General features: G+C 39.9%; 2 protein-coding genes across 15 annotated transcripts; one reads left to right on the forward strand and one right to left on the reverse strand.

Annotated features, from left to right (window-relative positions):
- The first annotated feature begins 5,304 nt into the window (after window positions 1-5,304).
- ROS1 (ROS proto-oncogene 1, receptor tyrosine kinase) lies at window positions 5,305-118,679 on the forward strand. 14 transcript variants are annotated; one of them, XM_061131997.1, is made up of 44 exons: window positions 5,307-6,025; window positions 17,829-17,873; window positions 20,301-20,360; window positions 23,058-23,084; window positions 27,940-28,000; window positions 30,308-30,456; window positions 31,402-31,540; window positions 34,460-34,661; window positions 35,324-35,400; window positions 36,882-37,004; window positions 37,168-37,352; window positions 38,549-38,646; window positions 40,260-40,756; window positions 42,119-42,331; window positions 43,031-43,141; window positions 44,116-44,294; window positions 46,432-46,623; window positions 52,116-52,216; window positions 57,627-57,844; window positions 58,169-58,329; window positions 58,704-58,848; window positions 61,585-61,847; window positions 64,275-64,338; window positions 64,967-65,169; window positions 66,949-67,154; window positions 68,237-68,520; window positions 71,483-71,617; window positions 73,462-73,664; window positions 75,169-75,313; window positions 76,176-76,408; window positions 76,496-76,672; window positions 80,203-80,371; window positions 81,076-81,193; window positions 84,201-84,391; window positions 86,327-86,410; window positions 89,962-90,094; window positions 91,369-91,531; window positions 92,836-92,900; window positions 93,862-93,991; window positions 100,118-100,215; window positions 100,431-100,634; window positions 101,967-102,101; window positions 109,534-109,697; window positions 115,448-118,679. In XM_061131997.1, exons 1-44 carry the CDS (start codon window positions 5,903-5,905, stop codon window positions 115,756-115,758), a joined length of 6,984 nt encoding a protein of 2,327 aa, XP_060987980.1. In that variant the 5' UTR covers window positions 5,307-5,902; the 3' UTR covers window positions 115,759-118,679. The 14 variants fall into 14 exon arrangements, 12 of the variants coding, with proteins under 12 accessions (XP_060987986.1, XP_060987985.1, XP_060987989.1 ...); XM_061131995.1 differs by having other exon boundaries at window positions 71,486-71,662; XM_061131993.1 differs by having other exon boundaries at window positions 5,308-6,025; window positions 71,483-71,662.
- A 15,696-nt stretch (window positions 118,680-134,375) lies between these two features.
- On the reverse strand, window positions 134,376-140,832 carry VGLL2 (vestigial like family member 2). Its single transcript, XM_061131720.1, has 3 exons — window positions 140,752-140,832; window positions 138,183-138,495; window positions 134,376-134,416 (listed from the first exon to the last, which is right to left on the reverse strand). Exons 1-3 carry the CDS (start codon window positions 140,830-140,832, stop codon window positions 134,376-134,378), a joined length of 435 nt encoding a protein of 144 aa, XP_060987703.1.
- Window positions 140,833-144,179: the final 3,347 nt, after the last annotated feature.

Raw genomic sequence — 144,179 nt, forward strand, 5'->3', positions numbered from 1 at the left:
TTACCACTGCAGTAATTTCTGAAGCAAAGAAAAACCTGGAAGACTCATTTTCTTCTCTTTCCTAGGTGAACTTTAGTGTATTCTTGGAAAGACATTGGTGTTTAAAGCTAATTGTTTTTGTGCTCAGACTAAGTCATAAATGGTAAACAACAATAAATGATGTAATAGAAATAAGAAGGAAGGGGCCAGGGCACAACCATTAAAAGAATGACACAGCTGTTGAGGACATAAGGAAAACTGGTTAGAATCTACCAGGCGCAAGATGGTGGAAGATTGGACTTGCCGTAGACCTTGAGCCTCATTATACAGTCATTGTAATGCATTAGCATGCTAAATGACACGCCCACAGGCACCATGACGGTTCTCAGGCTGACCAGAAGAGGCCAAAAAATGGGCAGTGCCCCTGTTCCTGGAAATCTCTACCCATTCTCAGAGATAGAATATTCCTCCCGCTCGGTAGCCTATGAAATTACCCAGCCCTTAAAAACTACTAACAGCCACTCCTGCACCCTGGGGCTGCTGTCACCTTCTGAGATGACCTTATTCTGATCCAGGAATGTGTTTCTCTCTAAATAAACTTGCTTTCACTTTACTATGGATTGCTCTTGAATTCTTTCCTGTGTGAAGCCAGGAGCCCTCACCTGGTGGCCCATCCCAGGAATTCGCCCAAGACCTAGGACAGGACCATCCTCTTGATCCCCATTTTCCTGCAACTTGATTAGTTATTGGGTAAGTTTTCCTGTTTTCACCCCCTCTTTTGTTTGTTTCTCAATATCTGTAGTAAGGGCAATGTTGGCGTTTTCCCCACATCACTCACAGCTTAATAATTACAATTATAACCCCACATTTCTTAGAGTGCATGACTTCATTGCCAGATAAAAGTCCTGGGACTTGGTTCTCACGCGTCAGAGTCGCTGCCTCCCTTGCCTGCTCCCGTGTCCCATCGAGGTGCCCTGGCTCGGTGAGCTGCATCCGTGCTTTCCGGCCCTCGGCCCACCTTCTGTCCTTTGGCAGCTGCTTTCTTTGCTCTGCTCCTGTACTTCATGCCTGGAGCAGGGTTTGAAACGGCAGCAGTTCTGTGCTTGTGGGGTGCTGGTGGGGTGTATGGCGGTCTGCAAGGTGGTGGGTGACAGTGCGGGGTGCCTGGGCCCAGAGCCACACTGGTTGGAGAAGTTCCATTAAGAACAAAGGCTGGGACTTCCCTGGCGTCCAGTGGTTAAGATGCTGCACCTCCGCTGCAGAAAGCACAGGTTCTATCCCTGGTAGGGGAACTGGGATCCTGCATGCTGTGGGGTGTGGTCAAAAAGCAGAAAAAAAGAAAACAAAAGTGAGGAGCACTCTTGTCGGAGAGGAACCATGAGAATCCTGCTGTAGATTCTGACTCCTCTGATCTGGAGGCTGGGAGAAGAGGGCCTGATTTGACGTTTGAAAACCTCTCAACTTTATTACAAAGGCAGTTTTCACTTCAGGGCTGGCTGTAGGTAAAATGTCAAGTGGTCATCCAGTGTCTGGATTCAGTCTCTGAAAGTATTTTCCATGAAACACAAGGCCTCCTAGTCTCAATTAGATTGAAAAGGCTCGAAAAGTGCAAATACTTTCAAAATAAAACCAAAAAAAAATTGGTAGAAATATATCAGAATATTTTTTTCTCTGAGGGGTGAAGAAAGAAAGAAAGGAGAAAGGAGGGAGGGAGGAAAGGGAAGAGGGGAGAGGGAGGGAGAGAGGGAGCTGATGTTACTTTACATACTTGAGACCAGTCTCAGAACACATATATAATTTTATACACTCCTTTCTACCTAATATTACAGCATTAATTTCCTCAAGCCATTAAAAAACTCCCCCTGAGGCAGATTTTTAAGAACTGTTAAGTACGTCATACAAAGAGCAACCACTTAAAAACCAGCTACCTAGAACTTTATGATTCTGAGAAAGCTCCAAACTTGGAAGCAGCAGGAAAACAGGCTCTGAACAACAACAATAATAAAATCCCCTGAGCACTCAGAGATAAATAAATATATGAGAAGAGCCGGAAAAAAAAAAAAAAAAATGATGCCTTTATATTGTGATTTTTATCTTTTGTTGTTCTGTGCAAAAAGTGTGGTGTGATTGATATTATTTCCACCTTCAAATCTCAGGGAAGGAGTATGGAGGACACGAGTGTCTAATAACTCCTCACTTGTGCATTTCAGCCACTGAGGTCCCAGGCTAAAAGAGAACTTAAATTTGATAATAATGTAGCAAAGCCAAATTGCAGACCAGAAACTGAAATGTGTGTTTCTGGCCTCTGTTCCTCCTGGCGAGGACATTGGCTGTTGAACCTGAAAAGCTAATAATTTAATATTTTCCTCCTTGGCATGCTGTAGCATCACCCCTTCCTTGAGGCATGGAGAGGAGATGCTCTGGCTCTGATGAATGTCAGTGGGGGACCATACCGCCTCGATTGATACCCACCATAGGAATAATTATTGCCTTGGTGATGGCTAGTGTATCTGTCTTTTTAGCCAGTTTCAAGGTTCAGCATATGCGCTGTGGCACACCATGATCAGGCTTCTAGTGGGTCTGATAAAGTAGAAACGCAGGATGGCAAGGCCATGTGCTGGAGTAAGAATTTGCTTGCATGGCAAATTCTTAGGCCATGAATGTTGACATGGCCCTTCTCCAGCCAAGGTCCTTCTCTGGGGCTCCTTCTGATGATTATAAAATTTTATTTCCCTATAAAATTTCATTCCCCATGTGGTACTGATAGACTGCAACTGAGTTTGAGAATGTACATTGTATATTTTCAATATATATAATTCCAAAACTCAGATGTATTTGATCACATCAAATCTGTTGTTAACCATCTGTAAAGCTTATTCTAACGAAATAGGATTAGAATAAAGGAACATTTTAACAATTTCTCCTTTCATAGTGACACCTCACTGATTCAACTATGAATCAGGCCATTGTTTCAGAATGTGATCTGTTCATTACAGAATTGATCCCATGGGAAAGTCAATTTATTCTAAGGGATTTGCAGGAGTTTAAGTCTTACTTGTTAGGATAACATTGTTAATGCATGTACAAAAATTTTGTTCAAAGCCATCTTGGAGGAACTTGTTTGGTGTGAACTCTAGTCACGTGTTTCAAGTATCCTATTCTAACTTGAGATGAATTTGGAGGCTTGCAAGTAAGTCCTATGCTTTCAAATTCTCATTCAGAATATGTTAAAAAGTTATTATTTAAACATCAATTTTTTGAAGCTGTAATATGTACACATGGTACAAAACTCAGACATTACAAATAAATATAAACCTCTTGTCAGATATGTGATTTGCAAATATTTTCTCTCATTCTGTAGGTTGCATTTTCATTTTGTTGATAAGTCCCTTAGCTATGCAGAAACTTCTTAGTTTGCTATAATTCTCTTCGTTTATTTTTGCTTATGTTGCCTTTGTTTTTCATATCAAATCCTCCATTTACGTTTGACTCAAATATCACTTCCAGTTTTTTCAGTTTTTATTTCTCTGCTGCAATTTTATCTTTGTCAGCCAATTCCTTTTTTCAATTATCCATTTTTCTAAACATCATTTTGCAAAATGTCATGTGGATTTATCACTGGGAGACAAGGAGGCAACACGATCCCTTGCTTTGCTGTCTGTGTAAGAACCGAATAACAGATATGCAGTGAGTGGCCAACCACTGATAAACTCTGAAAGAACTGACATGATTGACATCTGATCTTCATGGGCATCTATTATATACATCTGATTTGTGGACTGCAGAGATAGAAGAGAAGTTTGTATTTAATGCATAATACTCACTGGTAATATATCGTGCTAACTGAAGTTTGAACTGTGTTATTAGCTAACTAAACTGCGGCAACTGAAACGTCTACATTCCAGTCGTGACTGCCTACACGGTGGCGGATTTTATTCCAAAGATGGTGCAATAGTCTCTCGCATCCTATATGTTCTTCTAGGACTTTGCCATTCCCATCTCAAAAGATAGGGTCTAATTCCCCTTTTCTTGAATCAGGTCAGTTTTGTGCCTTTCTGGTAACCAACAAAATGGGGAAAATAGCCTCATTAAAAAAAAAATAGCTGAATGATTTCTAAAGATGAATCATGAAAGTCAATACACTTAACACTGGCACACTTTTATCAAAGCTCGAAGTCACCATGTAAGCTACCCAACTGCTGGGTGACTATTGGGCTGTGAAGAAGTCCAAAGAAGTCTATTTGGAGAAATCACCTGGACAAGTTGTGTGAATTGGTTGATCCACTGTTAGATTATTGAAATTTTAGGTTAAGTCTTTTGCTAATATAATTAATTTTATAACAAACATCTTGGAACATACTTCATTTTTCACAAGTGCGAATCTATGTGTCAGTTAGATTCCTCAAATCAGAATAGGCACAAATCTTGATATTGAAAGGATACACCAAAGAATTAGATTAAGTGAGAGTAAAGATTATATTTAGGTTTTCAAGGAAGTACTTAGTGGTCTACTTGGTGAAGTAACAGTTACAAATATTACTTGTGCTAATAAGACAGAAGGTGCTAGTGGCACTGGGAAAAGAATTTCTTTGGAAAGAGAAAATTCCATAGGCAAGAAAGTTTATTCTCTGACTTAAACATGCTTTTGTAGAAAAATGGCCATATCCTCTGACCAAGAAATTGGAGAGTTGCTTATTCTTTGATCTATGTTCTTTCAAATGCAGACAATGAACAAAAAACAGGCAGAGGGTGGGGAATTTTTTCAAGAGAACAGGTTTTAGGGGTCAATCTAGAGTCAGTACCATTCTTCTTTATGTTGTTCATCAGTTTGGTTAGCATTTACTAAAGGATGCTCAGCTGGAAACAAACCCTCAGGGGGGCATTCCTCACAATGAGAACTTCACATCATTAACATAAGGGTAAGTTACATCAGTATAATTTGTCTAAGAAGACAAGGAAGTTGATTTGATACTATAGATTGTCATAAGAAAAAATACCAACATGACAATATTTGGTCTTAAAGAGTTAACCCTCAGCAATCTAAAAAGTAGCTATCCAGAATGACTCACTTCTGTAAGTTGCAAACTTTTCAAATTCTTTGTTTCTGGCTTGAACTTTATATCCATGCTGAGCTGATTGAAATTTGTACAATGTATCCTTTTCAAGACAGTTACCCTCACACATATCTTAGGTCTCTTTGGTGGCTCGTTTCAGTTCTCTATCTCAATAGATTTGATAAGACAGTGTTTTAGTTAATATGTAGTGAAGTTCTGAAAGTGCCTAACAGACTTCCTTGTCTTTAGCTGACCCTCAGAGCATTTGTCTATTAATTTCAGGTTAGTTTGCTTTTTCACTTTAAAGTATGTGTGTTTGGTTTCAAAGGGTTATGTTTTTCCTCTTTGCTGCATCATTTGATTTGGGCGCTTTGAATTTTTTTTTTTTTTTTTGATAATTCTTTATTAGAATAGTGTTACTGTTTGCTAAACATGGTTAAAACCCAGTTTCCTGCATAGCTGAACAAACCTCAAAGAAGTGAAGTGGTGGAAGGTCCACTGAGTCTGATCCGGTCTCAGACTCTGCACGTGTCACGTGCTGGCTGAAATGCAATTTGCCTTCTCTGCTTTGTTTACTTTCCCTGTGAAGCGCTCTCCTAAGACCTAACCTTTACTCGGTGGCTGACTTTCTTTATGGGAGTAAAAGGAAGCCTCCTTATGAAATTGCTGTTGTGGGACTGATACAAGCTATCTAGTATTCAAAGTTCTAAACATTATTTAAAAGGCAAAGATACCCCAACACATTAAAACAAGACCAAAAAGTCCACCAGCCACTCTTTCAACTGAAGTGATGAAACCCAAAGAATTCAGATAACGAAATGGAGAAAATGAGAAGAAAGTTCATCTGAAAATCCGCCATTAGTGAAGTGATGAAGAACGTTTACTGGCTTAGTCTGAAACTTGTCAAGTTTGCAACTCTTGGCTGCCTATGGATTTCTGTGGTCCAGTGTACAGTTTTAAACAGCTGTTTAAAGTCATGTGTAACTAACCTGGTAAGTTTTCCTGGTCTAATATTTGTCTTTGTAGGAAGTAGAACAGATAGAATTCAGCTTGTTATAGTGGTTGAATTACTTTCTTTTTATGAGAAGTTTTCTCATGAGAAATGATGGCAAGGCAAGAGTCTTTTTTCCAAAATAAATTAGGAGTGTTAGTGATTATAGTAAGGAGGACAGAGCTGCTTTATTTCTTTCAAGTTGTCTCTTCATAGATTGTTATTATTATTATTTTTGCAACTGGGGGCATGGGGTTCTGGCAAAGGAGGCATAAATGAAATCAATTTGCACACCTTAAAAAATACCAGTTAAACTCATTTATTACAAAATCATTTATATTCATCTTAAAGCATGAAATAGGTTCAGCCACAGGGCAATGCCTTGTCTTTGCAAGCAAAAGTACTATTTATATTGTGGATAGACGATTGTATCGGGAGGGGGATGATGAGGGAAGCAGATGTGGATGCCATGTAGAACACTTTATCTTATTATTGATCACTATATATTTACATGTTATTTTATGTGTTATATACTTATATATGATTATCATTATTAAATGACAGAATTGTTTGTGAATTCCTGTCTATCTGTGCATTTATAATTTTTTTGGTGAGTTTTTCTGGAAATCTATGATTTTCTTCTCATTTTGGGTGTTATTCCTCCTAAATAGTGTTTCATATCTTTACACTTATATTGTGACTTATTTGTGCTTAAAACAGTCACTGAATCAAATTTAAAAGCCAAATACATTCTAGTCAGGGAAAGATGCACTCTTCTTATCTAAAGACAATGTGACAATACTTATAGTTTTAAAATAAAAAAATACCAAATACAGTATTCATTATTAGGCTAAAGTATTAAAGATAGAAGTCTGTGGTAGAGTAAAAAAGGAAAGGTATTTGTGTTATACTCTTGGTTTAATTTAAACCATCATTTTAAACACTACTTAAGCTTACTATTGTTTCGGCACTTTTTAAAAATATGGTTGGTATTTTATAGAATTCTTTGCTGAAGACTTCACTACCACGGATGTAGAAATATGTGCTTTAGGGTTTTTATAAACCTAAATATCCAAATTTAAAAATGGAAAATTGGGATTATTAAATGTTTTCTTTTTTTATTAAATGTTTTTCTCTGATTATAAAAACAATACATATTCATTGTAAAATGTTTATAAGATAGAGAAGAATAAAAGAAAAAAATCCTGTAATTCCACAACTATCGACCTATAATTATATTTTCTTTCAATGATTTTTTCCTCAAGTATGTATATAATTTTTCACACACTGTGCACCCAGCTCTTTCATTGAACATTACTTTGTGGATTTTCCTGTATACTTTGATGTTTTTATGGAAATAAGGTCCTTAATATATTTTAAATATTCCATCATATGAATGTGCCACTATAATTTGTTTATTAATTTCCCGACTATCAAAACTGATGTTGGCTGTTTCTATTATTGGAGTCTCCATTTTATTTTTTAGCTAAACTTAGTTTTATCTTATTTCTGTGTGTGGGCTCCTTGATTTCAGGGTTTGGCAGAAGGAGTAGACAGTCTGTTCCTTTGCTGAGTTGCCTTCCGTTCACCTCCTACAGAGAAAGGCACAGCTGATATGGTGGAACTGCAGAAGACACGGTCTGCCAATTTGACTAGTGATTGTAATCATGTTCTCCATCTGTTCCTCCCACATCAGGGCAGGGGAGACAAAAGCTAGGTGAAAGACCAGTGAATAGAGCCACGGATCAGAGGAACAATATGAAAAGTGCTGGATTTTATTGCACTGTTTGATTTTTTTTTTTTTTTTCTGTGCTATCGTTTTTAGCTTGGACTTTGCTATGAAGGTCATCCTTGATTTCATTGGGTGGTTCTTTCTGTTAATTAATTTTTTTATTTTCATGCTTGGTAAATAACATACAGCATACCCCCTATAACTGCCAATTCATGTATCTCAACATTTTTAGAAAATTATTAGTCATTATTTCTCAAAAGGTTGCCTCTACTATATCCTTTTCTTTCCTACTGATACTCTGTGCATGTTCAGTCACTCAGTCACATCTGTCTCTTTGCGCCCATGGATTGTAACCTGCCAGGCTCCTCTGGAATTTCCCAGGCACGGATACTGGAGTGGGTTGCCATTTCCTCCTCCAGCGATCTTTCCTACCCAGGGATCAAAACTGCATCCCCTGCATCTCTTACACTGGCAGGCAGATTCTTCACCACTGAATCACCTGGGAAACCCTGAGACTCAAATTAGATGTATATTATATTATCATTCCCACTGGGTGATTCTTGATATTGAGGCATCTTTGCCTTTTAAAAAGAAATGAAAGTGTCTTATAGAAAGGAATGTTAAAACTGCTGTCCCAAAATGCATAAATCATAGTTCTATGTTTGAGCATGGGTTTTACACTAATGGAGGAATCTGTATGTATTAGTTGAGTGTATTAACTGACCTGATATTTTAAGATTGCGTATGCCATGTGCTGCAGAGAACACAAAAATAATTATTGTTTTTCAGAACACTAGCATTGTGAGATCCTTTATGAAAAAGAAACAAAAGAGATTCATGGCCAAATAATTTATGGAAATGCTTTTTGCCATACCCTCTTTTTGTAGATTCAACAGGATACAATCTCATATTGATGACTTTGTTTATAACAATTTTGTGATCTTCTTTGGCAATAAAACTCTCTCGTTTTTTTTTTTTTTTTTTTGAGTAACAAATCCCAACCATTGAGGACCTAGTGCTCAGAAGTGCTCTTTTAGAAGCCTCAAGTCAATTCCATAAGATTGTCAGAAATAATAAGATTCAGAAGGTTGTCCTGTTTAAAAAAGTATATATATGTGTGTGTGTGTGTGTGTGTGTGTACAATACTTCTCTTGTATATCAATATACAACTTTATAACATGCGTGCTAAGTTGCTTCAGTCATGTCTGACTCTTTGCAACCCCATGGACTGTAGCCCACCAGGCTCCTCTGTCCATGGGATTCTCCAGGCAAGAATACTAGAGTGGTTTGCCATGTCCTCCTCCAGGGGATCTTCCCAACCCAGGGATCCAACCTGCGTCTCTTATGTCTCCTGTATTGACAATTGGGTTCTTTACCACTAGCACCACCAAACCATAACTCCAAAATTCCATAACGTATCCAGAAATTAGTACACCATGCACTGATACAGGAATAGGCAAGCCAGTAAAACAGAATATGCTCCAGAAATTATACTATGTACATAAGGGAGTGTGGAATATGATAAAGATGATAATTCAAGCCAAAGTGAGGCTATCCATTTAGAATGAAAAATAACTCCTTCCTTCAGTAGGTGAAAGAATAAGTAAACTGACAATTCAGGTAAGGAGATATTATTCAAAGCTACTATAAAAAGAAATGAGCTATCAAGTCATGAAAGACATGGAGGAGACCAAAATGCCTATTACTAAGTGAAAGAAGCCAATCTGAAAAGGCTGTGTGGCTCCAACTGTATGATGTTCTGGAGAGGGCAAAGCTATGGAGATACTGGAAAGATCCATGGTTGAGAGCGATGGCACTGGGCTCTGGGGAGATGAATGGGCAGAACACAGAGGACTGTCAGAGCAGTGAAAGTACTCTGTATGGTAATCATTATACTTTTGTCCAAATACCAAGACTGAACCCTAAGGTAAACTGTGGACTTTGGATGATTGTGATTATTCCACTCTAGGCTCATGCTTACTAAAAAATGTGCTATTCTGATGAGTGGTGTTGATAATGGGAGAAGCTATGCATATGTGGGAGCAGAGAGTTGATGGGAAATCTCTGTACCTTAAACTCAATTCTATTGTATACCTTGAGCTAATCTAAACCAAATAAAGTAAAAAATAAAGTACTCCTTTCTTTGAAAACAAAGGTGAAAAAAAAATTCAAAAAATTTCAACTCCTATTAACATATTACTACCAGATTCAAATAAATTCCACGAGGTATTTTAAAAAGATATAATTTAAATACAAACAGACAAAAAAACAGAACAAGACTTCATCCTATAAAATATTTTGATAAGTTAGGAAAGACTATTTGTATAATCTTGGAGTGGGAAAGAAGTCCGTTTCAAACCCTAGACTCACTAAAAGAAATTATTAATAAATTCAACTGCTTAGAAATTAACTATATGACAATAAACAGAAGACAATAAAAACAAATCCAAAGAATGGAAAAAAGTTTTACACATGATAAACACAATTTTACCAGCTCTTATAAAGGAGAGTATTTAAATATTGTTCAGAACAAGAAGGCCTGCTTTTTTTTAAAAAAGAAACATTAATGACTAAAATATGTGATAGATGTTCAACCTCACAGCAACATAGAATTGCATAGGAAAAATGAATGCTCAATTTTTATTCTATCAGATTGGCAGAGATAAAGACATCTTATAATTGGCCAAGTTTGGATAAGCTGGAACTTCCATGTGCTTTTCATTAGGATGTAAGTTGATAGCATTCTAGAAAACAGTGGGTAAATAAATATCAAAAGAGATAAAAGAGAAAGCATACCTCTAACCCTGAACATCAAGAAATTTATCTGAAGAGATTATTGCGTCAATAATGACATGTCTGCAAAAGGCTGTTTACAGCAAATTTGTGCATAATATTAATAATAGATTTCTAAGCGCCTGGCACTGTACTATAATAATGAATATATAATTTAATTTAACCCTCACAAAACTTTAAGCACTAATTATTATCCTACTTATGTTTCAGATGAGAATACTAAGTTTAAACAACACAGCTAACTTTTAAAATGATCACATCAGGAGCAAATATATGTGGGATTAAAATGCAGATCATTCTGCTCTGTTTCATTACTAAGGCAGGAAGTAAAGAGGGAAGTTAGTTTTGGCTGAGGTGGGCAATATAGGGACGCTTGTGCCAAGAAGTAGGAGTTGGGTTGAGGATTTAAGATCTGGGACTGGGACAGTATCTTTCAGGCAGGTAATTGGAAGAGGTGAGCTCGGGTAAATGATGAGAACTCTCACTCCAAAGTGAGGAATTTTGGTGCGGTTTATAGGAGGCATCCATGCTTTGGTTAAGGACACGGGCTCTGGAGGCAATTAGCACCCCATTCAAATCCTAACTCTTGGACAACTTACTAGACCTCTCTGTCTCTCAGCCGCAAAATGAAGTTAATAAAAGTATCTCCCAAATAGGGTTGTTGGGATGTTGACTGAGATTCAGTGTAGAACACCAAGAAGAGTGCTTGGAACTCGAGACTCACTCACTAATGTTAGCTATGATTATGGGGAGGAGGGGGATAGAGAGGGAGTTGGAAATTAGGGAAGAGTGTTGACAAAATCATCTTCATCTGAACCCCCTAGACCTGACTCATGAGGCTACCTTGCCCAAGACCATTTGATGGGCATGCCATTCAGTTTATTAAACTTAATTTTGAGAGCTGCCAACAGAAAGACTCAATACTATTACAGTGTGACTTAAAGGTCACCAAGAAACATCTCTGTTGTCTCATTGTTTAAAAACTACCCAGGCATCCACCCTTTTGCTTTTATGATCTAACACTGATTTTTGAAGGGATAGGAAAAAATTCAATTGCAAATTCACTGTCTTACCTGTCATTGTATTTGGTTGTATTTCAATCACATAAGGGGGAATCAAAAGCTTCATTTTGAACAAAATTATGAAGACAAAGAACTATGAAGCATGTGGTTGCACAATTAACCTAAAAGATACAGTTCTTACTCTCTATGTACTTAATTATCTAAAAACAAAAAAATATTAAGCTTTCTTCTCCTTTCTCTACAAATATAAATGGTTAGGGCGATCAGAGGACTCTTTCTTCACACACCAAATGAGAGGAAAAGAAGTCAACAATTGTCCTTTGGTTCCTGTGTCTGATTACTTCTCAAGTACTGAGAGTAATCCTTCATGATCCTAGGCCACTGGGTGATGCTTCCAAGGCACTTCTGGACCCCTTCCTGAATAGTAGGCCATCTTGAATTCTTGGATTTATTCCTTCAGCGTATAGTTATGGAACACCATTATCCTTTCGGCATTGTTCTAGAGGCTGGAGAGAGTGAACAGCAAAGTGGATGGTGCTTACACAGAATGGAAAGAGAGGGCTCCATGAACTCAGTGATGGTCATTTTTTTGCTTCCTTCTAAAAAGCACCGGCTGTTCAGAAGTCCACAATAGATGTTTAAGCCACCTTCCGAGCCCTTTTAGATTTTTTATTGTCTCTTGAAACGTATCTTACTCGCAGTGCTGGGTCAGCCCAGGACAGATGGTGTGCCTCCTTGCTAAATTAATCACCTCTCTAATTCAATGGCTCAAATTTAGCAAGTTTTAAGGAGAGGTTCTGGTCAGTACTGGACTTTCTAAGTGACTCCATGGGAAAAGAATTTGCCTGCCAAGGCAGGAGTCACAGGAGGCACCGGTTCCATCCCTGGGTCAGAAAGATCCCCTGGAGGAGGAAATGGCAATCCACTCCAGAATCCTTGCCTGGAAAAGCCCATGAACAGAGGAGTCTGGCGGGCTACCATCCACAGAGTCCGAAAGAGTCGAACATGACTGCGCACAGGCAGATGCTGGTTAGTACCGGTTAGAGTTACTAAAAATATTCACTTAGTTTTCCTCTGCCTATAATTCTAAGTCAATGAGTAGGGCAGGTTGATAACTATATCATACCCAGGTAACGTTATTTGGGTGCATACCAGGTTATCATAGACTCAGCATTGCCATCTTTTGTAAGCCTTTCTGCTCATGAAGGACTCCACTCAAAAATGACTGGAGAGAGGATGAACAATTTATAGACTCTTCCTTCTTAGTTTCCATTTGCTTTCCTGCAGCATAAAAAAGTTCTTAAAATTTGTGAAAATGTGAGAAATAAAAAGAGGAATCTGTTGTTTCACTATATGCAAGATTCTGAATTTGTATATTTCCCTTTGCTCTTAAAAAGACTGCTTTTAAAAAAAGAAAAATGCCATGTGCCATGAGGTAGGGTTAGAAGACCCAATCTCTAATTTGTCACATGGCAGCAGTTGCACTTGCTTGCACACATGTATGCAGACACACTGCCTCTGTGTAAAGTCTCAAACGTTTGCACACTGGGCTTTTAAGAATTAATATCAATCTCATATATATCTATGAGAAAAATGAGACTTTAGTATTTGTTTTAAGAAAAAAACCCTGGGCTTCAATGACCCATCAGCAAAAAATGTTGAGGCCATGACTATATGAATGAAAATAGGATGGTCTTCAATCAAAATGCTGTTAAACCTGCACCAAGCTTGACCTATTGTACTATTTGTGAACAATCTAGAAATTTCTGGGTTGTGATTGTATGCTAACTTGGTAATTCATGGGAAATCCAGATGGGAATCTAATAGTTCTTTTTGCCCGGCCTGTGGGATCTTATTTCCCACACCAGGGATTGAACCCATGCCCCCTACAGCAGAAGGGTGGAGTCCCAGGGGAGTCTGGTGGGAATCTAGTAACTCTTGACGACAATGGGTGGTATTCTGTTTCATTTTTACAGTAACAGGCTCTAGTAGTCACGTACAAGTTGTTTTGTCTGTGAGATTCAAGCAATGTGAAAGGAAGATGGATACAGATACTCAAAAGCTTAAATACTAAACAAGGTTGATGGCCCTTATGTTTATGAGAAGCTGAAAAAAAAATGGAAAAAATGTTTAATTTTTTTGAAGATTTGCATCCAAGTTATAGAGATATGAGTCAGGACATCTTTTAAATAGGAGCACAATTTTAGACTCTGTGCCTTAAGTCTTCATGGCAGACTGATTGAAAATGTAGCACTACTCTTCATTTAACTATGGATAGTTGGCATTTTAGAAGACTGGGTGGCAGAAAATTATTTTTATATAAAAATTGCTTCATCAAATGTGAACACTTTGCAAAGTGGCTTATGAAATTTGCCAAATCTCTTGAAAAAGCAGCAGTTCAAAATGAGGTTGAGGGTGTAATTTGAAACAGGATGTCCTATTTTGTTGGTTTGGCTGCTTTGATTAAAACCTTCTGTGAGGCAACTTTCGTGATCGGCTGAGATGCAAGTTAACATGACAACAACATATTGACCCAGTAAACAAAAAGAACGATGGCTCTGTAACCATGAACAGATACAGTTACTTCACTGCTTATTGAAAACAGCACACCCTAACCCCTTAACCACTACTCCCTGCCCTTCTGCCCCAAGGAGGGGAAGAAAAGTTTTAGCAGTGACTTCTTTTGGACATATGTAAATCCCTTCATGGAAAAGTTATGAAACCCCAGGAAATCGCTCCTGTGAATCATTGTAGTTTTTGACCCACAGGTTAGTTCCTATAATGCTTATTTCATGAAAAACTTCCCCCAGCCCCCATTTTTAGTGGTTAGTTTGTATAAAAAAAAAGATCAAGACTATAAATCTGAAAAACCATAATTTTCCCAAACAGGCAGGATTTTTAGCAATTAACAGGGTAAGCTCATTATTCAGGCAAAGTAAAAGTCTCTGAGTATGATTGTATTTGTGTGCATGCCTGCTTAGTCCCTTAGTCTTGTCTGACTCTTTGAGGCCCCATGCACTGTAGCTGGCCAGGCTCCTCTGTCCATGGAATTTTCCAGGCAAGTATACCGGGGTAAGTTGCCAGTTCCTACTACAGAGGATCTCCCTGACCCAGGGATCGAATCCACGTCTCTTGCGTCTCCTGCATTGGCAGGCAGATTCTTTACCACTGAGCCACCTGGGAAGCCCCATGATGGTATAAGCCACAGATTAATGACTGTGCTAATCACTATGCTAATCACACGTGTGATTATATGTTGTTGTTGTCAGGTGCTCAGTCATGTCTGATTTTATGTGATCCCATGGATTGTAGCACTCCAGGCTTCCCTGTCCTTTGCCAACTCCAGGAGCTTGCTCAAACCCAAGTCCATTGAGTTGGTGATGCCATCCAACCATCTCATTCTCTGTCATCATCCCCTTCTCCTCCTGCCTTCAATCTTTCCCAGCATCAGGGTCTTTTCAAATGAGTCAGTTCTTCGCCTCAGGTGGCCAAAGTATTGGAGTTTCAGCTTCAGCATCAGTCCTTCCAATGAATGTTCAGGACTGATTTTCTTTAGGATTGACTGAATTGATCTCTTTGCAGTCCAAGGGACTCTCAAAAGTCTTCTCCAACACCACAGTTTAATTCAGCTTTCTTTAGGGTCGAACTCTCACATCCATACATGACTACTAGAAAAACCATAACTTTGACTATATGGACCTTTGTTGGCAAAATAATGTCTCTGCTTTTTAATATGTTGTCTAGGTTGGTCATAGCTTTTCTTCCAAGGAGCAAGTGTGTTTTAATTTCATGGCTGCAGTCACCATCTGCACTGATTTTGGAGCCCAAGAAAATAAAGTCTGTCACTGTTTCCATTGTTTCCCCATCTATTTGCCATGAAGTGGTGGGACTGGATGCCATGATCTTCATTTTTTGAATGTTGAGTTTTAAGCCAGCTTTTTCACTCTCCTCTTTCACCTTCATCAAGAGGCTCTTTAGGTCCTCTTCATTTTCTGCCTTAAGGGTGGTGTCATCTGCATAGCTGAGGTTATTGATATTTCTCCCAGCAATCTTGATTCCAGTTTGTGCTTCATCCAGCCTGGCATTTTGCATGATGTACTCTGCATATAAGTTAAATAAACCGGGTGACAATATACAGCCTTGATGTACTCCTTTCCCAATTTAGAACTATGATTATATGTGTCATGTGGAAAAAGTCTTTCAAAGGACCCTAAGGTGATGATGGTATAGGCCACCGTAACCTTGGGGTACTTTGAGTTTTTACATGACACATATAATTGTATATCTGATTAGCATAGTCATTAATCTATTTCTGGTATGCATATTCTACATTTATGTTTTAAAGCTCCCGATACTACCTTCCTCTCTGTATGAGACAATTTAAGTGACGTTTGTAATAAGGGCATTGTGGCATTCTCCAAATCATGTGCTTGGCAATTTACTCAAGTAAAGTTGAGTACAAAGTTTTTTCATTATCCCTATTTTGGGGGGCTTCCTGGGCTTCCCAGGTGGCACTAGTGATAGAGAACCCATCTGGCAATACAGGAGACTTAAGAGATGTGGGTTCGATCCTTGGGTCAGGAAGATCCCCTGGAGAAGGAAATGGCCACCCACTCCAGTATTTTTGCCTGGAAAATCCAATGAACAGAGGAGCTTGATAGGATTATGGTCCATAGGGTCGCAAACAGCTGGGCATGGCTGAATTGACTTCGCACATAAACACTAATTTTTTACACCATAACTTTATACAAAACTGTTTAATCTGTCTTCTTGTGGTATAGTATTTACAACAGAAATGTTGTATGTTAAATGGTGTACTCTTCAAACAACCCAAATACCTGGTTAGCATAAATCTTTTAGTGGTAATGCCATTCCATTAACTCCTCTGTTTCCAAAACTTCTGAAAATCTCTTTGCTAAAGAGCTGGAGAGTGACTGGTCATATAAACCTCAAATATTTCATAGCCCAGTGGCTCAGCTGTAAAGCACCTGCCTGCTAATGCAGGAGATGCAGAAGACGTGGGTCTGACCCCTGGGTTCAGAAGATGCCCTGGAGAAGGAAATGGCAACCCACTCCAGTATTCTTGCTTGGAGAATCCCATGGACAGAGTAGCCCAGCAGGCCACAGTCCATGGGGTCACAAAGAGTCAGACATGGCTGAGCATGCATGCACACACACGCACATTGCATAGCCATGAGAATTAAGAAACACTGTTCATATTAGTACATGAGACTTTATAAGGAGCAAAATCAAGTTGTTTCTGGGCTTCAGGTTATTAACCTCATGGTCAAATAGTCTGTTTAGGTTATGAGTTTATTTTTCCATTTCTTACTTCTGGATCCAAGGGCACTAATGATATTTATATAAGAAGTACTTTCTTGGATGGAGGAAAATAGCTTTTCACATTATAAAAACAAATCCAAAATAATAGGCATAGAAACACGAGGAAGAGATACACCTTGAAAAAATCTTGCCTAGGGCAGCTGTTATTCACACTTTTATCTTATGTGTCATGAACACAATTGTATATAGATTTAGGTTAGAACATGAAGCATTTTTTTTGTATGGTTTGTTATATGATGTTAATTAAATGCAATCAATTGTTTTAGTCTCTTTAAAAAAAAAGAGAAATGCAAACGTAATTCATCTCTAATCCAGGAGACCTTGATTGACTAATGTCACAGGCTTATTTAATACTATATCTCCCATTGTTCTTAACCACTTCTTTCGGCTACATCCTGACTCCCACTTTTATCATTTCTACAGAATCCTTAGGCATTTCATCTTATCCAGGCACACTTTGTTTTATTGCACTCTGCATATATTCTGGTTTTTTACAAATTGATTTGTCATAACCTTGTGTTGTTTCATGATGGTTAGCATTTGTTAGCAATAAAACATTTTAGATTAAAGCAAGTACTTTTTTAGAAACAGTGCTATTGCACACTTAATAGATTATAGTGTAGTGTGAACATACTTCTACATGCACTGGGAATCCCCCAGATTTGTTGATTTCCTTTGTTTCAGTAGTCTGGAACCAAACTTGTGGGATCTCCAAGTTATTCCTGTTAATTTGCAGAGGTGTCTTGTCTGGTTTTATGACTGATTTAATGACTTTAAAACATTTGACTCCTTAATTTACAATTAGAAAACACTGGAGAGGCAAAAAAAGGAAGCTCTTTTTTTCTTTTTTTAAAGTTGTGATAGTTATACCGAACACAAGATTGATAAGGTATTCATTCCCTCCTTCATTTCAGGGCAGACAGCTTGACGTCGGCACACCTCACAATCTGAGTGAACCGGTAAGTAATTGCTTCCACTGACCGGGACTTTACAGTGTTTGCATTGATAAAAAAAGGGACAAAAGTCAGGTTTGATTACCGTAATAATAAATCCTAAGTAAAAGCTCATTTAATTATGCCCAATGGAGGAAGCTGGATGGAAAATAGCGAGAAGTCTGCATCACAGATTATTCAAACATGAGTTCAGGGACAGTGTGTTGAAGTGAAAAGAACATAGGACTAAGACAAGACCATGATTTTGATTATACCTAGCTGTGTTCAGTTCAGTTCAGTCGCTCAGTCCTGTCCGACTCTTTGCGACCCCATTGACTGCAGAATGCCAGGCTTCCCTGTCCATCAGCAACTCCCAGAGCTTGCTCAAATTCATGTCCTTCGAGTCAGTGATGTCATCCAACCATCTCATCCTCTGTCATCCCCTTCTCCTCTTGCCTTCAATCTTTCCCAGCATCAGGGTCTTTTCTAATGAGTCATTCCTTTGCATGAAGTGGCCAAAATATTGGAGCTTCAGCTTTAGCAGCAGTCCTTCCAATGAATGTGGCTTTGGCCAAATTACTTAAAATTTCTGAGATGTAGTTAAAACTACTGAAATATGGATATTCTGGGAGGGTTGGATTAGACAGTGTCTGCCCTTTCCTCTATCAATTACATTTATGGTCTTATTTCTTTCCTGTGCCTGTATCCATTTACACAATACATGTTTGGTGACTCCAAGTATAGGTATGAACTAGGCACTGTGCTGGGTAGTAGAGACTTAAGAATGAGTAAAATAGAGGCTCTGTTTCAAAGGACTCACAGTCTTGTAGGAGAGACAGGCATGTCCATAAAATCATAGCCAGACAGCATTGTGAGAGTCAGAACAGCGGTGGGTGGGAGGAGAAAGAATAATACGCAGGAGGAAAAGCAGTTTGCTTGCCTGCAGGTCTTGCATGGCTAAAACTAGAAAAATGAGGAGTTTTCTAGAAGGACTAGAGGGGAAAGGTACACTAGTCAGAGGGAGCCCTTTGTGTCCAGACCCAAAAGTTTGAGACAGCTGAGTTGTGCAGAAAAGGAGGGGTACTTCAGCTTGCTTGGGGGAGTGTGCATGTGCAGAGACAGGACGGAGAAGACTGGGCTGACAAGCTAGGTGGGGCCAGATGGCGGAGAGGTCGGCATACCATGTTGGGAATATTTGGTTTCAATGACACACAGGGTTTTAGACAGGATAAGGATATGATTAGGTTTTGTTGTCCCCCATGAAGCTGTTAGCAAGCGGTGGTGGGCCCAGAAAAGCAAGGACAGTGAGCCAGCAAGGAATGGAGACAGAGTCCAGGAAACAAAGAAGTGAATCCGTAGAACTTGGTGATGGATTGTGCGTGAGGATGGGGTGGGAAGGCAGTGGAAGAAGGAGAAGCTGCCTGATTCCTGGCTCAGGCAGCTCAGAAGATGGAAGCATATTAATGGAAAACACAGGAGAGAGAGCAAATTTGAGGGTACAAAGGCGGGAATTTGATGTTTCATATGCTGAATGGGGGGCTTCCCAGGTGGCCCTAGTGGGAAAGAACCTGCTTGCCAATGCAGGAGATGTCAGAGACACGAGTTCGATCCCTGGGTAGAGACGATCCCCTGGAGGAGGAAATAGCAACTCACTCTGGTATTTGAGGTGCTTGTCTGGACTCAAATGGAGCTATTTAACAAACAGTTGAAATCTGGGTCTGGAGCTCAGGAAGGGGTCTCCGCTGAAGTTCAAGTTCAGATGGTTGATACTGAGAAGGGAGGTGAGCTCAGTCTTGGAGAACCTGAAGAGTGAAAAGAGAAAAAGTTGAGGATAGGATGTAGACACGAAAGGAAAAAGGAGAAAAAAGAAGAGACGGTAGAGCAGAAGGAACTGAGGAAAAGGGGAAGGCGATTTAGGTGTTATTGTGGCCTTGGACTGAATGGTCCACACAATCACAGGCACAGACAAACCAGGTAAGGAGGCCCCAGCTGAATCTGTCCAGTGGGAGGTCAGGGCGGCCGACTTCCCAAACTATCCACCTACCTCGGTTTTGATGTGCTGCCTCTGCTTGAGTCTCCAGCTTTAGGTTTTGCTTGTTGCGTGACACACTCCAAGGAACTATATGATGTGCTTGACGCCATGTGGTCCTGGACTTCCCCTGCCCCAAGCACCCAGGGGTCAGTGTGTTCCCAGACAGTCCATTGCTCCCTGGGATCTAGGCCTGCCCACCCCAGGCTAGACTCCACTCAGCAACCCCGAGCCACACCAAGCCCTCCTCTGTCTGTGAATACGACAGCTCTGCTTAGAGTCTCAGAAGTCCTGATTGCTACGAGGCCACAGATTCCTTGGTAGACAGATTTTTACTCCAGGAACACTTTGTTGCTATTTGCACTTCAGGTGACTAGAAAAATCACACTTCTTCAGTCATCATCATCTCTTACTCTCTCTGATAGTGCATCCAAGGATGTCATTTCTGGAATTCAGCGGATCAGGAAAACTGTGTCTTAAAGTGTGTAAGTATTAATTATGTTTCTGTTTTGATATGAATGTTTCCCTCAAGAGAATCATTCTCCATGAGGATTCCCATTTGAGTTTCCATTGGCTTTTAATTAGCTTGCTTGAATCGAAAGCAAAAGTATGAGTAATACATAATGGAAATGGAGTAATGGAGAAAATGAGATCAGTTTCTTTTTTAAATTAATTAATTTGGCTTTGTGGGGTCTTACTTGTGGCACACGGAATCTTGGTTTGCATCTTGGGAGAGTTTTCATTGTGGTGCATAGACTCTTTAGTTGTGGAGTGAGCTCAGGAGTTGCGGTGTGAGGGCTTAGTTACTCTGTGGCATGTGAGATCTTAATTCCTCAGTCAGGGATTGAACATGCATCCTCTGCATTGCAAAGTGGATTCTTAACCCCTGGACCACCAGAAGTGAAGTGAAGTCACTCAGTCGTATCCGACTCTTTGCGACCCCATGGACTGTAGCCTACCAGGCTTTTCCCATGGGATTTTCCAGGCAATAGTACTGGAGTGGATTGCCATTTCCCTCTCCACTGTACCACCGGGGAAGTCCCCAAATCAACATTATTAATGCAACTGGTGAACTGGCAACCAAGAGAAGTTAATGCAAACCATGGAAGCCAGAAATGACCAATTGCTCCAAACTATAGTGACCTTTTAGTAGAATGTTAAGTATTTGTTAAATTTCCTAGTCCTGTACTTCTCAAATTTTAATATACAAATATCTGGGATCTTGCTGAAATACAGATTCTGATTCACTGGGTTTTGTGGGGGGAACTAGAAATTCTGTGCTTGTAACATGCTCCCAGGTGATGCAATGCTGAGTGTTGCCAGACCACACTTTGAAGGGACCTAGATCACGTTCAAGGTTTCTCTGTGGGGAATGTGGAAGCAGTCTAATCCAGAGGACACACACACCTAGGTTTACTTCACTTCGTGTAGGAAATACATTCCCTAATACTTTTTCATTTTTCATTTATCCTGGCTTTGCCAATTAGTGTGTGACTTCGTTAAGATACTTGGTACTTTACTTTCCTAATAGGTAAATTAAGATAGTAAGCAAATCCCTGCCAAGGATAGTGCTTGTTACACTATAATTAATTACTTCAATCTCATGGATAACAGTTTTGTAATTTAAAAATGGATTGCTTTGTTCAGTTCAGAGATTAAATTAGTTAGGATCATGATAACTTTAGGTAATATCATTTTCTTGAACTTCCTTGGTGGCTGAGATGGTAAAGAATCCACTTGCAATGTGGGAGACCTGGGTTCAGTCCCTGACTCGGGAAGATTCCCCGGAGGGGTGGCATAGCAGCCCACTCCAGTATTCTTGCTGGAGAATCCCCATGGACAGTGGAGCTTGGCGGGGTAGAGTCCATGGGGTCTCAAAGAGCTGGACACGACTGAGCAACTAAGCACACAGAATGTCATTTTCTATGAATGCCTCAAATTACAGCGTTGAGATTTAAATAAGGGTATTAACGTCTTCTTCTGTATAGTCAGTCCTCACAGCTGTTCTTGTACTGTGTCCTCACAGATCTCAGCCACAGGAGTCACTTACACCCACTCTCCTGCTTGTGACGCTGTGCTTCATAGACTGGAAGTTACCAAAAGATGGAGCAGATGCTGTTTGGACTTGTGAACACACAGTCTAAATACACTTTTCCAGGGACTTCCTGGGTGGCCTGGTGGCTAAGACTCCACACTCCCAAGGCAGAGGGCTGTAGTTTGACCCCTGGTTGGGAATCTAGATCCCACATGCTGCAACTAAGACCCAGGGCAGTCAAGTAAATAAATAAGCAAAAAAATAAAAACACTTATCCTACTCCTTGGTAGCACATTGTCCAGATGGTAGTTTGAATCATTATTTGCCTAGTCACGTGTTTAATATCCTTTGCTGACATGTAGGGCCATCAGGGGAGGATGTTTTCTGTCTTGTTCACACTGTCCTCTGCACCAAACACAGTGAGGGGCACGGAGCTAGTGCTCAGACTGCACTGAGCAACTGAAGGAATGAGAAGCACCATTTGTTGGGGGAACAGTCCAGGAAGCAGAGTGGATGCTGGAGTGGCCAGTTTGGGCAGAAGAATCTTCTGGCCTTTCCTAATCAGACCTATTGGTGGCTTTTCATTTTCGATTCTGTCTCCCTGGGCACCTACCAACATCCCTTCATTCTCCAACCTGGTCGGTCCGTCACGGATTACTGCTTTGTTGAGACTTTCTAGTAGACATCATGTGTCCTTGTTTTTCCAGGGATGCAAAGAACATAATTTTTACAGCAGCTTGTACAGTGAGTGGCCTTCCGGGATGGAAGGCCCAGCTCTGGAATCTTTTGCTTTTGATTATTCTTTATTGATTATTTTGTCATGTGCTCATGCTCCATTGCTTGGTTGTATCCAACTCTTTGTGACCCTTTGGACCATAGCCCCCCAGACTCCTCTGTCCTTGGGATTTTTCAGGCAAGAATACTGGAGGGGGTTGCCATATCCTCCTCCAGGGGGTCTTCCTGACTCAGGGATTGAAGCTGAGTCTCCTGTGTCTCCTGTACTGAAGGTGGATGAACCACTGGGGAGGCATTTTGTTGATGGTGGGGTATAAATTAATTTGGTAGAAATGCCTAGCTAAGTGTCAATAAAATTATTTACAACTTTAAAGATTCTAAGTAATTTTTCTTTCCTTTTTCCTCTATGCAGAATGAAACCTATGCTGCAGTTTGTGAGGTGGGTGCCAGTCACTTGCAAAAAAGGTGTCATTAAACCCCACGTCTTTCTCTCTTATCCTTAAAACGCTGTTAAAATAAGGATAAAGAAAGCAGAGTCATTCTTGGTGCACAGAAATGTTCTTCCTAGGAGTGCTCTAACTCTGGGTGTAAAGATGACTGTATTTCCATCTTTGACTCAGGTATTTGCTCTGCTCTACATATCTATGTGCATATATAAAATGCATTTATGAATGTACATAGATGTATGTATGCACTCATACGCATTCACACGTGTACATATGTATTACTCTAATCTGGTTTGAAAGGTTCTTCTGATTCCTGAAGCCTGGGTGGTGGGAAGAGAGGGAAAGGCATAGCGGGGATACCCTCATCTCTGCTGATTTCACCTCCTCCCCCTAAAGCCTGTGGGTTATCATTAAATACAGGGCATTCGAAGAGGACCCTTCATTTATTTGCTTATTTATTTTCTCTTTTGGCCACACTCCACAGTAGGGATTGAACCCATGCTCCTTGCATAGGAAGTGCAGGATCTTAAACACTGGACTACCAGGAAAGTTGCAGAAGAGTACTCTTAGGTTGCAATCTTCTTCTTTATTCAGCAAACTCCTTTGACAACACAGCTTTTTAAAATTTAAATTTCAGTTAATTAATTTACTTCTTGCTATGATATTGAGGGACCTCATACCGACTCTGGCTGCCCAGGTGTCTTCCAATTACCCTCTCCTCTAGCCCCGAGGGAGGTCTCTCCCCTGCACCTGACCTTCTTCTCCTTCAGTCTTCTTCAATTAAAATTTCCTGTCCAAGATTCTGTACCCTGCAGAATTTATTTTAGTTTATTTGACAATAGGTACTTATGATGAAACTGAATTATTTCTGTTTCACATCTATGCTGTATTCTATTTAAAACGTCCTTGAAACCAGAGAACAGAACTATCCTATCTTGCCTGAGGAAGAGATACAGATGATTATTTATTAGTAAAATAGAAAAAATTCCTTCGAATAGAATATAAAAGCAAAAAATTAAATTGGAATATTCTCTCAATAGTCTGTGGTGACCTTGTATCTGAGTGATTTTTCCTTGAGAGTGAATGGTGATTGAGTTAGCTAAGAAGAAATAAAACAAAGAGGAAAAATTGCTCCTTATATAAATAGACAATTAAAGCTTGTTCCTGGATGAGATTAAAAAAAAAAAAAAAAAAAAAACAACTGCCTGAGAACTCTTTTATGTGACCAAAACAAAAGCAGCAGCCAAAATAACAGTCCCTTTTGAGGATTGCGATTAGAAGCCAAGCAGTTCAGGGCTGGGTTTCTTTCTCTTTTTTTAAACTTTGTTAATTTAAAGCATTTTTTTTTTTTAAATTGGAGGATAATTGCCTTACAATGTTGTGTTAATTTCTGCTTTACAACAACGTGAATCTGCTGTATGTATACATATCTCCCCTCCCTCTCAAGCCTCCTCCCACTGTCTACATCATCACAGGACACAGAGCTGAGCTCCCTGCGTTATGCAGCAGCTTCCCACTAGCTACCTATTTTACACATGGCGGTGTATACTTATCAATGCTCTCTTCTCAATTCGTCCCACCCCCTTCCCGCCCTGTGTCCACATTTCCATTCTCTGCATCGGCATCTCTGTTCCTCGAGGACTGGGTTTCTAGTGCGATAGTTCACTGTTCATCAGTATGCTGCCCACTTGCGCTTATGTAACATGTACCTTTGCTCTCTATTGTAACATGTAATTATTCCATTCTTTTCTATTATATTTTTCTATTTTATACATTAAATAATGTAGACCTGAACAGTCATACATGCTCGATAGAGGTGGAGGTAAAGAGAGAGATATAGAGATAGATATTTTTAACTCAGCTGCTCATACCTTTAGGAAATTTGAACTCCTTGACCATCAATGCTTCCACCTAGAAAGCTTGGGATTTGCCCACGTGTTTCTTGGAGGGAATAGTTTTAGAAGTGGTAGCTTGCAAGGTGTAACTCAGAAAATGATGTGAGTAAGTGAGATGGCTTGTCCTTGATAATTTAGAACACAAATTAGATTATCCTAATCTAGAAGGTTCTAAAACCATTTCTATGACTTCTCATTGCCATTTGAGAAAAAGTACAAACTACCAGTGTTTGCTGGCTCATCCACCTCCTCCTGCCTCCTGTTCCTTGTTCTCTGAACCAGCCATACTGGCCTTTCCCTCGTCTCCAAGTCTATGCACCATATTCCTACCTCAAGGCATTTGCCCTTGTCCAGATTTTTGCAAGGCCAGCTCTTTCTAATCACTCAGGTCTTGTCTTGATGGTCACCTCTGCATGGTTTTTCCTGACCACCCTAACTAAAGTTAGTCCCCTTCCTGTCTGGTCATGCCTTATGTCTGACTTTTATCTTCCTCATGGGTGCGTGCTAAGTCTCCTCACTCATGTCCAACTCTTTGTGACCTTTTGGACCATAGCCTACCAGGCTCCTCTGTCCATGGGATTCCCCAGGCAAGAATACATTATCCAAGTGTACTATTTTTTAAGTTAGTTACTTTGTTATTGTGTATTTTCTTCTAAGAGGATATAAATTATGAAGTCAGGGAACTTACCGGTTTTATACATTGCCATAGCCTTAAAATCTAAAACAGTGTTAGACATGTAAAAGTTATCAGTAAATATTTTTTGAATGAATGACTTTTTAGGAGATGAAGCCACAATTCATATTGAGACTCTGCAATGGAGGCATCCAGGGAGGGTGGTGGGGCCTGTCCTCCTTGAGCTGCAGGAATAACGAAAGTCACCGACAGCAGGTGTGACAGTCAGGGAAACACAGGAGTGGAGCCAGAGGGATGATGGCAAAAGTGATCTCACTGCTGCGAGAACAGAGAGAGCAGATGGGTGTAGCCCCTGGGAAGGATGAACTTTGGCTTTCGCAGTGGGAATGGCAGCTCAGTAGCCTGGAATATGTTGTATAAATGCCCCATCCAGGGCTTTCGGCTCGGATTCTGTGAACTTCTTAAATCCAAATTCCTTTAAGTTCTCTCCAGGGCAACTTGAATTTGAGAAACACTGGATAACTTCATTTGAAGTCTAATGTTAGATTAGAGAGAGAGAGAGAAAGCAAGATAGAGGGCGGAAGGCACAGAAAGAGAGAGAGGGAGAGACAAAAGAAGGAAATCTTATTCAATAGCTTTGCCTCCACTTGAGATAACATTTAAACTCTCTGGAGTACAAACTTCTAGTTATGAGATGAACAAGTTCTGGGGATCTAACGTACAACATGGTGATTATAGCTTATAACACTGTATTATGTTCTTGAATGCTGCTAAAGAGTTGATCTTAAATATTCTCATCATGAAGCAGAAATGGTAATTATATGATGGAATGAAGGTGTTAACTAATGCTATGGTGGTAATCATTTATCTTAATAAAGCTGGGAAAAAAAGGCAAGCTTCATCTAAGTAAACAGAACATTTAAGCTCCTGGATAGGTCGGAACTAGCTGTATTACCAAATACTCATTATTCCGTTTCCTTTCTTCTTCCTCAGTTGTCTTTCTTGAAAAGAAAATCCCATGTTAGTGAACCATGTTAGTGATAATTTTGCTGCCACTTGATACATTTATTCTCTGCAGTTAATGAATGTGTTGAGTGTATTTTACTGAAACCTCAAAGAAGATGTGAAAAGTATACTAGACCCTTAAGTTAAATAATCCTGAGCCCAGACTGAGGTATTTAATCCTTAGTTAATCCTTAACTAAGCAAACCTGGGCTTATCAGTCTTCACTTCCTCAGAGAGCACAGATCAAATATGGGACAGTTGAGTATTTGCAAATTAAACAGCCCTTGTCTACCTGGACATTCAGAGTAAGTGCATTGAGTCATGGTTTCCCCTATTATCACGAGAAACAATAGAATGTTGTCCTAGGTGTTATGATTATAAACCGAATGAGAGTGGGAAGATTGATTATGATTGTGTTGTAGTTTTATGATGTGTGCATTTTCTCCTTTTTTTCCCCTCCTCCTAACAATTGTTAATGTTAAAAGTTGTAGGAAATTTGTGTCTCAGCCACCAAAATGTTTACTCTGTTTTCAGTTAATGAGATGAGATGTTAATCACCATTAGGTTTTTGTAGACCTTAAAATTTAACTTTGGCCCTAAGACATTCATTGAGATGTTCAGTTTCTCTAAAGTTTACAGTTCACTTTTACTTTTTCAAGGAAGGCGTGGATACATAAAATAAATAGGCCTCATTTTAGGCTAGAGTTTTAAGTAACTCACTAAATGTTTGACTAAGATAGCAAACATACAATTGCATTGTTGAACTCAGTATTTTGTCACCTGTGGGGTGTCACCCATTAGAAGGTCATGAAATTAACTTACTGAATAAAGAGTCAGGATAAATAAAATGACATAGAATAGAACATATAAGATTGCATCACAGCTCAGGATTCCTTTTGGAGACGAAAATGTTCTAAATTCAGATTGTAATGATGATTTTACAGTTCTTTGAATGTTCTAAAAACCTCTGAATTATACACTTTAAAGGGGTAGATTTTATGGTATGTAAAATATATTTCAATGAAACTGTTTAAAAAAGGGAAAAAACTACCGTTTCAGCAATCTTTTTCACCAACTTGTATGTGTGTAAAAAGTTGTTTTGTTAAATGTATTTTGGAATTTGGGACATGGTCAAAAAAAACTGAAAGGTATTCTAATCCCACTAGCAAGTGGGAACTTGAGTATTACAGCTCAAATTCTTGATATACAGGTATACTTATATATCAGGCATTCATATTTCAAAATTTGGTTGAAGCTTATGAGCAAAAGCAGTACAAGGGCTGCACTGACGGGCTTGCTACCTGTCTTCCGTAGCGAGAGTCCTGTGAAGTCGGCTGCAGCAGTGGGGAAGGCGCGTATGAAGAGGAAGTGCTAGGTAAGCAGATTCACACAACTGTTATTGCAAACAATCTACACCACTCCAGGTACCCGTCCTAATGTAGGGGTAATGAGCCATCTCTTAAAATATCTAGACTTCTATGTCTCAGTATGATCTATATCTATCTATATATATCTATGTATAATTGAATATATATTTTTTATTAACTTCAAATGTGGAATCCATATTTAGAGACTCAGCAAAAGTCTTCTTTCAGAGAAAATTAGGGGAAACAGACATGACATGTTTAGAATTTGAGATTTTGCCCTCGGTTCAGTGGATGCAATCACTTCTCTCTTAATGAGAGGAACAAATGTGAATCCTGAGCAACTTGATATCAGGAAATGCCACTGTTTTAATGAACTGAAAGTGTAGAAATATTTTATTTAATGTGAATTTCATTACTCAGCTCACAGTTATTCAATTGACTGAGTACCTTCTATAGTTATGGCTCCCTACAACATGTTGGGAAATTTGCAGAATGTGTAGAAGTTATGCTTCTCAGTGTTAGATTTGGAGTAAGTAAGGAGCTTGACTATATATGTCTCCAGTTCCCTCTGACTTATTTCAGAGCAGGTTGGGTGTCTTTAAGAGACTTTGCCTGAGAGTTTTAATTCTCTAGTCGTTTCTGAAGGATCAACACTTTGATAAACTATAGCCTATGTTAGCAGCTAGCTTTTCCAGAATTCCCCAGTTTTCCCTCCCACTGGAAGACAAACAGTTCCTTCTGAAACAAGAGATGATTGGCTTTTCCATAAGCTACAGTCCTTGTTTCAATGGTTGATGAAAATTGGCAGGTGGATCTTGCCTTGCTATCCTGATTTGCTTCTGAATTAGAGTGGTGAAGAAACCTTATCCTCTAAGTTCAGGAAAAGATGCCTGCTTTCGCCATTTCTATAATAGTGGATGTCCTAGCCAAAGCAACTAGGCAAGAAAAAGGCATCCAAATTTGAAAGGTGGAAGTAAAATTATCTTCGTTTGCAGATGATATGATCTTATATGCAGAAAACCCCAAAGATACCACAAAATACCCTGTTAGAACTAATAAACAAATTTGGCAAAGTAGCAGGAAACAAAGTTAAAACTAGAAAATCAATTGCATTACTATGCACAAATCTGAAAAGGAAATTATGGTGAAAATTTCATTTACAATAGCATCAATAAAATATTTAGAAATTAACCAAGGAGGTGAATGATTTGTAAAGTGGAATGTTCACAAAACATTTCTGAAACAAATTAAAGAAGGCAAGTAAATGGAAAGACATCCCACATTCATGAATTGAAAACTTGGTATATTGTCAAGATGTCAATATTATCAGAGCAATCTACAGATTTAATGCAATTCCTATCAAAATTCCAAATACATTTTTTACAGATGTTTTACATGGGATAGAAAGACAGATTCTGCAATTTATATGGAATCTCAAGTGACCCCAAATTCTGAAAAGAACAAAGTTGGAGGATTCATACTCCCTGATTTCAAACTTATTGCAAACCTATAATAATCAAAAGAGTATGGTTCTGGCATTCAGAATTCTAACACTTATACAGTGTCTGGGAAGTAGTACCACTAACTGCATGTACCAATTGTAATGTTGCTAATGCTTAAAAGTCATGAAATATTTCACAATAAAAAAGAGCAGAATATAGGATCCTTTGGAGTTCAGACAGTTACTTGCACATATAAAAATAATGTGTTTGACACAATGGGCTATAGATATATAGTATAAAATTTTTAAATATCTTGAGATATGTGCCCTGGGTCAGTGGATGGTTCTGTTGCCCTACGCATACCCTTGGCACCCACCCCCTCTAAACTATATAGAAGTGGTATGACAAGAGAAAACCAGATAGTCTCTGAACACTCCATTTTGCTTGCCTGTAAGAAAAACTATTTTCAAAGATTAGATGGCTCAGTGGGTAAAGAATCTGCCTGCAATGCTGGAGACAAAGGATATGCAGGTTTGATTCCTGGGTCAGAAAGACCCCCTGGAGAAGGAAATGGCAACCCACTCCAGTATTTTTGCTTGGAAAACCCCACGGACAGAGGAGCCTGGTGGGCTACATCCAAAGGGTCACAAAGAGTTGGACACGACTAAGCATGCAGGCAGGATGAGGGGAAAAAACCTGCCAGACCAACTGGCTGATTTAAAGAAATAAACCAACTGAATTATAGGCATCAGTTACTGTTCAGAGAGTAATTGTGGCAAGATGTAGCAGGAGTGTGCTGAGATGAAGCAGGGACACGCTGTCCTGTGTCGGCAGACATGGGATGTGGTGAATGAAATCTTGTTTTCTCCCCAGAAAATGCAGACCTCCCTACTGCACCCTTTGCTTCTTCCATTGGAAGCCATGGGATGACATTACGATGGAAATCGGCCAACATCTCTGGAGTAAAATACATCATTCAGTGGAAATACACACAACTTCCTGGAAGCTGGACTTACACTGAGGTAAGAACCACTGGCTATGTACCTGCGTGCCCATTCAGTCATGTCCAGCTCTTTGCGACGCCATGGATTGTAGCCCACCTGGCTCCTCTGCGCATGGGATTCTCCAGGCAAGAACACTGGAGTGGGTTGCCACTTCCTACTCCAGGGGATCCCAATCCATGGATCTAACCTGTGCCTCTTGTTCCTCCTGCATTGACCGGTGGATGCTTTACTACCACTGAACTTCAATCTTTGCTTCTCTTCATGCTAAACCTTTTATTTTTGAGGAAAATATATTATTGGATATAGATATTATTCCTTCAGCTCAGCATCACATAACCAACTACTCATATCATTGGCCATTATCTGTCCATCCCATTGAAAATGAGGCCAACTAGGGTGGAGGTCAGGGAGGTCACCCTGGCGGGTCCCTATTAAGACAGCAAAAGCAGGTTCAGAGAACAGTCCCAAGACACCAAGTATTTTAACACAGAAAATGAAAGGAAAGCTTTGAGGTAAATGCCAAATAATTGAATCCATAATTTTGCGGGTTTGAAGAAGGAAGGAGTTTCGGTGTGAACTGTGTGGACTGAAATCGGGATGTCTCAGCTCTGAGCTCCAGGCCTCCTTTTCAGCTGGTCTGGCAGGCCCTGTGCTGCCAGGGGCTAAGTCACTCAGTCGTGTCCCACTCTTTGTGACCCCTCCAGGCTCCTCTGTCCATGGAATTCTCCAGGCAAGAATACTGGAGTGGGTAGCCATTCCCTTCTCCAGGGGATCTTCCCAACCTAGGGATTGAACCCAGGTCTCTTGCATTGCAGGTGGATTCTCTACTGTCGGAGCCCAGGGAAGTCCTGGATCACTTCATATCCGGAAGTCCATGCATCATCTACAAATGAATCTATGCTCTTAGTTACAATATCCAGAAGTGATTCCATAAATACTGATGTTTGATCTCTCATTGATTAGGCCGTGTCCAAGCTCTCTTATGTGGTAGAGCCCCTGCATCCCTTCACTGAATATGTTTTTCGAGTGGTTTGGATCTTCACAGCCCAGCTGCACCTGTATTCCCCTCCAAGTCCCAGTTACAGGACTCATCCTTATGGAGGTATGGCATGCCTACCTTGCTTGAGAAATCAGGAGTCATTCCAAAGCTTTGGTTTAGTTCACTTTTATTTTAAATAGTGAAATAGATTTATTCTTTTGTTAATCAATCCATCTAACAGTGGGGTACGTACCTGGGTGTAAAGTCGTCCTCTAGGTGCTCACCATGAAAAGTGAAAGTGTTAGTTGCTCAGTCCTGTCCGACTTCTTGTGACCCCGTGGACTGTAGCCTACCAGGCTCCTCTCTCCCTGGGATTTCCCAGGCAAGAACACCGGAGTGGGCTGCCATTTCCTTCTCCAAGGGATCTTCTTGACCTGGGGATTGAACCCAGGTCTCCCACGTTGCAGGCAGATTCTTTACCCTCTGAGCCACTAGGGAAGCCCAGGTGCTCTGATCAAAACAAAAATCTCTGCCCTAGTGACGTTCTCATTTTGGTGGAAAGGAAATTCCCTCGACAGTAAATCTAATAAATAAGGAAAGTATACTGTGAGTAGGAAGACAGTGGGTTGCTATGGTAAGAAAAATGCTTTGAGCAGGGTCTGTCCGTGAAAAATGGGGAGTACATTAAAGAAGTTGGACAGAATAAGCCTCGTTATGTGATTAGGAGTTATGGAAGGTTTTAAAGGAGTAATTGCTTCGAATGCTCCTTAAAAAGATAAATGGCAAATACACATAGAATGCATTGAATGATATTGAGTGATAGAGACTGGGAGGTACCGAGGAAGTAAGACCAGCTGGGAGGTTATTATTGTACTTCAACTTTTGGTTAGAGATGATTTTAAAAAATAGTCGATATATTGGAACATTTTCTGATTTCTTCTTTCAAAGATTTGACTTCCATACTGGGAAAAGGATTCAAGCCTAGAGCCTTTCAGAGAGATAAATGCCAGGGGAAGACATTCAGGGAGAGTTGCTGCTGTTCTCAACATCTGAGTTAGCCAAGGGGACTTGGGAGGGCTTATTCCAAGCCAGATGGTGGATGTCCCTACCCCTCCGTTCTGGAGAATCAGCTGCGTGCAGAGACCCTCACACTGAACTAGGCCTTGGACCAAACCTTAGCAGGACAGCTGATGAAGCTGGTTGGGGCATTTTCCCTCTCCCTTGATTAGTGCTTATCAGATTTTAGGGTACATGGGGTCCCTCTGCTGATTATTCCCTGACCATCCTCAGGACCTCAGATTAGACACGGGTCTGGGGCAATATTTGAAATGTTCCAGATCAGAGTAGAATACATGGATCCCTTTTTTTTTTTCAGATCTGTGCCTCATGGACTCCAACAGTATGGGAACATTTTCCAGTACTGGAGACATACTGTGGTCCAGGGCAGATGGCTAGTTAAGTCAAAGTAGTGAAGAAGGCAAATTTTGGTTTCCATTACTGAGTCTTTCTCTGGATATGCAAGCCCCCATACCCTCCACATGTTTCAGTTCTTATACTGGGTATCCTTTCCATGGATAACATCTCATGCTTCAATTCTGTCTCACTTTTTTAGCCACATCAAAACTTATAGAGTTATCGAGTTTGTGTTCCATCACCTTGTGGCCCTTTTCTCTTTCAGCTATGGGAAACATATGACTTTAGATGGTTATTATCGCCTTTTAATTGGGGCCCTTATGAAGATAATTTCTTAATCAGGTGGAATAATTACCTTGCCTAACCTGACCAGGCTTTTCAGAGACGATTTTTGTTAGGAGATTTGGACTACTCACAACTTGCCACGGAGGTGGCATGGAATGTACTTGCAGTGGGGTAGATCATGCCTGTCTGGGTGTGGGCTAAAGAGTTAGGTTTTCTGACATCCTGATTCCGATTCGCTAGGAGATGATTCCTACTTCCCTGTTCATCTGAGTCACTTAGTGCGCGGAGCCGAGGAGTGAGGCCATGATATTTGTGTTTGCTCAAGCTCAGCCTGAGAGTTGGGGAGGAACCGCATCAGAGATCAGCTGAAGGCCTTTTTAAAACACAGCCGGTGGGAGGGCTGCACTGTCTTCTCTGTCCCCGCTCTAAGCAGACAGGGGTGATGCAGCGCACCTGCCAAAAGTTGTTAGAAGGAGAGAGCCTGCTGAAGAGCGAAGCGATACCAGTCTGTCTTTCCATGAAAAGAGGAAACAAACGGGTGTGGTTGCAGGGCATAGGAGGTATGGAAAGCAGGTGGGGACTGGGCTGGAAGCTAGGCTGTTAGATCATTTGTTTTCCTTTCTGTTCTTTGGCACCGGGGTAGATGCTACAGTCTGTGGGTGAATGCTTGGTTAGCAAACGCATGCTCCTTTTCATCCTTCGTGAGGGAAGGGACGCTGCTAAGGCACAGAAAATCCCCCTCCTGGATTTGGGGGACCTTGAGAGCTGGGAGGGGGGGGGCGCGGGAGAGTACCGTCTGGGTCAGCAGAGCCGATGCCAGCAAAAGGGAACCAGACTGTTCTAATTCAGGCTTATCTAAATCCCTATCTTTAGCTAGAACTGGACTGGACACAGGACCCTAGTGAGGGAAAAGGCCGCAGGCCTTACTTCTTTCAACTCATGTTAATCATTGACTTCAGTTTTGTTACAGAGCCTCTTCTCCTTCCTAACCTGGTTCCATACCATCTTTCAACTCAGTCAGGTATCTGGAGACTTTTAACAGTTTTTTTTCCCCCCTACAGCATTATCCTATTTGTATACTTCCACATTTAATTTTATTGCATAAATTAGAAGTGAGGAAGTAACACTTTCTTTAAAGAGTCCCTTAGAAGAGTAGCTAACTGATATTGTTTAGGGATCAAGAATTGTGGTTCATAGATTACCACCTCCTACCACTTATTGTGACTATTAAAGAAAATATTTCATTTATGCTAAGTTTTCAAAAAACAAGACTTTTATTACCCTACCCTATTACATTTTTCTCTGTATATTTTCTGCTCATGGTGTTACCATTATCTCTTCTAGTTCCTGAAACTGCTCCTTTCATTAGGAATATTGAAAGCTCAAGTCCCGACACGGTGGAAGTCAGTTGGGCTCCACCTCGATTCCCAGGTGGACCTATTTTGGGCTACAACTTAAGGCTGATCAGCAAAAATCAGAAATTAGATTCGGGGACACAGGGAACCAGTTTCCAGTTTTACTCCACTCTACCAAATACCACCTACAGGTAAGAATTTAGTGGTGCGTGAAGAATGTGACCAGCATAGGTGCATTCATGATAAGTATCTAAGAAATATGGCTACAAAATAATTTAAAATGTTATTTTGAGAAGTCTCATTGACTTTGTGCTGCTGGTTTGAAGTTGTGGTTTCCCTCAAGTTTGTATGCTTATTAGATTACCCCATCCTAAGCAAAAGCATTTTCAAGCATTTCTATTATATTCAGAGAAAAAATACAAACGTGGGCTAATAAATATGAGCTAAAAAAGACAACATAAGCACCATCAATATCATTTCTTCATTTAATCCAACATGAAAAAAGTAAAGAGGATTCTGTTAATGATAGTTTTACATTAACTGTTAAGGGAATTATTTTATTATTGTTAGCTTTTCTAGCATTTACTAAGCCCTCCATAAATTAGATCATGAATGAGGGTCATGCAGATAGCAGAGTTCAGTTTTTGACCTCTGTGACCCTGAACTATTCTGTGGGGAATGTAAACAAGGACATGATTGATGGTCATTTTAGAGTTGAGCAGCGCACCAAGTAACTAGATACGGGCATTGCCACCTTGTCCTTTAAATAGAAATGTTATTGCTCCTTCTATTTTTATCCTATGTTCACACCATGCCATGTAAAACACATCTCTCCAAATTGTTTTTGGAATAGGTTTTCTATTGCAGCAGTAAATGAAGTTGGTGAGGGGCCGGAAGCAGAATCTAGTATTACCACTTCATCTCCAGCAGGTATGGACTGGGGGTGTGCCTCCTGTTACTGGGAAGTTGAGGGGTGGAAGGGTGGATTCAGGTCTTACAGGTCCTGAGTTATCCAGTGTTCCTTGAGCCCCTACTCGTCTGCCCAAATAACACTGTCTCGTGAATGCTTGATAAGTTTCCATTTTAAATGAGAAATCAGTCCCATCTGACAAACAGGAGTAAGTTGTTAGACCAAAGTTTTCACACTGAAATTTGATATTAAAAAAGAAAAAAAAAGGAATTAAAAAAATGGTCCCAAGCAAACTCTTGGTTTCAGTTAAAGTCACTAGTGATTGTGACTTTCATTTACATACTTAGGGAATACATGTATCCTACTCTCACCTCTGCTTTATGGGTCATCATTTAATAAAGATCGGATATCTTTTTCTTCCAGTTTCCTTTAGGTTTTCAAATCTATCTGGACTTAATAAGTTACATTTTACTATTCTGAATATTCAAACTACCAAATTAACTTTTGTTATTATTTGGCAAGTACCTTTTTTGTTTTTTCAGCTTCAGCATTTTAACGTTTGCCTTGGGAGACTAAATATTTACTGCATGATTCCCACGTAAGCAAAATTTTAACATAAGAAAATGCTCTCTGAGAAGCAACAGAAATGTTTGGGGGAAAGTTAGTTCAAAGAGTTTGGAATAACCCACGAAAACTCAAACTACTAGGAGTGTGTTTTCTGTCTTCATGGCAACCCTGTTTGCTGACCTGACCTCCCATTCCCTGAATCTGCCCCCAGATATGCCGGTGGGTATTTATTGAATGCCATCCATTACTAACCTTTAGTTTCTTTGGCTGTTACTAGACTCTAGGAAAGGAGAGGTATTTTTGTTATGCAAGAAGCATCCAAAGGACGAGTTAAATATAGAGCAGGTTTAAGGTCATTATTACTGTGATTACTGCATAACATTTATTAATTACCCTCAAAGTGTTGATCAAGGCACAATGCATCAGTCTCCAGTCGAATAGAACATCACGCATAGTTCTGCAGTCCTCGAATTTCACGTAGTACTACAGGCTTTTCTCCTGCCTCAAAGGGAGAGATAATTGAAGACAAAACAGAGGCAACCAAAGTCTGTCTATATGTGTATATTATGCAACCAGCCCCTCCAGCCTGAGCTGGACCACCTCCACTAAGCAGTCAGATTCCCAGGGTGGAGGATAATGAGCTGAGCTCCTATTTGGGCAAGGCTGTTGAGAACAGTGATACTGCATGTGATGTTATTTTGAGGGCATTCAGGGGCACATACCCAGAAATCCTACTTGGTTGACACAGTACTTCCCACCCCAATCATAGAATGCGATTTATACCACAGTTGAAATACCCCAGTATCTTCAGAGAGTATCTGGCGAAGTTCTTCCATGTGCCAGTCCCCTTGTTTTTAAGGGTGGTATTGATCTTTTTTGTGTCAATATGTATATGATTGGTCTGTCTGTCTATAAAGTCGTGTTGTTGTTTTAGTTCAAGAAGAAGAACAGTGGCTCTTTTTATCCAGGAAAACTTCTCTAAGAAAGAGATCTTTAAAACATTTGGTAGATGAAGCACATTGCCTTCAGTCAGATGCCACACACCATAATATTACAGGTCAGTGTAATAGAGAAAAATGTTTCCTTAATGTGTAAGGAAAGATCCAGGTTGACTTCAACTTTAATACCTTCATTAAAGATTAAATAAACGAGTTCTCTTTAGCGTCAGTGTTTTGTCTGGTTGCTACATAGTAACACATGTATGTGCATCACTTTTCCAGGAATATCAGTTCATGTCCACCGGCAAGTTGTTTATTTCTCTGAAGGAACTCTCATCTGGGTGAAGGATGCTGCCAATGTGTCGGATGTGTCTGGCCTGAGAATTTTTTACCGAGGTTCAGGATTAATTTCTTCCATCTCCATAGACTGGCTTTATCAGAAAATGTATTTCATCATGGATGAACTGGTTAGTCTGAGAATTTAAAGTGAACAACTAGATGTTAAAAATCTAATGCATATCTTGACATATTAATATTTATAAGGAAATATAATTATTTCATTCAATAATTAATCATTGAGTGTTTACTATGTTTTAGATACTGGGTTAGCAATGAATCATACATAGAGTCTTACAGGAGGGTCTAGACTTTACCTAGTACTAAGTACTTTACTTAGTTCTGATATACCATTAAATCATCTTTCTTGTGATTTTTCAGAGCTGTGAGTTTTCACTAATGATAATTTGACTTCCATGAGACAGTGGTACCTGAATTATCACTGGGTAACAACTGCCAATCTTGATTAAAATCAGCTGTGAGCATTTTGTAATTATGTAATAATCATGGATAACTTTAGTAGGACTCTGAAATATTGGTATTATCAAATCTTTGAGAGGACACAGTATGCTGTGTTTCAAGTTTCCTTTTTTGAAAGAGAGACTGGTCTCAGTCACTGTGGCTGGAAGCCCATAAGCTTCAGTTCAGTTCAGTTGCTCAGTTGTGTCCGACTCTTTGCCACCCCATAGACTGCAGAGCGCCAGGCTTCCTTGTCCATCACCAACTCCCAGAGTTTACTCAAACTCATCTCCATTGAGTCGGTGATGCCATCCAACCATCTCATCCTCTGTTGTCCCCTTCCCCTCTCGCCTTCAATCTTTCCCAACATCAGGGTCTTTTCAAATAAGGCTTTTCAAATAAGGTCTTTTCAAATGAGGCTCTTTGCCTCAGGTGGCCCAAGTATTGGAGTTTCAGCTTCAACATCAGTCCTTCCAATGAATATTCAGGACTGATTTACTTTAGGATAGACTGTTTGAATCTCCTTGCAGTCTAAGGGACTCTCAAGAGTCTTCTCCAACACCACAGTTCAAAAGAATCAATTCTTCAGTGCTTAGATAGGCCCATAAGCTTAGATATAGCTAAGATATTAATAAAAGTAGTTGAGTGTGTCCACAAATATGAAAAATATGTACTTGTATTTCATGGATATCAAGAGGATATGGTTATCATTAGGATATAGGATATAAAACTGTCTTTTAAGGACTTTTTTATGTTTTAAAAAAGTGCTCTGTGACTGGTGAAATTCTAAGCACAGAACAGTTGCTCAAGGAATATTTGTTGGCCAAATTGACTATAGACACTAATGCTACTGATGTATTTTCTCTAGGTATGTGTCTGTGATTTAGAGAACTGCTCAAACATTGAGACAATTACACCTCCCTCAAACATTGCACCTCAAAAAATTGTGGCTGATTCATACAATGGGTAAGTGTTAGCCTTGTAAATGTGAATTCTTTTCCTTTGGCAAGAATCTTGGGGAAGCTTGCTTGCTAATAATATCCTAGTGCCAGATGAGCCAATCTGATTTCATATTTAATTAAATCCAGGCAAAGTTTTCATTCTTATAGAGCCCAGAGGAAATTTCTTTCAAACTTCATCCACAACTTTTCTAGGTAAGCAGGTTTTCCTTTCTCCTTTGCAGTAGATTATGGGCATATGGGAAAAATCTCTTTTCTGGGACTCAGGGACCTGGCTTCTCATCTTGGGTTTGTCATGATTTTATGCATGACTCAGAGTTTTATTCCCCCTCAGCTCTCCCCATGAGAAGCCCTTCCTGCCTATCTTTCCTCTTTTCATTACACCATTTTCTCTTGCTGAGCAGTTCAGTGCCTGTTTGTTTTTCTGGTCTGACTATCATGTCTGTTAGGAGACGGGTTTAGCATTCTTCCACTGACTTCTTTTTGCTGATTTTGGGTGGTCCTTCCCAGCTGTTTTTACTCAATTGTGGGGTATTTCATCATGATTTTGTAAAATGCTAACTCTATTGCCTCACTCAATTGTGAATATTTTTAAAAACTTGTTACTGTTGTTCGGCTACTAAGTCGTATCTGACTCTTTGTGACCCCATGAACTGCAGCATTCCAGGCTTCCCTGTCCCTCACTGTCTCCAGGACTTTGCTCAAACTCAAGTCCACTGAATCAGTGATGCCATCCAACCATCTCATCCTCAGTTGCCCCCTTCTCCTCCTGCCCTTAATCTTCCCCAGCAGCAGGGTCTTTTCCAATGAGTTGGCTTTTCGTATCAAGTGTCCAAAGTATTGGAGCTGCAGCTTCAGCACCAGTTCTTCCAATGAATATTTAGTGTTGATGTCCTATAGGGTTGGCCTGTTTAATCTCCTTACAGTCCAAGGGACTCTCAAGAGTCTTCTCCAACACCACAATTTAAAGGCATCAATTCTTCAGCACTCAGCCTTCTTTATGGTCCAGCTCTCACATCCATACTACTGGATAAACCATAGCTATGACCATACAGACCTTTGTCAGCAAAAAGCTTAGTCTAATACAAACGTAGGATTGGTATTGCTGGGTAGCAACTGCAAAATAATACCATGAAGTTTTTAAAAATGGCTTAAATGTTTCTGTTTTCTCCCATTTTGTCATTCACAATGCATAGAATATTTATTGACAGATTTTTGACTAAGAATTTCTGTCTATTGGAGAAAAATGTTTCATAATAAATGACAGGTTCAGTCATGTAAGTTTTATATAGTATGCTTTCCTTTAATAGTAGACTTCATTAGAAAACCTTTAAAGACCCCTGTTGTTCTTAAATTCTGATTCCTTAAAAAGTCACATGTAATAATTAGGAGATTAAGCCTTATAAGAGGGGTTGACATTTTCCGGGATTCCAGCTTCTAACTTAAATGAATAGAGCATGTTTTTAATAAATGCCTTTATCAGTTTGCATCTTGGGAAACCCAGTACTTATCCACTCTGGAGGTACTTGGTTCTGATTGCCCAACAGGATGAGACAATGGTGGTGTTCCGCCGTCACCCTTGCATCGGCTCACACCAGGCTTCTTTTGCCCCTCTGTCAGGTATGTCTTTTATCTCCTGAGAGACGGCATTTATAGAGTCGACCTTCCTGTGCCCTCCGGTGGGGTCTCAGAAGCGATGCATATTGTGCAGAGTGGCACGTTAAAGGACTTTGCAATCAAGCCCCAGTCCAAGCGAATCATTTACTTCAACGACACCGCCCAAGTCTTCATGTCAACCTTTCTGGACGGCTCCGCATCCCACATCGTCCTACCTCATGTCCCCTTTACTAATGTGAAGAGCTTCGCTTGTGAAAACAACGACTTCTTGGTCACAGATGGCAAGGCCGTTTTCCAACAGGATTCGCTGTCTTTTAATGAATTCATCGTGGGATGTGACCTGAGTCACATAGAAGAATTTGGCTTTGGCAACTTGGTCATCTTTGGCTCATACACCCAGCCACACCCGCTGCCGGGCCGCCCACAGCAGGTCTCCGTGCTGTTTGGCTCCCACCAGGCCCTGGTTCAGTGGAAGCCCCCCACTCTCGCCATCGGAGCCAGTGAGTTCCCTGTCCCGCCTGGAGGCTGGCCTTGTCAGAAGGAGAGGAAGACTTAATAGGCTTGGCATGGCAACTCAACTTTGAGAGCCCTTCTGTGATTATTTAGCCATTAACCCAAAGCCCTCCTTAGCTCTCTCTCTGTCTCTCTCTCCCCCCACACACATACACATAGTGTTATAACGTTTGTTCTATATTTATCAATTTTGATAAATTAAGAAAATTTCTATATTTCATCATCTACATCCCAACAAAAGGGTTGGAACACTTATTGAGTGTCTCCTTGGAGCCAGGCACTGACATTCTAGTTGGAGGGAATGCATTAGCCAGGAGGATGGAACACTTGGGTTGAGATTTTGTATCCAGGGAGACCTTGCATGAATTTGAGCCTAAAACTCTCGGGACTGGAATTTTCATCTCTGGAGAGGCAGCATGTGTGGTGGGTATGCAGGTGGGCTCTAGAGACAGCCTGCACGGATTCAAAGGCTAGTCTCATCAATTATTAGCAGAATGACCTGGGCAAGTTACTTAACCACTTCATGCATGTTTCCACTACTGGAAATAAAAATATCAATTATATCCTTCTAAGGGATTGTCATATAGACGGAATTAAGATGCATAGGCAGAACCCAGAACAGTATTTAGCATAGCAGTTGGCAATTTCTTTTTCTTTTAACAAAAGAAGGACCAGATAATAAATATTTTCAGTTTTGTGGGTCATACAGTTTCTGGGATAGATACTCAACTCTGTCTTTGTGGTATGTAAGCAGCCATAGATAATATGTAAATAAGTCACTGTGACTGTGTTCCATTACAACTTTATTTATAAAAACAGGCAGTGGGCCAGATTTGGCCTATGGGCTGCATTTTGCCAACCTCTGGTCCCCTAGGAAACATTGGCTACTTTTACTTTAAGACCAAGTTAATTATGCCTGTTTGTTGTATATCTCAAAAGATGGCTGAAAATGAATCAGCAAAAGTTTTTAATTTTTATTTTTTGGACTTCTCGGAGAGTGATAGTCTGCTGACACTGGAATAATATTAGAGATTCATCATTAAGTGTTTGTTCATTAGGAGCTTGTATAGTACACCCTTCTGATAGTTCTTTGTAGCCAGTCACACCGCACAGAGAGGGGAACAGTGGCCTCCCGTTTGTTGGCAAGATGTCTCCTTTGATGAGACAAAATAAGTGAGCAGAATGGCCACTGTCCTAATCATGTCATCATTAACCCTGGTGATTAAGGGGCAACAGGCCCAATTATCCTTCCACTCAAGGTGAAGCTGTACATAAGTTTACGGACAATCCTTTGTTTGCCCTTGCTGATGTCATCCTAGTCAGTAATATTGTTTAACTCTTCCGCATAGGTCCTTCTGCCTGGCAGGACTGGACTTATGAGGTGAAAGTATCAACTCAAGACCTTCCTGAAACCACTCACGTGTTCTCTAATATAAGTGGGACCATCCTTAACGTACATGACCTTCAGAGTGCTACAAAATATGAGGTTTCTGTGAGAGCAAGTTCTCCCAAGGGGCCAGGCCCTTGGTCAGAGCCCTCAGTGGGAACTACTCTGGTACCAGGTGAGAGAATGCTCTTGATTTAGGGAGTAATTCTGACAAAAAAGGCTTTCTCCCTGTCTTCTTTAAAATTTCTCACCTTAGATGTGGTAAAGAAATGAGAATGAGGGTGCATTGACCCCTTGAGCATGTTTATTTTCTGACATTAGGAAAGCAAGTAAAGCATAGTGTGATATTAATGTTTCTAACGTTCTATTTTATACTGTCCAAGATGTTTTTGAACAAATAATATAATTTTCTTCTTCTTCGTGGTTTTCTCTTTTCTCATGGCTTATTAAGCTGTAGCACTGCTTGGATGCTGAAAGTCTCGACGAGAGAAGTTGAGAGGCTATGAATTATGTTTAATTCTGTCCTGTTGGTTGAAAGAAAATGGAAAGAACTGACCCATTTATACTACTGTTGCTTCTGAATATCACCAATAGCTAAAGCAAAACAACAGAAAAATTTGCCATGATGTGACATTGCTATAGTGGCAGCATCAATACACATTTCTCTTCACATTCAATTACAAATATTTACATAAAAATCAAAGTGTGTTTAATATGATAGCATATTCTTTTAAGCAGATACAATTATTCATATACTTCCAGTGTATTTTTCAAAATGCTGATTTACTTTATAAAAGAAATCTAACAAACAAGATGTGTACCTAAAAATGCATGTTTTCTGTGATATTTCTTTCAATTTTTTTAAACCAAACAGCTGCAGAACCACCATTTATCATGGCTGTGAAAGAAGATGGACTTTGGAGTAAGCCATTAAATAGCTTTGGCCCAGGAGAATTCCTATCCTCTGATATAGGAAATGTGTCAGGTAAACACCAAGTTCCCTGTACACTTGGATGGCAGGTTTCTACTTGTTAGACTTGCTGAGATATTCGACCAATCAGAAGAATTGAGTGTTTTAATATTAGGTCAATAATGAAAGGAAAAAATATTAACTGAATTATACTGCCAGTGACATGATGAAGAAAATGTCTGTTCTCAAGGATGAGGGCCATTTATTACTCCACCAAATGTGAGGTTATTTAATGATGTATGCCCATTTCAAGAAGGCTTTGATATACTTCTCGTGTATTTTAATCTCTCAATGTCATCTCAAAGTAACAGACTATCTGGTTCCATGAAGATAGCTATAGTTAAGTAATTTGTTATGAGTTTGCTATAAGATGGGAGCACAGAACAGCTATGTGAAGTTCTAAATAAAGCATAAGAAAGAATTTCATGGCAAAGAAGATTATGTAATAAATGCCTAAGGCAAAACTACCCATTTGTTACTTAATGGCATCTTCCGTAATTACCTAATTATTTGATTTCTTTATTTGGTCATTAAAAATTACCATAGCACTTCTGACCAAAATGAGTTGGACTTAGGAGGTGGTATGGTACTAATGGAAAGAATGATACTTTGAAGTTGGCTCAAGTCTGGGTTCCTCCTCTTTTCTTCTGTGAGACCTCGGGCAAAATAGATAATTTCACTTAGTCTTCGGTTTTCCATGTCAAAAAATGGAAGTGATTTCTACTTTAGAGCTTTAAGAGTTGAGTGAGATATATAAAAGTGCCCAGGACAATGTTGGCAAAGAGGAGATACTCAATGAATAATAGTTCCTGTGTCTAGTTCCAGGGCTTAAGATTTTAGAATAATATTATTGAAACATTCTTGACACATCTCTGAAGCTCTAGTGAATATCTCTGTTATTGTTGAGGTGCATGTGTGATTTGCTGACGTGCTATGTTTACACTGGCATACATGAAAAAATAACTGCTACCAATTCACTTTGTTTTGAGACATGGATTGGTATAACAACAGCCTCTACTACAGCGACATGAAAGGTGATGTTTATGTATGGCTGCTGAATGGGACAGACATCTCAGAGAATTATCACATACCCAACATTGCAGGAGCAGGGGCTTTAGCTTTTGAGTGGCTGGGTCACTTTCTCTACTGGGCTGGAAAGACCTATGTGGTAAGTTAAAGCCTGACATCCTCCATGTTCTCAAACAATGCCTACCCACTTCAGTGCCTGGAATGTCATTTTCATGATTTTTTTTCATACTTGTGTTTCACCCATGTTATTATTTACTTAATATTTGTCTCTAAGCTTACTCACCTTTTAATTAAAATATTTATGTAGAAAGGAAATTCTATATCAGTATTTGATTAGTCATATATTTTCAGTAATATCTTGAAATAAATATATTAAAATGTTCACCGGTGGAGTAGTGTCCTGGGGAAGATGGCACACCCCAAAGGCATAATGAAAAGAAACTAAGTGAGGGGACTATTTTCAACAGTATGGTCGGGGCTAAGGAAAATGAGCATAGGATGGTGAAGCATCCTCTGGGCTAGCAAGTGTGGGAGGGTATTACTGCCTCTAGGCATAAAAGACAAGGGAAAGCCAGGAAGGAATGGCGAGGGCTGTAGCTTTAGCAGAGTTGCCGACATGAAAACCAGCCACTGTCAAAAGGTATAGTCCAGCAAGGAGTGATATGATAGTACATATGTACCTCCAGCCCTCTTTTCTTCTGCCCTCTGATCTTCTGCCACTGCGTCCATTGGCTGAACCTCCCTGGAAGCCAGGGAGCAGGGAGCTAGGTTGATGCAGTCCATCAGTGTCAGGCTCAGGGCCACTGAGGAGGTCAGACAGCGTGAGATTTGGGGGCAAGATGAAGGCATCCTGTGCGTTGTGCACGCTGAAGAAAAGAATGGTTGATGATGAGATCAATGGTCTAATAGATCAAGAAAAAAACTGTTTCAGTTTTATGACACGAAAAAGTCATTTTGGTTTTATGGCACAAAACTCATTTTCTAATCAGGAGGGCACATGTCTGTTTGTTTATTTATTCATTATCTGTTACCAGTATGTTTAGAGCCTTGAAAATAGGCATAGTAGAGAATATGAGGAAAATAGCACTCATGTCTCTGACCTTGAAAAAAAAATATCAGCTTTGTTGAGATATAATTTATGTACCATAAAACTCACCCTTTGATTATATAAAATGCAGTGGTTTTTAGTATGTTTTGTGCTGTGCAACCATCACCACTTGCTCCTGCTCTTTTCATGACATAAAAATAAATTCATGGGGACTTCCTTGGTGGTCCAGTGGCTAACACTCCACATTCCCAATTCCTGGGGGGCCTGGGTTTGATTCCTGGTCAGGAAACTAGATCCCACATGCCACAACCAAGACCAGTGCCAAAAAAGAAAACATCATGAATCATTAGAAGAAGCATACAGTAACAACACTGTTGACTCTTTGTGACTCCATAGACTGCAACCCACCAGGCTCCTCTGTCCATGGGATTTTCCATGCAAGCATACTAGAGTGGGTTGCCATTTCCTTCCCCAAGGACAGAGCATTGTATTTAGAAGCAAAGTAATATGGTATAGTCTGAATCCATAAATGCCAATGACTTGTAGGCAGAATGGAGCTGAGTGGGGTTAATCAGAGAATGCTTCTGAAAATGGATTAGTTTGAAAATAGTTTTGAAGGAGGAAGTGGAAGAGTAGTACAAAAACTGGTTTCAAGTATTTGCTCTGTTTCTTATAAAATGATTTAACTTCTCGAAAAATCACTTCACCTCTTTGAACCCAGTTTACTTGTGAAAAAGTAGGAAATGGAAATTCTTTACAGGCTTAATGTGAGGGTTATAATAACTAACATTTTAAAGATAAAAAAGAAGTACAGTGCCTGGCATATAATAGGTACTCAATAATGACAGTAATTAATATTAGGGAGATTAAACAGACAGAGAGGAGCAAGGAGAGACATCACTATTTGGAGTATACATCTTTGGGAGTCTAATCAAATACATTCTTATGTTTTGATTATGTGTTGATTGTCTAGGTATATGATTAGGGAGAACAAGTATTAACTCAAAATAAGTGTATCTCCTTTCTCTTCAGAGACATGAAAAGGAGTAAGCTTCCTTGTAATTACATTCCTGAAGTTAGGCACAGGACACAGCATAGAATGCCAGTAAATATTTATGGCTGGAGAAATGAGTGGATGAATGCAGTAATTTACTAACAATTGCAATAAACTATCCAGAAATAATGATGCCATTTGAAAATCACTAACTGAGTTATGATTGTTTTATAGATTCAAAGGCAGTCTGTGTTGACAGGACACACAGACATTGTGACTCACGTGAAGTTGCTGGTAAATGATATGGTGGTGGACTCAGTTGGTGGATATCTCTATTGGACCACATTATATTCAGTTGAAAGTACCAGGCTAAATGGAGAAAGTCCACTTGTATTACAGGCACAGCCTTGGTTTTCTGGGAAAAAGGTGAAAGTTAAAAAAATAAGATCTGATATTTAATTATACTAAATAATGCTGTGTATAATTATAATAATACTATTTCCACTTGCTGTGAATACTTCAGGTAGAATCCAAAAGGAAATACTACTATGATAAGATCTCGGTATAACCAAATTTCTCTAAGTCTTATTTGCTTGTCATAATTGATTAAATAAAATATAATATGGAGATTTTTATATTTTGCTTTATCTTGAATGAATTCACACTTTCAGTTCAGTTCAGTCACTCAGTCATGTCTGACTCTGCGACCCCATGAAACGCAGCACGCCAGGCCTCCCTGTCCATCACCAACTCTCGGAGTTTACTCAAACCCATGTCCGTCGAGTTGGTGATGCCATCCAGCCATCTCATCCTCTGTCATCCCCTTCTCCTCCTGTCCCCAATCCCTCCCAGCAGCAGGGTCTTTTCCAATGAGTCAACTCTTCACATGAGGTGGCCAAAGTACTGGAGTTTCAGCTTCAGCATCAGTCCTTCCAATGAATACCCAGGACCAATTTCCCTTAGGATGGACTGTTTGGATCTCCTTGCAGTCCAAGGGACTCTCAAGAGTCTTCTCCAACACCACAGTTCAAAAGCATCAGTTTTTCGGCGCTCAGCTTTCTTCACAGTCCAACTCTCACATCCATACATGACCACTGGAAAAACCATAGCCCTGACTAGACGGACCTTTGTTGGCAAAGTAATGTCTCTGCTTTTTAATATGCTGTCTAGGTTGGTCATAACTTTCCTTCCAAGGAGTAAGCGTCTTTTAATTTCATGGCTGCAGTCACCATCTGCAGTGATTTTGGACCCCCCAAAAATAAAGTCAGCCACTGTTTCCCCATCTATTTGCCATGAAGTGACGGGACCAGATGCCATGATCTTCGTTTTCTGAATGTTGAGCTTTAAGCCAACTTTTTCACTCTCCTCTTTCACTTTCATCGAGAGGCTCTTTAGTTCTTTACTTTCTGCCATAAGGGTGGTGTCATCTGCATATTTGAGGTTATTGATATTTCTCCTGGCAATCTTGATTCCAGCTTGTGCTTCTTCCAGCCCAACGTTTCTCATGATGTACTCTGCATATAAGTTAAATAAGCAGGGTGACAATATACAGCCTTGACGTACTCCTTTTCCTATTTGGAACCAGTCTGTTGTTCCATGTCCAGTTCTAACTGCTGCTTCCCAACCTGCACACAGGTTTCTCAAGAGGCAGGTCAGGTGGTCTGGTATTCCCATCTCTTTCAGAATTTTCCATAGTTTATTGTGATCCACATAGTCAAAGGCTTTGGCATAGTCAATAAAGCAGAAATAGATGTTTTTCTGGAACTCTTGCTTTTTTGATGATCCAGCAGATGTTGGCAATTTGATGTGTGGTTCCTCTGCCTTTTCTAAAACCAGCTTGAACATCTGGAAGTTCATGGTTCACGTATTGCTGAAGCCTGGCTTGGAGAATTTTGAGCATTACTTTACTAGCGTGTGAGATGAGTGCAATTGTGCAGTAGTTTGAGAATTCTTTGGGATTGCCTTTCTTTGGGATTGGAATGAAAACTGACCTTTTCCAGTCCTGTGGCCACTGCTGAGTTTTCCAAACTTGCTGGCATATTGAATGCAGCACTTTCACCACATCGTCTTTCAGGAATTGAAATAGCTCAACTGGAATTCCATCACCTCCACTAGCTTTGTTCGTAGTGATGCTTCCTAAGGCCTACTTGACTTCACATTCCAGGATGTCTGGCTCTAGGTGAGTGATCACACCATCGTGATTATCTGGGTTGTGAAGATCTTTTTTGTACAGTTCTTCTGTGTATTCTTGCCACCTCTTCTTAATATCTTTTGCTTCTGTTAGGTCCATACCATTTCCGTCCTTTATCGATCCCATCTTTGCACGAAATGTTCCCTTGGTATCTCTAATTTTCTTGAAGAGATCTCTAGTCTTTCCCATTCTATTGTTTTTCTCTATTTCTTTGCATTGATCACTGAGGAAGGCTTTCTTATCTCTCCTTGCTGTTCTTTGGAACTCTGCATTCAAGTGGGCATATCTTTATTTTTCTCCTTTGGTTTTTGCTTTTCTTCTTTTCACAGCTGTTTGTAAGGTCTCCTCAGACAGTCATTTTGCCTTTTTGCATGTCACGAACCTTCGTCCATCGTTCTTCAGACACTCTCTCAGATCTAGTCCCTTAAATCTACTTCTCACTTCCACTATATAGTCCTAAGGGATTTGATTTAGGTCATACCTGAATGGTCTAGTTATTTTCCCTACTTCCTTCAATTTAAGTCTGAATTTGGCAATAAGGAGTTCATGATCTGAGCCACAGTCAGCTCCCAGTCTTGTTTTTGCTGACTGTATAGAGCTTCTCCATCTTTGGCTGCAAAGAATATAATCAATCTGAAATCTCACACTTTAAGAGCATTGTTATAGCCTTTAGGATTTCTATTGGATATTTTGGAACTCTTTGGGTGATTATTAGGTGTTTTATTATTTTTAGTCAATTTCTGCTACTGACTGCTCTAATAATGCAGCTCCTATTTGACTTTTCTGTAACTGTTTCATTAAATGGAAAATGGGAATATTAACAACTGTCCTCCCTCTTAGGGTTGTTGTGATGATTAAATGAGATAATTCATGGGAAGTAGTGAGAACAACCACTCAATAGTTAAGTTATATTTTATAACTCAATCTAAAAAATGCACTAATATATTAAGAGAAATGATTCTAAGACAAATTTTTTTTTACTTCCTCAACTTCTAGAAGCAATATGTTTTTCATGATCCTGTTTAGCTTCCCTCTAGCTATCCATCTATATTTTGAAAATTTATTTTTTCTGATGCTCTTAAGAGTATCTCTACTGTAGAAATTTTAGAAATTACTGAAAGGTGTGAGGAAGAAATAAATCATTCGTACTATTTCTATCTATTTAATATTTCTTAAAATTTTTTATCCCTTTTTATTGTCAATAGAGATAAAACATACATAATACAGGTATACCAGATCATTTATAAACAAACAAATTGTTGACTTATTTGATCCTCAATTCCGAAAGATGTGCTGGTTATAATTCCTAAGAGTTTCATATACAGATTATAACACAGGTATTTAAAAGAAATTGAAGTTACACACCATATCCAGAGATTATTCATTTCTGTCAAATAATGAGAAGATCCCTTAATTGTATTTTGGGGCCACTTGAGATTGAACACAAAGTATATTTTTTATGTTTCAATAAAAAAATGTTAGGGGAAAAACTCTTTTTTGTAAAAGCATATTAAAGATAATAGTATCTCAAGAGTAATTTCCTATTCATCCCCTTGACTTCATCTGTAATCACCCCGCTGTCCTGATCTTGTACTTCGGAATACATCTACTCAAGATAGCCCTGGGGGGGCCCTTTGGGACTTTTCTATAAATGAGTGAATTTTTAGATGTCTCAGCATGTTTGAGGAAATACATTTTTATTTAAAATCCACTCCAAATTCTCTCACAGGCTGGCTAATGGTGCTGCTGCTTGTGCCAATATGTGTTCTGGTTCCACTGTTTGATGTTTTATTCATCCATCTCTGTTAATGCTAGTGAGTGTTTTGAAGGTAATGTTTTGCACTGAGTAAAGCTTTCCCTCTCACTGTCATTCCTTCACATGTTACTCACAATTTTATCATGGAGTCATAAGATACTTCGCAATCAATAGGTATAATAAAATAGTCATTTATAGGAAAGACTCATTTGTATGATGAAAAGGAAAATGAAATGAGATATTGCTTTAAAGTGAAAAGATGTTGGACTCATAGTATACAGTACATTTTACCACAGGATTAAACTTCAAGGTTTTAATTTAGATCAAAGGGATTATTTCCAAGGGATGGGCTTTATTAGACATAATGATGGTTACCAAAGGTTTATGGAACACCCTCTGACACTGTTTAACCATGGGCTCCAATGGCTGGTGTAAAGGAATGTGGTAATGACCCATCCCCTGAATTTGACTTATAGCTGGCATAGTTTGTCGTATTTCAGCAAAGGGAGTTGTAGAATCTTCTTTTTTAAGAGATAGAGTAGAGTTAATCTGTAATTTAGAAAACTCTAGGGCATCTCATTATAGATAAAAAGCAATATTAACCTGGTTTCACTTTAACTGGAAAAATTATCAATAAATCTCTTTTAGCCTGAAGCAAGGACATAATTCAATTCCCCAAAGGCTGGAAATTGCTAGAATAGTTTTCTACCTTTTGAAAAAAGAACAGGTTGAGTTTTCTTAAAGACAGAAGGCTGTGATTCATATGATGACTGAAGGTTTTGGCAGCCACGAAACTTGAGATTATTTCTTTATAGAAAGTCTTCGGTAACCAAGTACTTTTAGTTCTTGGATACTTCATTGTATTCTTTTTATATTTTTCACTGGTTGATGCTTTTGTTTATATGCTGTTATATCTTGCTAAAGACATAGTCATCAACTTTATTTTATCTGATACCTCTTAGCCTCCAGGTCTGCTCTAGAAAGACTCCACTACTCTGAGGTCAGACTCCTAGTAATCTCAATACCTATAAAGCCAAAGAAAGCAAAAAAGATCTCTTGGATTGTAAATTCTGTCTCTTGCACTCTATTTTATAGGAAGACTCAGTCTTTTCCACAGGTCTCACCTAATCAACTGGACTTAAAATTAAGACACAAATTGTAATGAGAAGACAAAGAAAGAGTAATAGAAAGTGGTTGTAAGATGTCAGCTGGAAATGGGACTAAAGTTCCATATGTACACGACTCTATCCAATTATATCACATGAAAACCATGTCTGTATTGTATTTTAGAAAATTATCAGAATGTTTTTGGTTGTAATTAACAGATATTAATATAATTTAAAATGGCTTGAATGGTTGGTTCTCAAACTTGGTGACATATTGGAATTATCTGGGGAATTTGAAGACATACTGGAGATAGTACCATCTCCAGAGATCAAAATTTAACAGGATGCCAGACTGGAAATTGAGATATTTAAAGAATCACAGGTCATTCTAATCTGCAGCAGTGTTTGAGAATAACTGATTTAAACAACAATCAGATTCATTGACTTATGTGGCTGAAGAGTCCAAAGTTGTGCTAGCTTTAGACAAGGCTTGGCACAGTGGTTCAAAGTTTCTCATTCAGAAGGACCTGGAGTGTGGTTGAAACTTTGTATTTGTAACCAGTTCCCAGGTGATGCTGACGCTGGTAGTCCAAAAATCAAACTTTGAGAACCACTAGAGATAAGTATATAGAAGTGAATAATAGATAATTCCTGCCATTTGAGGATTTTTAGGAAACCAGTGCTTATATCCAAACTACATAGTAAGAAGCATACTCACATGATATTTATATTCAGTGAAAGGTAAAAATCAGTAAGTTTATTATTCCAAAGAGGATGCTAAAGAGAAATCTGTAGCTTAAGTGTGACATAATCACAAAGATTAAACATATATTTGATTTGTTTTCTTTCCTTATTTTCTATTTAGGTAATTGCTCTAACTTTAGACCTTAGTGATGGGTTCCTATATTGGTTGGTTCAAGACAGTCAGTGTATTCACCTGTATACAGCTGTTCTTCGGGGTCAGAGGTGAGTAATACTGAAGGCAATTGGTTGAGAAAAAGAAAGTAACTTGCCCCTTAGTTATAAATGATAGTGCTTAAAAATTCATTTATTCTTTCAATAAACATTTACTAATTATCCACTGTGTTTTCAGGCATTGTGCTTGCAAGGAAAGATGTTTGTAAACAACTAATTACTGTAGAATATGGTGAATATTCTATGGCTTTCCTCTTAGCTCAGTTGGTAAATAATCTACCTGCAATGACGGAGACCTGGGTTCGATTCCTGGGTCAGGAAGATCTCCTGGAGAAGGAAATGGCACCCCACTCCAGTATTCTTGCCTGGAGAAGCCTATGGACAGAGGAACCTAGCAGGCTACAGTCTATGGGGTTGCAAGAGTTGGACATGTCTTAGCTGACTTAACTACCACCATGGTGAATATGGCAATGGGGTATGAAGGGAGTCCGTAGAGGCACCAAGGAGAATGCCCCTCAAGAGCCTAGGAAATGAGTGGATAGGTTTCTATGCTTCTTAACACAGTCTCCAACTATGATTATAGATAGGCCTATAGTCCTCTTTAGTTGATGTATCTGAATGCTTTGTGTTAGTATTCTTATCTATATACTTGATTATATTTCTTTTTATCACTATAAAATATTCTCATTCATCTATGATAATACTCTTAATCTTAAAGACTATTTTGATATTAGGATATTATAGCAGCATTCTTATGCTTAGTTTGTAGGGCACAGCTCTTTATCTCTTTACTTTCAATTTTTGTCTTTATCTTTAAAGTGTGTTCCTTGTAAACAGCATATAAGTTTTTGCTTTTTTATGCAGTCTGACAGTTTCTGCCTTTTAATTGGGGTGTTTGGTTCATTTACATCTAATATAATTATTCATTAATATGTTTGGATGTAAGTCTACAATCTTGGTGTTTGACTTCCATTTGTCTCATCAGCCATTTATCCCTCTATTCTACTTCTATGCCTTTTTGACAGTGAATAAAATACTATTTTAGTATCCCATTTTATCTCCTCTCATGACATTTAAATTATGTGTATTTATAATTTTCTTTAGATTGCTTTAGAGAGTAAACTAAGCACTTTTAACAGTAAACATCTTCAAGTTACCATCATCATATTCAAAATGTTCTTATTTCATAAATGATTTTAAAATTTTATGATGATATATTTCCAGTTACTGCCCTCCACTCTTTGTCCTCTCATTGTCATATATTTTATTTTACCTATACTATAAAATCCATGTTTATTACTATTTTTAGTTTAAACAGCCAATAGTTTTTAACTTCAAGGAAACAGTTACATATCTCAAATTAAAATAAGGACAAAAAGTCACTAGAGAACAGCAGTCAGAGGGAGAATTTAGAGGTCATATTATTTCACAGATGAGGACAGTGAAACATTATACACATTGAGATGTATATAAGTTTGCTGACTGTCACACACTAAATTGGAGAGATAGTCAGGAAACCATTAAAGTAAAGCAAAAGGTCCTGCTCTAGGGCAGAGATTTCTAATGCTGGGTTCTTGGACCCCCTAGGGAGTTCATGGCCGGCTTCAGGATGTGTGTGAGTGCTTGGAAGCTGAGCATCCATCATTTCATCAAATTTTCAAAAGAGTCTAATCTTACAAAAGCCAAAAATTCCTGTTCTATGAATACAATTTCAAGATTACTTTTATTTTATTTTTTTTTTTCAAGATTACTTTTAGATTAAAAAATACTTTTGTTTGGTTTATGGAAAAATTCTTAGTCATAGAGAATATGAAAAAGGAATATGCATACATATATAAACATATAATGGAGTATATATGTATGTATATATAAAGGTGTATGTGCATGCATCCTCAGTCACTCAGTTGTGTACAATTCTTTGTGACCCCATGGACTATAGCCCGCCAGGCTCCTCTGTCCTGGAATATTCCAGGCAAGAATACTGGAGTGGGTAGCCATTCCCTTCTCCAGGGGATGTTCCCAAGCCAGGAATTGAACCTAAGTCTCCTGCATTGCAGGCAGATTTTTGCCGTCTGAGCCACCAGGGAAGCCTATATATATAATGCATACCTATAATTCATACAATCATATACACAGCAATGTGATTAATCATTTATTTTATATCAGCTATAACATATAGCTCTAGCTAGTTTCCCAATTGTGAACCATAGAAAACTGGCTGTTCCTTTTTCTAGAAGTGTGAAGTACTGGCAATCTGATTGTCAAAAGAATCTGTCTGTGTGATACAGACAGTGCTCAAAGTGACAGTGTGCTGAAGGATCATGATTCTATGTACGTGTCTGCCTATTTCAGAGGACAGTCTAACTGGAGTTGTTTGAGAGTCCTGCTCTCAAGTGTCCAGAAAATCAATACTGTTGGATTCAGCAGATAAGAGAAGGAAGTTTCTCCTTTGAAAATGCATTTCTTTATTTAAAGGTTAATTTTCCTTGTATGCATGCCCAATGGAGTGCGGCAGATCTTGACAGGGTTATACAAATGACAGGCATTTTGCCCTCCAAGTAAGTTTGCCTTTTTATCATACCAGAGAAAAGAGTGGTAGATAAAGATAGGAACTCCAGAACCATTTTACAAGCAGAAAATTTTCCCTAATATATAAACCAAAATTCCTTCTACGGCATTTCAAGCTCCTTACCTCTAGTCTAAATCATCACTGCCCAATGCAAATAATGTGAGCTACATACATAATTGTAAATTTCCTCGTTGCTTCATTTTAAAAAGTAAAAACATAGGTAAATTATTAATGAGCTATTTGCACTCTTTTTATTCTAATTAATAGCCTGGGTGTATTTTACAGACATAGCACATCTCAATTTGCACACTAAATTTTCATAGGAAATATTTGATCTACAGTTAGATTTTATAAAATTTACAGTTGAAAAGTTGACTTATGTACCCAAGTTTTTCCAAAATACTTGAAAAGTTTTCTAGTAAATCATATATATGATTTATAATGTATAAATAAAATATTAGCTTAAAATTCTAACCTAAATGAACTAAGATTAAATAACATAAAGATTTGGTTTCTTAATTTTAGTAGCTAAGGGCTCAACAGTCACCTGTAGCCTACCTTATTGGACAGCGTAGTTCTAGCATACAGTAGAGATGAGACTGGGTTTCCCTAGTGTCTCAGTGGTAAAGAATCCACCTACCAGTGCAGGAGAAGCACGATCGATCTCTGGGCCAGAAAGATTGCCTCTAGAAGGAAATGGCAACCCACTCCAGTATTCTTGCCTGGAGAAATCCCATGGACAGAGAAGCCTGGTAGGCTGCAGTCCATGGAGTTGCAAAGAGTCAGACACAGTGACTAAACGACAACAGAGATGAGATTAGCTGTTTGCTGTCTTTCAGCATACTCTGAACTTGGCAAGAACTGTAAGTGGCTTTTCAAACTGTCCTTCCCTCTGGTATGTACAGCCATTCCCTTTGGTTTATTAAATAATGAATCTATTATAACACCGTATCTGTCTTGGAGGTTGAAAAGGGTGCATTTGTCGTAAAAGTTCAGGCATATTTAGTCATGTCAGAACTGAGTATATTGCTCTAAAGTTACCCACACCCTGCTGTTCTCTCTGAATAAAATGGTCCCCAAACCTGGTTCTCTTGGTTACTTTGTGTTCAGACTGCAAGGCTCAGCTTAAACATGGTTTTCTCTGAGAGAAGGTTTCTCTGACCAGATCCTATTAGGTCTCCTTGTTAAGGAGCCCACTCTACCTTTCTATTGACAGTGTCATTCAATAATGTAGTCATTTGCTTCCTACCTGCCTACTTTACTAGGCTGTATATTCTAGGAGGGCAGGGATTGTGTTTGTCTTATTTACCACTGTATTCCTAGTGGCCACCACAGAACTAGGCACCAACATTCACTTAATAAATGAGTAAACCTCTAGTAGAGTAACCTCAGCTGACCTCTATAGGTATCACATGCTTCATGGAAGGATTTACCTTTTAGTGATTTTTTGTTGTTGTTGAGCTGTGATTTAAATCCAGCTATACCAGTTGCTGGGGACTGAAGGGTTTGAGGTACTGACTTGCTGCAAGTGAGGAAGTTGTGCTGAAATTGTGATGAACACCGGATGTCAAGAATTTTTGGATTGGCCCAGGAGATACTTACAGAAGAGAAGTCTTCAGCTGGGAATGAGGGGCAGTTCCAGCCAATGACAATTAAGGGATTTCCAGTCTCAGTCTGCAGGGAAGTCTCTGTCCTGGAGACTGTTTTGGGAATGCTGAACAAACCACCTGTGAACAAGGCTAACAGGAATATATCTGTGGGATCTAGGCTGCAGCATCCCTGGGCATGGTCCAAAAGGGCCGGTCTTCTCAGGTCAAGTGCATCCTGCTTGGTGAGCTTCTTTCCATATGGAATTTGGTTTTATATATCTCACCAAGAGATATACTGGAAAAGTCTCCTGAGAAGTGGAAACAAGAAAGTGTAAAATTAGAAAAGGTGAAAATCCAAAAAGCAAGCCAGGGGCTATCTTCTCTTCTGAGTAGGTATGAATAAAGAATCTTTTACAAGAAAAAGGACTATGGGAATAGTACAAGTGAATGCTGTTTTTCTTTATAAGGCTCACAACTCCCAGGTCCTCTGAGGTAATTTCGGTTTTCTCAAGGAGGTATTAATGAAACTCTCAAAACAAAACTTTTATTTATTTTGATTTTAAGTGCCATATTTTTCTAAAAAGGGGAATGTCAACACTTTAAAAGATATAGGAAGATCATTTTTTTTAAGTGAAATGACTACTCCAAAAGGCTGAGAATCATTGAGATAGTTATTATTGAGTACTAGAAAATCCAAGTAATTTTAGAAACAACCAAGCAGATTTTTAAAGTAAAAATCATGATAAAATTCCTCGTCGTTGAGAAAAAACTTTAAAAGCAATTTTAAATGACATTCTGTTTACTTGAATTCCCTGGTCTGAAACAGCATTTGGACTAAACTGTGGAAATTGGTAAGTATCAATGAAGCAACCGACTGTTGGGAATAGTATAAAGCGAAGGATCAAACAGCTTAGAATAAAGATTGGTGAGTAAATAGTACAACTAACCAAGAAGAAGAGGAAGGCAGTGAGGAGAAACCAATCAGTGGGTTGTGCCTACAATGTGAGGTTATTATGAAAAATCATGAGGATTTATTAACATCTGTGTAACACTTGCTATTGCAATTTCACATTCGTAAGAAAAGCCCTGGAAAATCTACGTGAGGAATACTTCCTGAAAAAAATGCAAAAAGTCAACTTTACAGAGACTTAAGAATAATGAGAATTATTGTCGCAAAGTTTGTTCTCTTTGTTTTCAAACACACACATGAAACAAACACACATTCTCACCTCTTGAATTCTCTACTTGAACGCACCACCCCTTACCCCACTCCACACACACGCTAATTGGCGTCCTGTTTCAGCAGTGCTGGGGACACCACCATCACAGAATTTGCAGCCTGGAGCACCTCTGACATTTCTCAGAATGCACTGATGTTCTACAGTGGTCGGCTTTTCTGGATCAACGGCTTCCGGATTATCACAGCTCAGGAAATTGGTCAGAGGACCAGTGTCTCCGTTTTGGAACCAGCCAAATTTAATCAGTTCACAATTGTTCAGACATCCCTCAAGCCTCTGCCAGGTAGGATATTGTATTCCTGCTTACCCTCTCTTCTCCATACTTTCTGTTAAATAAATTTTAAGGTTGGGTTTTTTTTTTCCTTTAAAATTATGTTTTAAGAGGGAAAAAAGGCTTTAGTAGTTTCTGTGCTTGCAATCCTTTTAACTCTTAACCCAAATTTACAGCCTGAAACAGGCAGAAAAAGATAATTTTCAGGATACATTAAAGGAAAGAAAAATTTTATTTTGGTTCTAATTATCAGTGGTTTCTATTAATATTCCATGTGTCCATGATAATTGATAATCCCCATTTTTTTCTGTCTCTATTCTTTCTTTCCTCCCATAGGGAACTTCTCCTTTACCCCTAAGGTTATCCCAGATGCCATTCCAGAGTCTTCGTTTATGATTGAAGGAAATGCTTCGAGATTTCACATCCTCTGGAATGCTCCCCCAGCAGTGGATTGGGGCATCATTTTCTACAGTGTGGAATTTAGTGCTCATTCTAAGGTATGGCATTGGTTCTAGTAACTTCTAGTTTTCAAGAGGACTGTGCCATCTGCATAAGGCTTGCCTGTACTGATTTGCACTTAATCTTCACTTAACCGAATCCATCTCCCTCACTGTTCCTGTAGCATTTGGTTATAAAGATTATTCCTGAGAATTCTGTTTTACAGCTAGTCTCTGATTGCTTTATGGTTAGTGTTAACCATTCATGTGTTACATACACTAGTGCTGTGGAACAACATGGAACTTAGCAACATTAGCATTTCCAAAATCACAAGGCTAACTTTCATGTGGACTAAAGTTTAAAGATTGTAATTTGGAAAAAAAATGTTATGATTCTCTCCCTAAGAAAATAATGTTTTGTGCTTATATTTTAGTTCCTGGCTAGTGAACAACAGTCTAAACCTGTATTTATTGTGGAAGGGCTGGAGCCCTATGCCTTATTTAATCTTTCTGTCACTCCTTATACCTACTGGGGAAAGGGGCCCAAAACATCTCTATCACTCCGAACACCCGAATCAGGTACAAGGGTTAAAATCTCTTTTTTAAAAAGGCAAAATCTTGCTTTCCATGATCTAGAATGGATCATTAATCATTTCTGACAATCATTTTTAGTTTTGTGTAGATGTATTTAGATTCAATACTCTTTCAGTGACTTTTTGGGTATTAGAATAGCAAAATAAATCTGCATAATTAACTTCAAAATAATATTTCAGATTTCTTAAAGACTTTCACTTGACTGTGATGATATATGTATCAAATGCAGAAATATGTTTCAGGTTATTTGTGAAATGCTTCCTAAGGACAAAGGGGATTTAAGAACATAAAAATTTCCTGGAAGGCAGGTTTACCCTGGTGTTCTTATAGATGGTAACTCAGAATCTTCTGTAGGTGAATAACTGATGTCTAAACTTTTTAAAAAGTGTTTTTCTTTGGAATATATTTTTAAAGAGGAAATTAGCCACATCTTTACATGTGAATATCACTTTAAAAGTGTACAGAGTACATTTATATGTATCATTTCTTTATTAAACATTTATTACATCCCTATCATGTGTCAGAAACATCATTGTATCATTTTATTTGATCCTTACACAGTTCTGCAGTAGGTAGAACAGGTGTTATTATCTCCGTTATGCTAAGAGATAACAATCACTTAGCAGGTTATTACGTTATGTTAAGCCTAGGAGTTGCCCCATGTAAGATAGTTAAGTGGCGGGGCTGGGGCTTACTCTGGACTTTTCACTCTGGTTTCTTCAAATCTCCATTCAGTCAGTTTTGTAAACATTGGCAAATGATCATATCACATTAATTTAATTTATATAAACTTCCCAGCATGGGACCTGGCAGGTAGTAAGAGCACAATAAACATAGAAATCCATTTGCCATTGCATTTTTTAAAAACTGTTAAGATTTTATCAGCAGTATTTATTCATGAGTCTCATAACAGGAACATAGTGGAACCTGGGCAGGTTCCGGAGCAGTTAGCATTTGGATTCAGGTGTGCACTCTTTGAGATTGCCTTGGGGATGTTAGCTTTGGTAGAATTCTTCTGTGGAATGGACTTGACTGCATCCACCATAGGATGCACTGGGAACAAGGGATCATCAGTACTCGGCAATAAGGAAGAATGATACGATTTGGCACGTGCCTCTGGGAAATTTATAATATAGTTGGAAATTATTCAAATTGACAAATATTTATTAAGCACTTACTGTGTGCCAGTCCTCTGCTAGATTTGGGGGGATTTAATAAGGATTAAGAAAGGGTGCTTTCTTTCTTTCTCTGATGAAGCTCATGAAACAAGTTATGAGTTCTGGGAATCAATGTATATCATGGTAACTATAGTCAACAATACTGTATTATATATCTGAAAGTTGCTAAGAGAGTAGATAGTAAATGTTATCGCAACATCAAACAATTATAACTATGTAAGTTGATGTGCTAATTGACCTTAATCATGTTGCAATATATATATGTGTGTATCACACCATCACACTGTACACCTTAAACCTAAACAACGTTATATGTCTATTGAAAGTATTAGTCACTCAGTTGTATACAACTCTTTGCAACCCCGTGGACTGTAGCCTGCCAGGCTCTTCTGTCCATGCAATTCTCCAGGCAAGACTACTGCAGCGGGTTGCCATTCCCTTCTCCAGGGAATATTCCTGACTCAGGGATCTCTGTACTGCAGGACTCAGGACTCTGTATCTGGGTCTCCTGTATTGCAGGTGATTCTTTACCGTCTGAGCCACCAGGGAAGCCCATATATCAATTATATCTTAATAAAGCTGGGGGGAAATTTTTAAAAAATGCAGAGAGATAAACACAGATATTGCTAATAATAATAGAAATGAGACAGTGGCAGTTGACTAGCAATAGTGTAGAGTGAATAAACAAGCCATGAAACCTTCACCTCTGTCAAGTGAAGCATTCTCAGGAGAGGGCCATGCTTGTGGACTGGTGTGACCAGGGAAGGCCTTCCTTCGGGGAGTGGAAACTTTAGCTGGGCTCTAAGGGATGAAGCAAGAAGAGGTTTATCCCATGTAGGTACAATGTAAAAAGGCCTGGGGATTGGATAATGATGTGAGTGCTGAACGTTAAGGAGCAATGGGATTGGAATGAGAGACTGGGAAAAGACCTTGTGGGGGAATCCTGAGAAAGAAGAGGAATGTCTTGGATGGCACAACTTGGAAAACAGGCAGAAGAATTCCTCTTGATTGACGTACACACACAGAGAGAAATTAATTAAAGGACTGTGAGAGGCTCAATTGCTTGGTTTGGCTCTAGAATAGATGGCAACAGTCAAGCCATACTCTCAGAGAGAGTTCAAGATGAGATGACCTGGACCCTGGATATGCTTTATTTTATACCCTGAACTGACTAAAATCTAGATAGAGATAGTGTCTTCCTTCCATTGGTGACTGCCATTTCCATCTCCAGAATGGGAGTAAATACTGTATTTTATAAGGAGAACTAGCCAGCTTCCATGTATACGGACACAGACTAGAAAGATGAGCCTCAGTGGTAGGAAGCAGGATTTGGGTTGGAGAAAAGGAAGACTAGCAGAAATATCAGGATAGGTTCCTGAAGAAATCTATGGCATACTCTCTCCAGAAGATCTTTAAGGACAAGATAGATACACCTTAACTGTCTGGAATGAGAAATATTTATTACTATGTTGCTCTGTACCCTCATCGTGAGTGATAGAAGTCGACCTTATATTCTTTTCTGCCCTGTGTCTCTGCTTTTCAGTTCCATCAGCACCAGAGAATCCCAGAATATTTATATTACCAAGTGAAAAACACCGTAACAAGAATGAAGTTGTGGTGGAATTTAGGTGGAATAAGCCTCAGCATGAAAACGGTGTGTTAACAAGATTCGAAATTTTCTACCAAATATCCAACCAAAACGACACAAACAAAACATTTGAAGACTGGATTGCTGTCAATGTCACTCCCTCAGTGATGTCTTTTCAGCTGGAGGGCATGAGTCCTGGGTACAGCGTTGCCTTCCAGGTACGGGAGTGAAAATGGGGATACGGGGGTCTCAGTGTAAACAGAGAGTGGATTAAAGGACTAGGTTAAGAAGTCTGCTCTGTTAATCATTTGATGTATGCTGTAATCACAGAGGTCGAGTGGGCAGCAAATATGTAGCAGGGAGAGGGGACAGCTAGGATTAAGGACATCTTGACACTTTCTTGCTTCCAGATTCAGAACAAATCATTATTTTTGGCTCCATCACTAAAAGCCATGTATCACGGTAGGTGCTTTTATACTGATTATCTCATTTGATCTTCACATTGTCTGTGAAGAAAAACCATGTCCCTGGGTGCATCAGTGAGGTACCAAAGCTGTGTGGTTGGGAAGTAGTGTGCTGTTTGGTCTGGCTTCTAGAATCCTTTCCATCATATCACATCAGTTGCTGGGAGGCATCCAACAAGTGGGGATGCCCTTACTTCCAGTTACGGAAGGAAATAGAAGATGAGGGTCTGGGTAGTTGACATCTCACATTTTTCACCTGGCTGATGAGAGAGAAGAAAGTGAAAGAGAGTATGAGTCAAAAGGAAAAAGCTACTGCCACCTGTTTTGGCATTTTTAATCTAATATGACAAAGCTTTCCCCTTATGGCAGATGGCTTGATGATTTCTACATCCTCATTATATATCAGGTTAGTGACAAGGTTGTGCATATTTGGAGTTATTTTCCATCCTTTTTGGGAAATGTAAGGTTTTGGGGAGAGTTTTAGAGATTTGTGGTTTCCAGAAGATCTATTTTATTTTTGCAAAATTTTAATTCAATGATTATTTTTATAATATATTCAGTTCAGTTCAGTTCAGTTTGGTCGCTCAGTTGTGTCCAACTCTTTGTGACCCCAAGAACCACAGCACGCCAGGCCTCCCTGTCCATCACCAACTCCCGGAGATTACTCAAACTCATGTCCATCGAGTCGGTGATGCCATCCAACCATCTCAATCTCTGTCGTCCCCTTCTCCTCCTGTCCCCAATCCCTCCCAGCATCAGGGTCTTTTCCAATGAGTCAACTCTTCGCATGAGGTGGCCAAAGTATTGTTAACATATACTAATAAAAATTATACATAAAAGTGAAAGATAATACACTTTCCTATTTGTTAAGAATTATGTGTGTTCCAGTTAAACAAATACTCTGGTTAAGTGTGTTTGCCTTTATAGTTTGTTGGTGTTGTTTAGTCTCACACTTGTGTCTGACTCTTGCAACCCTGTGAACCGTAGTCCACCAGGCTTCTCTGTCCATGGGATATCCCAGGCAAGAATATTTGAGTAGGTTGCCATTTCCTCCTCCAGGAGCCCCTTCCCATGTCTCCTGCAGTGGCAGGCATATTCTTTACCACTGAGCCTATATAGTTATTATAGTGGTTCAAATCTCAGTCAGGACAGAACTTTGCAAAGTGACATACATACATAGGCATGAGTTTTACTTGCATAGTCCAGTGCAGAAGTAAAAGCTGCTTGATATATATAAAATATACATATATATATATATATATATATATACGTATGTACCATGTTACACACACACATACACACACACACCATAGACAGATAGTAATAAATAGAATACAGTAGAATAGATTTAATAGAAGTATAATAAAAATGAACCAATGTTTTGTTGATTGAGAGAACACTTGAGGATCTATCTTTCAAGGTCGTCATTATGGACGACAATTTTCTTGTAGGCTATAGTACACAGGCAAGGTTTTGAAGTGGAAATAATTATTATATAATAAAAGACATTTAAAAAAATTGTTAAAAAATGTTGCTGTTGGAATGCAACGTGGCACAGTGGGAAGAAAAGCATACAGACCTCAGAAGACTTAGTTCTTATGCCAGTTCCTACATGTGTCATTGTGGCTGGGTTACCTACCCTAATGATGATCTTTGTCCAGTTTCTACTCTCAGTAGTTGTGAGGATCAAAAGAAATAATATATGTAAAAGTGGTTTGAAACACACAATTCATTTTCAAATATAAGGGTTAATTACTATTTTCTTTTTATAAATCTCCTTTTTAAAAAGTACAGTAAATTTAATTATTTGAAACTTCATGTTGATTTCATGATAAGTAGTTTACCATAATCTGTATAGTTTTGTTTCTGTTAAATATTCCATGTAACTTAATTTTGGAAATAGCTAAAGACCTTTTTTAAGAACTTTAGATCTTTTGCAATAGGGATTTGTGCCATTACTTTGTACTTTTCTGGACAATAAAAACCTTACCAACAGTAGTTTAGGACAATATTTTCCCTCATAATTTATTGCTATATACTTAGATGTGACTAACTAAACTATTCATAATGTGTCTCATAACTCTGAAATGAACCATTCAATAATTTATCAGTCTCAGAACTTAATTATTGTCACTCAGGGCACTTCTGAAGGCACTTCTTTATATCCTTTTCTTTCTTTAGGTTCGAGTCTTCACATCCAAAGGACCTGGACCATTTTCTGACATAGTAAAGTCCAAAACATCAGGTATTTATCATCTGAAACCTGTGCAAGTGTTAATAACAATTAGTGATTTAATTATAAATATTAATATTATATGTTTATATAATATTGATATATTAATTTTATATAATATAAATTTGATTTAATTATCAAATATTAATAACAATTAGTGATTTCATTATTAGGAGTTTCCCTGATAGCTCAGTTGGTAAAGAATATGCCTGCAATGCAGGAGACCCTGGTTCAATACGTGGGTTTGGAAAATCCCCTGGAGAAGGGAAAGGCTTTCCACCCCAGTATTCTGGCCATGAACGGTCCATGGAGTCGCAAAGAGTCAGGCACGACTGAGCGACTTTCACTTCACTCTCTCTCTAGTGATTTAAAAACATTTTGACCGTTAGTATTCTCAGAGGTACCCAAGTACTATCTCTGAGCTGAAACTAAAGTCAAATAAAGTAATCAACTTTTATCATCACCAAACCTGCTTATATAAACGTAGGCTTAGAGTGCCTGGGCAGTCTCCATCGAGACAGGTGTAGGTGTAGTTCATGAGGCCAGAGACTCATTGATTTCAAAATGGTCTGATATTGAATCGAGGGGTTTTGCTAAAGTTCTTTTTCTCATACATATCATCTACTTGTTTTGTTTTTAGAAATTAACCCATGCCCATACCTCATAACTCTTGTTGACAACAAGATAACTTTATTAGATATGGATCGAAGTCAGGTGGCATGGACATTCCCAGCAGAAGGCGATGTTGATGCCATGGGCTACACAGCTGATGATGCAGTGGGGTACTACGCTCAGGGAGACTCCCTCTTCCTCCTCGAAATGGACAGCCGGTCCAGCACTAAGGTATTTTGCTATGTAATTCCTTTGAACGAAAGTGGAGTATTTGCCTATCACACAAGCCCGTGATTAAAATGATTGGCCAGTGGTTGAGACATTAAAATTAGAATGGCTGAAAAAGACACATGTTGTATAATTATTTAGTTACAAATGAATTCAGGTTAGATTTGGGGCAAATGAGATTCAGGTTTAATTTAGCAAACAGTGGCTTTAAGGCACTGTGTTACCTGAGATAGAGGTAAAAAAAAAAAAAAAAAAGTCACTGTCTTTGAACAAATCCAGTCTAGTCTGGATGATGAAGTCTGGATGACATAGTCTAAGATGATGAAGACAGTGTTGCTTAGTGGTTAAGAGGGTGAGCTTTGAAATCTGACAAGCTAGAGTTTAATTCTGACTCTGTTACATGCTAGATCTGTGATCGTCAGCAATTTCTTTAACCACTGTGGTTGCATAGTCCCTCATCTTAGAAGATTAATGAGCTAAGCCTTGGCAGGCACTTAGCACAATGCCTGGCATGTGGTAGGCATTCACTGAATTTAGCTAGTGGAGGGGATAGGCAGAAGACTGTAAGTGCTGTGCTGAGGGCAGGATGCAGTGGGACTGCAGAGAACGGATACTTGACCCAGGGTGGAATGGTGGTGGTAGGGGTAGAGTGGAAAGACATCTTGCATACAAAGATGATGAACCAGGTGAAAGTGGGGCATGGCTGAGCGATCAGCAAAGTCTGGGAAACCAGAAAGTCACAGCCTGTTTGGGGAGCTGTAACTAGAAGGAGGTCTTCCCTGGTGGCTCAGCAGTAGAGAATCTGCCTGCAATGCAGGAAACATGGGTTTGATCCCTGGGTTGGGAAGATCCCCTGGAGAAGGAAATGCCAACCCACTCCTGTATTCTTGCCTGAGAAATCCCACAGACAGAGGAGCCTGGCGGTCTACAGTCCATGGGGTGGCAGAAGAATTGAACATGATTTGGTGACTACACAAGTAGAAGGAACTTGGAATGGAGATGGAGGTGAGGGCACAGTGAAAGGCAGTGTTAAAGCCAAAGAGGTGGGCAGGGACCTGAATATAATGGGCCTTCTTTACTGTGCTAAGGAGTTGAATGTCAATTTTAAAGCCAGCATTAAGCCATTCAAGACATTTAGTGGATCATTAAAGCAATCAACCAGTGTTTCAGGGAGACCTCTCTGTTACCTGTCTGAATACCCTTAGAGAAGGTTAAGTCGGAGGCAGTCAGGAGGCTATCACAGAAATCCAAACAGGAAATTTTAAGCAGGAAATGGGAGACATTGAGTGAGAGAAGAGAGGATAAACTCGGGAGATACTACCCATAATTCACTATGGGTAGTAATGGGAGGAAGAAGTCAAGGGTGAACGACAATTGTCAAGATTGTTCCTCAGGTGAGTGTTGGAAATCCATAATAATATAAAATGCAGGACAAAAGGAGAATTGGGGGTGGAGTGATGCATTCTGTTTTCTGGGATCGTTCATTTGGAGATTTTCAGTAGGTAGTTTGATATATGAATCAGTAACTCAATGAGCCACCTTGCCTGAAGATGTAGATTTGTAGCACTGGTCTATGGATTACAGTTGAAGTCATGGTGATTGAAATTAACCACGTGTGAAAAGAGGTCCAGTGTTATAATGGTACACAATCCAGAGTTACCAAGGTTTGATGTTACAAAAGAGAAGTGCAGTTAATAAGTAATATGAGTGTTTAAAAAAAGTCATCAGATTTGAGGGAAATGACCACTATCTTCTTGACTGTGCTTTCTACCTGTTGTTAAGATTTTCAGAGATGCGCTGGTTTTTGATATCACAATTATTACAATTGACTGGATTTCGAGGCACCTCTACTTTGTGCTGAAAGAATCACAAAACAGAATGCAAATATTTGATATGGATCTTGAAAACAAGGTGAAATATCCCAGGAAGCTGAAAGCTTGCAATAGAAATTCAACAATAACTTCTTTTTCTGTGTATCCTTTTTTAAGGTATGTGAAGTGTATCTGTTTCTATTGTGATGAAATAGACATAAACATATTTAATGTGATATCTTTGGTTTAATATCAGAGTCAATGATGGGACACTAAGATGCTTAATGTTCTTGATGTTAACTTACAGTAAGTAATTCTATGTATGAATAATGAGCCCATAACCACCACTATATAAAATTAATCCATACTGAGAACTCCTTTAACCTAAAGATAGATTAATTTCCAGCAGGAAACAAGTGTATTTTTAATCCAGTGAATTTAAAAACACCTCCAGTTGGTAAGGACAGGAAGGGGATTGAGACAGTGGCAGGAAATGAGCAGGAGATAGGCAGTTTGTTTTGCACAGTAAATGATACTCTGGGCTCATTTGTCTTTAATTAATGTCTTCATTAGATGAATTTTAAGACCTCCGTTCAGCAACTGAAGGGCAGTTTTTCAGGTTGCTTATGCTTGTGCCATTAGCATGGTTATAATCTATCTTGAAACTAGATTGGTAACTAGTATTAAGAAGTAGAAACAAAATTAAGAAGAGAGGAATGGAGATGGTGTTGATGGAAAGTATGCAAATGTATTTCATATTTAGAGCCTTTAATGAGCCATTTAATACAATACCTAAGATCATTAAGGCTTCCCTGGTGGCTCAGACGGTAAAGAATTCACCTGCAATTCAGGAGACATGAGTTCGATCCCTGGGTTGGGAAGATCCCCTGGACAAGGGAATGGCTATTCACTGCAGTATTGTTGCCTGGAGAATTCCATGGATAGAGGAGCCTGATCGGCTACAGTCCATGGGGCCACAAAGAGTCGGACACAAATGAGTGACTAAACACACTTACAAGGTCAATATAATCCAAGGCTTTTGTTGTAAACACATTTATTGAGAAATTGTTGGAAAATGATACATACTAGACTTCATGTGACCTTTTCCATCAGAAGGTTTTTGAGCACTGAGACATGTTCTCTCTAAAGGTGGCATTTGTTCCCACAGTCATCAGAAAAGATTTCTCTTCATTAGAAAGTGATATGTGTGATGGTAGGTTTAACTGATTAAACTGGAGGATCTTTTTTTCCCCCAATAGTCGCCTATATTGGACAGAAGTTTTTGATTCTGGATCTCAGATGTTCTACTACAGTATTATCAAAAAGACTGTGCACCGAATTCTGCAACCCCCAGTCATAAACCATCCAAACGGAAGCCAATGTTCTTGTAATGTGACTGAATCTGAGTTGAGTGGAGCAATGACTATTGACACCTCTGACCTAAAGAAACCACAGATATACTTTGTCAAAGGTCAAGAGATCTGGGCCACAGATCTAGAAGCATGTCAGTGTTGGCAAATTTTCATCCTGCCTGCTCTTCTTGGTAAGACACATGTGTGTATGTAGATCTTCACTGGCGATGGGAGACCTTCCTGTCCCATTAAAAAGGGGTTACAGGCAACATATACTCAAATGAATATATATGTATAACATATATACAGACATACATACATATAATATACATATATGGTATTTGCTCCAGACCATGCCAAATGTTTTTGTAGAATTCAAGCTGTATTCAGGCAAATTGTACATAGGCATTCACATAATTTTCTGGATCTATTAGGGAGCTTTTTTCTTGTCATTTTACAGTTAACAGAAGTATTAATACAACTTATTGAGCTTAATTACATATTCTAGATAGGTTACTAAATGCATTATTGTATTTGATCTTCAAAATACCTCACTGAAGTAGATATTAATATATGCATTTTACAGATAAGGAAACTGAGGCCGAGAAAGGTAAGGTCACATGTCTGTAAGGCCACAATTAATACAGGAGCTGGTGTTTTGAAACTGGGCCTAATTACAGCATCCTTGATCTTCCTACCAGTACTTCACTCCCATGCTGATCTCATTGCCTCCACATTTAGTGTGACTTGGTCAATATTTGACAGGTCTATTTGTTGAAATTCACAAGCTTGTAGAGGAAATATTTTAAAGTCATTTGGTAGTCTTCTAATTAGAAGTACCTGTAAAGTTTAAAAAACACCCTAAACATCCCCATATATTCTTAAAGCTCTAGTCCTCACCATCCAGTATAGTAATCACTTATCACATGTGGTGATTTAAGTTTAAATTAATTAAAATTAAATTAAATTCTAAATTTAATTCCTCAGCCACACTAGTCACATTTTAAATGCTCAAAACCCATTAAGTGGCTAAGGTTACTGTACTGAGCAGCATAGATATAAAATATTTCCATCATCAAAATTGCTATTGGGCATTTTGAAACTGCAAATGTGTGTGTGTGTGTGTGTGTGTGTGTGTGTGTGTGGTATAACTGAATGTATGGTTTTGTTGACATGTCACCCAGAGCATTCTAGAAATAATTCCAATGTACTTTAAGTGGACTTCCGATTAGAGATAATGTTTTGAACTTCTCTTACTAGGAGAATAACTTGCCTGTATTGAATCTGTGACAAAGACTCACCGATACACTCACAAAGACTCACAAAGACTCCCTGGTCAAACTTTAATTCCTTATTTTTGGTCCGTGCCTCGTGACCTGCTGGATCTTACTTCCTGTATCCAACCAGTGCCTCACGCCGTAGAAGCATGGAGTCCAGAGTCTTAACCACTGGACTGCCAGGGAAGTCCCTAATTAACCTTTAGTTATACTCTTGTGAGGGATGTAACTGAACTAGGCCTCACATTTGACTTTGCTTGTCCATCCTTGCTGAGTCCAGTTTATCCAGAATCTTGCCAGATCAGTTTAGAGAGAATCCCTCCCGCTCAGTATCTGACCAAGTTCTTTATCTCCCTTTCTTGATGTTCTTGGCTCACTGTTAGCAAAAATCCAATTGGACCAGCTTAAGAGGAACCCCCCGCCCCTTGGTGTCTCCTCTCCTCGTTGGCTACAGTCCCTGCTGTCCTTGCTGTATTTGAGTTGTCCACGTCTCCCTCCCCCATTGCAATATTCCAACAGCCTTGATTAAAGTCTTCCCGACCATTTAAACAAGTGTCAGAATAACTTTCCTTAACATCTGATACACAAGGATTATCTAATGGGCCCTTATCTTATAGAACTAGTCAGTCTTCAGGAAGCCATAATTGAAATCCGTAATCCCAAAATTAGAAAATTAGAGTAACTTTAGAGATCTTTTAGCTGATGTAATATTGGAAGAAATCTTTACAAAAACAGCCCTGCTTGAGCTCTTGTTTGTGAAACATTTACTACCTTATAAAGGAGTCTGTTTAATTTTTGTGTAATTCTAGATATTATATATTTTTCTTATGTTTAAAGTTTTCTCCCATTTCTCTATTCATTGGCTTGAATTCTGATCTTTAAATTTACAAAGTATAAATCAGTCACTTTCCACATGATAGCCACTTAATTGTAGAAACAGCTGCACTTCCTTTAGAGGAAAAAATTTAAGTATCTATAAGTACTCCTTAGGCGATGTGGCTTCTAGATCTTTCTTTGCCCTGTCCACCCTCCTGAGATTTAACTCTAGCTGCTTAATCCTCTTAAATGGTGCCCCATAATAACTCACTGGACTTTGAATAAGTTCTGGTCAGTGCAGAGGACCTCTGACTACTCAGTTCTTCTTTTACTGCAGCTGAAAGTGACATCAGGCCTTTGAGCTGCCTGCCATTTGAAGAACCCATGGTCTTCTTTATGTTAATGATTAGCCAGATTGCTTTCCTAATTTACAGACTTAATTTTAACCTTGAATTTAGGATGTTATATTTGTTATTAAATTAAATGTTATTGAATTTCCATCCATTTCATGATTCTGCTGTGATATTTTTGAATGGTAAGCCAAAGACTGACTGCACTAGTGACATTAGGATTCATATGTATTATCTGCAAATTTGATAAATATGTTTGCTCTGCATTCATTCTAAATCATGGATAAAAATACTGAGCGAGGCACTGAGCCCTGAACCTCATCTCTTACCTCCCTTCATTCAGTGTTGTTTCATGTGAAATCACACAGCTAAGTTTTGAATCCTGGTTCTGCCCTTGGACAACTTTGTGGCCTTAAGGGGATTATTTCACCCCTCTAAGCCTCAGTTCCCTAATTACAAAATTAGATGAATAATAATAGTATTTGCTTTGATATGGCTTGATATGGCAAGTTGGCTTGATATGGAACTGAAATGAGAAAATATCTATAAAATACTTAGGCTAAAAATTCAAAATAAAGTTATTCTTCTGTACTGAAATAATAGATTCAAAATTGATCAGAAAAAAAGATTTCACATATTGCTTAGAGCAGAAAATGTCAGCTATGTATTTTGTTCTTTATGTTCTTTCTTTCATTTATGATTTTTATCAGCAGGAAAAATGCTTGTTAGCTTGACTGTGGCTGGAGAATTTCTTTATTGGATCTCCAAAATAGAGGACAGCACACAGATTTATCAAGCAAAGAAAAGCAATGGGGCCATCCTCTCCCAGGTGGAAGCCCCAAGGAGTAAGCATATTTTGGTTTACAGTTCAGTTCTACAGCCTTTTCCAGGTAGGAAAGTCACATTTTTTATAAGCTTGTTCTCTCAGTTTAGGATCAGGAAAATCTCATAATGTCTCCTCCTCCAGGGCGGTCCTTCCAACTCTTCACTGTGCTCTCAGCATTGCTCCAAATGCTCAGGGTTTGGTGCACGCTGTAATTGCTATTTGCCCTGGGTCACAATTTATCTCTATGTGTACTCGTGGCTTGGGCTGTGGCAGGTCACTTTAGATGTGGGAAATCCTTGTCCTGTCAATCTGTCTCTTCTCTTTCTCTTCTCAGTCACATAGCTTCCCTTCTTTTTTTCTTGTGTTTCCCCTGATGGTATTTTAGACTTCCCAGTGGTGTCAAAAAGCTTTGCATTTAATTTCAGATCTTTTTCAAGGTGAAGTGACTTATGCATTATAGTATTATACATGTCAAGTATTTAACATGTGTACATGTGTACTACTATTTTTGTTGTTTCTATTTTGTTTATTTCATGTGTCATCCATGAAGTTTTCTAGTGTTGTGCTCCTAAATCTATTTTCCCCACAAACCTTCTGGATTTTGTTTAATGCAATGACTTTTAGGAATGTATGTATCAAGACTTCCCTGGTAGCTCAGGCGGTAAAGCTTTCTACCTACAGTGCGGGAGATCTGGGTTCGATCCCTGGCTCAGGAACATCTCTTGGAGAAGGGAATGGTAGTCTTGCCCACCCCCATCCCCCACCACCAACCCCCCCTCAAAAAAAAAAAAGTGGCTCAAAGGAATGTATGTATCATATTATGGTGGAACTGACTATATTTTTTGCTGAGAGTCATAATAAAAAATGTTTGAAATATAAAAACCAACCAACCAAAAACAAAAGCAGCATCACATAGCCTTATGGCTGATAGTCAAACCTAAAGTGGTTTTCTTAAGTTCTCTCTTCCATTAAAGTCACAATGTCATTCTAAATTCAGTATAATTCCCTCTTAGAGATGGACAGAAATGAAGAAAAGAAACTCTCTTTGCTTGAATGTATTCAGTTATAAAATATGTAAGTTATACAGTATGAAAAATGGGAGAATTCATAAATAAGCTGAATGTATATTTTGGTAAATAATTCGTTAAGAGATTCAAAAGGCACATGCAATATCTAGTTGAGACTGAGCACACAGGCATATCTGTAGAATGAAAGTCCTAAAGGTGACATCAGTTTTCATCGTAGGAGTTCATTGAAAAATGGGACTGATAGAATGATCTCATTACTTTCTTCGAAATAAAAAAGGGTCCATTTTGCTACTCTCTAGGTGGCACCCCACTCCAGTACCCTTGCCTGGAAAATCCCATGGATGGAGGAGCCTGGTGGGCTGCAGTCCATGGGGTTGCTAAGAGTAGGACACGACTGAGCGACTTCACTTTCCCTTTTCACTTTCATGCATTGGAGAAGGAAATGGCAACCCACTCCAGTGTTCTTGCCTGGAGAATCCCGTGGACAGAGGAGTATGGCCAGCTACAAGCCATAGGGTCGCACAGTCAGACACAACTGAGGGGACTAACGCAGCAGCAGCAGGTACATAATTAAGCGTACTTTCGCTCCATCTGCTGGAGATTGTAAGCAATTACCAGTTACTTTGCTCTCTTTTCCCGAGGCATTTAGCATCTTCAAAATACATGAAAAAAGGTGTCTTCCTGTCCAGAATAACATTTCCAACACTCCAATATATCATACCTTATCTGTTAAATAAAAATGAAATGTGACATTATCCTTGATGTTAGATAAATCTGCTGTTTCTTTCTTATCCATATGTGTGTATATATTTAATCATTTTTATTATTATTTTAGATAGAGCATTTCTGTCTCTAGCTTCCGATATTGCAGAGCCAACTATACTTAACACCACTAACACCAGCCTCACAATCAGATTACCACCCACTCGGACAAAACTCACATGGGACGGCATCACCAGTCCCACTCCCACATACCTGGTTTATTACAAAGAAGTAATTGACATGAAGAACAGCTCTGAACTGAGAGATAAAATGCTGGTAAGGCTGAAGCCACTTGTCTTGTCTTTTCCCAAGATGCCCTATTTTGATATAAAATCCTCAGCCAAAGTATTTTCTGTATAGTGTTCTGAAATATGCTATTACTTTGATTTTTTACAGCTGAATCATCAAACCATTCTGGATTCTAGTCTCTCGCCTGGGAGTAAGTTAAGCTTTAAGGAAGTACATTAACTCTAACTAATGGTAGATTGCCTTATAGTAACTGTTCCCTGAGTGTCCTAAAAGAGCTGGGTTTGTTGCCTCTCTAATTATTTTATCTAATTATACCCAGAACTCCAGTTCTGTTTTTGTGGCCATCCCAACAGATTGAGGGGTAACAAGTAAATTGGGCAGAAAGAACATTATTGTGTACCTCTTTTCCATCATATATAGCTAATATACAAATTGTACTTTATATTTTTATTTTCTATAAATGTGCAATTAGGCAGGGACTACCTTTTCATCCATCATTGTATTCCTAGCACTTAGCATACTATTTGGCATTGTATAGGCATTTACTAGGTATTTCTTGAATGAATGAATGGACACAATTCATTCCATCACTGGCACTGATGTTCTAATTCCACGTGATGGAATCATGTGTTTCTCGTATTTTTCTTTGTACTTATAGTTTGATCAAGTGAAAAGATGAAATTGACCATCATCTATTGGAGGTAACAAGTGCTGTACACTTTGACAGAAAGTACATCTGATTCTTGTTACTTCATTTGTCTATTTAAAATATATATATTATTTATTTTTGAATTTTGTCTATTTTAATCATCCTTTACACATTTCTAAAAGAAGTTGTTTCAGAGACAGATTAGATCATTTGGCTGACTAAGATTGGGCTTCTGGCATTGGCATTTCTCTTATTAGAGCTAATCTATCGTTTTGGCTTCACAGTGATTAACATGGATCAAAGGCAGTGAGTGGTTCTCAACCTTGATAGTGCACTGGAGTTTTTAAAGTCTCTGAGCACATGCTTCACCTAAGACTAATGCAATCATATCTCCAGGCGTGGGACCCAGGCATCACTGTTTTCTTAAAATTCCCCAGATGATTCCAAAGTATAACCAAAATTGAGAACCACTGGTCTAAGGAAAGCCTTTTCAGTTTTTTAAGCTTTATTTCTAAGAATGATTAGGTAACATAGCTTAATCTTTTACTGTATTCACTTATGTGTCACATCCTCACAATACCTTCCTGCTGAATTTCTAATGCACAGCTAATAAGACAATTTTGTCCTCTGGGAATTTATCATCCTACATAAAATAGTTAAGTAACAAGTGACTGAGGGCTGCCAATCATTTGGCATTCCTGGAAACATTAAACAACTCAGGTCTGGGCAGACTAGGACAATGAAGACCGTCAGTCATGATCCAAGATTTAAAAATAAATTAAAAATTTTGAGTCTTTTCCTTTTTCTCTCTTTGATTAAATAATTTCTCCCCATTTGTACAAAAATAAGAATAAGTTATTGATTTTTTAAAATTAATTACAGGAATTTCAGGGGAGTATCGCCCTTATTGAAGGTTTACAGCCATTTTCAACATACATGATACAGATAGCTGTAAAGAATTATTATTCAGATCCTTTGGAACAAATACCTCTGGGAAAAGAGATATGGGGAAAAACTAAAAGTGGAGGTGAGTTATGGGCATGGTGTGGGTTTCTAGAGTGGGATTTTGCAATTTATGTGATGTGTGAGCCTGTATTTGGTTTTTATCTGGATGTTAAGAAATCTTTCTTATGTGAGTTTTTTAAGCTTAATAGAAAAATGTGTTTGTAGAAGAATATTCTGATGACATCCTTACTCTAACACCAGAAGATGATGAATAATATTCCATCAAAATGAAAAGCAACTATATAGCAAAACACTGTAACAAATTCTGTTACTGGAAACACATTCTTTGGTCTCACCACACAGTGTCACTCTCTTCCTGTATATTTCTAGGTCTCTGCACACGTGGTGAGACCCAGGAAAGTCAAACGTTTTCTCTATGTGAATTTTTAAAAAATTATTTATTTTTTAATTGAAGTTTTAATTTAGTTGCTTTACAGAATTTTGTTGTTTTCTGTCAGACTTCAACATGAATCAACCATAGGTCTACGTGAATTTTACTGAGGGCTACTGAGATGTAAAGTCATGTAACCTCACTACCTTAAAGAAAATGGATTTAGAGTCTGAAAAATGTGTTTTAAGAGGTGGTGATTATTATGAGGAAATGCCATTTCTTTCACATGTCTCCGATGGCTTTCACAAAACCAGAATTGGCCAGATCCTCGAACTGGAGTCAGAGAATGATTTAGTCATTAGTCAAAAATAAGCCAGAGCCTTTCAGGCAGCCTGGTAACTTACCATTATATAAGAGGCTGGCTTTCCCTTGGAACATCTGTCATTCATTCTGCTCACATGATATGCTTGTTCCTCAACCAAGACCCTATGACTTCTTTCCATCTTTCAGTGCTGTTGCAACATCCCTTATTGTGCACTGCTATTTATTTCAGTACCAGAGGTGGTTTGGCTCATTAACACAACCGTGCAGTCAGACACCAGCCTCGTTATATCCTGGACGGAATCTCACAGGCCAAATGGACCGAGAGAGTCCGTCCGCTATCAGGTGGCAATCTCTCATCTGGCTCCCATTCCAGAGATTCCACTAAGGCAAAGTGAATATCCAGATGGGAGTCTCTCTCTCCTCGTTACTAGACTGTCTGGTGGAAAACTCTATGTGTTAAAGGTACGGCCAGTGGATTGGGTACTTTAATTACCACGCTCGAGAGCAAGGTTCGAGAAAGGTTAAGCAATTGTTCCTTTTTACTAAAAGGTTCTGGCCTGCCATGCTGAGGAAATGTGGTGTGCAGAGAGTCACCCTGTCACTGTGGAAACATTTGACTCGCCAGAGAAACCTTATGGCTTTCTTCCAGGGAACACTAGTTTGCAGTTACATTGGAATGCTCCTTCAAATGTTCACCTCATCAGATTTTGGTGTGAACTCCAAAAGGTACATCTCAGCATACACTTTTAATGCAAATCTTTGTTTTATGCTATAGAATAAATCAAAAGGCCTTTTCAAAAAATATCTTGAGGGCATTCACTTGTATTAAATGAGTGATATATTTGACAACATTCATTGATTCAGATTTTCCAGATAGATGTGGTAAGCTACCTAGACTGATTTCTGATGGAAAAAATTCCCAGAGAGATTAATTTGCTCTTAAAAGGCTCCACATAAAAGGGTATAAATTACGGTTAACTGGTTTCATAATGTTTTACTTTAGATGTTATCAGCATGGTTCTCTGGTTTGAAGTCCATAGCAATTTGTTTTATTCTATGGGGAAAAAAAAGAAATGAACAAACATAAACCTAAAACCTGTTTATAAATGTTCTTTCAACCATTTAAGGACTGTGTAGCAACAGGAAAGAAGTAAATGATAAACTAGTTTATTCTAAAGTAGTTGGATCCTAGCTTGTAAACTTTAAATAGCTCCTCATTCAAAAATCTTCATGCTTTAACCAATGTAAAGCTATCCACTGAATTTAAGCATCAATTAATCTAATTAACTCACTTCTAAGGAAAATCTACATTGATTTTTATACTGATACACTTAATAGATTATTAAGTTTTTATAATTGTGACATTTCATTTTTCACTACTATATATTTATGTGTCCATATTTGCAAAGCCTTGTTAGGGGTGTTTTGTAAAAACAAATCAGTATGGTCATGACCTCACTTTTCTTTAAAAATGAAGTTGCTCCCCAGAGGTTTTAAACTTTTACTATATAAAATATTTTTTAGAATCTTGTACTTTTAGATAAAAACTATGAAAAATAAGCAACAGCAGTGATAAGTTGCTCTAAGTATTAAGTTGATAAGACCAAAGACCACAGTTTAATTGGATTTTTTCCATTGAGCATGTTAATGATGATTTGTTGCCTATTTAGAAAATAGTCATTTCATAAAAATTCAGTTTTAAATTGGAGAAACTGAAGGGTCATCTTTTTGGGGGGGCATCTATTAAGTAAGCTTAATGCGGTTCAGCTTGAAGTCAAGGGGAGGGATGTAAAGTTCATTTCTCATATCAAAGGTGTGAACTGAGGAAGGACCTTAGAGGTGATTCCAGCTTCTCGTGTTACTGATGAGAGGTTGGAGACTCTGGCAGGTGGCCCGATGAGTCAGAATCACGGCTGGACGGGGAGGACCCTCAGAGCTGACTCATCTCTGCAGAGGCTTTCCCTTAGTCCATCTGCAGAAGGAACATGAGTCATCATCACCCACCCCACTTGTTAAAGTTTAGGAGAGGGGCAGCAGACGGGGCCACCTGGTTCTGTCCCCATGACTTTCTTATGATGTTTTTGTTTCAAGACCTCCTCTACCCTTGCTCAGAACAGATTTTTAGATAGATCACTTGAGAACTCATGAAGCTGAAAATGTAAGATGGTAATTTCTACATGCATGATAACCTACAAGTACTAATGTAGAAGGCTGTGTTCTGAAAGGGTTGGTGATGACATCTAGTCGGAACGGTCTATTTCTTTTGAGCAAGTTGAACCTACCTCATCGTGATAGGAAGTTAGGAACAGTCTTGTAACGCCACACCGAAACTCTGAGGGGTGAGTGACAAAGGTGAATATGCATATTTTAATTAATCTTTTTTGTTCCTTTCCACCTCCACCCTTCTCCTTTCTGGAAAGGGAGAAAAAGATAAGCTTCCAGTCTTCATCTTCTCCTTATATGGAAAAATGAGAGTCTTAGAGCACAAGGGCTAAATTTTTATCTTGGTCTTTAGATTTCATAGATTCTTTATTATAATAATGCGTAGAAAAAGAACATATTCAATTTAAGATTGAGGAGAAACAAATAATTTTGCTTTGGTAAATTTTTTTCATGAGAATTCACTAAAATGGTCTTTTTCTCAGCTATCCAGGGGAATCCCTACCAGAACCAGACATTTCCGAAGTTTCTGTCTCTGAGACATCATAGTCTGTACCATTTCCCCCACACCCTTGCTCAAAAATTTGGAAATCCTCTCTGGCAGCCTTCCCCCGCTACACTTGTTGGCCTCTGATGAATGAAGATCCCAACTCCCTTGTGATTTACTGGGGTAACCCATGGCATCTCTCCAAGTTAGTGGTCTGCCCAGGACATTCATTGCTGTGGTGAGGTCAATACTCTACAGTTTTCCAGCAAAACCCTTGGCCAAATATCTCCCTGACATTCCAAGGGGTTCTTATGATTTCTGGGTGGTGTGGAATGTCAGGCCGTCTAGACTACTCACTGAAGAGGCATTAAGGAGGCAGGACCAAAAAGGGCTAAAAATTTTCAGCCAGGACTCAACATCTCCCTTCCTCCTTGCCCCTCACCCACTTCAGAAGGTTCAGAATAAATATTATTTTGCATCTGCATCTATTTCATTAGGCTATATGAATCAGTGGGACTGAGACATTTATGAGTTTAACAGGCAATGTCTCTGACATCAGCATTTCTGGTTTTTCTTTTCGTTCCTTCTGTTCCTCTTTCTTTCTGTACTAAGGTGATCTACTTCCTGAAGGTGCTATAGTAAATTATTTCTAACTGAATAGAAAACTAATATAAAGTGCCCATCCAATGAAATGGCATGACCTTGTGAATGCTAAATGAAAAAGGAGATGTAAAGTAAGGTTTATTTATGGAAACTGATCTTCTTAGGAAACTTTACTGGGGAAAATACATGAAGAACCCTTGACAGAAGGCCGTATCCTCTGTCTTCTCCTATTTGTATATTGAAAAAAGTCATCATTTTCATATAAGATATTAAGGGTCTTGTATCTTATTTAAAATACACAGATATTTAAAAATACACAGATTTTTAAAAAGCAGTGTTTCAGAGAAAGAATTTTAATATAGCTATAATTACAGACCCAGTGAAATGAAAGTAACATTTCCTATATTTAACTTCTAACCTTGCTACTTAGTGATTGAGTGACAATAGGCAAAGATTTCCTTCTTTTAGGGAACTAGGCTTCCTATGTAGAAAAATAAGGAATGTTGCTTAGATGCCTGAAGAGGGTTTGGGGAGGAAAAACGAAACGTTTTCATTTATAAGTCACTGTGGACTTCTTCAATATGTGAAATATTGTGAAAATATTACTACTTTGAAATTGGCAAATGTGTGGAATTGAAAATATCACAGTTTTAATTGATCATTTCCCCTCCGCTGTGAATTTGCATCCTCAGCCATCCTGATTGGATAAAGAGGCCTATGATTAGGGATACCAAGAAGCCAAACAATCCTCCCGATGATGAACAGTCAGAGGTGCACGTCGCACCTTGGACTTTTCCTCGGGACCATCGTTCAAGTAACTTACAGCTTGTCATAAAAAATAAAATTGCTGTTGGTGGAAGGTGATACTATCTGGGATCTGACACTCATAAAGAAGCTCTTGTTTTAGTATAAACTTCAAGCTTTAATGCTTGCTACAGGCTTTTGAATTTCTATGTTTAAGAACTCACTTAAAGAAACAAATGTTAATTGAGACTTCTTTTCCTAGTGGAAGCACAATGAGTTTTACCATGTTAAAGCTTCGTGCAGCCAAGGTCCTGCTTATGTCTGTAACATCACAGACCTCCAGCCTTATGCTTCCTATAATGTCCGAGTAGTGGTGGTGTATAGGACAGGCGCAAACAGCACGTCGCTTCCGGGAAGTTTTAAGACTAAAGGTGAGTACTATCATATTCAACACTTAGGAAACTCTAGACATCTCTCAATTCTTTTCTCATCGCTCGCTTCACTAATCCTAGAGGTTGAGATTTTTCTTAAAAGAGTAATTTACTCTTTAGAGCCTGACTGAAGAAATTGAAAAGAGGTAGGGGTTTCTTACAGGCAGTAATGAGATAATACTTGTCTGGTTTTGCAGGATTGTAAACTGGAAAAAATTGTTTCACCTTTCATTATTCTGATTTTCTGTCTAGCTATGATATTTTATAGTAAGAAATAAATGAAAACAGTGTCACTGGGTGTTCAAATATTTACTTATAGACTACTACAACCAGATGTTAAAAATAAAAAATCTAACAAGTATATTAAATTAACCAGTGTTTTAACAGCTATTCCATAACTCCAAGTTGATCCCTGTAAGAATCAGTGAAAAATGCTCCAGATCTTACAATCATCTTTTTTACTTGCATCACTTATTTTGTGTTGGGCTAAGATGTATTGTTACTCCTATCATAAATCTATTTAATCCATCACTAATAAAAATCTTCAGATACTCACTTAAACATATGCACTCATATGAACGTATTTCTGAACATTTCTTTAATGTATTTGGCTTTTCTCTTAGTAAATGTTGTCTATAGAAAGATGTTATGCAGAATATTTTATATTTCTATCATATCAATCAAATTTTCTTTTGTTTCCAAAGCTGGAGTCCCAAGTAAACCAGGCATTCCAAAATTATTAGAAGGGAGTAAAAATTCAATACAGTGGGAAAAAGCCGATGATAATGGAAGCAGACTTATGTACTATATCCTTGAGATCAGGTATGTCTGTTTACAAGAGTGCTTTGTAAACTACAAAGACCTAAGCAGTTGATTTTAAGGTATTATTGGATCAAAATTAACAATATTTATGAACGTGTATTTATAAGTAAACATAAGGGATCTTTAGTGTAAGGGTCTTGCATGCCTCATTACATTCTTTACACAATTCCTAGTGGTCAGCCTTGGCATTCAGTTACAAGGCAGATAATCATTCTTCTCAGAAATCTGCGACACCTTGTCAGTGGAAACAACTCGGTCTTTTGAGCATGCACCTAATATTTACTTGATTCTGTTTAAGAAGCTAAATTGATGTTTGATGTTAGATAATGGTATGTATGTAAATTTCTGACACTGATTTGTTTTAGAAAGATGAATAAGATCTAGTGAGAACTGACCATGACCTGGTATATTGATTTCGGAAGGTGAAGTCAAGTCAAGATCTGAAATGGTCTGTAGTGTATAGGCAACCCAGGATTCTCTCGCCATTTTCAAGGTTACAGTTTGAGGTGTATTCCCAGGGACTAAAATTGCGCCTTCGATGAAAATCTGATGAACATACGCAACCTCAGATCCGGCCAGTATGGGGAGCTCTGTGAATCATAACTGGCTCAGATGAGCTGACTTCGTGCCAGCTTGAGGAGAGAATTCCAAATTCCACAGACACTCCCCTCACGGGACTATGAAGCCATCTTTTAAGAAGCTCCAAGGACAAAAGTCACTTCCATAATTATAGTCCTGGCAACTTGAGCTTTAGATCTATTTTTGCTTCATCTTGCTCTGGCATTCCCATAACCTTAAAAAAATTTCCTGCTCACACTAGAGAATTATGTTTGCTTATTTCTAACTGAAAACTTCTTGAAATTTCTGGTACTTTTTTTTTTTTTTAAATGCAGACTGAAGTACACTCTGACCTGTAGAACTGTCTTGGTGGTCTATGACTGCAGTTATGTTCACCAGCCAGGCCACACCATAGTCTTACTACAGCCTTGCTAGGAGCACTGTAGTGTATTCCCCTCAGTAACATGTGAAGTGCATAGCTCCATAAATACTCTGCGTTTCCTTGCTCCCAAGTCTCTACTCTCAGGAGAGGGACTGTAGGATAATATAAAGTGTCATCTATCTCAAAGGATTTCATAGTATCTCAGAGTAACTTCTTCGGTCAGGACATTTGTGTGTACTTGCTCATGTTGTATTGGTGGTGTTAGTGCAAAGTGCATGCACTTGGGAGCTGAGTAGATTACATGAGTTTCCCAGGGCAGTTTCCCAGGGCAGTCAGAACAAAGTACCACCAACTGGCTGGCTTAAAACAACAGATATGTATTCTCTCACAGTTCTTGAGACTGGAAGTCTTAAGTCAAGGTCTTGACAGGATGGATTCTAGGGAAACATCCTCCCTTGCCTCTTCTCAGCTTTTAGTGATGGACCACAATCCTTGGCTTTCCCTGGTGTGTACAGGCATCTCTTCAGTCTCTGGCTCTGTTATCCCATGATGTTCTCCTTGGGTGTGTCTCTTCTTAAGAGGGCACTGGTCATTGGATTTAGGGCCCACCCTAAACTAGGACCATCTCATCTTGGCTTAATTACATCTGAAAAGACTCTGTTTCCAAGCAAGGTCACATTCACAAGGTCTGGGTGGCATGAAGTTTGAGGGGGATTAGCCAACCCAGTACATAGACTACTTAAAATCCTTGCTCTATTTCTTTTTTGAACTTAAGCTTTCTCGTCTGTAAAATGAGATGATGATATCTACCTCTTCAGGTTGCTGTGAAGATTCAGTGAAATGATACAGCATATGAAAAGCCCCAGTATGATGTATTGTAAATAGAAGGTGCTCAACCAGTGTAAAAAGTCTTCCTTCTCTTCCTTAGTGGCCAATGTCTGTGAAGAACCAATTTATACATTTTAAAAATTTATTTATTTTTAACTGAAGGATAATTGTTTTACTATTTTATACATGTTTAAAGGTCTCTTTCTTTTGGATCAGTGTTGTTTGGGTTGAAAATTGAAATTGCCAGTTCCCAACATGAGGCTTCAAACAATGCAGGAGAAACACTGTCCCAACAGCTTTACTTGGGATGGTCCCAAGAACACTTAGCTGCTGGTCACAGTTGTGACCGTCACTGCTGTCCTGCTCCTCATGATGTCCTAGCTCATCCTCTGTCCCTTGGAGGCTCAGCTTTTGCTGTCCTTGGTGCTCTTTCAGGACAGTCATTCAGTTAGTGGGAGCAGAACTGGCTTCCATTATTTATCTTCAAGCTGACTGTGGGTTGGTACCATGCCCTAAAACTGCTGCAGTCTGAAAAGTTTCAGACCTTTGCAGACTTGAAAAGGTCATTGTCAGAAAAGACATAATGGGAAGGCCTTGAGCTTACCTTCGGTCTATGATTCTGTTAAAAGTCATTTTAGTATGTCTTTTGAACCCAGCTCTTGTTCTCTTTCCATATTTCATTAGAAAGAGTAATGAGGACTGATACTGAGGTAGAGTGTAGGCTAATTGGAAGCAACGAGGCTCGGAATCTCAGATACAATGATAATTTTGGTGGCTGAACTATTTTATTTTCTTTTTCAATTTTATGTTCTGTGTTTTATCCAGATATGGTATCAGTAAAGGACAGATAGCATAAGAGACTGAAAATTAAGAAAAATTAAAAAATTCCCAGTTAAAAAGTATGAAATCACTGACGTATGTGTTTGGAATTCTGAAGAAAGTTTGCACACTCCAATAGTAAGAAGAGGCTCTTCAGCTGTCTCTCAGCCATTGATTATTCATCATTTTCCAGATGGGCTGAGTTGGTTGGCTCCAGGCATTGCTGGGATGACTTTATAAGACTCTGCTATGTTCTGTGGCCAAACCATGTGAGAGGAATGAGATCAAGGGCAAAGTGTGCAACAGGAGACGCTCTGGAGTTCTGTCATTAAAATGATATATGAGCATCTAGAAATAACACATATATTGTCTTGTATATTTCCTATATTTATGATTCTGTTTTTTTTTTTTTTTTTGCAGAAAAATCACTTCAAATGATTCATGGAACCAGAATTTAACATGGAAGATGGCATTTAATGGCTCATGCAATAGCATTTGCACATGGAAGTCCAAAAACCAGAAAGGAACATTTCAGTTCAGAGTAGTAGCTGTAAATAATCTGGGGTTTGGTGAATACAGTGGAATCAGTGATGATATTATATTAGTTGGAGGTATGTTACCATGTCTGTCTACATACTAACTTATCACACAAGGATTCAGAAATAAAGATAAGCGTATTCTTAGTGTTAGCAGTAATTGAGTGACTATATAACTTCACCAAACTACCATAGAAACTATTGAACTATTTATTTTATACTATGTGAGCTTCCTGAAACATCAATATCAACATGTCCTTTTTCTCCTCAGTAGCCATCAGCTGATCTTTAATACCTACTGCATCAAGTCCATGCTCCTAGATGGACTTCCAAGGTTATTCGCAGTCTGGTTTTTATCCAGCCTTATTTTTCTGTTCCTGGATCTCTCATCTGCTACACAACACACCTGAAACTTGACTTTGTCTCTTCCCCAATATCTACCTCTTCCACTGGGGAGCCTATTTTTGTTTATAATACTTTGTCTTTCTAATCACATAGGCTAGAAATCTCAGTACCATGTTTGATTTTTCCCTTTATTCAGTCACCAAGCTCTGTTGACTTTATTATCTTGACTTCTGTCCACTAAGTTCCCTTCTTCCTGTTTCTACTTTGGCTTTCCTAACTTAAGCTACCACACAAGCCCATGCTCTTGGCTTAACCCCACGGCTGACAGCTAACCCAGCTGAAGCACAAGCTGGATCACTGCACCGCTCTCTGAAAATCTTGAAATGGCTCTCCATTCACTGCCTTCAGAATCAAGTACAAACTTTTCTGTGGCATTTAAGGCCTTCCATGATTTGCCCTCCAACTGTGGTTCCTCTTTCCCAATATGTATCCTTACGGCTATAGCCATACCAAACTGGTAAACAAACAAACAAACAAACTTCCATGACACCATGTTCCCTCAGCCTCAGATGCAGGCTTGCACCACCTACCACTTTCCCTTGACTGGGCTTTTCTTTCTCTCAGTTTGTCAACTGAAATTCTTCTCATCCCTCAGTATCCATTGTGATGCGTAACTGCTGCTCCTTAGACACACACAGCACATTGTTCTGTGCAAAACTGACGTCATTCTTATTTGTATTATAGTTAGTTACCTGGAGAAGAGCTCCACAAACCTTTTCTGAAAGAACCAAATAGTAAATATTTTAGGCTTTTCAGGCTACATTCAGTCTCTGTAGCATCTTCTTTTTTTTCTGATAATATTTTTAAAATGTAAAAATTATTCTTGGTTCACGAATAGTACAAAATCAGGCTACTGTGGCCAGATGTGGCCTGCATGCCATAGTTTGCCAAGCTCTGGTCCACAAGTTCATCTTCTCAGTGAAACTAAGAGCAGGTACTGTGTTTTCACCAAGTGGCGCTAGTGGCAAAGAACCCGCCTGCCAATGCAGGAGATGTCAGAGATGTGGGTTGATCCCTGGCTCGGGAAGATCAGGAAGATCCTTGAAGGAAGGCATGTCAACCCACTCCAGCATTCTTGCCTCAAGAATCCCATGGACAGAGGAGCCTGGCAGGCTGCAATACATAGGGTCCCGCAGAGTCAGACATGAGAGTAAAGTGACTTAGCAAGCACACACACACATCATGTTTTCATGTTTATATTCCTCAGTTAAATACTCATGGAATTAAATGTATATGAAGACGTTATAGAGGAAATAATGCTCCCAACTATATGATAAATGAAAGTTGAGAGGTCTTTGTCCCAAATTCATTAAAAAGATTATTCATGTTTTATCAACCATTTTAAAGTAGAAGATAGTGTGGGTATATTCCAAAGATATATTGGAAACCAGATAACTGGAAATGAAAAAAGAGAAAAAAACCCCTTGACTTTGATTACTCACAGTGTAAATGTATTCTCTCCATGGATGATTTCAAGCTACTGATGGTTTAACTATTGGCTTGCAAAAATTCAGTAGGAGTTAACTTTGGCACATTCTGGCATAATACTGAGACAATCGAGTTTCACTCTTTGAATTATGTTCTTTTTCTCATTTATTTTATTAGATGGTTTTTGGATACCAGAAACAAGCTTTATACTTACTATTATAATTGGAATATTTCTGGTTATTACAATCCCATTAGTCTTTGGTAAGTATAATAGATTTAAAAATACATCAATAGGTAATAAACTGCTCACTTGATCATATTAATTGATTCATCTGAGTTTAATTTATATCTGATTAATTTTCTACATGAAATAGATTCATGAAATTCACAATGTTACCTTTGGCTATGTTTCAATCACCATTAAACCCTGTGAATTTTTTTTCTAATTTGGGGTAACCATTTCATGAAAAATATATCCATATTTATACTTCACAGTATTCTTTAGATAAAACCACTTGCTAAGGCACCAACTTCTAGCCTTTTTTAAAACCATATTACAGACTGGCTATATAACAAGTGTTTGTAACTTATAGTTTGAAAAAAGTAAAAGAAAAATAACTCTGGGTATAAAAAAAGTGTAGGATTAAAGGGAGACCAGTGAAACCCTTGTTCGGGATAGTCTGGGTTTCCAGGCAGACAGCCTAGTTTAAAATGAACAGGGCCTCTTGCAGAAGATCCATTTCTGGCTTGTAGCATTCACTCTCACTTTTGGATGTCTGATCTATTTGTTTCAAATCTCTGCTCATTTGTAAATAACTAGGAAAGTAGAGCAATTTGGCTAGATTGATAGAAAGCTAGTTATTTCTCATCACTAATTTTATACTAATGTGTTAGTCTTAAAAGTCTTTCTTTAAACATTTAATAATGAGAAAATACAGGGACAAGCCCCCAAAAGGTGATTAAACATTAGACCTTTCAGGTTATCATACATCAGGGCTTCCCTGGTAGCTCAGTCAGTAAAGAATCTGCCTGCAATGCAGAAGACCTGGGTTTGATCCCTGGGTTGGGAAGATCCCCTGTGGAAGGAAAAGGCTATCCTGTATTCTGGACGATATAGTCCATGGGATCACAAAGAGTCGGACGTGACTGAGAGACTTTCACTCTCAGGTTATCATAGTGGATCATACATCCTGCTTTATTCCCGTCATTCCATTATAGTCATTCCTACTGCTTTCAGTCTCCTAAAATGGCCTGATTTGGATTATAAGATACACAGTCACTCTGTCATTAACATATGAGTCTCTGACATGCTGAAGCATTACAAGAAAGACGTGATATTTACCAGAAACCAACACTCAAGCATATATTCAGGAAATTGCAGCTTCTTTTTTTTAAATAAATAGGGAAAAGTTTAAGGAAAAGTTAACCTTTTCCTTATTCAACAAACATAAAGTTGAACCCTCAGGATAAAGAAAGTCAATATTTCACTCCATGTCCTAAATCTGTATTCTTTCCCCAAACTGATTAGAGTCATAGCCATTAGCATGTTGAAACTTGAATTGAGATTTTTTTTTCAAACATTCCACACCAAACAGTATGTGGAATATATGATTCCTTCAGCTAACTTGGAAAGCTAAAAATTTCAGCTGAGCCTGCTAGGATTTTAACCTGTGGTTCCAGGGAGTCTAAGTACTGCACAGCAGATGTTTGTGCCCCTAAGCCAGCCCCTCCAGAAACACGCATATGACTGTAGTATATTTGGCAGTTGGCATATACGCTTGACTGTCTGCTTTCCTGCTGGGAAGGAGTATTACGTGAAGGATCCTGCATCTGACCTTTGCCTGCTTACTTGTACATCACCGTTGTCTAAACTCATGACTCTAGTGGATGAACATGAGATAATTTCAGACAACCTATTGTGCTTTCAAGACACTTCGTGGATATCTGACTTTCCCAGGACTTAAAGGTCTTTATTCTACTTGGAACTCATGCATTTTTGAGTGGAGCTAAGCTAATTTGGTTCTTTGGCTTTTAGTAGTAGTGCATGTGGTTTTACTGGTAGGATTGTGTGAGTGCATGAGGAAAGATTGAGTTATTCAAATAATGAAAATACCAATTGTTTAAAAATTTGAATTGTGCTGAGGGCCTTCATCAGTCATACTTATAAACACAAAATTGAAACAAAGATTTTAACATAAGCATCAACAGCCTGCTCTTTGGTGAGTGGTTATATCTACTGTGTAACGTGAGCCTTACACTGGGAGCAAAGGAAAATAGGCTGTAATGGTGCTCTGTGACAACCTAGAGGAGTGTGATGGGGAGTGGGAGGAAAGCTCAAGAGGGAGGGGATATATGTATATTTATGGCTGATTCATGTTGTTGTATGGCAGAAACCAACACAACATTATAAAGCAAGTATCCTCCAATTAAAAGTAAATTAAAAAATATAATTGCTGACCTCAGGAGCTTGTCGTTTAATGGGGGAGGTAAGACATATTGGTTTCCCTTGTGACTCAGCTGGTAAAGAATCTGCCCGCAATGTGGGAGACCTGGGTTCGATCCCTGGGTTGGGAAGATCCCCTGGAGAAGAGAAAGGCTACCCACTCCAGTATTCTGGGCTAGAGAATTGTGTGGACTCTATAGAGGAGTCATAAAGAGTCGTACGCGACAGAGTGACTTTCACTTTCACTTTCAAGACATATCCTGTGCAAAAAGTATAATGAGAGATGTGTTAAACAGTAATAAAAAGAAGTAGTAAATGGAATGTAGAAGACAGTGACACAGCCATGCTGACTGAGAGCCGCAATTGGTCTTATAAGTTCAGAGATGAGATATCAACAGAGGTTGCAGAGGTCTTGGATAGCATCCCTGAGGATATGGAGTCTTGAGCTGGGTCTTTAAAAATGAAAGACGGGTGGTAAGAGCATTTCAGGTTTAGAAAAATTGCATTAGCATAAGTACTTAAGATCTTTTCCTGTGTGGTCCCTCAGATGGAATTTCACTTGCATAAAACTTCACCTGTTGGGTACAGAAGCTACTGTGGAATAAAATTCAAATTTTAATCATCATCTCGCAAAGCATCCTTACTGTTTTCAACTTCTGTGACAATATTCTAGTATAGATGGGCAATCTTAATGACATAAATGTATTTTAATCTTTGAAAAATATAACATGTTTTATGGTTATAAAAATATTATTTGCCCACTGTATGAAGAAAACAATACAAATCACCCATGATTCCACAACTAGGGAGGACCACTGCTAACACTTGATAGGTTTCATTCTAATAATCTTTCCATGTATGTGAGTATGTGTATTATGAAAAACAATGAATATACACTCTGACCTCTGCATTTTAAAATAAAACATGCCATTATATAGAAAGCATCCTTCAGGTCTGCTGAGGAGAATAACCTGGATGTATCTGGATTCAAAAATGAATTTGTTCACTAACAATTATAATGCAAATTTGTTTTGGTTTATTTTGATTCTAGTCTATGAGTGATTTTGTGAAATAAGTTCTGATAGTAGATACTTCCAAGTGTTTATAACAGTAATTGGAAACATATTAAGATTTACCCTGAGAAGTGAGGTAAAATGTGATGTGGTATAAGTTATACATTTTCATATGGCTTTTTACCTGGATTTAGTTAGTTTTTCTATTATGGGCCTATTTTTTTCAATCAACTTTGGTTGTTCTATCAATAGAGTTGTTCAGTATAAACTTTAAAAATGTATTGTTAGCAGCATTTTCTAAAGAAAGAGAAAGCAATATTTTATTTGGTAAATTATGCTTTTTTTTTTCTTTATAGTCTGGCATAGATTAAAGAATCAAAACACTCCCAAGGAAGGGCTGATGGTTCTCATAAATGAAGACAAAGAATTGGCTGAACTTCGAAGTCTGGCCACTGGAGTAGGGCTGGCTAACGCCTGCTATGCGATTCAGTATGTAACCTGGGCTGGCATTACGGGACACCTAGATGAAAAGTGTGGGCATGCTAAGTCGCTTCAGGCATGTTGGACTCTGTGATCCTACTGTGGGCAACTCTAAAAAGACTGTCCATGAGTGCCACTCATTGCCCAGGACTGTCCTGGTTTATGCCCATTATTCTGGCATATTCAAAAATGACATCCCCTTTCATTCTCAAATGTGACCTGGGATGGATGGCAAATTATGTTGTTATCCTATCCTAAGAAACATGAACAAAAATCAAATGTTTTCTAGTGTTTTAGCACATAATTTAAAAATAAGTAGAACAAAGAGATAAATGCTACGTGGAAGGGAGTAGACGGTAGTATGGTTGATTCAACAAGAAAAGACAGATTCTCTTGTGTGTGCTATTAAGTCAATTTTTTTCTATTTTCAGAAATTGTATGGTGATTGTCTACAAGACTTCTCTAAAATATATGAGGTTTTAACTTCCACTGTCATCTTAATTTAAGAAGATATTTAAATGTCTCATTTAAAAGACACTATATTATGCTCCATGCAAAAAGGATTATATATAGTCATAGGCCTTGTTTCTAGAAATTTATTTAAAGACATAAGAACACAGGACTTGAAGTAGACACAGAGGTGACCTAAATATGCTTTTCAGAGATGACTTTTCCTTGAGAAAATATGTGGTGTATCTGATTTTCAAGATTCTCTTTTAAAAACTCAAAGCATTTTTAATGCTGATGAATTTTCACCTCCTCATAATATTCCAAGTGAGAAACTTGACTTCCTCAAAGTTAATCTGATGGACAAGAAATGATGTTATAGTCATAGTAAATTTTGTATTACATGAGAGATTAGGTGTATGGAGTAAAGTAAAAGCTTTGAGCTCATAAGCCCAGCTGTATTTATTACTAATTTGCAATAGCTTTTTATACAAATAAGTGACCTGAAGAAAATACAAACTGATAATTTTAACAAAACAAACTGCAGTGAAAAATTTTGAGGCAATGCACTCATAGGCATGTTATCAAAAGGAAGCTGCCTAGAGGTGAAGTAACCTACTCTGTCTGGGTTTCAGAAGACAGAAGGAATATTCTAGAAGGTGGAATAGGACTGGAATAGGGATGCAGACACAACACCATGTCACATTGAAGGCACTACAGTGTTGCCAAACCATGAGATTTCTCTTCCCTTTCTCCTCTTTTTTTACTCTCAAACACTAATACCCACATCCACTTATAAACCATTTTGGGAGACCAAAAACAGCATTATTTTCCAGTACTCTTCCAACCCAAGAGGAGATTGAAAGTCTTCCTGCCTTCCCTCGGGAAAAACTGACTCTGCGTCTCTTGCTGGGAAGCGGCGCCTTTGGAGAAGTGTATGAAGGGACAGCGGTAGACATCTTAGGAGTTGGAAGTGGAGAAACCAAAGTAGCTGTGAAGGTAATGTGGATCTTTTAACTCCTCGGCTTGTTACGTCAGCGTTATTGACAGGGACTTATTTAAATATAACTGAGAAAAGAGGAGTGATCTTGACTGAAAAGATGACTGGGAGAAGGTAGAAACCTATCCATGGCTACGGAAATCAACAGTCCTTTTTTCCATTTCCTGCGTAAGTTCTGTTATTAACAGTTACCTCTGAGGTTACTAATTCACTAAGACCAGCAGAGAGGTTTTCCTTTCAAACATGCTCTAAGAGAACTGCGGTGCTTGGTGCTGGAGCAGATAGTAAATATTTTAGACTTGCTAGCCAGACGGTGTCAGTTCTAGCTATGCAGCTCTGTCACTGCACTGTGAAATCAGCCACAGTCAATATGTGAATGAATGGCTGTGGTTGTGTTCCAGTAAGACTTTATTTATAAAAATGGAAATTTTCATTTCACATAATTTTCATGTGTTACACAGTTCTCTTATTTTTTTATAACTTTTTTCAACCATTTCAAAATGTAACAAGTTAATTATACCTCAGTAAAACTGGAAAAATAAAAATGTAACACCTATTTTCAGATTATAACTGTACAAAAATAGATGATAGGTTAGAATTGGTCCACAGGTTGTAGTTTGCTGACCCCTGTACTACAAAATTATTCATCATAGTGCCTTCAATGCAGTTAAAAGGAAGCACTAGATATACTCTTGTATTTTTATAAAACTTTCTTTTGATCAACAGATGACGTATCTTTTATGTAATTGAGTAATATCCTGATTATTGCTTGTTAAGAATTTATTGCTTTGAGAAGTTGTCAGAGAAGTTACAAAATTCTCTCCATTTCCGGTTGATAGTATTTTAACATACTTTAATCTCAAATGGTTGAAACAAGTGTTTCTTTTTCTTACATAACAAGATGACTTCTGGCTTTGGTGTAGTACTGTGTCAAGCCAGAGCTAGTATATCTGAAATTCTCTCGACTTTGCACGCGTGTGGTGCCTCATGGTTCTTAGATGGCTGCCAAAGAATCAAGCATCACATCTTCATTCAGGATATGGAAAGGGGGAAGGATAGTGTTAGGTGTATATGTTCAGGAAAGTAAAAAATTTCCACACACCTCCTCAACAATTTACCCCTAACATTTCATTGATCAGGACTGAGTCATATGGCCACGCTTGCTTGCAAGAAAGGCTGGGGAGTTGGAGAACAGTTTTGTAAGATAAAGGTGGCTGTTACAAAACAAACGTCGTCTCCATTAACTACTTAGCTCACAGAAATGCCTGCTAGACTGATTCCTGGCTTGTTTTATGTTGTGCAGACTTTGAAGAAGGGCTCCACAGACCAGGAGAAGATTGAATTCCTGAAGGAGGCACATCTGATGAGGTATTAGGCAGTTCTGAAATAATTTTCCCTTGGTATGAGTAGGAAGCTTTTACATATGATTAGTGGATTTTTAACTTTCAAAATCAGCTGACATTGCAGATTATGTTCAAAATAAGCGTGGCTGAAATTTTTTTTTTTTCATGGCTGAAATTTAAAAGGAAGTATGCCTGGAGTGACAAGTATTCTGTAGAATAGATTTTTATGATAGATTCTCTGAGACTGGGCACAGGCAGTCCTTAGACAATAGGTCTTCTTTTCTTTTACCTCCAGTAAGAATCATGTTTTGCAAGGGATTTCTGAGGCTGATAAGCTTTATACATGCTTATGTTCTTCTAAATGTGTAATCATAAGTCAAGTAGACCAAGTAAGGGAGAGTTCTCTTATAAGCACAGTGACATCAGTGAAAATATTCTTGGTCTTGGTAAACTTGTCTTCAAGTTAGAGTTAGTTGACAGTAATGAAAATGACTCAGGTACATTTTAATAATGCTGAGGCGGTGGTCAACAGGGCCCCAGGTTGCGGGTTCTGACCATTAGACTGGGGCTTATTTGCTTTGACCTCTTAAGAAAACAATTGTAGCCAAAAATTGCGTGTCTGAATTGTTTCTCTAAAAGGGAGAGAATTATTTCATACTTGTCATGACCAAAAATGTAGTGTTTTAAAATGTCTTTTGAAGAAAGGTATTAGTTAAAGTTACTTTCTTTTCCCAAAACATAAAATACTTGATATAAATGCCACTTCTTCTGAAACTACCCCTATTCTATCCACATGCCTTGGCCACTAGGGGTTGCAATATTACCTCTGTAAGGCAGGCATGAAAAGGAGGCTTTCATTTATTGGAGGGGGAAAAAATCAGGGGTTGAAAGGAAACCAGAGATAAAGATTTCCTCTGTTTCACAAAGGCCTTCAGGAGACTTCTGTCGCTGACATGTCTTCCTGCCTGTCTGTTTCTACCTTTTAGCAAGTTTAATCATCCCAACATTCTGAAGCAGCTTGGAGTTTGTCTGCTGAACGAACCCCAGTATATTATCCTGGAACTGATGGAGGGAGGAGACCTTCTTACCTATTTGCGTAAAGCCCGGATGACACCGGTAGGAAATGGGGTCCACACTATTGGTTTGGTAACACAGATGACCTTTAAGTTCCTCTTAAACTTCTTTTAAGTTCAATAGACTGCAGCTTTGCCTGATGGTAGAAATTTAGAAGACTTCCATCGGAAAAATTCTTGTATTTCCTTCATATTGGATTACTCAAACTAGAACCCTGGGCTAATGTCTGGCCTTTTCTGGCTGATTGAGCCTGTTTTTAGTATCTAATGGAAAAATAGGTTCCCCACCACCACCACGCTGCCAGAATCGTGTTCTCTCAAGAACAGAGAGTGTGTGGAGTTTCTCTGTACTTAATTTATCTGCCTTTATGTCACAAATTGAAATTTCCAGCCCTCATGTCTTTACCAAGTACTAGGTTATACGTCCCTCCCCAGCTGACATTTTCTGTATGGATTTTCACAGGCATCTCAAAAACAGATCTCTTGATGTCATGCATCCTCCTTCATGCCCCCCATCCAGTTCCTTACTTTCTCTTTTCCTACCATCATGCTAATAGGTCCTGTCTGCTCTGGGGTTCCTCTTATAACATGCAGCCCCAGTCCATCCTCCCCATCTCCCTGGGGCCGAGAGCAGGTGGTCTCGGCCTGCACAGGTGGTCGTTGGGAATCCAGTGACCTGTGTGTTGAATCAGGCTCGGGGGCGGGGGCGGGGTGTGTGTTGAATCAGTCTCAGCTCCTATGGAATTTGCTTTAGGTCTCAGATGAGAAACCCTTGAGACAAAACAAGTAACTGAAATTTAAATCTGTAGTTTTAAAATTTCTGTGTTTTATTTCTATCAAAGTACATGTGCGTGCATGCGTGCTAAGTTCCTTCAGTTGTATCCAACTCTTGCCACTCTATGGACTGTAGCCCGCCAGGTTCCTCTGTCCATGGGATTCTCCAGGCAAGAACACTGGAGTGGGGAGCCATTCCCTTCTCCAGGGGATCTTCTCAACCCAGGGATTGAACCCAGGTCTCCTGCATTGTAGGCAGATTCTTTACCGTCTGGGCCACTAGGGAAACCCATCAAAGTACACATTATATGCATAAAAAACTGAACTATATGACAAGGTTTATGGTGAAAAATAGGTGTCTGCTCGTTCCTTCTGGTGTTTACCTCTGCGTTCCTAAGTGCTCTGTGTATATGGTACACAGTGAGTTTTCAGCCTTGGGGGAAATCTATTGACTGTCTACCGTGAGAGGCAAAGATTTAACCCCTTAGTCATGTACCAGCCCAGCCCCATCAGCTCTACACACAGAAAAACTTCATTTTCCCCATTCTTTGATAGTCACCCCAATTTGCAGATAAATCACCTTTGCAGGTTTACATTGCTATGCCTATTTAATTATTATTTGATACTCAAATACTATGATTGTGATTTTTCTCTTGAGTAGTTTAATAAATGCCTCTTCCCCCCCATTTGCTTAGCTTTCTATATACCTAAACTTTCTGGCAGAACTGTAATCCTTTCTCAACATGGTTAAATGTATCAGGTAATCCAGCGCCTCACAATTTTTCCCCTGGACACTTCCCTCATGGAGTTGATATGGGTACCTTGTCTTCTATCTCTACAGAGCTGTTATCTAGGGGTTTCCTTCATGTTTACCCTGGTAATTTCCATGTTGGGCCCTTATTTCCTCAATTCCATGACTTTATTCTGTTTTAGAAAAGAGAAAGCACAAGTGGCAAAAATCTCCTTTTTTTTTTCCACTTTGAGGAAATGTTCTTTTTCATTCCCTCACACTGGATTAATGATTTGCTGTGTTCTAGGTTGAGAATCTCTTTTCCTCAAAACTAAATCCTCTTTGTCTTTGTTTTCTAGCTTCTACAATTGCCTTTAAAACCTTTTGTGCCATTCTGATTCCTGGACAAATGATCAGTGACCTGCTTTTTTGCCCTTCTCTTTGGAAAATTTTAGGAACTTCTTCTTATCTGTGGTGCTTTTTACTCATCTGGATGCTCAGCCTGGAAAATCATGCCTTTCAGTTCTGGGATTTTTTTCATATCATTTCTTTGGCAATTAACTCTTTTTTTTCTTTATTTCTTTGTTCTAAAAATCCTATTATTGGGATAATGGTCATCTTTGTTTTATCCTTTTATTAACTATTTACTCCTATTTTCTACTCTGTATTTTTGCTCTCAATTCTGGTATATTTCCTCAACTTTGAAATAGAATTTAAAAATTTAATTTTCCACAGCTCATTCTTATATTTTGACTGCCTCTTAAAATAGTATTCTGATTTTTCCATACATGCAAAATAGTCTTTTATCTTTCCTAGGATACTAATTATAGTGTTTTTTTTTTTTTAAGTGTTAATTTGCTTTCTACATTGTCTTGACTTCCTTTTTGCCTCTTGTTCTGGGATCTGTTTGTAATGTGAGACGCTTTTCTCAAATGTGTGGTAATTTGTGGTCGGTCTGCATATTTAATAGTGAACCCTAAGAAGCTGATTGGAGCCTATGTGTCCAAGCAGCTTCCTTTTGTTGTCAGGTGGGACCCTGCTATTCTGTTGGGGTCCCCTAATGACAGCATCTGGATGTCTTCCCTGGCATATGCCAGTTTCCCCCAGAGAGAAGTCGGCTGGTCTCCTGCCTGGGCAATAAATGTGTGAGCCTCAGTTCAAGGAGTTGAAGCAGGGAAGAGAGCTGGGGGTCTCAAGGTTCAGAATGAGGATGCGTGTTTAATTCCCTTCTCTGTTTTCAGCACAGAGCCTCAGCATGACTGGTATCTTTGAACTTGGAGTTATTTTGGTTCTGTGTGAATGTGTGTGTAGTTGGGGGAGGGGGTTGCAGTTTGCAGAGGAAAGCCTCCTGCTGCAGTGAGGGGCTCTAGTTAGCCCATAAAACTAGTTAGCCCATAAAACAAGCTTTTAAGTATTCACCTTGCTCTTCACTCTACTTCTCACGCCTGCATTCAGAGATACTTGCTGCCTTCAATTCCAGAGTACTTACAGGGTTCTATAGTGAAAAAAAATCTCTTAATTCTTGTCTTCTTCTCTGCAGGCAGCTAGCTTTCACCTCTCTGGGCTCAGCTAAATGACCACGCCTCCATCCGCTTCCCTTCCTCCAAAACGTTGGCTCATGCTCTATCTATTCTCGTCTGTTCACCCTCGTGAGATTATAACATTCCCTCTATAAGGTCACTTTAGTAAGGTTTGGGAAGAGACTTTATTAAGAAAGTTTCTTGGTAGATTTCTTCGTTTAGTTTTTTGTTGGAGAGAGAAGAGACAATGAAGATGGGCTGAAAGAACTCACAGCGCTGCTTCATTACAAATAATGAATCCTATTCAGCTAGTGTCCTAGTGGCTCAGATGATCGGTTCTCAAGTGCACGTCAGTCCTTCTGCTGTCTTTCCTGCTGGCTACCCAGGCAGCTTCCACGCTTGTCTCCCTTGCCAGGACCCTATAGGACAGGATGCCCTTAGGTGCTCAGTGCTAGAATTAAGGTCTGGGGTCCGCAGCAGAGCACCACAGGCTCTAAGCTCTCAACAGGCTAAGTTCATGTGGGGCCAGCCGTCTCTCCACGGAGGGTGCTCAGAGGCACCTTTCTAGATTTGCCACAAGCATCCTTCTCCTCATCCCTGCTCTGAGACTGTTTTGTTGAGTTGAATGCCTAGGGATTGACTGCAACTGGGTCTATAAACCTTAGGCTAGTCCTTCATTTTCAGGACGTTCAGTTTCTGCATCTGTAAAATGGAATATTGAATCTAAACTTTCTCAGTCCCTTTTAACTTTGACATTCTAAGATGTACTAAAATAGAAAAAGTGAAAAAACAAAAAGAGTGAAAAAAGAAGAAAAAAAAAGCTCTATCAAAAAAAGCTCTGTAGATACAAATCTATTATTTGTATCTATAATACACTTCCATAGCCAGATGCGATTGAATTCGTGAAATTTCTGCTGCATATTTATTTCATTTAATACAACAGTGGGGGATGTGGCAGTTGCTTTCAAGGACCTCGCCGTATGGTAGAGTGGGTAAGTCACGTGTGAATAACTCATTTAAGGTAGAAAGAGAGAAGGTTCATTAGAATGGAGTAGAGAATATACTGATGAAGCTCAGATAAGAGAGAGAGATGTTACCTTCTGGGAAGATGCAAGAAGGTTGCATGATGGAGGTTTTCTGTTTGGGACACAATCAAGGTGTGAGAGAGAACAGTTTCTGAAACTACACCCATATGAGTTATAAAAGGCTTTGACTAGGGATAGACCGAGATAGAGATTCGATACATCTGGAGGGTTGGCAAGAGAAGACAGGTGTCCAGGGTAGCATCTGGAGTTAGAGAGGCCCAACATGGGGTGATGAGGTGTCCCAGTAGGTTGTCACGGGGACTAATAGGTGTAAGTTTTAGTTAGAAATCCAGGCAGGCAAGGAGCATCTGAAAATCTGTCAGCAGGGAACAAGGCACCAGTCATCAGACTGTCATTCAGGAGGAGGATTCTCTGGGAAGAATGTCTTCAAGAGTAGAGTAGGTTTTGCCAGGAGTAAAGCAGGGTTCTGTTCATCGAGGAACCGGTGAACCTGGCGGGACACCCAACAGGGACTCAGACACAAGGCTATGGGACAGGCTTCTGGTAAACCATAACAGGGCTGCAGGGGACCGATTCTTGAGAGTGAAATCAGGTCGAGTTATAAGATGCAGGTGTGGTCGAGTGGGATCATGGCAATACTGAGTCCCAGATCATCAGGATTCTTCCTGCTCTGGGGACAAGACATGAGCTTGTCAGAGGAGGCAGAGGGAACAATATTTAAGAGCACCCGTCTATGATGAATCAAGGGACTTCAAGGTTGTGAATCCTTTGAGATGCTCGGTGAAGGATGTTGATGGAAATCAAGCATAGGGAAGGCCTTCCAGGAATGATAGCAGGAATAATGTACAGAGGTTGAGAAATGCAGAGCAGGTATAAGGAACTACAAATGGCCCAATGTGACCGAAGTACAGATTGTGGGAGGAGAATCTATGGAAAATAAATAGATGTGAGGAGAGGCTGGTGCAGCCTGGGGCTTCCATGGAGGCTGTGCTCAGGGATCTCTAATAGATGCTGCAGGCAGTGGGTCACAACAAAGTGAGCTAATTAAAGCACAGGGGGCTGGTGACATGGGGAGTTTGGGAAGCGTCAGATAGGGATGATAAAGGCTTGAAATAGGATAATTTCAGGGAAATAGTAAGGAACAGACATATGAATATAGCCTCCAGGAAGGAACTTTGAATTTTTTCCACATGGTCCTAATAAAAACTCCAACTGGCTTTTTTCATGTAGAAATCATTGCAGCTAGTACAGGCTCAACTATGTGTTTGTACTGGTTCTCCTAGATAAGAGGAGTAATCTGTGACCTTGAAATAGAAGATTGCTAGCAATTTCTATGGGGCTCATATGGAGAACAAGCCCATTCTCATGACGGACATTATTGCGTGACATTGGGCCAATAATTAAACTATCATAATTACTACTTATGAGAGCAGCTACTGTTTATTAAGTTCCTGGTATGTCCCACCAGATTACGTATCTCATCTCAGATCCAACACAATCAGTCTTATTGTTTCTGTTTTATACATGAGAAAGTGGTTTAGTGCATTAAGCCATGTAAGCAAGTTCACACAACTTCTAAGTAGCAGAAATAGGTTTTAACATGGTCCATTTGACTAACACCCTGAGAGTTTTCCAATGAAGATTCTACATTGCCTTGGCTTATTGAACATAGTCTTATTTATGTCTATTTTGGTGGAGAGCCTATAAATATAGCTCTTTTCCTCTTTGTTTGAATTCCTTAACCATAACTAAAAATTCCTTTAAAACATCATATATATGCAGTCATATGTATGCGTGAATGCTAAGTTGCTTCAGTAGTGTCCGACTCTTTGTGATCCTATGGACACCCCAGGCTCCTCTGTTCATGGGATTCTCCAGGCAAGAATATTGGAGTGGGTTGCCGTGCCCTCTTCCAGGGGATCTTCCTGACCCAGGGATCAACCTGTGTCTCTTAAACCTGTCTCCTGCATCTCTTAAACCTGTCTCCTGCATTGGCAGGAGGGTTCTTTACCTCTAGTGCCACCTGGGAAGCCCAGCCATATATATATATATAGTGCAAACTGGAAAAGTGCCTCTAATTTTTATTTTGTTTCCTACAGTTTCATGGTCCTTTACTCACCTTGGTTGACCTCGTGGACCTAGGTGTAGATATTTCAAAAGGCTGCGTCTACTTGGAGCAGATGCACTTCATTCATAGGTATAGTGACTTTCTGGATACCGGGTTCTTATGAACATTGATACAATAATCACCTTAGTTTGTGTGAAACTTACAAGATAATTAACATTTTCATTCCTTCAAAATAGCAATACTTTCTATTAAAATCTCTCTTCTCTCCAGACTTACTAGTGTTGCTTGTCTGATCTCTGGAACTTTATTGTTATTATTATTATTAAATATAGCTTCTGCTATAGGGATCTGGCAGCTCGGAATTGCCTTGTCTCCATGAAAGACTATACCAGTCCATCACGGATAGTGAAAATTGGGGACTTTGGACTTGCGAGGGACATCTATAAAAATGATTACTATAGGAAGAGAGGAGAAGGTCTGCTCCCTGTTCGGTGGATGGCTCCAGAAAGTTTGATGGATGGAATCTTCACTACTCAGTCTGATGTATGGTGAGCTTACAGGACACAGAGAAACGTAGGCAACACCATCAAATATCAGAGCCAGAGGGACCTCAAAAGGTCATCTTGTTTTGTATGTGAGAAAACACAAGACCGTAGAGGTTGAGTGATTTTCCTCAAGCTAAAGTGAAAGCTAGAGGGCAAGAAGAGGCTAGTCCTGGGTCTCAGCAGTTTATACCAATTCTTTTTGATCCTTTAGCTTACTGGTGTATGTTCAAGAGATCCATTTACTCCAACTATCTTATTACTCTTCAAAAATGTAGAGGCTATGACTAATAGGAATTGGCACCTATGAATTAGTGTCCAAGTTTGTGTCCAAATGCCTACTATTTTGGGATGTTTGGTCATTAATTTATAAGCAGAATTTAAACCATGGATCTCAAAAAGATTAGGACATGAGGGAGGTTTGGACAGCTCTTTATTATTTGAATTGAACCCCTCATTTTTGCTTGTTGACCCCAAACTTTTGATTAGAGCTGCTCAAAATGTAAAGATGTATCCAGTAACTTAAAAAGTAATTTATTTATTTGGCTATGCTGGGTCTTCATTAATGCTTGGGCTTTTCTCTAGATGCGGTGAGTGGGCGCTACTGGAACGGGGGCTGCTACCTCGTTGTGGTGAGCGGGCTTCTCATTGCCGTGGTTTCTCTTGTTGCGGAGCACAGGCTCTAGGGCCCTCCGGCTTCAGTAGTTGTGGCTTGTGGGCTCAGCACTTGTGGCTCCTGGACTCAAGAGCACAGACTCAGTAGTTGTGGCACACCGGCTTAGGTACCCTGAGGCATGTGGGATCTTTCTGGACCAGGAATCAAACCCTTGTCACTTGCATTGGCAGACAGATTCTTCACTAGGGAAGCCCTCCAACAACTTTTAAGCTGGACTGGACCTCTGCAAAATTGGGGATAAGATAAAGTTGGCCCTCAGTGTTGCCACTTTTTATTCATGCCTTCCCTCTCCATGTTTGCTAGCACTCAAACTCACGTGGATGAAAAGCTTTCTTGCTCACCCCTAGTGTGTTTACACAATGAAGCTATGAAAGCCATAGGTAACAGAGCAAAGTGTGTGTGTGTGTGTGTGTGTGTGTGTGTGCGCGTGCCCCTGCTAAGCCTTCCTATCACCTTTGAAGTGTTGCTAGTAGGCAGTTGCTTGTTCTACTTTTTCTTGAGGTTGACTTGCTTTTAAGTCTCCCATTTGCCTTTTATGGGGCCAATAATGCCAATCACAAAGTAGACTCTTGGTAGCCCCAGGAATAATTATGTTGGAAAAACTACTCTAAAGATGATGTTTGTAATAAGTGTAATTAAAGCAAATTGTTTAATATCCTTAGGTCTTTTGGAATTCTGATTTGGGAAATTTTAACTCTTGGTCATCAGCCTTACCCAGCTCATTCCAACCTTGATGTTTTAAACTATGTGCAAACAGGAGGAAGACTGGAGCCGCCAAGAAATTGTCCTGATGATCTGTAAGTTAATTACGTTCCCATAAGCATCTCAAGAACAAAAACACATGTACGTGCATTCTTATGCCTCATTGGTATGGTATTTTTAAATAAAAACTGGAGTTCATGTATTTGTATATCCTATTTAAAATGTAAATTGATTGTGACATTTAACTCACTAAATATATGATGATTTCTTTTTATTTATATACATATACACACATAATACTTTACTTCAGAAGCAAAATCTAGAAGAACAGAATATGTTTATATTCTTGGTTAAGTGAATTCTAATAAGTAAACAAAAGCTCTTTGTGTGTTTGTGTGTGTGTCACACACATACTCATTTTATTTTGGAACATCTGATTTGACTAACATCTTAACCTGCATATTTAGAGGTTCTCTTAAATAGCAATATATTGTTTAAAAGCTGAATTGCTTTTGTTAATAAAGCTGATATTGGTGTATACTACTACTAAAAATATATAATAACCTATATAGGTTGTTATCTATTTATGAACTTAACATAGAGTTAAGTATTAAAGACTCTATCAAATTGGTCCTGGCAACTGCTGAATTCTAATAGATTTTTGATCCTTGGAACAGTCTGTGATTTTGATCTAATTATAAAGGGAAAACAAACCAGGTTATTTTGCTGTGGACTAATCTACCTTCTTGTGAACAACCTTTTAGCAGAAATAGGAAGTCTTGACACTTTTTCTAAAAGGTGTCTTACCCAAGATGTTTCTGAAAGAACATAGAATCAACAAGTATAAACTCCTCTGTTGTATGTACTGCACCATGCTACAGATTGTGTGGAATACAGAGGTGTTTAAACCAGAGCCACGGCTCTTCAGCATCTCCAGATGTATTTTAAAAGAACAGACACACACATGGAGCAGTTGGATAACAAGCCAACATGTAATAACGTGCTAAACTGTGTGGTACAGAGAAGTGCAAAAGGAATTAGCAGTATGCGGATACGCACCACGGCTGTGCTGCCTTGACTATGCTGTGTTATTTAGAGGATTATTCAGACTGGAGCCAAAAGATGATTAAGAACTGGGCACCTTGGTTGGATGTTCTGTGGGTGAATGTTTTTGTATTATTTAAGTCTTCCAGCTCGAAGAAGATTGGAATCACTGTCTGTTTCTGATTTGGCTTTTATAGCCTCTGGGATATTTACAGAAGGATCAGTTATACACATATCTGAACGAGTTTGGTGGCAGTGCCTAAAAATATGATTCATGATCCTTTGGGGGCAGATGGAAAAACTTCTATAAGTTAGGGGTAAGAAATTTATACAAAATTTTTAAAAAGTTAGTCTAGGGCTTGAGGGGGAAAAAAAAAAAACCCTAGCATTCCTAAGTATGAAATATATTTGTATCAAGTAGTTAGCAAACTAATCACTGTTTTGCAGCTCTTATACATCTATTGAATACTCAGAAAATTTCCCCCAAATTTCAGTTGCACAAAATTTTCCTTGTGCTGTTAGAATTCTATTTGGCACATCTTCCCCTCTAGGGGGTAATGTATCTCATCATAATTATGCATTTCTTTTTTTTGATAGGCACTCTAGGAATCACTGAATTATACATTTTGATTAATGTGTTCATTCTGTTTGGGGAGGAAGAAGGTAGATAGTTAATTGTCCTATTGTAAGGAAGAAAAATGCAATTATGTTGAACTTTGCCTTCTCCAAAGGTATCCAGAAATTTAACTAGAAGGAGGAGGAAGAAAGAGTGCTAGAAAAGTTCTAGAAAAATATTCCTGATTATGAGTGAAAAAAGATAATGTTCTATATGATTTTATCTTGAGTAATTATTCATTTGAATATATTATTGGTCTAATTTTATGAAAGTATAGTTTCCTTGAAGCCAAAATTTCCGTTGCTGACTTTGAAGTTCATTTGAACATCAGTAATTAAAAAACAAACAACGCTCCACACCCTCCAAAGGCTGCCTGCTTCAGATCCCCAGGAAGGGTTAACGATCCATGGCCGACTAGGAAGACAAGCCCTGCTAAGGAAATGGAGCTTTCAGCGATGCCATTCATCTGGCCACGGCCTTAAGTTGTCATGATAAAGATTAACTACTCTCCTTAGAGAACAGAGGAAACTGATTTTTATTTGAAGCCTCTCTCTGGGATCACAGGCCAGCTTAGAGGGTTGAAAGTCTGCGCTGAGCCGATCTGCACCTTCCATTCACTGCTTAAATGCTCCGCACCTGGATGCTCTCTGGGTCAGGTGAGCCCGTAGATGGCTACGCTGTGCTTAGCTATTAATGGAATGTGCGAGTTCAGAGCATTCCCGCCCTTCGCTCCATAGTCTGGGATGTATGGTGCAAAGCGCAGTCCTCAGTGTTCCCTTCAGCTTTTAGTTTGCACAACAAGCTTAACACTCTCAGGAATAAATGGGATCAAAGGGCAATCTACATCAAGTGAGAGCTCTTTGGGATTCTCGGCCACAGGTATCACAGGGGAAACTGGAGTTACTGGAGAGTCTCTCCAATGCAGGAGGTCACAATAGAGAACATGGAGGCTCACCATCTTATTTTTACTTTTAGAATATGTATAAGTGTTAGTTGCTCCATCATGTCTGATTCTTTGGGACCCCATGGACTGTAGCCTGTCAGGCTCCTCTCTCCATGGAATTCTCCAGGCAAGAATACTGGACTGGGTGGCCTTTTCCTTCTCCAGGGGATCTTCCTGACCCAGGGATCGAATCCGGGTCTCTTGCATTGCAGACAGATTCTTTACCATCTGAACCACCAGAGAAGCCCAAGAATATGTATATATGGATGTTAATTGCATCTTTCCAGGATTGCATATAATAAGTAAGGGAGTTTTTCAAATCTGAATCTAATGTGATTTGCTTAAACCCCTATTAATTAACCTCCTCTTAATTCTGAAAGATGCCATGCAGTTTTCATCTGTTGAATTTCAATTGCTTTATGAATCCAAGAACTTTACTCATAAAAACTAATAATGAACATGGTTAATGAGTTTTGTGCTATTTTGGAAAAAAATTGAAGCAAAGAGGGGTAATAGGGTTGGTACAGTGAATGGAAGAATTCGAACTGAAGCACTTAGCTAAATGAGATATTTCAAGTATCAGAGTATCTGTTTAGAGGTAGAAACAGCCCAGGTAAATTTTAACAAAATTGAAGGACCTGTCACTTTATTTAGACTAATATGATTGAATATTTGTAACTATAACTTGGTAAAAGTATTTAATGGATGATATTGAATTGTGACAAGTGAAGAAAGACCCCTATTTGTAAGGAAAGACTCCTATACCAAAGAAATAGTTGTTAATTTACAAGATGCAAGAAATGCATTTTTTTGGGGTCTGATAATATTTAAAAGCCTAGTCGTTTATTCCATTGCCATTTTAATATTGTTTAAGAGCACAAGTTATGTGTGTGCTCAGTCTGACTCTTTTTGAGACCCCATGGACTGTAACCTGCTCTGCTCCTCTGTCCATAGGATTTCCCAGGCAAGAATACTGGAGTGGGTTGCCATTTCCTTCTCCAGGGGATCTTCCCGACCCAGGGATCAAACTCACGTGTCTTGTGTCTCCTCCATTGGCAGGCAGGTTCTTTACCACTGCACCATCTGGGAAGCCTGAATAAGTTGTACTCTTTACTTTTAAATGACTATTGCTTTAAGGAGTGTGCCTCTTTTCTTAATCTAGGGCAATCCGGTACTCATTTGACCCTGGACAGTGGGAGAGAAAAGTTTTATATATTTATCAGGTCACTTGTTTTTGCCATTAGAGAGTTAAGCAGAATAATGTAAATTAAAGCCTCCACAGATGAAAAATTAGGAATATCTGCTTAAATAACTTACATAAATTAAACTTTTGCAGGAAAGTGGGAGTGGGTGAGGTGCAGAGTGGAGAAGGGGCAATTGTCTGGGTGCTTTCTGTCCTCTCTCCCTCCTTCCTTTTCCTCCTTCCTTCTCACTCTATCATCTTCATTAAGTGTCTTGAATACTTTGTAGAATGAAGTGGATTATAAATAAGGGAAAAACTTCATAACGGAAATATGACAAGTCTTGGGAGATTCAACGTATCCTTTGGTAATATCTCAGAATTACGACTTTGTTTTAGAAGAGGTTAGGTTTCTGGTGGCAAGTTACGCTTTACTTTCTCCTTTCACCTGTGTGCTTAGTCGGTCACTTGTGCTCAGCTCTCTGTGGCCCCATAGACTATAGCCTGCCAGTCCACAGAATTTTCCCAGCAAGAATACTGGAGAGGGTTGTCATTTCCTACTCCACAGAATCTTCCTGACCCAGGAATAAAACCTGCATCTCTTGCGTTTCCTACAATGGCAGGTGGATTCTTTACTGGTAACACCACTTTAGAAGTCCACCCTTAGGTCAGTCATTAAGATTCTATTTTAAATATTGGTTTAAATTCCATGATCGCGTATCAGTTACATGATATTATTTCAAAGTCGAATTGTCCTTCTTTGAGTTATTTGTTTCATTCCTGTTGCTAAATGCCAAAGATTATAAAGCAATATGTAAAGGATTAGGTTCTTAGTGATGACTCTAATCTATAAAAAATACAGCCATGTTCAGTACTCTATATCCAGAATGTAAATTGTAATATAAATGAAAAGTCATCAGATCAATACTGAAAAAGATCAGTATTAGGTTTCTCTATAATACTCTGATATTGAGTATTACCACTGGCCTGAGGTGCTTGTCAAGAAATAAAAGAAATGGAAGTGGAGTTTCTGTGCCACATATAGATATTACTATTCAATCAATACCTATGACGGTTTCTGGGTCATTGTCCCCTAGAGATTGAATGTATTCTCACTTCGTAGTCATTGCTTTAGTCCACTATCGCCTCTCACCTAGTCTTCTCTAATAACTTCCTTGCTTCCAACTTGCCCCTCTACAATCAATTCTCCATATATATCAGCTAGAGTCATCCTTTAAAAATGTAAAGATCATGCCCACTTAAAAATCTTTGACTGCTTCCATTGTGTTGCATAAAATCTAGCGCCAAGGCTGATCTTTGACCTTTGTGATCTCGCCTTCCTCTCTGGCCTCATCTCTTACACCCTCCCCCTCAGGGACTGCTCCATAGCCATACTGGCTGTCCTTCGCATTCTAAAATGTGCCAAGTTCTTTCCAAAGTTAGGAATTTACACATGCTTTTGCCTCTTCTAGTGTGTTCCCTGACTTTCATCCCCACCCAGTTCCCATGACTAGCATCTTATTTTTCTACAGAGTTCATTGGCTTAAACATCACCTCTGCAGAAATTCTTCTATAAACAAATTACCAAAAATGTTCCATCTCTAATTAGAGTTCACATTTGTTTTCTATAGTACCATTTTTAGAACTTATCATTTTTAATTATATATTTATCTGTTGATATGGTAGTACTAAAATTTTTAAATACTTCCCGGTTTATGTTTCTTTATTAGTCTTTCTCTCTCTGCCCCCAGTCAGCCTTCTAGCTCCAGAGAGTGAAAGAAGAGAGCAGGTACTGACCTTTTTAGTGAGTCAGAAGACTTGGAAACGATGCTTAGAGCAGAGAACGGGTTATGTAGAATCTTTTAGCTCCTTGTTAGTTTGCTAAATGGCAACTTTGAGCTACTAAACCTATAATTCTATATAATCTAACAAGCAAGAAGAATTGAAGAGAAACTCCACTCCTTCTGAGCTCTGGACAAGGGGAGGAAGAAGAAACTTTGACAGAGGTAGGAGTGTGAAGATGTTGGATATTTAGGTCCTGAAACCTCTGGAGGCTTCAGTTAGATGAGGTGTGTCTGCTCCCCCAGACACAGGGAGCAGCTGCCTGCTCCTCCCAGCCTGGCAGGATGGCAAGGAGATCCCTGAGCAGGGACCCCCCACATTGACAGGGACACTCAGCATCCTGAGTAGGATGGACTGGCATGTCCAGACAGAGAACATGTAGCTTGAACTTCCAAGCCTCCTTTGTTTCCCTGTGTAAAGTGAACATTTTGTTGAAAGCTATAACTTCGGTTAGGGAGCATCCTGTAGGCATGCAGCAGAAACAGGAAAGGATTCCCGGAGCCTTGTTAGCAGATGTAGGATGTGATGCAGTCTCAGAGAGGCCTGCAGCTAGAGAGAGAAACAGGAGGACCAGTTCCGTGAGAAGGACCAAAAGAGCAGGTAAAGGGATCATGGATTGCAGATAGCAGCTGATGCCTGCAGGATGGACCAGACCAGTCGCTCCTTATGGAATTCCTCATCATTCCACTCTGAGACTAGAGAAGGCCTGGAGGGCACAGTGGGGCCCAAGGCATCCTTCACGGGGCCAGCACAGCTCATTCAAATCCTGACACACCCTTGGAGAGGAAGACAGAGGGAGTAGGGATGGCCTGAAGATGAGAGACAGCAAGTTATTAGCCATAAAAGACTGGGGATTACCTAAAAAGGGTGGTTTTCAGAACAGACTAGTTTATAACTGGAATTGTTCTAAATGAAGTTAATTTTCTTCTGCTGGGTGGGGCTTTGAGAATCAGTTACAAAGCTTTCAAAAGAGTTATCTTTTCCCCCTGTTCCTGTGAATTGTAGTGGGTAAATTTTGCCACCCTCTTATATGTGCCTTATATGTCATATGAGGACAGGAGCCATACCAACACATCTCTTGATCTTGATATCCTGCTCATATGTAATGTGTCTAACAGATCTTTGCTGAATGAATGAATGAACACTCATTGAGATTTCTGTACAGACATGTCTCAGACAATCATTAAGGAAAAGATAATATTAAAAAACCAGCTATTTATGGCCAGGGGAACTGAGCATCTTAATTAATCTGACAGTGAAGAACTGGATCTGATTTCTGCCTCTGGTTCTGCCACTAAATATCTGTGTGGCTTGGAGTACATCTTAGATTTTGTTTCAGATATCAGTGTATAAATGTAAAATTTAATCTCAGCTTCTTCAATAATTTGTATAGCTGTTGGTTTTCTTATTGGTTTGGTAAACATTTTCTAACCGTATATTTATTTATTTGATTAATAATTGTTAAATGTTGGCCTTTCAGAAGGAAGATGTTTTCTAATAGAGGTAGTTATATTGCCAGCAACTGTTATCTTCCTGACCCGTGGCTTAGCAGTAAAGAATCTGCCTGCAGTACAGGAGACATGGGTTTGACTCCTGGATTGGGAAGATCTCCTGGAGAAGGAAATGTATTCCTGCCTGGGAAATCCTATGGACAGAGGCACCTGGCGGGCTACAGTCTGTGGGGTTGCAAAAGAATCAGACTTGACTGAGCAACTAAACAACAGGAAATTAAATAAATAAAAGACAAAAGCTTTTGTTCTGGTTCAGTTATATTAATTATGGAAAACTTGGCACTAACTCAAATTCTTTTCCTTCTGAAATGACCTTACCCAGGTTATCGTTAATGGCTACCTAATGATATCTAGTCACCATTTACTTTCATGTCTTTACTCATATACCCAGGTGGAATTTAATGACCCAGTGCTGGTCTCAAGAACCTGACCAAAGACCTACCTTCCATAAAATTCAAGAACAACTTCAGTTATTCAGAAATTTTTCCTTAAAGAGTATTTCTCAATGCAGAGGAGACGCAAACCCCAGTGGAGTCATAAATGAAGGCTTTGAAGGTAAGTTTGATTCTTCCTCAGAATTTCTGGGTTTTCTCTCCAGTGTTAACTGAACAAGGTCAAAATGGGATGTACCTGGAAGATACCTTCCAATTCACAGGAGGAAGAATATACTGGCACCATCCTCATAATTAAGTATTTATTATCCTCCTCTTTGAAAGTAATTTTGGTTTGTTCATTACATTAAAAAAGTAATAATAATGATATGGCCCCTGGATTTATAACCTAAGATAGTAAGGAGAGAATTTACACGTTAGACTCTATTTTCATGAGGCCTGTTCTCTTCATTCTCCACTTCTCATGCCAGTTTGGACCCCAGTGTCAGAGTCGATGGTACGTTATCATCGTTGGTCTATGCAGGGTTTCTCTTTCATTTGTTGGTTTAGTCCCTTATATCTGTGTTCTTCTTCTGTTCTATTTCCCTTCTCTACCTGTCAGGTAGCCATTTAATGTGTCTCTGTTAATTTGTATGTTTTCTACAAAATGTGTATTGTATGCATGGATACTTTAGTGCTATACAGTGCTTCTTTTCTTCCTTTTCGCATTAATACTGTGTCTTTAAAAGTCATCCATGTGTGTATATCTAATCTAGTACTTCAAACTGCCTAGTTAGTTTGCTGTGATTATTGTAGTGGGTCCTACCCTGATAAAGGCTAGTGTAATTCCACCTCGGTATTTTGGTATTAAAACACAATAGTCACTTACTTCATTTCCAAAGACAGATTTATAATACATTTGCCTAACTGGCTGCAGAAAAATAAATTTTAACATGATCCTTTCCAGCTGTTCGTAAACTCCATCCCATAATTAAAAGTTCACAGGACTTTTTTCTTTTTTTTTCAAATGCAAACATTCTTGCTTAGAAATAAACCTGGCAAGATGGACCATGACTCAGAATCCCTCGGAAATTAAGCCTTTTGGCTCAGCACTGATTGATTATACAATGGCTGATTGTTGCCCTGGAGGCATCTCTCTACAGTGGGACCTTCGCCTTGAGTGATGCACTTGACTAATAATAGCAGGGAAAAAATAAGAAGCCCAGGATGACTATCTGCTTGTCTTGTTTGCTGTGTTTCTAACTACACATTTTGAGTAAATTTCGATCCATGACATGAATGGAGATAAGACTCTGATCGTGAGACTTCTTTAACATGAACAGCTAAGTGACAATTTGGAAAGAGATGTGCTTTGAGCATGCATCCCGATCCTCCTCAGAATAAGCCTTGTTGATAATCTTACATTGGCGCTACCTGCCATCTCATCATGAAGCTGAGCTGATGATTCTGAGAGTGTCAGTGGTAGAAGACAGAAGACTGACTTTTCTTGGTGGGCACCGAGAGAAGTCACAATAGGAAGAGGAAGGTTGTCATGGAAATCGAAAAGAGAGAGACTCAGAGTCAGGAGTGGTCAAACGCTGCAGAGAAAAAGAGTTCTGTGGGGATATGAGGAATTTACAGTTGACTTGTGTTATATTTCAAAATTCAGCTCTGCTCACAGAAGCCTTTCCTTCTAATGTGTACAGACATTTGTTAAAAAAAAAAAAAAAATAGCAAAGGCTGCCATAATGGGTGTTAGAAGGCCTGAGAGCTTAGCTTTACCTTAGGGTCTACCAGATGTCTCCATGAACCCTTACAGAAATCTTTTTACCATGTAGCATTACCTAGTTCATCTATGAAGCTGAAGTAATACCAAACTGCTCACAGTATCTATTAAGGACAAATCCCTTTTAATGAATGGCTTTTAATTGCAATACTATATAACTTTATTTCAGCACTTTTGAATATACCACTTGTGCTATTTAACTCATTAAATCCTTACAATAGCCCTATGAAGTGGGCATTATAATATTACCATTTTACAAATGAAAAGACTGAGGTTAGTAACTTCCTATGGTCATCCTGCTGAATGGGGCTGGAGCAGGACTCTATTCTAGAGCCTGTACTCTCAGACTTCACAGAGTGGCAGCTAAGGCAAGGAAACTTTGTTATCTTTAGTGTTCTGCATAGCTAGGGGTAGTGAAAGAATTTGCTACTTTTGGCCTGCTAGAAAATCTGTCCTGGTTATATCTAATTTATTGAGGCGCCAAGTTGTTGACAGACTGAATTAAAATTCTAAAGGATATTTTTAAAAAATAGAGAAGCAGACATAACTAGGCAGAATAAGGATACTGGAAGAGGTTAACAGGGAATATAATCAAACTCTAATAATTTTTTAGAAACAAGTCTGTGCCATGACAGATATATGATTTTGGTAACAAGAGAAATTCACATTCTGAAATCTACAACAAATGTAAATCGTGACCACAAGGAATGGAAAGATATATGGGGATCACCTTTTTTGATAATTGGCATGTGACGGAACAAAAGTGACAGAGAAATGAGAAGAAATAGAATGAAAAGCAGAGGTTGAATATTTGCAAAGGATAGAAATCATAGAAGTCACTTTAAGGCAAGCTTACACTTAATTGACTTTTAAGTAAAAGAATGTGTTTAATAATAGTTTGCTGTTTTGCAGACTGGTGGATGTATTTAACAAAGCAGTAAGAAGTTGTCTTTGTTATTGTCAGAGATATATAAGAAGACAAGTAAAGCCACTAGGAGGACTTTCTGGAAAAAAAAAAAAAAAGGAAGGGGGCATTAGGATTAAGGGAGCAATAATACCATGCCTATGCTATGGTCCTACTGACCTAATGGGGTGGAGAGGGGATAGAGAGAAGATTAGTAACATATCTGGGCATCTAGTAAAAATATCCTAGTGACTTCATCCAAACATTTGTGTAAACATCACCTCATCAGTCCCAGAGAGTTCTACAGGAAACAAATCTAAATGCTCCTCTGCTGTTCTAAACATAGCCAGTCAGCCGGCATATGTCTCGTCTGTAAATACCCTGTCTTACTTGGAAGTCTTTATTTTAATATTTCCCTCTTAAACCAAGGGTTGCCAAGTGCATGCCGTCTTTGCTCAGGATCTCTGCTCTAAGAACCTGCAAGTTTTCTATTTAGTAGTTTTAAAATCAAAATAAACAACCCGCCCCATCTCTCATAAATTCCTTATGCAATAAGAAGATGTACTCATTGCTGAAAGCTTGCCAGGGTCAAGTTACTAAATATTGTCCTAAGTACTATGAAGTGATGAAATAGTGAGCTAATGATTTTTCTTTGACATATTGCACCAGAATTTGTAAAAATAGAATTTATTTGCCTTATGGAAAAGAATTTTTTTCCAGTGTAGGCAAAAAAATTAAGTCATGTTTCCCAATATACTATTTAATGAGCCAAAGGTATGGCAGTGAAGCGGCTGATAATGTGAGTACCTAGACGTGTGTTATAAGCATATGTTTTTGTTGAAATTTAAACTCTTTTAGCCGAATTTCTTTAAGCCCTTCAGGAATATCATCCTAGTTTTCTCAATAATCTGGGCCACTGGGCAGTTTAATTCTATTTCTTCCTATCATTTTTTGATATTTTAATTGCTATTTTCATGCATAGCAAGTTATTCTTATGCATTTCTCAATGGCTATCAGTACATATTGACAATAATCATAACAGTTGGATCCTTCCATATATATTCAGCACATAGGCACTAACCAAATTCAACATCTGATAAGCTTATTTTTGTGGGGGAGATATTTTAGAATAACTGACTATTCACATGGTTTGAAATATACTAGAATGATATCGGAATAATGAAGAGGAACATAGGGTGATAACAAAGAGCTTGCAGCCTGGCCTCTGTGTTATTCAGCAGTGGGGGAGGGCCTGAAAAATGAAATAAACACCTACTAAGACAGAACAAGAACAGTGATTCATATGTTTTTATAATAAAATAAGCTTTGTAGTTCAGATTTGGAACTTGGTAATAGGTGTGTGCATGTGTGCTAAGTCACTGAGTCATGTCTGACTCTTTGGGACCCCATGGACTGTTAGCCCGCCAGGCCCCTCTGTCCACGGGGATTCTCCAGGCAAAAATACTGGAGTGGGTTGCCTTGCCCTACTCCAGGGAATCTTCCTGACCCAGGGATCAAAACCATGTCTTCTGTGTCTCCTGCATTGCAGGCAGATTCTTTATCGCTGAACCACTGGGGAAGCCCTGGTTAATAGGTAGATCCATTAAATTCCATCAGGGAATAAATAGGTGCAATGGTGCCTCCCTTCATCCTTTGAAATTGTTTAAATTTTTCCGATATTTCAATTTAAATACTTTCCAAATAAATCGAGCCTGGAGTATGCACAGAAGCTTGGCAGCCAGACTGGTCTCACCCACACATTTGGACGCTCTTGTGCTGGAAGTATCATTAGGAGAAAGGGAGGGACCTTCATCTATTGACTGAAATGTTTCTGATTTGTAAAATGTGATGCTATGTGAATGGACAGTTATATTTCTGACTGTAAACTTTTCATCCAGGCAGTAATACTCAGGGATTGGAAAACATGGATAAAAAATAAATAATTCCTACAATATACATGTGTATGTTTATCTTGTAGATTCCCTAGAATTTTGTGGAATGTTTCAGAAACTCTGCTATTAGGTTTCAATAGAATTTTTATACGTTTCTAGGTAAGAAGGTCAGTCTTTATTTTTTTATTTTTATTTTTCATTTATTTTTGTTAGTTGGAGGCTAATTACTTTACAATATTGTAGTGGTTTTTGCCATACATTGACATGAATCAGCCATGGATTTACATGTGTTCCCCGAAGGTCAGCCTTTAAGTAAGAAAAGAAAATAATATGAGCACAGTTGTGAAGAAGGTCAGATTTCCCTCTGACTATCCGTTTTTCTGCAGGCACCCCCACCTCACACATGTGCGTCTGGAGTCAGCCCCTCTCAAGGACTCCGGTAGGGTACACTGCCCACCGCTTCCTCTGCACACAGCATGGCAGCTCCTCTCTCTGCCTGGGGAGGTGAATGTGAGGACAGACTCGAGCCAGACAGTTTGGGTTCAGATTCTAGTTGTGTGACCTTGAGCAAAGTATTAAGCTTCTCTGTCCTCAATTTCCTCCTGTGTTGAATGGAGATGGTACCAGTAATTACTTAATAGGGGAAGAATGAGTTAATATATGCATATAGCTTAGAATAGTGCCGGGTATGTAATTAGTACTCTGTAAGTATTAATAACAATTATTATGATTATATTTCATGTCAGTGTTTATCGCCACCTGACATAGATTTAGTTGTCCACTAGTTTATTGTCTGTATCCCCCCATTAGAGTGTAAACCCCAAATAGCAACAAATGTGTTTCGTGCCCTGTTATATCATCAATACCTAGCACACAGCCTGGTATGCAGTATGCAGGCAATAAATCTTAGCTTAATAAATGATTGACTTCCTTGATCTAAAAAAGTACATCTTTAAAGGTGGATATTTTAGCCGATGTGGCAAGATGAAAGGGTAAGTACTTTATACAAAAAGGGCCATCCTAGGGCCACTTAATTTCTGTCACAAAGACCAGGCCTGTGTCACCTGTTATGGCAGAGTTACCTCTACGCTCTTACTGCTTCATGTATTCCTTTCTTACAGAAGCACACGTAACCTTCCATCACATTTTATTACTTCTGCTCTGTAACTAGACTGCAGTAGTATCAAGGGCAGGGAACATGTCTTTTATCTTTGTATTCCCTCAATGGTCATCATAAATGTTTACTGAACCAATGAGCAAGGCTGGTGTTTTTCTAATTTTCATAGAGCCTGGATATTACAAATACAGGAAACCAAATAGATGCTAGAATAATGTTTGGTTTTTTTTCACAGATGAAGATGGTCATCCAATTTGTTTGAATTCAGATGACGTTACGTCCGTTGCTTTAATGGAAACCAAGAACCAAGAAGGGTTAAACTACATGGTACTTGCTACAGAATGCAAACAAGGTGAAGCCAATTCTGAGGGTCCTCTAGGCTCTAAGGAATCTGAATCTTGTGGTCTGAGGAAAGAAGAGAAGGAACCACATGCAGACAAAGCTATCTGCCAAGAAAAACAAGTGGCTTACTGCCCTCCTGGCAAGCCTGAAGGCCTGAACTATGCCTGCCTCACTCACAGTGGATATGGAGATGGGTTTGATTAATAGCTCTGTTTGGGACATGCAGGGTTGAGATAAACACTCCTCCCATTAAGTGGTCACTGAAAGAAAACCTAGTAGAGTGATAGATGTTGTGGTGTGGTGGTCTGTGACTCCAAATTAACACTGGACAAAGAAACGTATAGAAGAATTGGATTTTTGGTACAATACACTTGCATTACAATCTGGATAATAGAGAAATTTACAGAATATCTGAGGAGAACAGCCCATAAAGTATCAAATTAATACTCTCCTGTATTCTAATTTTGGTTCTAAGAGCCATTTGGTTTAGGTTGAGACAATCTCCATACCAACAGTCTAACCTTGAGCAGAATTCTGTGGTGAACCTATAAGCATTTGAAAAGCTTAGAAAGACTAATGAGTCTGGAAATGAAACTGTAATTCTTTGCCCTGAGGTCCCTTAGGCCCCTTCCCACCCTTCAGTCTGGACTCTAAGAGCAACATTTTAGTTAGATAGAAAAAAAACACTTACGTTCAAAGACCTGAAGGAGGAAAACAAGTGTGCTCAGGGGGCCAAGTGAACTACAGATTATCCCAAGCAGGACGAAGGAAATGACTAAATAACTCTACACGTAAAGAAGGAACCAGCACCCAAGACACAAATCATTTAAGAAAGCTATTAATACAAAAAAAAATTGTCCTTAATGACTACTGTAAAATATTTTGTTTTTTGGAGTCTTGGAACAGCAGTCTCAATCATATTGCAAAGAGGACCATGAAGATCTCTATGTCCTAAAGTTTAGCATTCCATGGTCGTTGGATCATATACAAATGACTCTGTGAATGTGTGCTATTAATACTATAGGAATTAGCTAATATAGATTTGTTTGTTTGCCATATCTATTTTCTACATAAAATACTTATGATTACATTTACTACGAAATTGTCCTTACAATTAAATACAAATGATAATATAATGTTAATTCAAGCTGTATGATTTTAAGCAACCATACAAAATAATGAGAACTATTAAAAAATCACTTCAGGGAAACACTAATTTAAAGCCAGTCATTCTTTGCAGTTACCCATTTAAATCAGAAAGCCTCAAGCCTTCTCACAACAGTTCTAATGAAAGTATTCGATGTGTTATTTAGTTGCAGCATACAGAATGTTCACAAGATACAACGAATACTTTGATCATACTAATAACATTTGCTAAAACTATTGTGGAAGCAGTACATGGATCCATTTTCACTTTGGATCATTTAGTTCATTTTAAAATGTGTCCACTGCCTGAGAACTTGCAGCGATGACAGGCTGTGTGGTAAGGTACACAGGGAGGTCAGTGTGTTTGTTCTGTGGTGAACAGGCCCCAAGTAAAGGTCCAGGATTCATGGCCACTCTATCACATCTAGTATCCACTGAACAAGGCAGAGTATTTTCTTTCTGATCTTCAGACTTTTTAATGGGCATTGATCATTCTTTTTGTTGGCCCACCATATGATGCCACTTCCCCTGTTGGGGAGTTCCCCTACCTTTATTTTCAGATGGGGAGCCATGTTCTATTTGCTTCCCTAAGATCTCATGCAATACGAAGGCAGGCAGTGACCCGAGCCCCCACCACTCAGACACACCCACCACAGGCTTCTAATTGAGAGAGAAGGAAGCAAAGAAACAGGGTCCCCGGTGAGCCATCCCTGGTCACGGTGGCAAGTGGAGTTAGTCTGCTCCCAGAATGCAGCATCCAGGGCCAGGGGAGCCAGGAGAGCAAGCCTGGAGCCTGGTGCCTCTGGCAGCCGGGGCAGGCAGACTGGGGGCTTGGTTCTGCTGTCTGCTTCTAGCAGGGGTTCCCTGCTCCATAGCCTCTGAGTTCGGTTCTCAAGCGCCCCCAAGGATTCTGTGACTTATCTCCATATCCTTTTAATAAATGTTTTTCTTTTAAGTCAGCCAGAGTCAGTTTCTGTTTTTTGCAACTACGACTTTTGCTCTGCCAAAGTAATACAGAAACTTTATTTTGGAATGCACAAAGAAACATATAGAAGAATTGAATTTTTGGTACAATACACTTGCATTACAACCTGGATAATAGATTTACAGAATATCTGAGGAGAACAGCCCATAAATTATCATGCTTTAGCTAGGATATAAGTGCAAATTATTAGACTTTTAAAATTAATTCATAATAAATGGTATTGGTAGAAATATTTACTACAACATAAAATAGACAGTGGCTGAAATCTCATAGGAAAATTTATTATAGATCAAAGTAATTGATAAAAATACAAATGGCTGATAATATTGAAAACTGTAAGTTTATTCTGGAAAAATTAGATTTCGTAATCAAGAGGGAAAAATTGGCTATGGCTAAAATCGGCACTAGTTAAAATGTGTTATTCACTAAAAATTAACAGAAGAATAAAATCTCATTGATAAATTTTTCTATCTGCAAAAATGACCTGGGAATATTATACTTGAGAGAAATTATGGCTCCCAAAGGCAGAAGTTATAATTGGTATAAACAAAACAAAACAATACAAAGCCAATCAATAACTCTAACCTTCATTTTAAATTGTTCAAGGAAAAGAAACAGTCTGTAAGAAAAATATTTAAGTTGAAAATCAAAAACATTTTTTTTAACATTGCCAGCTGAACAAAGATTTACCTGGATAAAATTAATATGTTGCCATAATTCTGCTGCAAATGCTTTATTCAAAATGTCCTGGAGAAAAGAACCTGTCCCTGATCTCAGATATTCTGTGTTGCTTACCCATCCTGGTTTTCCCTGGCCTATTGGAATGTTCTCACCTATTCTTCTCTGCTTGTCTAAATTCCAGACATCCTTTAGGGTCAGCTCATATTCCAACTTGTTGGAAAGGCTTGTCTCTAACTCCCTCCCCTCCTTCTTATCAGAATTACTGCTGCTCTTGTCTTTATGTCTTGTTAACTGGCAATCATGGTATTGTGGTATGGTATTTCTACCTTATTTCTATATGTTTTATTAACTTGAATAAATTGCAAGCTTTCCAAACTCAGGTGGTGTCTTTCAACCCTTTGTATCTTTAATATAAAGTAAGTATTCACATTTAATGGGTGAATTGGCTTTCTCATCATCCTTTTCCAACACATTTCATAAGTTCACTTTTAGCTCATAAAAGAGATGCCAGAAGACTGGTATATTGCTGAGAGGGACACTTATGAGGATTCTTTTGATCCTGAGTTATCTCTTGAGACCTAGATATATTACAGAAATTTGTGGACTGCTTTGAGTTTCAGATCAGACTTAGATGAGCCTGAAATGCTGAAAGTCCTTGAAATGATGGTAAAGGATATTAAAGGAGACAAAAAAATCAGTTTTCTCCCTCATTGTAAACTCAAACTTTTATCCTCGGAATGGCCTTATGGATGTGGAATAGATGTTCAGTTGTCCTTGACTTCTCCTTGACTTTCTCTCTTTGGTAAAGAGGAGCCCATTCAGTGTTGCTTGTTTACAGTTGATCAAGGCTCTGGGTTGCCCAAACTAGAAGACCTATCGCAATCCTTCTCGGCTTCTTAACAACCAGAAGAAACAAAGGGCCAACATATACAACCCAAATGCCATTGTATGTAACTCAGAATATTTCCTTTTAGGTTTCTTTATTTCTTCCTCACTGTGAGCTTATTTTCATGGCTGGGTTAGTTTATCCTTTTTTTCCCACTTACTTTTTTGCACATGATTTCTCTCTTATCATTAAAAATTCCTTGTTTTTCTAATAACTGCATACAACCCCTTAGGATGGATACACTGTAGTTTAGTGTTCCCATGTAGATTCATTCATTCATAAATATTTATTGAATGTTTATTACACAGAAAGCATAGGTGCTAGTCTCTGCCTTGATGGTGGCTACATTCTAGCATTCTAGATGGGGGAGAAGACATAGTAAAAATAAAAAATAAAAGTATGTATGACAATACATTAAAAGGATGATACATCATGATTAAGTGGGCTTTATTCCAGGGTGCAAAGATTTTTAAACATTCACAAATGAGTCAGTGTGATATACTGCATTAACAAAATGATGGATAAACATCATATGATCATCTCAGTAGATGCAGAAAGAGCATTTGACAAAACTCCACATCCATTTATGATTAAAAACTCTCAGCAAAGTGGGCATAGAGGGAATGTACCTCAACATAATAAAGACAGTATATGACAAACTCCGTTAATGTCATAATCAACAGTGAAAAGCTGAAACTTTTTCCTCTAAGGTCAGAAACAAGACAGGGATGACCACTCTCACCACTTTTATTCAGAACAGTATTGGAGTCCTAGCCAGAGTAATTAGGCAAGAAAAAGAAATAAAAAACATCCAAAGAAGAAGTAAAACTGTCATTATTTGCAGATACTATTATATATAGAAAACTCTAAAGACTCCATAAAAAGACTATTAGCACTAATAAATTCAGTAAAGTTACAGGATACAAAATTAATGCACAAAAGTCTGCCACCTTACTTTACATTAATAATGAACTATCAGAAAGAGAAATTAAGAAAACAATCCCAATTACGACTGCAACAAAAAGAATAAATCTAATCAAGGAAGTAAATGAACTATATTTTGAAAACTATAAGATGTTAACTAAAAAAATTGAAGAAGACAAAAAGACCTTGATTAGCCAAAGCAATCTTGAGAAAGGAGAAGGAAGCTAGAAGCGTCATGTTTCCTGATTTCATACTATATTACAAAGCCATAGAATTAAAATAGTAGTGGTATCGATATAAAACAGACACATAGATCAGTGGAAGAGAATAGAGAAGCCAGAAATAAACACAGGCATATATGGTCAATTAATTTATGACAAAATATGGAGGTAAGAATGTATAATGGGGAAAGGATTGTCCCTTCAATAAATGGCGTTGGGCAAATTGGACAGTCCTGTGTAAAAGAATGAAACTGGATCACTCTCTTATCTACAGCTCCCTTTAGTTAACAAAAGTTAACTTAAAATGGATTAAAGGCTTGAATATAAGACCTGAAACCTTAAAGCTTCTAGAAGAAAACAGGTGGTAAGTTCCTTGACATATGTCTTGGCAATGATGTTTTGAATCTGACACCAAAAGCAAAAGCAGAATTGAACAAGTGGAACTACATCAAATTAAAAAGCTTTTGCACAGTTAAAAAGAAAAATCAACAAAATTAAAAAGCAATCTACTGGATGTGAGAAAATAACTGGAATTATAAATGCGATAAAGGGTTAATACCCCAAATACAGGTTTCCCTGGTGGCTCAGACAGGAAAGAATCTGCCTGCAATGTAGGAGACCTGGGTTTGATCCCTGGGTCGGGAAATCCCCTGGAGAAGGGAAAGGCTACCCACTCCCTACCCCAGCATTCTTGCCTGGAGATTTCCATGGACAGAGGCGCCTGCTGGGCTAAATATACAAGGAATTCATATAACTTAACAGTGAGTAAAACAAAAGAAAGGGCCGAGAGGAGAGTGGTAGTGGGGGTTGGATCATGCAGGCCACCATATGGACTTTGACTTTTTACCTGATAGGAAGACACTGGGGGGTTCTGAACATACAAAATACATGATTTGATTTGGTTTTAAAAGAATCATTTCAGAGCCTGTGTGAAGAAGGGGCTGAGAGTAGGGTGGGACAGAGAGGTAAAAAAAGGAAAATGTTAGAAAGTTATGATGATTAACCATGAGATGATGATGGCTTGGCAGGGAAGGAGATGAAATAGCAGTAAAAGTGAAGAAAGCGGTTGATTCTAAGTTTCGTCTGAAGGTTTTGCTGATGGATTACATATGGAGTACAAGAGAAGAAAAGATTAAGATTTTCAACCTGAGCAGTGGGAGGAACGTACGTTACCACTTATCAGATGGGAAAGACCAAAGGGGAGAAGATTCATTTTGAGAGGTGACATGGCAATTAGAGGTTCAGTTTAGGATGTGTTAGTTTTGAGAGGATTCTTAGAGACCTAAGGGGAGAAGCTGAATATGCAGTGGGAGAGGGGATTAACAAGGGGGTTCTGGCTGGAGAGTTGTCAGTGTATTGATACGGCTGAGACTAGCCACGAGACTGGCCCAGTTCAACCAGCAGTGTGGATAAATAAGAAGGAAGGGCTGAGGGCAGAAGCCAAGGTCTTTCCATGTTAAGACATTAGGGAGCCGAGGAGAGACTAGCAAATAAGACTGAGAAGGAGGTGTCAGAAAGGTAGCATGAAAATCAAGAGCCCGTGGAATCCTGGAAGCCAAATAAACACAGTGTTTGAAGAAGGATGGAATTATGAACTGTGTCAAATATTACTGACAGTGATGGTAACCGTATGTCTTAGTTTGCCTGGGTGCTCCCAGTTTATGCCTTTGTCCTGGATTATGACCCATGTTCATTTCACACTTACAAGTGATCTTGTTCAGACCATAAATTACATGGTCCCCTGTGGAGGACACGGAGGGGTGCTGTTTAGATCATCTTTCAAGAGAACCTGCCTTGAGGAGCATGGCTAATTGACACGTCCAGCTGCTGTACCTTCAGATCTACTGCGACATTCATACCAGGTCATGCTTCCCTTGGGCATTTCTAGCCACTGACTAAACACAGGGGAGTACCAGAAATGGGCCATTCCTGCCTGATCTGGACATTATTTGGCCACTGTCAGGCCACTCTGGCTTGGGGACTGACACCTTCTTGGTCTGGCTGACACCTACCCAGAACAGCACTGTAGCCCCAGGCTCTCCTCATCCAATCCTCCTGCCTCTCTCTTCTTAACAGGTTTCAGGCCTGAATTGCAATCTGAAGGTTGTTTTTCTTTTTCTTTTTTTTAAACCTACTCTTTCTCTCCCTCCCTTTATCTTTCCCAAGCGTTTCTCCCAACAAATCATTTGTGCATCTATTCCTCTTGGCATCTGTTTCTTTGAGGCCCTTAACTAATATAGATAGTAGCAGGAACAGCCAAAGAAGACAGGTAGCAAGATGGGGTTTGGGGTCTGGCTCACTCATCACTCAGGGGGCTAAGAGGGCCTCATTGTGAGGGATATTTGGGATGTGGACACTCCTGGGCACAAAGTGGGGGCCCTAAGGGCTAAGGGATTCATCAGCGGTGAATAAGAAAAATGTCCCATGGAGGGGAACCTCTGCCAATGGGATGATTCAGGCCTTTGAAAGACACAGAGGTGACAATGTCTATGAGAACAGAGGAAGTGGTTGTCTCTTACTAAGATGCCCTGGTTCCCTGAAGAAGGATCATGAGAAATCAAGGTTATGTAACAAATAAAGGCTAAGTATGAGGGCTAGAGGGTGTCTCTGATAGGTTAAAAAGAGGCGTTTATAAACTGTCAAGTAAAAGCAGACACAAGTAAGGGGCAAGCCTTGCATGAGAGGTGGGACTCATTGGTCAAGGTATGTTGAGAAAACCTAAGACCCTGAAACTCCGGACTAGGGAAAGAGACTAGATGGATGCCCCCAAGGAATTTGGCTCAGCAGACTGCTCTCACCCCTCCCTGCTTGTCGAGATGGCTCACAGCTCTAATGTAGGAGCCAGCACTCTGTACTGGAACATACTCCAGTGGCCTCTCCACAGCAAGAAACATGGGCCCCCTCGGGAGCTGGGCACACCTCCCCTGAACACAGCCAGCTTGATAACCAGGTTAAATCCCAGACCAGCCTGGCTTGGGATAGACTGGATCTGATAAAGGAGGAAGAGACTACATCTCAAAGGAACTACACAAAGTTTTAGCTAACACCTAATGGTGGGAACCAGGCATCCCTGGCAGCTTAGCGGTGAAGAATCTGCCTGCCAATGCAGGGGACACAGGTTTGATGCCTGGTCGGGGAAAGATCCCACATGCCTGCCACGGGGCAACTAAACCCATGTGCCACAACTAATGGAGCCCATGTGCCTAGAGCCCATGCTCCACAATGAGAAGCCACCACAATGAGAAATCTGCGCACTGCAATGAAGAGCAGCCCCCACCCGCAGAAACTAGAGAAAACCCGTACAAAGCAATGAAGACCCAGTGCAGCCAAATAGGTAAATAAATAATTTTTTAAAATGTGTAATAGGGATTGACATACTTGGTTGGCTCACTGCATCTTTGACCTGTGGGGTGAAATGTATCATGGTGCGTGGAAGGCCAAACAGACATCTCTGGAACTGTGGCTCTCCTCTCTTCCCTCCCTTAGCCGATACGGTAAGTTAAGAATACAATAGGATCTGGGGGAATTACAATGTTTAGCACCAGCATTTACGTTCCAAAGGTCACAGGGTTCATGGCTTCTGTCTTATTTCCTTCTATTTCACCAGAGCTCCTGAAAAAACTACATGGATTCTGGAGAATAGCTATAGTGTAGCATGAGTCAAATCAAATACTAACTCCGATTGTGGCTGCCATGCCGGATGTAGTATCTTTGCTGTGTATTGTGCTTAGTATAGTAAGTACTAAGTTACTTAGTACTGAGTATTAGTTGCTCAGTCGTGTCCAACTCTTTGCAACCCCATGGACTGTAGCCCGCCAGGCTCCTCTGTCCGTGGGATTCTCCAGGCAAGAGTACTGGAGTGGGTTGCCATGCCTTCCCCTAGGGGATCTTCCCAACCTGGTGATCAAACCCAGGTCTCCTGCATGGCAGGATTCTTTAACATCTGAGCCACTGTCTTTGCTAGAATATATTAACGCCTCAAGTGCATGGTATGTGTCTTGACATCTGCTTATCAGAGGATCTTAACTGATGGATCGTCCTCTTGCTGAGAGAAATAAAAGATTATTGAAAGCTCATCTTCAGGTTTATATAGAACTAGCTGATGACCTTGACAAGTGTGTGTAGTAGAATCTAAGCTAGAGTTGGTACAAGAGAAGATGTAAAAGTTAGTGGAGAGAGCAAGAAGATGACTCATTTAAGGCCTGTTGCCGTTTAAAGGGAGCAGAGAAATGAGTTACTAAGTAAAAGGTGCTGTGCTATGCTAAGTCACTCAGTCGTGTTGGATTCTTTGCGACCCCATGGACTGTAGCCCTCCAGGCTGCTCTGTCCATGGGGAGTCTCCAGGCACAATACTGGAGTGGGTTGCCATGCCTCCTCCACGGGACCTTCCCAATCCAGGGATTGAACTGGGTCTCCTGCACTGAAGGTGTATTCTTTACCAGCTGAGCTACCAGGGAAGCCCAGTAACTAAAAGGAGATGGGGTCAAAGAAGGTTGCTTTTTTTTTAAGGCAGGAAATATTGCAGCCTGTTTTTATATTAATGGAAATGATCCAGCAGAGGGGGAGAAATGATGGTGCAGGAAGAGAGAGGACAATAGTTGAAGGGATGTCCTTGAGCAGAAGACCCAGACTGAGGATCTGGATAGAAGCACAGAAAAAGGATGTGTGCACGCATATGTGCTCAGTTCTTCAGTCGTGTCTGACTCTTGTGGCACCATGGACTGTGGCCCACCAGGTGCCTCTGTCCATGGCGTTTTCCAGGCAAGGGTACTGGAGAGGGTTGCCATTTCCTACTGCAGGGGATCTTCTTGACCTAGGGATCAAACCCGCCTCTCCTGCACTGGCAGGCAGATTCTTTACCACTGAGCCACTTGGGACATTAATTGCCTCCTAAAAGTGACAGAACCTCTCCCCACTCCTTTTATTAAGAGGATTTTTTTTTTAACTTAAGCAGGTTTTTAGACTATTTTTCTTTTTTTTTTTCAATGTGTACATTAAACCTTAGATGAACCTATATTTTAAAATTGCTTTGCACATAATAAAATAAAACAATTAATGCAATAATCTGTGTATTTTTCTCCCAAGAGTTGGTGGTACCTGCTCAATGTACTTAATATCTAGTTGAGGGGGTAAAGAACATTAAAGTCAAGAGAGAATGAGATACTCTTTAGAGTTATTGCAACCTTTTAAATCCTGAACTTGTGTCACAAGATGTTAAATAATAAATGGAAAATACATGGCATAGACATTAGGTAGTAAGAGTTCTGATACAGGTGAGACCACTCACTGCGTCTAGTGTGGAGACAAGGCTTCGTGTAAGAGGCAGAACTTAACTGAGACTTCGAAGAATTGATAGCATTTGGATGAGATGGTAGTTAGGTTGAAGGTTTCCTAATAGCACAGGAGGGAGGAATTTACCAGGAAGCTTCTGTAGAATATAAGAAAGACATTGCTGAGTGTGCTAACACAGAGGAGCAGTCTAGTAGAATTGTTAGATGATGTACCCTTGAGCTGAAAGCATCTGATGGTGAGGTGGGTGTCCTCCTGAGAACTGTGACAAGCCAGATCTAACCTCATTCTGAGCATCCATATGGACATAAGGACTAGGAAGCATAAGAACTAGATCAGGAAATGAGCAGACAACATGGAAAGCATTTTTTATAATGTCACTTTTAGAACTTTTCTGTTTACAGTAAGTAAGAAAAAGGAGAATAAAGCATGTGTGAAAAGTGAAAGTGAAGTCGTTCAGTTGCGTCCGACTCTTTGCGACCCCATGGACTGTAGCCTACCAGGGTCCTCAGTCCATGGGATTTTTCCAGGCAAGAATACTGGAGTGGGCTGCCATTCCCTTCTCCAGGGGATCTTCCCGACCCAGGGATTGAACCCAGGTCTCCCACATTGTAGGCAGATGCTTTACCATCTGAGCTACCAGGGAAGCCTCTAAAGCATGTATAATTGAGTTCAAATTAGAAAGTCCTCTAATAAAGAAGTGACAAAAATTAAATTTGTGCTCTAAAGTAGCAGTGAAAATGTAGTCAGAAATTTTCATGATCTAAAGAATATACATTACTAAGTGGTATAATTTTGTTTTAACTTAACGTCTTGCCCTCATTGTTGCTCTGTGACACATGGAGAGTCAGTGGTACCTGTACTTTCTACCTCAGTCTCCTGAGACCCAAAGCCTATATTAGCCTGCAGCCTGGTATTTTATGGTAATGAAGCTTTATTTACTTTTCAAGTTTTTATACATTTTTTTATCTTAATTTTTATGGAAGTACAGTTGATTTAAAATAGTTTCAATACAATTTATATCACAAACATACAACCCAAAAAAAGGAGATGGTAGTAACTTACCGGTGAAATAAAAAAATTTTCAGTCCTTAAACATCAAATACCCAGATGTCCCAAACTTCAGTGAAAGATGACAGAGCCTATATTATCATTTTTCAAACTTATTAGAGAGTTTGAAACAGTTAAGTGTAAAGTTGTGAATAAAAATTTCCTTCTCATCAATCCCAAGTGAATGCAACTGTATCATGGTTTTCCCTTAGGATACAAGTCTGACACTTCCCTAGACTCTTTTCTTATTCCTTTCAAATAGTACAAGAATGTGTTTTTAGAAGAAGCCTTTGAACAAGGAGGAACAAATATCATAAGCCCTGTTCTTTGTGTTTCTTACCAAATCTGTCAACGCCCTGTCAGTTTCTGAGTGTGGAGGAGAAACTGCCTGAGGTCAAAACAGGATTTCACAGTCCACAAGCAAGGTGGAAGAATACAAATAATACAGAACCTTCAGATATATGGAAACGACCTTCCAGACAAGTCAAGAAATTCCCCCCAAAAGCAGGTACAATGAGAAAAATGCTATGTTACCAGATGACAAAACATCCCATTGTTTTCTGAAATGTATTACACAGTGGGTAAAATGCACTAGAAGGGAAAAAAAAAAAAGGATTGGGCCTAGTAAAAATAAAAAGCAGTAACAGAAAGTTTTATTTTTTGTTTGGTTTCCACCCTGTTTCTTGATAATACCATGACTGGCAAAGGGCCAATAATGTCGTTGCCAAAAATAAGGGCAACGCGGTAATAATGAGAATTAGCAGAAAAAGAAATAATTTCTGACATTCCCATCAATTATAATGCATATTTTAAGCAATCATGTGTTTACATTTTTAAGATACTTGATTTGTTCTTCCTAAATGAAAACAATTTTTTACGTGAAGCATTCTAAAGAAGCTTCCAAATTATGAGGTAAACAGAGTGTTTTACTAAATACATATATAGACTATTAATACATATATATATTTTGTACGTCTATAAGCTATAAATACATATATGATGTATACCTATAAATACATATACAGACTAAACTATGTACTCATTAAATAAATGTTGGTAAAAATCTCTAAGTGGTAACTAGATCATTAGTCATGCAACTAATGATTAGAAATAAAAAGTTAATATTTTAGTTTTGTTTTTCAAATTTTAGCCTATCTTTCACCTAAATTGTTTATAGGTAATAACAATTGTATACTTATCAGTTATACAGTTTTGATAGAAATGGAAATAATAATGACAGAGGAGGATAGTTTGAACAAAATCACTCTTTAGTGAACCAGAAATTTTGGGAGAAAAGTATAACTATAGCTTACTAGGAGATTCTAAGGACAAAACAAAGGAACAGAAAATAACCTATACAGTGTATTAAAAAGCAAAGATATCACTTTTCCAACAATGGTGAATACAGGCAAAGCTGTGGTTTTTCCAGTAGCCATGTATGGAAGTAAGAGTTGGATTATTAAAAAGGGCTGAGTGCCGAAGAATTGAAACTTTCGAATTATGGTGCTGGAGAAGAGTCTTGAGAGTCCCTTGGACTGCAAGGAGGTCAAAATAGTCAATTTAAAGAAAATCAACCCTGAATATTCATTGGAAGGACTGATGCTAAAGTAGAAGCTCCAATACTTTGGTCACCTGATGTGAAGAACTGACTCACTGGAAAAGACCCTGATGCTGGGAAAGACTGAAGGAAAGGAGAAAGAGGTGGCACAATATGAGATGGTTAGATAACATCACCAACTCAGTGGACATGAATTTGAGCAAACTCAGAGATAGTAAAGGACAGGGAAGCCTGGCCTACTGCAGTCCATGGGGCTGCAAAGAGTCAGACCCGATTTAGCAACTGAACACACATACACACACACACACAATGCAATCTCTATGTAATCAGTTCAAATGAAAACAGGAAGAGGATTCTGTAAAAAACTTCCTTAGGAAGATAAATTCCATGCAATAATCCATATTACGATTTTGAAAGATTTTACCAATGTGATTAAACTTATGGGGATGTATTGCTGCCTGTAATAAATCCAATTAGAAACTCTTCAGAGAACAAAAAGCTGAATAAGAAACTCATAGACTATATATTGAACATTAAGATATAATATGATTTTGAGTGTTAAGAACTTGGAATATTATCTTTTGTGTGGCAGTTTCAATTATATAGGATTGCATCTGCTTGTCAATGGGTCCCATTACAGCACTTTGACTGAAATAAAATTTATTTGTTTTTAATATTAAAAAAAAAAAGAAAATATGCTGCTATTGTTTTTCTAGATGAAACAAATGAATTCAATATGATAAAGGAAATTTGCTTCTGTTTTAGAGGAGCTTAGTTCCATAAGAGTTCACTGGTAGACGCCTGGCAACACTGTAATTTAAGGTAGAACATGACACCAAGTGTAGAGAACTTTAGATCTTTCTCTTACTGAGTTAAAAGTTATAAAGTGAAAAAATCCATGATGTTTTACCAAAGTATTAATTATTCCGGTAAATTCACTATATATACTGCTCTGAACAATGTTTCCCTAAACATTAATTCTTCAGTCAAATATTTAATTCTTTTCCTCCAAAGAGAATGTGTCTATTTTCTTAACGTGAGCTTGGATTAGCAGAACCACCTCTGCCGACTATCAGTGGCCACTCTGCCTGGATGCAGTGTTTCCACTGGGGTGGAGGTCAAGGCTGGAGACAACTGGGCGCTCCTCCTGAAGGCTGCCTTGCCTTTTTAGGTTATGAGGGTCTCTCTGTGTTTAGGATAACATGATTGACAGCTCTGTTCCAGCTCCAATTAGCACCCTATAATTTATTAGCTTCTGCTTTCAGATTATGCGTTAACTTTACAAATATTCCAACCATGGAAACAGCAGCTATCAAGTGTCTCTTTCCTGATCCAGCCCTCTGGGGCTGGAGTGAAATACAAGGAAAGAGTGGTACAGTTGGTGTCAAGTGAGAATAATCATTTGTGTCTGTGTCTGTCTGAGGGCATGGGGTCTCTGATTTCTCTTTAGGCCTACATTAGTGATGTGTGTGAATGTATGTGGTATTGGTAGATAAATAGATTTTATCATGTGTGCATATGTGGTATTTGTAGATAAACAGATTCTATCGTGTGTGTGTGTGTGTGTGTGTGTGTGTGTGTGTGTATGTGGTATTTATAGATAAACAGATTCTATCGTGTGGATCCTGTATTTGTATTATGAATTTCATTTATTTATGGGACAGGAAGCAGAAATGGTAATAAGGAAGTATGAAATTTATGTTTGCTTTACCCTGTTTGTTTAAATGTCAAAACATCAGTTACATGCAGAGAGCAACTGTAATAATGATAGTGGCTTTAGGATGTTTTTTCCTTAACTCCAGATTTTAGAAATATGCAACAAATAATGAATGATGATAAATCCTAAAACTCTTGCAAGGAAGAAGGGAATATAGAGAGCAAAGACTTTCAGAGGTATAATCAAAACATGAATTATCTGCATGCAAATGATCCACTGATTGTTAAAACAATTTTATAAAGGAATCTTATATTTTCTGGTTTCGTTTAAAGTCTTTTCGAATATCTTTCTGTTTTTCCTCCATGCTTTGATGCCAGGTGAGTTATGTTTAAAAATGCAGCTTATGGAAACGGCATTCATATGGAAAGGAGCTTAAGTTTTATTTTTTAAAATCTCCTCCAACTCTGAAGCAACGAATCACTAAGTGTTTAAAAAAAAAAAAAGCTTGTTTATTTTGACAGAAGGTATACGGGTGCCTGCATATAAGCACAGGATTTATGATTCTAAGTATTAATAAATGGGAGGTTAAAATTACCTTACGAGTTGTTTCCCCCAGTTTGAAAGGGCACAGAAAACGCAGTACTTACCCAGGAAGAGTGGCAAGGGAAGCTTTCAGTCAGGCAGTCTGCGTTCCCAACACCCACCACCTCTGCCCTCCCTCCCATCCAGGCCTGAATCAATCTTAAGTCATTGCTAGAATTTGCCACGCATTGAAATAGAACTTCAAAGGGGAAATGAGACAAGACGGCAACTCCTATTAAACCAGAGGAGTCGAACAGATAGAGTTCCCTGCAGTTGGGTGACTGAGTTCTCAGCCAGAGGGCAATCGGCAACAGGATTACTTGGTAGCGGAGAGCTGTCTCTCCCCTTTTCGTCACCTCTCCCTCAGCGGAGGCCAAGAGCAAAGGGAAAACCGTGGGGAAGAAGGACACCGGTGCCAACTGGGATGATTAGAGGAGAATCTAATCTCTCTGAGACCCTCAACCGGGTATAATATATGCAAACACATCATGTTTACCTTTCTCATGGCATCCCTCCTTTCCTTCAATGTCTTTTTTTCAACTACTAGGGCCTCCTCTAGTCTGCATGGTTTCACGAATACTAGCAAGACAAGCATGAGACTTCATCCTTTACATGACTTGGCAGGCCTAATAGAATGTTGAAAAAATGTCAGGGCTACGAATTCACCAAAGTTCCCTCTGAAACTATTAACGCAGATCCGAATGATGGGAGTCCCAGGGCTTCTTGCATTTCTCCTTCGGGAACGTAAAACATGGAGGGAAGGGCCGTGCTCTGCGTGTTCCCCGCGCCAGGTCACCGGAGCCCTGCTCGGCAGCCTGGAAGGTCTGTTCAGGACCACTCCGAAGGCCAGTTCCAGTGAATGAGTCTCCTCACCAGCAACCTGATATTCAGGTCAGATGCAGCTCAGGAGAGAAGCAACTCTGCTTCAGTAATCAGAACCTCATGGCTGGGAAAAGGCTGCCTGTGGGTTCTGATCAGAGATCTTGAGTGCTAACATAGGTGGAGCTCAGGGAAGCTTCTGAGAGAGGGAATAGACTACTAGGAAAAGATGTCCAGCAGAGAACATACTTGATGTCTTCATCTGTACACTCATCGGCAAGTTTTTAAAAGTGCGCTCAAAGGGAACACATTTTATTTATGCTTGTATACACTGGTGATCCATGCCAATGGAACATGGATTTAAAAAATCACAGAGAAGTCCAAAATTAATTTTAGTTATTGCTTCAGTGTCCAAACCTCAGACTAACATGCTTAACACGACTTGGTTAGGTTGGGTGTGAAGAGCTTCAGAGCAAAGGAGGCTAAAAATACTGAAATGAATTAATAAGAGATGCAATAATAAGTCCTTCCTAGAGATGAATGGAAATCGGCATCTGGGTGCATGGTCTGGAAGTAGGAGTCTGGACAATGGCCTATGATATTTCCTTTGAGACCTGGGACTCCGTACATTCTACTGTGCCAGTCTTTGCTGCCCTGTCTCTTCCCTTCTTTATTCATCTTCTGTGGAGGAGAAAGTAAGCCCAAAGTTGAGCATCTCAAGACAAGTCAGAAGTGGATCAGCAGTTACTGCTGTGGGTAACAGCACAGTCTCCGCCCCCTGGATGCCTGGGTTGGTTTCCCGGCTCTGCCACTTACTAGCTATGTGACTGGGCAGATTATTCCTCCTCTGTGAGCCTCTGTAGTAGTAAGTGCCACACAGAATTGTTGTGAGGTTAAGGGAGTTAACCTATATATAAAGCCCTCAGACCAGTGCCTGGAAAAATGATAAACAATTAATATTTGTTATTGCTATATACAATGCAATTATTAATAGTTATTACTGATTGCTATCATATCTGGGGAAATATAATCACATAGTACCTTCCATCTGAGCAAAACCAGTAGCAGGTTCTTTAATGATCACAGTCTACTTAACAGGTACCAGATGATAGAAAGAAGAGATGGGTAACTCTGCTAAGCCATGCTCTGAATAAGGTCCCCTAACTGCAACCAACTCTTGAGAGTACTATCCAAGATAAATGGTATTTGCCTCTTGTGTTATAATGAAGGAGGAGGAAAATCCCCATGGGCAGAGGAGCCTGGCGGGCTACAGTAAATGGGGCTGCAAAAAATCAGACACATTATAATGAAGATCAAGATTTGAATTAATATTTTATGCTTTAACAGCGTTCAAGGGCAATTTGGGCACAACATTAACTCTTTCTCTTTAGGGGAAAGAACGCAACCTTGGCATCAAGGGAACATAAAATCATTAAGTTTTTAATAAATTCTCTCTTTTTTTTTTGGCTTAGTTGTACATTTGGTTTCTTAGCCTAGCTGATCAAAGTATAAAACAACCAAGATTTCAAAAACATTTTTAAACTGAGTACCTTACTATCTTTAAGAGTCTAGAATCTAGGAAGCAACGATAATTCTCTTTTGGAGAATAATGTGTGTATCTGACTGAGTGGTGCATAAGTCGGTTTTCCTATACATTTCTTTTACTTGATGAGGACTATCAGGTAACCCGGGCTTCCTTGGGCCATGATTTTCTCATTTATGAAACAGAGAGGGAATACCTAACTTCTCATCTCCAAGGTTGATACAAGGTGGAAAGGAGTTCTCAGATTTCATGGCATGGCAAACACTTTGGAAAACCAAAAATACTTACACAAAGTGATTTTACTTACTGACATCAGGTCATACTACTATAAATTATTTTATTCTATTAGAGAAAAACTAAGACATTTGTTTTCCTTTGAAGAAATAACACAGCAACCTAGTGGTAAACAAACATCTTTAATGTTCGTTTCTTCTTCATCACCTTCAGTTTTGCCCACAGATGTACCCCCTTCCCCTGTCCCAATACTAAAGTGATCAAATCATGACCATAGAGACTGAGAAGAATATCTGAGGTACCCGAGACTCCACGGACATCTCTTCCCCTTGTGGTGATTCCTAGTTCTTCTTGGAGACCATTGGGGTCTCTTGAGGCTTAATTTTTTTCCCCCTTTCATCCAGAGGAGGATAGAGGGAGGGACAGAACTTGTGGGAGAGAAGGCAGAGAGAGTTTTTTCTTTCATCATAAAATGTCCTTTGTAAAAAATATGATATACACACACATGTATAAAACATATCCAGTGCAATTGCAATTGTTGTGCCAAACACTGGGAAGTACCACCTTGGTCGATGTATTTCTGGAGTTTTAAACAGTTGTCCTACGACAGCTGCATTTCAGTAAGACTTGGGCAGGTGGCTCCAGATAAGCCACTTGCCACTCACATTCAGGCTGAGGCTTCCATGTTCACAGTCCGAAGGAAAAGGTGTGTCTTTGTGTCTGGAGTGGGTGTTGCAGGGGGGGAGTGGGCAGGAAGGGAGCTGGAGGCTACAGGTGAGGAAGAAAGAATTGGCTTCTTTTGATTTCTCTACCATACAGTCTTCGATGCAAATACAAAGACATTTTCAATGTGAGGATATTGACGTCAGCAGTGCTGTGATCCCACTACTTAATGAAATAATTCACACCAGCATAAAAAAAATATTCACACCAAAACGTCTCTTTTTTTCTTTCCTTCTTTCCAAGAAAACCATGACATCTTGTCACCTGAGTGATCTCACCACGGATAGTTCCAGTGATTTGCCCAAAAGTCATTGAGCTTAATTCAGAGTCTTTGGGTCTGCTCTTTTGGCAGAAGGCATTATTTTTAGATGAAAATTCTGTCGCGTGTGTTTTGGTTCTCCCGATACACGGAGCAGTTTGAAGTCTCTGCCTTCCCCCAAGTCCTCATCCATGAAGTGAGAGGCACAGATGCTGAGCCTCCATGGCTGGTCAGAAGGGAAGGGGCAGGGGGAAGGTCAGCAGATCAGCTCAGGAGGGATGCACCACAGAGGGAATAACGACGAGCTGCAAACCAAGATCAGAAGCTGTTACAAACCCACTTGATTTCAGCTCTGAGCGTCACCAATTGCACTATGCAGAGACCTACAGGGAAGAAGGTGGGTTGTCTAAAACCAGTACAGATCCTTGCTTTTGTCCTGAGGCTGCAAACCTGAAAACAGAGAGAAAATAAAAGGGAGAGAGAGAGAGAGGGAGAAGAGACAGAGAGAGGGAGAGAGAAGGGGGTGGGGGAGGGAAGGCACAAGGTATTTAAAGAAAGAGAAAGACAAACACCAGTGTTTTATTGTGAAAGTCACAGAATTCATCTAAAGGGCATGGATGAAAGTAAAAGCAAAGCAAACAAATGTCACATCTGCACCTGAGGGAACAGAGAGTGGGGCAAGACTACAATCCCATTTATTATGCAAATTTTTTTTCATTTTACCCTAAAAATAAAGCAAACAAAAAAGTAAAGCCTTATTTGAATGTACCTTTCAAATTCAACTCTTTAAGCTAGGGATGTAATATTATCACTAACAACATATTCTTGTGAAGTTTTCTGTTTTCCAGAAACTTATTTCATTTGGCAATTAAGTTGTTATCAGTCATGGGTCAAATTTGTATGACTTGTAACTATCACTGGGTGACAAGACCCTCTCTGCCCCTCAAGTTGTAAAGGATTTTAAACTACATTCTTAGCAGGTACTCTAGATCAGCGCTGTCCAATAGAAGCAATGGAAGCCATGGGTATAATTCTAAATTGTCTGGCAGCCACATTGAAAAAAAGTAAAAAGAAACAGGTGAGAATTAATTTAGTAATATATTTTATTTAACCCAATATATATTTAGTGTGCAATGTTGAAACATGCAATCAGTATAAAATATAATGAGATGAATTTTACATTCCTTTTGCGGACAAAGTCCTGAATCCTGTGTGTATTATACACTTAAGAGCACACCCCAATTCAGCCTGGCCACGTTTCACGTGCTCAGCCGACACACGTGGCTGCTGGCTACGGTACTGAACAGCACAGAGCTAGAACCTCTCTGACAAATTTTATTCTTAAAAAATCCTCTGTAATATTAACCGCCACTTTCTCATTTTGTCCACACCGATGACAGAGTCATCTGTCTGCTGAAACACAACCCCGCTGTGTGCAGACCTTCACGCCTCAGGGTCACTCGGGTCTCCAAGGAGAACTAAATGGGGTCCCCGGCTCAGCCCAGTTTGGGGCGCAGGGCAGGAGGGGCCCGGGGATGCCACATCCCCTCTCCCGCTTACCTGAGTCCACGCTGAGGCCCAGACCCCCGGGCACGTCCCCCGCGGGGCTCGCGAAGGGTCCCCCGGGCGCGGCCCACGCGGCGCTGGCCGGCTCGCCCTTGGCGGAGAGCTCGCAGGGCGGGCTGCCGGGCGCGGGGGCCGGGGCCGGCGCGAGGCGGGCCGGACGCCCGGAGGCGGCGGGCATCAGCAGCGGCCCGTAGCGCGGGTCGAAGTGCGGCGCGTAGACCTCGTGCACGGCGGCGGGCCGCGGGTAGGCGGCGGCCTGGGCTCCGAGGGCGCCGCCCAGCGCGTACGGATGGTGCGGGTGCGCGTGGTGCGGGTGCGCGTGGTGCCAGGGCTCAGCCGCGCCCTGGTGCAGGTGGCCGTGTAGCGCGGCCGGTGAGTAGGGGTCGGCGGCGGCGGCGGCGGCGGCGAAGGGCAGCTCCGAGTGCGCGGCGGCCAGCGGGCTGCCCAGCGGCGCGGGCACCGGCGTCTGGTAAGCGCTGTTCCAGAAGGAGGCGGGGAAGCTGCGCTGGCTCATGGGGTAGGAGCCGTCTTCGGGCGGGCGAGGCGGAGGGAACGGAAGGGAGAGAGAGGAGCGCGTCACCGTCGGGAGACGGTCGCCGACCGACCCCGCGCGGCCGCCGCAGAGCTGATGGCTCCGGCTGGGCGAAGGGCGGGAAGGGCGCTTGTCTCGCGGGGCTGCGGCCTGGGAACGCGAGGTCCGGGAGGAGCGCCGCTCCCTCGCAAGTGGCGGACGTATTCCCGCTGCGGGAACCCCGCGAGTGGCGGGGAGAGGGACTGCGGCGCTTCCTTCCCCAGCCCCAGTTTCGGGGCGCGGGGAGCTTCTCTCGGACTCCGAGCCGGGCCACCTCGGGCCAGAAACGGCCTCGCCTTCCCGGCCTGCAGCCTCTTCTCAATCTAAAGCTACCTCTTCCCACTCTTGGTCGGTCGCCTAGCGATCTCACTACCCACTCTCGCATTTCAGCCTCCCTTACTCCAGAAATCGTGCCCCTCCAAGGCCTCTGATAGACTGGAAGTCCATCGACATATTTCGGAGTCTTGCTATTATTAGCCTCCTTTCTAGAAACTTTCTTTCAAAAAGCTTCCCCCCCCTCCCTAGAAAGTAAACTTGACATGTTAAAAGGGCAACTGTATTATTTGCACAGAGGGACACTAACGGACAGGTCTTTTCCGTTTGAATTAACAAACTTTATGCATCAAAGTGTGGACCCCAGGAATATTATAATTATAATAATTATTATTTTCCGTGTCATTGTTGACCCCTAGTGTCTGGAAGCATTTTAAGCGAGCAGCATTTAGATCAAATTTGTTGCCTTTAGTGGGGAGGAAAGGAAGGAAAGGCATTTAATGAAAAGGACCTTGGAGAAGGCATCTGCACTTCATAGTCGATAATTTAAAATGCTTCGAAAATGCATTCTAAGTAGTGAACAGTCTATTAAAAACATTTAGGCAACTGGAGAATAACAGGAATGTTTTGTTTTTGGATCTTGTCTAGGCAAGGTTTGTACAAATTATCGGATTTAAGAAAAAAATGGAAGGTCGATGGTTGTCATTTCCCCCAAAATGTAATACTTGTTTTCCTTTTTACAATAAAGTCCTCATTTCTCATCTTGGTACACATCAAAAACTAAGATTAGTGAGAAATTTTACCAAATAGTTACCTCCACCCTTGTCTCCATAATAAAGGGAGGTGGAGACTTCAAAATAGAACGAGAGCTCCTTGACTTGTCCAAGAAGCCATTGTCCCAGGGTAGCTAAAGCAGGGCTTTGTGAGAATGGTAAAGTAATAAAGAGGGGATGTGTTTGGGGAAAACCTTTAGATGTGTTTTGGCTACCCTTTAAGTCTTATTTCTTTTTTACTTTACTTGCTTATTGAAAGACATTCTCTGCTTCAAGATTTCACAATTAATTGAAATCTGGCAAAAGGCATAAGTAGGTTTTAGGAGACTCTTCAGCAGGTTTTGCTTGCAATGCATTCGCAGACATTTTTCTTTGGAGACATTTTCAAAAAGGAACTAAGGGCCCTGAAAGCCATTGTACTTGAAGATCGACCTCCCCCCACCCCCACACCTGACTTGGGAGACTGTTGGAAACCTCATATTTCCATAGCACATTTACATATATTTTCTAGTTGCCTTACTGTCATCTCCAGGGGTAGTTAAGAGGGCAAGTGTTATTCTAATTTTAGAGACCAGTAAATAGAGTGACCTCCAAGAGGTTAAGAGACTTGCCCAAGGTCATATTGCTAGGGAGTGGTGGAATCCAATGCACAAACCAAGGACTCCCAATTCAGGGCTATTGATTTTCCTAGGCCACTGCTCTGCTCTGCTTCCTCAAGAAGAGATTTTATGCCTGCCTGTATCTATTCGTCCTCCGATTTCCTTACTCTCCCCCGATGCCCCATCTCACCTCTTCTCTAACACCTATAGTTCTTTCAGCCGCCTCTGCAGGTGGACCCCAGGCTGTGCGAGCTCTCAACCCCCTCTTGCTGGTGAGGCCCGTACTTACCCCGCCAGGGCCCGGAGCTCCGCGGGGCTTTGCTGCTTGAACAGCTTGGGGAATAGCTGCTAGGCTGGCTCAGGGCCCTGCTGAAATGCTCGTCTACAACGGAGCTGATGTCTCCCTGGAAATAGGTGAAAAGGACGCAGCGGGAGTTGATGTACTCCGCCTCTGGTGGGCGCTCTTTCTCCGGGCTGCTTTCTTCTTCTTTTATACTAGCCGGAGTTTGGCTGGAGAAGGAGGAGCTGCCACTGCCGCTGCTGTTGCTGGGGCTGGCGTTGCACTCCTGGGCTTCTTGCATTTTGGAATAATAGGCTAGTTTCTGCTCAAAGGAGAAATAATAGAGAAGTCAGTTTCAAAAGACATAACAAGTTGGGTTCGGACTGCACTCCCTCATCCAGATCCCTAAGGTAACCAGGAGCAACTGCCTTCTGTGAGTGCTGGTGCCGGGTCCTCAATAACCTCAATAATGTGGGCCGCAGTCCGCAGGCCTTCCAACCTGCAGCTGAACAAAGGTGGGGTTCCTGAGAGATGAGGTCCTTCTTGGAGCTTGTCTCCCCAGAATTGTTGCTAGGCCACAGAGAAAACTGTCTGAAGGTGTCAGGGTGAAGGTCCTGGAAGAAGGCTAAGCAGTTTGACTGCAGAGGCAGGCTCAAGGCAGATATATTTTTAAAATCAGGCTCCAAGGGTAAAGGGCACCCAAGTCCAGTTACAGCCTGACTGTTCCTTGCTGAGAATTCAGGGCAGATATACAAGATGCAGGATTAAGCATCTTCGTGATAGAACATGAAGGTAACAAAATCGACTCCACACAACCAGGATGCAAGAACTGCTATGGGTAAAAACATGGAATAACAACGTGATATGGATCATTTTAATAAACAGAATTTGGTATGTGGTCATCCATGAACTGGCCATTTTAAAAGTCTCAGCTTCTAGAGAGACCTTCTTTTGAGAAAGGAAAAGCCAGTGGGCTATTTCTACCCTCACCATCAGTGTGTGTTGAGGAAAAAAAAGAAATGAAGAGAAGCAGAGGATGATCTTGGCTGTGAGGTTGGGTAAATCATGACTGTCTGATAGTGATTTACAAAACCAAGTGTGGTTGCTGAAAACATTTTCTTAGCAACGAGCAATGGACAATGCAATGCTAAAGCAATATGCAGACAGAGGCGTCCTTCAAGGGAGACCCTGATCATACAAAACTGAACAGAGATCTTGGTGATATAGATTGGTCCAGGGTCAGGGAGAAGAAAGGACCAAACATATAGAAAACCAACCCACCTTTTTCTCTTTGTAATACTCCCAGCCTGGGAAGAAGCTCATCTTAGACACTGAAGCTAAAGGACTGAAGTTATTTAGCTACATCACCATTTCTACCATATTCTCACTTGGCTTAAAATGAGAGACTCTGGTGATTCCTAAAGTTAACATTGAGACTACATAAACTCTTAGTTGCAAAGTTTTACAAAGGAGAGGAGGAGGAGAAAAAGCAAAAACCAAAATGCAAAATCTACCCATTCCATCATTCATTCATCAGGAAAATTTCAAATATATATTTTGCAAGCAAAATTTGGCAAAAAACGGGCTCAGGCACCGGGGTGTATTTCAGTTTTCTCAAAACAGGAGTCCAGGCTCTCACTTTGGAATCTGCTCAGGACTCCTAGGGGATCCCCCCTCCACCCACTGGAGTGTATGATCTTATTCATTTCCTTGACTACTGTCACCAATTTCAACTACATCAGCCTAGGACTGAAAAGAAAAATGTTCAATCAGAAAATACCCAGAGAACAGAAAAATTGGAATAATTAAACAAAACTTGAAGGGTTTGCAGAACCGGGGCCAGTGGTTCTCTCGACAGTGGGTTTGTTGATGGCAGGGCAGCCGGATTCAGCTACTCAGGCTAGCGAAAGGCGAAATATTAATATTATCTATGAAACTAGCCCCTGCCGGGTCAATCGTACTCAGAACTTTGGGTCAATAATATTCCCCAGAACTTTGCAAAGTAAAGATTATAAAGGTAGCGAGTTTCGTGCGGTTCTCTTTATAACGAATTCGCTGGTTCTGAAATTAACTGGCCTGATCGCTTAAGAATTGAAACGGGGATAAAAAAGGCTTTGATAAGCTTGCATGTATGAGAACGCGAATCTTTGCATCTCAGAAAGACAGAGGCAGGCCCTTGCCTTTGTTTCGTCGTCACTCTCACGTTTGGGACCAAAGTTTGGTTTTCTCTGCGTGAGCTTTGCTGACATCTCCACGAGCCGGCACGGGGCTCGGAACAATCTGTAGTCCAACACACTCCAAAGAAACAACGCGGTCCGCGCGATCCTGGTCTGATTATTCCCAGGAAATCCGGGGCGCGCATTAGCAGGGCTTAGCTGCCTTCCCGAGAGAGCAAACGGGCAAGCTAAAGGGGTTAGCTCAACCTATTGGGTGGCAGCGCTGGCAATCCCCGCATCCGAAGCTGGTCGGCCTCCCTTGGACCGGCGCGGAGGTACCGGGAACCTCGGAGTACTGGCAGTACTTGGGTCGCCGGGGCGCGCCACCTGTCTACGCGGCCCGAACGAGAGGAGACACGTACCTGGTGGTAGGGGGTGTAGGCGGCTGCGAAGTAAGGCTGGGGAGGACCATAGACTTGGTACATAACATCCAGACAGCTCATGGCTTCCCGCAGCGGAGACTTTTAAATGTTTTATCGTCAACTCTCCTCGGACGGCGGAGGGCAGGGATGCTGCCTGGGCGCCACTTGGCCCCGAGCTCCCGAGTCATCCGCGGCGGAGCGAGGGGCAGCGCGCTCCGCGGCTCGGGATCCCGCTCGCACGCTGCCTGCCCACCCCTGCAGTTCCAGCCGCCACCGCGCTCCGAGCTGGAAGCGCCCGGGCTCCCGCTAGTGGGCATTTAAACCCCACGCGGGGCAGGCGTGCTGACGCCACTCCTGGGCCGCAGAGGCGGGGGGGCAGGGGGCGTCGGGGCGGGGACCGGGGGGCCAATGGAGTGAGAGGGACCGGGGACCGAGGGGCTGCCGGTGCGTTTCCCCGGGACACCCCGCGGCGAGCCTGTGGCCCGGGGTGCGGCGACCTGCGCAGCCCGGAGCTTGAGCCCGAGGCTTCGCACCGGGAGGAGTAGGGATTTTCCAGGCTAAAGCCGGAGGGGCGGGAGGACGGAGAGGGGAGGGGGGGAACCGGGGATCTTACATTTGGAGAGAGGAAGTTGTGGCGTGGTGGGGAAAGGTCTTTGGGGAGAGCCCCGACCTCACAGTGGAGAATTGAGCGTGTGCCTCTGGGGTGACGAGGTGAAGGAGAGTCTCTGCGCTCGGCTCCTGGGGGGAGGAACGGCGCCATCCGCAGGAATCCCCTAGGAGATCCGGATCTTCGCAGATAGGATGTCAGAGTCCAGGAACTCCTCTCCGCGCGGAGGAGCTCCCTCTGCGGGGAAACGGCTGCAGCCGAAGCCTGTGTAACCATCGCCCTGCGGCACCTCCTTTGCGCCCCCTCGGAGCGGATCTACCCGCCGTCAGCTCCCACATCTCTCAATTCCATTCACTGGGGCGGGCCCCTACTACCCCTCTAGAGTAAGATCCCCGCCCCTTTCTCCTGGACGTCCTCCATCCCAACCTGCTGGGTCCGCGCTGTTCGCGCCCCGCCTCCGGCTCCTCCCGGTACACGCTGCTTTCGAGGAGTCCAGGAGGCCTTACCCAGCCCCCGGCCGCCCCGAGTCTCCTCGGCCGGCGTCCTTTGAAGTTTCAGTAACTTTTTGGAATAAGGACTCGTTGGCTGCAAGAGGAATTATCTTAGGCACTGCAGGGAGGTCAGAGAGGGCTTTTGCTGACTCTTCAGCCGGTAATACAGCAGCTGGGAAAGAGGATACACTCCAATTGTGAAACTCGCCTTGCGCATCGCCGTTCTCTTTGCTGAGAGCTCTCCCGGCTCGGACCGGCTTTCTGCGACGCTTTCCATCCTTTCCAAGCACCGCCCGCCCCCCGCCCCAGCTCTGGTGTGCCCGGTCCTTAGAGTTTAGGAACGTATTGAGACGAGGCTGTTTATCCATCCGGTCAGGCGGGGGAAAGCACGTTACGGAAATACCTGTGGGGCGTACTTGGAGAGCAGAGAGGTTAGCGTTTGCGAGCTTTGAGCGCCCAGACCCAAGGAAGTGACAGCGTGGATTACTGATAGAAATGACCTCTAGTGAATAACTAGAGTTTAAATACAACAGAAAGTCCCACAGTGATTCACAGGCTATTAAAAACTGCGAACAAATGCGCCTTTAAAGATACATTTGTCTTTAAAACCTGAGTATTTTAAGCCAAATAGTTTTGGGGTTGAATTTTGGTTTTGCCCGATTTGTAAGTTGGCTTCATATCTCCAGTTCGGTTTATGAATGGTGAGAAGTCCTCAGTGACTGAAATGTTTCTTTAATTAACTACAATGCAGTTTATTTAAAGAAAATTAAAATCAAATAAAGACACCTCTGTGGTACAGTTTCAGGCAAGTCTGCTTTTAGCGGCCGGGCTGTCTCGTGGCTGAGCTCCGCGGTTTCTGCAGCCTACCGCGGTCCGGGCGCACACGTGAGGCAGAATGAACATCCCTCCCAGCGTTACACCAGCCCTCCCCTCTCCAGGAGTTTTGGAGGAGGGCAACAACCGCCTTATCCATTTCTCTCCTGGGGACAGAAAAGCGAACACCCCAAGGAAGATCACCCTCGTTGCTGGGATCACTTCGCTTCGCACCGCCCTGGGCCCCGGGTGGGCTCGACCCGCAAGCCCCGGGTCAAGAGTAAGGGCAGCGCAGCGCTGTGCGCGGGAACGGATCACCGCCAGCCGGCGCGGCCTCTCTGAGTCAGACTCCCCGCTTTCGCTCAGGTCCGGCTGTCCATCCTTGAACACAGGAGTTTCGACTCTGGCTTCCTTGGGTTAGGGCATCTCTAGGCCCGAGCATTCGTCGCCTGAGCGCGCTCCTTGCCTCGCAGCCCGGGCTCCGCAGCGTGGCCAGAGGCTGCCAGTACTGAGCTGGGAAAACCGGTAGGAGGCGGGCACCGAATCGCAGGTCTAGCCAGTGCCAGAAAGCTGGAAACCTGTCCCTGACTTCTTCCTAGTAACCACCTCCTATCCCCTGTACCTCCTCACGTTGACATTTTAATTCTACTTTGGCCATGAACTTTACCTTTCCCACAAATGCAGGAAAAAAAACCAAAACCTTTCAGACTCAGCAAAGCCCAACGAATTGTTATTTTTCACAAGCATTATAGGAGCAACGATTTTCCAAATTTTGAAGGAAGCAAGAAAAGAGAATGTGAGGCCAGCTTCCCCAGGCTGCTTTCTGTTCACATTTCTCAATCCTCTCTTACAGGAAACAGGTTTTTAAAAACATCACTGAACCTAACTAATGGTCCAAGGGACTCTCAAGAGTCTTCTGCAGCACCACAGTTCAAAAGCTGTGCTTTGGCGCTCAGCTTTCTTTATGGACCAACTCTCACATCCATACATGACTACCGGAAAAACCATAGCTTTGACTACATGGACCTTTGTCAGCAAAGTAACGTCTGTGCTTTTTGATATGCTATCCAGATTTGTCATAGCTTTTCTTCCAAGGAGCGAGCGCCTTTTAATTTCATGGCTACAGTCATCATCTGCAGTGATTTTGGAGCCCAAGAAAATGAAGTCTGTCAGTGTTTCCATTGTTTCACCATCTATTTGCCATGAAGTGATTGGACCAGATGCCATGATCTTCGTTTTTTGAATGTTGAGTTTTAAGCCATCTTTTTCACTCTCCTCTTTCATCAGGAGGCTCTTTAGTTCTTCTTTGCTTTCTGCCATAAGGGTGGTGGTGTCTGCATATCCGAGGTTATTAACATTTCTCCTGGCAATGTTGATTCCAGCTTGTACTTCATCCAGCCCAGCATTTTTGCATGATGTACTCTGCATATACGTTAAATAAGCATGCTGACAATATACAGCCTTGACGTGCTCCTTTCCCAATTTGGAACCAGTCCGTTGTTCCATCTCCTCTTCTG

Source organism: Dama dama, chromosome 28 (genome assembly GCF_033118175.1).
Source record: "Dama dama isolate Ldn47 chromosome 28, ASM3311817v1, whole genome shotgun sequence".
NCBI classification, from domain to species: Eukaryota; Metazoa; Chordata; class Mammalia; order Artiodactyla; family Cervidae; genus Dama; species Dama dama.

Bases quoted from the DNA above. Each gene is read 5' to 3' on its own strand.
- ROS1 (XM_061131993.1), top strand. From the start codon at position 5,903: ATGAAGAACGTTTACTGGCTTAGTCTGAAACTTGTCAAGTTTGCAACT. The intron at 61,848-64,274 runs GTACGGGAGTGA...TTCTTTCTTTAG, and splicing joins GGTACAGCGTTGCCTTCCAG to GTTCGAGTCTTCACATCCAA. The intron at 91,532-92,835 runs GTAATGTGGATC...TATGTTGTGCAG, and splicing joins AAACCAAAGTAGCTGTGAAG to ACTTTGAAGAAGGGCTCCAC.
- VGLL2 (XM_061131720.1), bottom strand. From the start codon at position 140,832: ATGAGCTGTCTGGATGTTATGTACCAAGTCTATGGTCCTCCCCAGCCT. The intron at 138,496-140,751 runs GTACGTGTCTCC...TCCTTTGAGCAG, and splicing joins CCTACACCCCCTACCACCAG to AAACTAGCCTATTATTCCAA. The intron at 134,417-138,182 runs GTAAGTACGGGC...CTTGGTTTGCAG, and splicing joins GAGCTCCGGGCCCTGGCGGG to CTCGTCGTTATTCCCTCTGT.